Source organism: Triticum aestivum, chromosome 5D (assembly GCF_018294505.1).
Source record: "Triticum aestivum cultivar Chinese Spring chromosome 5D, IWGSC CS RefSeq v2.1, whole genome shotgun sequence".
Classification (NCBI taxonomy): domain Eukaryota; kingdom Viridiplantae; phylum Streptophyta; class Magnoliopsida; order Poales; family Poaceae; genus Triticum; species Triticum aestivum.
The window spans coordinates 41230815-41356994 of NC_057808.1; the positions used below are offsets into that span (position 1 = coordinate 41230815).

At 46.9% G+C, this 126180-nt stretch overlaps 3 protein-coding genes across 3 annotated transcripts; 2 read left to right on the forward strand and 1 right to left on the reverse strand.

Moving 5' to 3' along the window:
* The first annotated feature begins 34075 nt into the window (after positions 1 to 34075).
* On the forward strand, positions 34076 to 37666 carry LOC123124211 (cation/H(+) antiporter 19). Its single transcript, XM_044544873.1, has 2 exons — positions 34076 to 34295; positions 35351 to 37666. The coding sequence occupies exons 1-2, from the start codon at positions 34122 to 34124 to the stop codon at positions 37586 to 37588; spliced, it is 2412 nt and encodes an 803-aa protein (XP_044400808.1). The 5' UTR covers positions 34076 to 34121; the 3' UTR covers positions 37589 to 37666.
* Positions 37667 to 41017: 3351 nt separating this feature from the next.
* Positions 41018 to 47541, forward strand: LOC123119294 (cation/H(+) antiporter 19). Its single transcript, XM_044539040.1, has 2 exons — positions 41018 to 41384; positions 45103 to 47541. Exons 1-2 carry the CDS (start codon positions 41187 to 41189, stop codon positions 47314 to 47316), a joined length of 2412 nt encoding a protein of 803 aa, XP_044394975.1. The 5' UTR covers positions 41018 to 41186; the 3' UTR covers positions 47317 to 47541.
* A 28826-nt stretch (positions 47542 to 76367) lies between these two features.
* LOC123120202 (electron transfer flavoprotein subunit beta, mitochondrial-like) lies at positions 76368 to 90422 on the reverse strand. The gene is made up of 4 exons (XM_044540197.1): positions 90381 to 90422; positions 85405 to 85521; positions 76578 to 76853; positions 76368 to 76400 (listed from the first exon to the last, which is right to left on the reverse strand). The coding sequence occupies exons 1-4, from the start codon at positions 90420 to 90422 to the stop codon at positions 76368 to 76370; spliced, it is 468 nt and encodes a 155-aa protein (XP_044396132.1).
* Positions 90423 to 126180: the final 35758 nt, after the last annotated feature.

The window sequence follows — 126180 nt, forward strand, 5'->3', positions numbered from 1 at the left end:
CTCGACCCCCCTGCGAACCATCGCCGGACGCCGCCGCCGCGGTCCTCTCCATCACCGACCCCGACCCCGTCGCACCTCACCGACTCCTCGACGCCTCCACCTCCCCGACCGGATCTGGGTCGCGCCTCTGGCGCCCCCGACGCCGTCGCCGCCCATCTCCGCTGTCGCCTCCTCGTCTCCTCCTCGCCGGGGGCCAACAAGCCCCGTCGCCCCCTCAAGTCCAGGCGCCACCCCACCTCGTCTACGTCGTCGGCGTGAACCAGGTCAAGCTGGAGCGCTCCGGAGCCGTCGCCCTCGATCCGTCCCCTCCGACCACGTCGCCTGCGTCTCCGCTCGATTTGCACCCTCTGGTCGCCCCCGACGCGTCTGAGCACGCCAACAGCTCCGGGGTGAGCTCACGTGGCTACTCCCCCTCTCCCCCTCCACGATTCACCGCCGTAGGCCGCCATACGCGTCGTCCGGTTTTCGGCCAGTGGGCTCGGTCACCGCGACCGTGACTGCGCCCAGCCTGCGTCGCCGATACCTTGCCGCGACCCGCCTACGCTCAACCTTGGCCCACTGTGCCGCTGCTGTCGCTCGTCGCTGTGGCCGCCGGCGCCCAGCGTCGTTCCCTCCCTGTCGGCCTGGGCGGGTGCCTAGCGCCCGCTCCAGGCGCCCGCTGGACCAAACCCGCATAGGCCTTTGGGCCACCGCCAAACGGGGCCCACTGCCCAGAACATTTTTATAAAAAAAAGAATTAAAAAATATAATAACAATAATAAAAATATTAATTAATTAACTTAATTAATCATAATTAGAATAACCTAATCACTAGTTAACTTAATTAAACCCTGTTTAGCCTAAACTGTCAATGACACAGGGCCCCACCCCCTGTTGACCAGTCAAACCCCGGCCCACATGTCAGCCCCTGTGTAAACTGCTGTGTACACAGGGCTGGGTACATTTAGCAATTTCTCTTTTATTTTCGAATTAAAATAAATCCTGGAAATTTAGAAAATCATTTAAACTTATAAAAATCATATAAAATAATCCGTAACTCGGATGAAAATACTTTGTACATGAAAGTTGCTCAGAACGACGAGACGAATCCGAATACGCAACCTGTTCGCCAGCCACGCGTCCCTAGCATAGCGAACCTGCAACATTTTACATCCGGTTCATCTGTCCGAAAACGCGAAACACCGGGGATACTTTCCCGGATGTTTCCCCTTTCGCCGGTATCACCTATCCCTATGTTAGGTCACCCCTAGCACAACGTATCTCCACGTCTTGCTTTGTGTTACATTTGATTGCTCTGTTATTTATTGTGTTCCTCCTCCGTTACTTCTTTCCAGTAGACTTCGAGACCGCTGCCGATGTTCGTGTGTTCGACTACATCGAAGACGACCCCTCCTACTTGCCAGAACAACCAGGCAAGCCCCCCCTTGATCACCAGATATCGCCTACTCTTCTCTATACTGCTTGCATTAGAAAAGTGTAGCATGTTACTGCTTTCGGTTAATCCTATTCTGCTGCATAGCCTGTCATTGTTGCTACAGTTGTTACCCTTACCTGCTATCCTACTGCTTAGTATAGGATGCTAGTGTTCCCTCAGTGGCCCTACACTCTTGTCCGTCTGCCATGCTATACTACTGGGCCGTGATCACTTCGGGAGGTGATCACGGGTATATACTATATACTTTATATACATGACACATGTGGTGACTAAAGTCGGGTCGGCTCATTGAGTACCCGCAAGTGATTCTGATGAGGGGGCTGCAAGGACAGGTGGCTCCATCCCGGTAGAGGTGGGCCTAGGTTCCTGACGGCCCCCGACTGTTACTTTATGGAGGAGCGACAGGGCAGGTTGAGACCACCTAGGAGAGAGGTGGGCCTGGCCCTGGTCGGCGTTCGCGGATACTTAACACGCTTAACGAGATCTTGGTATTTGATCTGAGTCTGGCCATTTGGTCTATACGCACTAACCAACTACGCGGGAACAGTTATGGGCACTCGACGTCGTGGTATCAGCCGAAGCTCTTTTTGACGTCCGCGACGGAGCGGCGCGCGCCGGATTGGACTGGAACGCCTGCTAGGCTAGGTCTGCTTCCGGTCGCCCTCGCAACGTGCAGGTGTGGAATGGGCGATGGGCCCAGACCCCTGCGCGCATAGGATTTAGACCGGCGTGCTGACCTCTCTGTTGAGCCTAGGTGGGGCTGCGACGTGTTGATCTTTCGAGGCCGGGCATGACCCAGGAAAGTGTGTCCGGCCAAATGGGATCGAGCGTGTTGGGTTATGTGGTGCACCCCTGCAGGGAAGTTTATCTATTCGAATAGCCGTGTCCCTCGGTAAAAGGACGACCCGGAGTTGTACCTTGACCTTATGACAACTAGAACTGGATACTTAATAAAACACACCCTTCCAAGTGCCAGATATAACCCGGTGATCGCTCTCTAACAGGGCGACGAGGAGGGGATCGCCGGGTAGGATTATGCTATGCGATGCTACTTGGTGAACTTACCATCTACTCTCTTCTACATGCTGCAAGATGGAGGTGGCCAGAAGCGTAGTCTTCGACAGGATTAGCTATCCCCCTCTTATTCTGGCATTCTGCAGTTCAGTCCACCAATATGGCCCTTTACACATATACCCATGCATATGTAGTGTAGCTCCTTGCTTGCGAGTACTTTGGATGAGTACTCACGGTTGCTTTTCTCCCTCTTTTCCCCTTTCTATACCTGGTTGTCGCAACCAGATGCTGGAGTCCAGGAGCTAGAGATCCCGAGGATGATTCTACGTGGAGTTTGGCTTCGAGGAGTAGTTAGGCGGTCCCAGACAGGAGGCCTTGCCTTTTCGATCGTTGCTACTTTTGTGCTAGCCTTCTTAAGGCAATCTTGTTTAACTTATGTCTGTACTCAGATATTGTTGCTTCCGCTGACTCGTCTATGATCGAGCACTTGTATTCGAGCCCTCGAGGCCCCTGCCTTGTATTATGATGCTTGTATGACTTATTTTTATTTTTAGAGTTGTGTTGTGGTATCTTCCCGTGAGTCCCTAATCTTGATCGTACACGTTTGCGTGTATGATTAGTGTACGGATTGGACAAAACGGGGACGTCACAAGTTGGTATCAGAGCCGACTGCCTGTAGGGATCCCCCTTTCCAACTCCTTGGCCGAAGTCGAGTCTAGTCATTGAAAAACTTTTACTAACATGCCTGTGTGGCTTACGGGCCCCCGTCGCCATTGGGTGGTATTAGGATCTTTTACTCCTTGTCTACACTCTGGGATTCTGATCTCTCTTCTATTCGGGTTAAATAATTTTCTAAAATCTAACTTTAGGTTCTCGAAAACACTTTCTCCCAGAGAGCCCTTCAGTCCAGATGATCGCCGGCTGCACCTGAAGATTTCGAAGTTACTCTCCGATACTCTTTCGAGACTTTGTGCCCCTTGCTTTTGCAATTTCCTACCACCGAAATATCCCTATGTATAAATACATACACTTGTCGTTCTTACTTTTATTCCCAGTTGATCTTGTTATTACAAGATCACTTGAAATCCTCTCTATTGTTCCGAGAATATTTTGTGCCTACTACCTTGCAGTTCCTTTCCACTTGAATACCCCTACGGATAATTCCTCGCCCTTATCGAGTATCCATTCATCCCCAGTTGTTCATGTGTTTCACAATGGTCTTCGAAATACTATTCGATCCTCCAAAAATCCTTAGTAGCTTATTGCTCTGCAATACTTGTCTGCTTGCATTATGGATGCTTTCCATATGTCTGGCAATATTCATTAGTATCCTTAGGCACCGTCATTTTGATCCTATTGATTCAACATGAGTGCGAATGCACGCAATCATTAGTTTATCCTTTTAAATTATCTTTTCGGCTCAGACGTCATTTTAAACATGAGCTTGTTCTTGACCAATCTATTTGCCGTCAATTGTACCCTTAGGTCTATTGAACTTATCCACCCTTGATCAGAGCGTCCTTTTCTGATCCTTCGATTTGGAAATCATAATTCCTTTGATATCTAAGCATCGAATCATTCAGATGTTCTATAATATGATGCCCTTGCATTCTTTCTTCAACTGGTTGTGTGCCGATGCTCACATCAGCTCCGCTATCGACCGTCAAATCCTTTGTTGGATTATTATTCGGCAATGTCCTTCATATTTAACCGCCTTATGAATTCTTCCCTGATACATAATGCCATTAGTAAATCCTATTCTCTGATTTGGCCAAGCATGCTCTGCTTTCGAGCTGGTGATATTTACTCTTGGAACTTGTGGTATATGTTTCTAAGATATCCCGATGGGTTGAACCTTATACCTTCCTTAATCTGTGTGACCCGGAAACTTTTCACGGGTCATACTCCTCTAGTAATTCACCCAGTAGGTTTTCACACTGAAATCATTTTTATTAGAGCAGTGAATGAATGGTCTCGCATTGGAGAAGTGGGAGTCGACCTTGAACTTTGTGTTCATGCCCATGGAAACGATGTAGATCGTATCATTAAAGCTTCTCTTCAAATAAATATTACCTTGGTATAAGTTTATCTTATATATGGGATCTGGCATTTTGCAATCATTGTTCCGGCCATGTTCTCCTTTTAAATACCATTTCTTGGACAAGTTGAAGTACTTGTCTTCTGCAGATCATTGCACCTGTCCAACCCTTACTTTGATCTACCGTCGAGCATTACACTTTGGTATCTCAAGAATACCACGGAACTACATAACTTATTATGAGTTCATCATCAACTATTATTCTCGCTAATTCCAATTTCCCTCGGGTTCTGAGTTATTAGTCACTCGAGAACACCGTTAAGTGAATCGATTCCGCACTCCGATTCAATAACTCTAAGTATTTTTTTGTTGCTTATGATTTAATAACCCTTCAAGTCATTCCTAGCCTGATCGGCTATATCGTTATCATGCAACTTTTTAACTGTGCTATCTGGTCCTTCTTTCCGAAGCACAATTTTCGACGATGAGCTAAGCTTAAGTCGACTCTCCTCGTCATATCACTTCTCCTTGAACAGCAAACTTGATTTCGAGTTTGTGTCCTACCCGTGGTTCCAATAACCTTTCGCTTTCATCATTCCTTTGACTTGATGTCATCGTCGATCAATTACATCTTCTTGAAAACCTCTCGACAAATTTGTCGTGATCATTGTCAACAGTTTGACTTCTTCCAAGTTGTGTGTTGAAATTCAGGATGAGAAATACCATCCTTGCCCCTCGATGAATTGTGTTATCATCGACAACATTCTTGCCTTCCCCCAACACAAACTTGTTCATATTTTGTGTTGTATCTTGTTTTCCCTGCTATCCAACTTATGTTATGTTCTATCATGGAGTATGACCATCTTTGATGTCAAGAATGTCGTGAGCATTACTCCACCTCTTAAGAATTCTTGGTACAGTGATACTTCTCACCATCACCATTCTTTCTTGGTTGCCGTGTTGTTTCTAAACGAAATACCGACAAATGGTCTGTGATGTGTAAATTCTAAACTCCTAGCAACCCTATTGCTTTGAAGTTATTGGTCTATAGTTCCATTCTACGTCTATGGCTTATTGTATCATCATTCGAACATTGATCGTGCTACCTAGCCCATATTTCGGGTGCACATTTCAACCAATGTTTAACTGTTTATGTTTTCCTCGAGCATACATCATTAAGTCATTCGATCTAGCTAATGTTATCTCCTTGTTCACATAGTTGTGGAAATCCATCTTTTGGAAATCTCAATGGATTGTCGCTGAGTCAATCAGTCACCTCCTCACCTCTCCTTGATTTAATGACGAACCCTTGTCTCAGAACTTGCTTCCATCGTTCGTTTCCCGAGAATCTTACAATGTCATCTCGTCAATTGGTGTTGCGCCTTTTCCTCTCAGGCATCCCGAGTCTGAGGTATCCCAACACCAATTAGATCTGAACCTCAATCAGATATGATGGTGGGAACATATTTCCAAGAGTAATAACAATGGTCTGTATATGACCCGGTAAGGTGATATCGTGCCTAGCACACCTGGCCGGAGGACCTATTGTTACCATTTCCTTTTTAGCAAGGCTATCCTTTCTTCCATGAGGAAATTGTAAGACTTATTCTACAAGCGGTTCCTGATGGATCCTTTGTGTTTCTAAAGTCTGATCTTCACCTGATAACCATGTCAAGGCTATCTCGATGCATGTCTGTGGTACTCCGATCTTCAATAAGAGCATTTGAAGCACAATGCAAAAATTTCCTTATCAATTATCCAACACCGCTGTATGGGTAATGTCATGAAATTTCTCTCCCCTACCTAAAGAGTTTTCTACATAATATCATGTCATGGATATCATGCTTTGCTTGTCCTTAGGAAGGATATACCCTTGAAATATGTGTTTAAACACATTTTCCGTTCCATTGTTTTGTTTAATCTGATAATCATATTTGCCTTTCCATTGGTTGGTTTAACGTTTCTTGTGATCTATACGATCTAAGCAGTAATGTTCTCCTGCTTTTGTAAACACCTCGGTGTACAATTCTGTCAGCAAGACCCTGTTACCATTTTTGATGACATTTCGGTAGCCACCGATGGACGAGAACTTTGCCTATTGGTCCGCCTCGTTCAACGAGCAGGAAAATGGTTCTCTTCGTCCCTCGCCCTTGGTACCGACGTTGTTGCCGACATAATCGACAGGCTACCCTCTGACCTGCCTTGCTATCATGACCATGCAAGATGTCACCGCTCCCTCTACTTTTAACCCACATGGTGGGTCCATAACCCACAGGTCCACTGGGTCAAAACCTGACTCTTCTTTATAACCTGGATTCTAATGTATCCTTTGCACCTGGCTTCGTATGTGATTCATGAGCTGAATGCTATACCATTATTCATCCTGGAATCAAACACATTGTTATTCTCGTTGTTCAAACCCCCATTCTAGCTTCTGCCTAGTCATCGAATGATTGCCTACTCGTTTGAAACTTTGGTACCATCGTATATTGCACTCAACGAATTCACTGAAATACAACTCATGGGGTACCTTTTGTATTTCCCATTGAGTTCACCGTCAGATGCCCAGCTTTGTGGATATGCGTTCTTCCGGAGTTTTCCCCCTTGGTCGCCTTCGTAGGACGATGGAGATCCCGAAGAAAGGATGACGACTGGATCATGGTGACTTGAAACAGAGAAATGAAGAAGACATCAACGAAAGGGATCAACCTCTTCGAAAGGGCAGCCAAGATCGAGAACGCTCGTTAGAATTTTGTAACCAAATCCCTTCCCCTCTTAAATCTCGGGACGAGATTTCTTGTAGTGGAGGAGAATTGTGACGCCCGGATAATTAAGCTACAGTAGCCCTCTGCTAATGATGCCACGTCACCTTGATTACTGTTGCTAGTCTTGCGTTAGTTCGAAACCTGAAAGGATCGATACGGTCGACTAGGAGGGGGGGTGAATAGGAGACTACAAATTTTACTCTTTCTTGTCAATTTTAAGGCTTAGCGGATAAAAAGGGTTCACTAGATATGCAACTAGGTGAACACAACCTATATGACAAGCAAGCTCTAAGCTAAGTATGCTAGGCAACAAACTAATTAGCAAGCCAACAAGCATATAAGGCTAAGTAAAGTGCGGGAAAGGATTAACCACAAGTGAGACGAGGACGCGGATTTTATCCCGAAGTTCACTCTTCCTTGGGGAAGAGCTACTCTCCGTTTGGAGCGGTGCCGGAGCCAAAGCTTGCGGAACGCCACCGAAGACTCACCGTAATCTCCTTCGAGTCACCCCCAACGGATGAGCCTCGAATCACTCGGGGTTGGTCTTGAAGGCGACCACCACACCTTTACAAACTTCTCCGGAGCACACCACAAGCAAGGAAGCTTCCGGAGGAACCTCTAACCGCCTAGGAGCCCAAGCTCCAAGAGTAACAAGTCATGGTGGATGAATGTTGCGGGGAATGCGATTTGGTTTGGTCAAAGTGTAGATCGGGTCTTGCTCTCCCAATCCCCAAAGTTTCAACAAGATTGGGTGGAGGGATTGAGAGTAGTGAGCAAAATGGGGTGTAGCAATGGAGGAGCTCAACAAGACATTAGGGTTAAGGGATGGAGGAGGAAGAAGGGGGCTTTTATAGTGTTCTTGGCCGGGGGGGGGGGGGATTTCTGCCCGTTGGACCCTGTGCGCACGGGGTGTCCAGTGAGATGCGAGGTACCCCGTGCGCACGGGCCAAGTCAGCCCCGTGCGCACGGGGTGTCCAGTGAGTTTCGAGGTACCCCGTGCGCACGGGCCAAGTCAGCCCCGTGCGCACGGGGTGTCTAGAAATATTCTGACTACCCCGTGCGCACGGGGGTCAGAGACCCCGTGCACACGGGGTGTCCAGAAGATTTCTGATGAAAACATCACAGGACACCACGGCAAAGCACACAGCAAGTGGAATATCTGAGGAGGTGTAGGAGGGCTGGTGTATCTGTCTTGGAGGCATTCCCACACGACACTAATTCCACGAAGACCCCTCTTGATAGTGCGGTTTTACCTACGACTCAAATCGAACCAAAACGAAAAACCTTCGAGTCGCCGGTAACCATGCCTTTGATCTTTTTGGACTGGGGGGTCGCACACCTCCATCAATGGACACCTTGGAACCAACGTCCTGAGATAAACTTTAGCAACCAACATTAGTTCCACTAACCACATTGTCATCACACCAAAATATAATCTAAGTGATAGTTGCACTTTCAAAACCGATTCAAATTCAAATTTAAAATAAAGTCAAACAGTAAAAGTTTTCAAAAGTCAAAACTAAATTGTTCCTAATGTGTCAAATAATCCATAGACCATGTTGGTGGAGAGACCACACCTTTATAAAGTATTTAGATGCACTAAAGTAAAGAAAATTGTGGCTAAAAATATATATTTAAATACCTTTTAAATAATATTAATGTATCAAGTAATTATTACTACACCAAACATGAACAAGCTAGTGGCCTATATTATAACGATACTTTAGGAGTTTGTTTTGTATTTTATAAAAACTGTAATAGGTGTAACCAAAATAGAACAGAAAATAATAAATAAAAGAAAATAAAAAAACAAAGCTAAGAAAAAAAAATAAAAGACACCCCCCGCTGGGCCAACCGGCCCAGCTAACCAACCAGCCGGCCGGCCCACCCCCGCTGCCCCCTGCTTAATGTCCCACCCCCACCGAACCCTAGCCCACGTTCCCCACTCGCTACCTCGATCTGGATCGAGATCGGGGCGAAGACCCGAAGCCGCCCGACGCAGCGCCGCTGTCGTCGCCGTCATCTCGCTGCCCGGAGCCCCCCTTCCCCCCGCCGTCGCCGTCGTCTTCCTCGTCTCCTCCTCGACCTCCCCCGTGCTCGACCCCCCTGCGAACCATCGCCGGACACCGCCGCCGCGGTCCTCTCCATCACCGACCCCGACCCCGTCGCACCTCGCGACTCCTCGATGCCTTCACCTCCCCGACTGGATCTAGGTCGCGCCTCTGGCGCCCCCGACGCCGTCGCCGCCCATCTCCGCTGTCGCCTCCTCGTCTCCTCCTCGCCGGGGGCCAACAAGCCCCGTCGCCCCCTCAAGTCCAGGCGCCACCCCACCTCGGCTATGTCGTCGGCGTGAACCAGGTCAAGCTGGAGCGCTCCGGAGCCGTCGCCCTCGATCCATCCCCTCCGACCACGTCGCCTGCATCGCCACTCGATCTGCACCCTCTGGTCGCCCCCGACGCGTCTGAGCACGCCAACAGCTCCGGGGTGAGCTCACGTGGCTACTCCCCCCTCTCCCCCTCCACGATTCACCGCTGTAGGCCGCCATACGCGCCGTCCGGTCTCCGGCCAGTGGGCTCGGTCACCGCGACCGTGACTGCGCCCAGCCTGCGTCGCCGATACCTTGCCGCGACCCGCCTACGCGCAACCTTGGCCCCCTGTGCCGCTGCTGTCGCTCGTCGCTGTGGCCGCCGGCGCCCAGCGCCGTTCCCTCCCTGTCGGCCTGGGCGGGTGCCCAGCGCCCGCTCCAGGCGCCCGCTGGACCAAACCCGCATAGGCCTCTGGGCCACTGCCAAACGGGGCCCACTGCCCAGAACATTTTTATAAAAAAAGAATTAAAAAATATAATAACAATAATAAAAATATTAATTAATTAATTAACTTAATTAACTTAATTAATCATAATTAGAATAACGTAATCACTAGTTAACTTAATTAAACCCTGTTTAGCCTAATCAGTCAATGACACAGGGGCCCCACCCCCTGTTGACCAGTCAAACATTGACTGGTCAACTGGGTCCCCCTGGCCCACATGTCAGCCCCTGTGTAAACTGATATGTACACAGGGCTGGGTACATTTAGCAATTTCTCTTTTATTTTCGAATTAAAATAAATCCTGGAAATTTAGAAAATCATTTAAACTTATAAAAATCATATAAAATAATCCGTAACTCGGATGAAAATACTTTGTACATGAAAGTTGTTCAGAACGACGAGACGAATCCGAATACGCAACCTGTTCGCCAGCCACACGTCCCTAGCATAGCGAACCTGCAACATTTCACCTCCGGTTCATCTGTCCGAAAACGCGAAAGACCAGGGATACTTTCCCGGATGTTTCCCCTTTCGCCGGTATCACCTATCCCTACGTTAGGTCACCCTAGCACAACGTATCGCCGCGTCTTGCTTTGTGTTACATTTGATTGCTCTGTTATTTATTGTGTTCCCCCTCCGTTACTTCTTTCCGGTAGACTTCGAGACCGCTGCCGATGTTCGTGTGTTCGACTACATCGAAGACGACCCCTCCTACTTGCCAGAACAACCAGGCAAGCCCCCCCCTTGATCACCAGATATCGCCTACTCTTCTCTATACTGCTTGCATTAGAAGAGTGTAGCATGTTACTGCTTTCGGTTAATCCTATTCTGCTGCATAGCCTGTCATTGTTGCTACAGTTGTTACCCTTACCTGCTATCCTACTGCTTAGTATAGGATGCTAGTGTTTCCTCAATGGCCCTACACTCTTGTCCGTCTGCCATGCTATACTACTGGGCCATGATCACTTCGGGAGGTGATCACGGGTATATACTATATACTTTATATACATGACACATGTGGTGACTAAAGTCGGGTCGGCTCGTTGAGTACCCGCAAGTGATTCTGATGAGGGGGCTGAAAGGACAGGTGGCTCCATCCCGGTAGAGGTGGGCCTGGGTTCCTGACGGCCCCCGACTGTTACTTTATGGCGGAGCGACAGGGCAGGTTGAGACCACCTAGGAGAGAGGTGGGCCTGGCCCTAGTCGGCGTTCGCGGATACTTAACACGCTTAACGAGATCTTGGTATTTGATCTGAGTCTGGCCATTTGGTCTATACGCACTAACCAACTACGCGGGAACAGTTATGGGCGCTCGACGTCGTGGTATCAGCCGAAGCTCTTTTTGACGTCAGCGACGGAGCGGCGCGCGCCGGATTTGACTGGAACGCCTGCTAGGCTAGGTCTGCTTCCGGCCGCCCTCGCAACGTGCAGGTGTGCAATGGGCGATGGGCCCAGACCCCTGCGCGCATAGGATTTAGACCAGCGTGCTGACCTCTCTGTTGAGCCTAGGTGGGGCTGCGACGTGTTGATCTTTCGAGGCCGGGCATGACCCAGGAAAGTGTGTCCGGCCAAATGGGATCGAGCGTGTTGGGTTATGTGGTGCACCCCTGCAGGGAAGTTTATCTATTCGAATAGCCGTGTCCCTCGGTAAAAGGACGACCCGGAGTTGTACCTTGACCTTATGACAACTAGAACTGGATACTTAATAAAACACACCCTTCCAAGTGCCAGATATAACCCGGTGATCGCTCTCTAACAGGGCGACGAGGAGGGGATCACCGGGTAGGATTATGCTATGCGATGCTACTTGGTGAACTTACCATCTACTCTCTTCTAAATGCTGCAAGATGAAGGTGGCCAGAAGCGTAGTCTTCGACAGGATTAGCTATCCCCTTCTTATTCTGGCATTCTGCAGTTCAGTCCACCGATATGGCCCTTTACACATATACCCATGCATATGTAGTGTAGCTCCTTGCTTGCGAGTACTTTGGATGAGTACTCACGGTTGCTTTTCTCCCTCTTTTCCCCTTTCTATACCTGGTTGTCGCAACCAGATGTTGGAGTCCAGGAGCTAGAGATCTCGAGGATGATTCTACGTGGAGTTCGGCTTCGAGGAGTAGTTAGGCGGTCCCAGGCAGGAGGCCTTGCCTTTTCGATCGTTGCTACTTTTGTGCTAGCCTTCTTAAGGCAATCTTGTTTAACTTATGTCTGTACTCAGATATTGTTGCTTCCGCTGACTCGTCTATGATCGAGCACTTGTATTCGAGCCCTCGAGGCCCCTGCCTTGTATTATGATGCTTGTATGACTTATTTTTATTTTTAGAGTTGTGTTGTGGTATCTTCCCGTGAGTCCCTAATCTTGATCGTACACGTTTGCGTGTATGATTAGTGTACGGATTGGACAAAACGGGGGCGTCACATATACCCAATGGATGATAAGATCAAGTGGGCTACGGTTGGATCACTATCTAGAGTTGTTTTCTGGACACGACTGAATTTGTAAGTTATTTTTTTTCCAAGTGTTCATTATGATCGCCCTAAATACCAGGAAAGACACACACCAAATAAACCATGTTAACTTGGTTGCTTTGTCGGTTGTACTATGCTCGTGAATGACTGCCCACTTGAGTTATATCTGATTACCTTTTTTGTTTGTCACTGTGATATTTGCGCCTATTCAACAGTAGATGTAGTATAAAATACAAATATGCACACATCCATGGATGGACTAACTGCTCGAAACTTAGAATCTTATTTTCCTATTCTTTGCATAGTAATTTTGTAATAGCAGAAGTATTGCTTGCTCGCCCAGAAGAGTAAAAACACCAATTTGTCAAAATATATACCATCTTAACCTGTCGAAGGCATACCATCCTGTCACAATAATGTTTCAGCTTTTAATCCGTCCAAGGCATGTCTAGACTATGGTCACTTTCCTTTATCAGCTCTGTGATTTTACGTTGTGCAATGGCTCCTGATTAAGATTATTACTGTGAAAAAGAGCCAACCTCATGTTATCACATACTCCGGATTTCCTTGATTATTGTTATAGAAGTATTGTTTGCATTAATTTATATGAACCATTTGTATGCATTATCTTAGAGTTGCTTGCTGCTACTGCTGACTTCACCTCCTCGAACTCACCTCGCGAAGGGCTTGTGGACGGCAGTGAGGAGCATGGCAGGTGACTAGGTTGACCTCCTTGGCAACAGCAACAACAAGGACAAGGTTGGCGGTGGCGACAAGGGGCAAGGCAGCAGCGGCAGAGCAATGGCAATGGCTAGAAGTCTCTAATCCCTTTGTTTCCTGCTTGGATTAAATTCTGCAGTGGAAATAATGTGATTTTCCCTCTTCTTTCTGTTTTTGGATCACCCCACCTTGACTATACAGGTAATTCTTTAAGATGCATGTTCCTTAATTTGATCCTGTGATTAGTTGATTTGATTATTCTATTAATTTATCTCTTAACTACGTTGGAACCTCTTGCTATTTTCTTCGAATTTAGAAGGATCATATAGCTAATACATTCAGTGTTTTGCCTCTTCTTGCTTTTCCTTAACAGTGCTCTTTTAGTGATGTTTAAGTTATGTTCTTATTAATATGAGGATTGCTGAAAAGAATTTCTTGGGTAGGTTCACAGTTTGCATTTCTGTTGAAGGTTTTCTCGTGATATTGGCATGTTGAGAATTGATTGCACTGACCATAATAAAGCAATGTACAGCCCTGTAGTGAATTGTTGTCCCTTTTATCCTAATTGTGCATATATTCTACATCAGGTAGCACAAGGAGCTTGTGGGATTTGATATCCTTAGTGTTGCTTAGTGATATTTCTCTACCCCGGGGCTGGAGAATTTTGTTTCTAGATGCACCTGAAGAGTAAGAACTTGTTACCAAATGAAGCCATTCTACATATTGATTTGCACTATTAACTTATTGGATAATTTGCTTACTGAAATTCCTGTAGATCATTACAAATGGTAGTCTTCCTCCTTATCAGCACAATTGTCTTTATGTTTTGGCCCACGATCTTCTGATGTATGTGAAGACTGCTGAAAACAATATCTGTTGTACATGTGCTCCTCTTGAATGTATTTATATTTTCTAATGTATGTTAGTGTAAAGAAGAGGAAATTCTTTGTAGAAACAGCTAATATGTTTGAACATTGATTTTGTGAATAATTATGCTATGCTTACAAGATATATTTTTTCCGTTCTATGAGAGTTCATGTAGTTATAATATGCTTGGCTAGGTTTTTTTTTACTGAGATCTTGATTTAGCAAGCTCATTTTTTTTTCCCTCAGGTTGTTATTAGACTATGATTTTAGAACTAGTTCATATTCATGCATTTTTGGGGGTCCATATATGTATTTTCTGAGGGGGTGCATTGTGGATTACTCATGCTGACCTTCTGTCCTGAAATATTAAATGTAACAGTTTCCAATATTTAAGTTCCCCTGGTGATTATTCTGATTATTGTCCACTGGGCTTACAGTGAGAAACAACTCTGGTTAACCATCTCTCTCATATAGTTAATTCAGTGCTTTATGGCTAATATTGCTAACCTCTGCCATTTCTATTGGCTCAATTAGATATGGGAGAAAAACATGAAGAGGATGATTTTAATTTGCCCAGCTTTCTTAGAGGAAGCACCTAATAGTTGAGCTGACCAATGCAATGTGGTTAGTGTGCCTCAAATTACATAATATATCGTTGCTGAAGCAAAGCAACTCTACACTCCATTACTGAAGTCTACCGTGATTTATATATTAGTAATGAAGTAAAAAGTACTGTTGGACATCAGTTTGCATTGTCTCTTCTTTTAAAGTAGTTGACCTAAAGAAACATTCAGATTGTGATGCAGGTTTGACAGGATGGAATATACCATTAGGTAGTTAAACTGGTCACCCAGAGTAGTATCCATCATGATATGATATAACACAATCCAATTTACACAGCCTAGCTGCAATATATTTTATTTGGATTGGTTTCTGCAAGATTAAATTACAAGAAAATGATCAATTTACAGTTTTTTGTTACGCACGGTGGATTGCATGTTGTTTTCTTGTTCCTTGAAGAAATAGTCTCGATGTTCATATTTTGTATGTTCCATTAGATTAGTGGTCACCTGTAGATGGCAGGGGAGTTTTACTGGCTGTACAATCCCTTGCATAATAAACAAGGTTCTAAAAACCTGCTATTGCTTTTTAGAGGGCCCGACGTTGTGATATTTCCAAGTGTTCCGCTATTGCCGCGAACGACACTTCAGCTCTGCTAAACTACGCTGTTTGGCTTAGCCGTGAAGTGTTTTTAGCGCCGCTAGTCCTGTCCAAGGCCAATATTTTTTACTTTGCTCACATGACTAGAATATGTGCCTCTCATCTGTGTTCCTTACTTCAGTGAATGATGGAATGGACAATTGAATCATTGCTGCGTTGTTGATTGCTGAATGTTGGATGAATATGAATGTTGATTGTAGCCGTGAGTATGTTGATTAATTGTAATTGGATTGGATAATTGCAACCCTGTCAAGTTTCGCACGTAGCCATTAACCTTTATGCCGCAGGTTATTAACCCACATGTCTTTTGTCTTGGACCATTGTTGTATTGCAGATTTTTTTTGTGAAGGTCGTGTTTGGATTAGCTTTCCTATTCTATAGACAATATCTTTTTTCTGCTTGGCATATGAATATAGTGAAGATGTTCATTGATTCTTTTAGAGCATCTCCAACAACATGCGTATATTTGGATGTCTATATATACATATAGACAATGGTCTATAAAGATTCTCCCGTGCACACGTCCAGTTTTGCAGCAGAATGTCTATATACGTGACGTTAATATTCTCTTTCTTATATTTTATCTTGTAACTACCAATTCAACTATCATTCGAACAATAATTCAAACAATTTATAGTTGCATTGGTTAATCCTAACAGACACTTTTCAAAGGTTTATATTTCCAACGGTTCTTTTTCCATGCTTACTTTTCCAATGACTATATTCCAACTGCTATATTCTAGGCCTACATAGCCAAATGAAAAGCCAGTGCGATTTGGAACGTATGTTCAGTTGTCCTTGTCCGTGATGAATTCTGAAACAAGATGCATTGCGCCATCAATCCTGGGACATATGTTGAGTTGTCCCTACCTGGCTCTTTAATTTGTGCCCCAAATGAGAATGGGATGTGAAAACCTAGCAGCGATAGCTGCTCCCCTACTTCCTCACTCTCTTCACTTTTACTCCCTCCATCTGTCGTGCAGCCGATGAATTGGAAAAAAAGAAAAGTTAGAGCAGAAGAAGAAATCGAGTCGTGGAGGAGCTCACCTAGAGTTTAGGCCCGTCAATCCGGACGCATGGATGCTAGATGTAGAGACTAGAGACAGGGCATGCCTACTCTTCTTCCTCCCACGACACCACATTAGAGGAGGGGTTAGAGCTGACTATGGTTGGGAGACGAAGGAGGACAGTGGGGAGTTGGCAGCGCCAGCGCCATGGCTGGGTCGAGCCTAGTTGCCTCCCTCGCTAGGATTTGCACCTCCCCTATCTACCCGGACGGTGTCCCTAACTGTCAACCCAGCTGTTGGACGCCATCGGGTGGACATATGCAGGGTCGGCTCCCTTCCTGTCTACCTGACCAGGGTGACATAAACTGTGTCGGTAGTATGACGCGTAGGAAGTTGAGCATCAAAGGACAGTGCCATATCATAACATATAACTTAACAATCATAACAAATCATCAATCACCATAGGACAAAAAGGATATGTTCAGACATAATAGTAATACAATTAATCATATCAAACACCATGTTTAAGTAGGGGATTGTAGAGGTTTATTGATGTGTGGATCACTGTAGATATCGAGGAAAAGGCGATGGAGATGGTGGTGAAGTTGATGGAGACGGTGACAGTGATGGCGGTACAACAGTCGTTGGGAGTCACGATGTAGTAACCTACCATGAAGATGGCCATTACTATATGAATTACCATGACACTATGAAGCTGTCATGAAAGCGCCATTAGTAACATCCGTAGTGATTGACTGTTATCAGCCCAGTCAGATGGACATCACAGTGTAAATAAGCCAAATAGGCTTTACGATGTCGGCCCAACCAAGTGGTCTCCTAGCACGGACTCGGGTCATTCAGGCCTGCTGGGTCATATCCTTATCATGGGCCTAGCCCGGGGGGATCATGTCGTCAACGTGGATGCTTGAGGAAGATTTTTCATGTGGTCCAGATAGTTAGTGGTATGCCGATCAGGTTGATAGAGTCTTTGAATCATAGACTTTCTAGGATCACTGAGATCCCCGGTGCAAGGTCGACGAAGAACAATACCCTAGAGGTTCCACAAAGGAGCAAACAACATATTCCACCATGGCTTATGACCACGAAGGTCTATCTTCACTCGAGGTAGATCGTCACGAATACCATACAAACTTCTTGATTTGTTCACACCATAAAGACTCACAAGCATATAGCTAATCTTGGACGCCCACACCACACAAAATTAATTATAAGAAGAGGTTGCTTGGTGAGGAATCTCTTGTACTTGTGCTTCAAAAGATAATCTCCTCCACACTCAAAACTCCCTCGAGATGGATCTTTGGAGTGGAAAGCAAGGATGGAAATTAGAGGTCAAAGGTTTGGCTTGAAAGTTGGAGTAGAAAGCCCTTTGAACTCAATGTGGCACCCCGGCTCAGCGCAACCGGATTACCTTGCATTGCCAGCCCAGAGATCAAGTCTTCTGGCAACACACAACAACTTGGTACAGAAAACAACCGCTTTATTGATGCTAGCGGAAACATATGTTTGATATTACATCAAGTAGCGAGGCCAAGCGGCACACACGGTGCGGCTGAACAATATGTACATTATTTAATGAACATGAAGGGGCCTCGATCACGATAACTAAGCGGCAGCGGAACGACGACGAAGTGGAACTCCATAGCACAGGGACACCGATGTGGACGCGATCTAGACACGGGAAGCACTCCGATCCGATATGACTTTCCTGAAATCTGGCATGACACGCCAGGTCAGTACATTGAAGCTCACAACAAGCATAAGCATAATGGCAAACCATATCATGACAATTAATCAGGATTAATGCAATGCAAGTCATATTACTGATGCGGTGAAATTAACTTGTGCACCGAGTCACTCGGACTCTCTTACCAGACGGGTTACCTCGTAATCGAACGGTGATCATACCCGGATCACAAATGAAACCAACACTTTGGTTCCCACCACGATCATCTTCATGATCTCACAAATCATCACATAACCGGTGCCAAACAATAAAAAATTTAGTGTGCAAGATTACTTATTAATGTTGATCCATGGTGTGACTTACTCACGAGCTATGTCTGTAACCGAGGACGCGACTATCGATAGATTAAATACACTCTGCAGAGGTAGCGCACTTTACCCACATCACGGAATCCATGGCCTCGTCTTCCCATTCGGGTGGACCAACTGCATTCCGACGAAACCCTCCCATTGCCATGACACTCCCGGCCACTCCGACTAACTCTCCACTGGGCTAAGTGATAACCCACAAGTATAGGGGATCGCAACAGTTTTCGAGGGTAGGGTATTCAACCCAATTTATTGATTCGACACAAGGGGAGCCAAAGAATATTCTCAAGTATTAGCAGTTGAGTTGTCAATTCAACCACACCTGAAAGACTTAATATCTGCAGCAAAGTATTTAGTAGCAAAGTAGTATGGAAATACCGGTAACAGTGGCAAAAGTAACAGTAGCAGTTTTTGTAGCAATCGTAACAGTGGCAACGGAAAAGTAACTAAGCAAAGATCAATATGTTTGAACACCTAAACACCTTCATGCATTGGTTGATAGTCATTTTGCATAGGTTCACGTGCTTAGCATCGTTTCCTCCTGGGTCACATAATGCTCTCTCTCCTCTTTAATTACTCTGCCACATCACTTTTTTTTGTCTATGTGGCACTTTTAGCACCGGTACATCTTGGAACATTGGAAGGGCCTATAGTGGAGGTGGTGGGCCTGTGTGCATGCAAAGGCTACTGGGTCCCGGTGCTACATGGGATTAGTCTCCCATGCATGCAAAGGCTAGAGGATCCTGGCGTTGATTTGTTATTCACGTGGTTGGCCCTACACATAAAAGGAAACAAGAAGGAACGAACTGCGCGCTCCGGGCGCTGTCTGATCGAGCGTGGCAGCGCGCGCGCGAAGAGGCAATTTCGGATCGAAACATGTGGAAACCTTGCTACGGAAGCAAATCCACGCGAAGCAGGTGTCTATATAAGCTGGAGACAGGGGGCATCCACGCACAATTAAGATGTAACTGTACTGTATCCGATTGATTAATTGAACTGCAGAAATGAGAACAACAAACAGTACTGCACAAGTCAGAGCAAGATCGATGTGATGTCGTGTTTGCTCTGTTCTGACTTTCTGTGATGCCTACGTTAGTTGACTTGTCGGCCCGGTCGCTGTCAACTAGCAACTCGATCAAATCAAGATAATTAATTCGGCACTAGTTAAATCTAACCTGAACTGCAGGTCGTAATCATGTTGGCTCTGTCGGTTGCCGGAGCTGTTTGCAGAGACAAGATGCAAGCATTAGTGATCAAACCGGCAAAGGAGATAAACAAACCAAAAGTGGAAATATAGCCGTACTAGGACTAAGTAATGAAACAAGACTCAACTAAACTGCTCTTAACTACTCCATCCATCCCGCATTAGTTGTCTTAGATTTGTGTATATACGGATACATTAATTTGAGATGGAGGTAATACTCCCTCCGTCCCAAAATAAGTGACTCAACTTTGTACTAGCTAAAGCTAGTACAAAGTTGAGTCACTTATTTTGGGACGGAGGTAGTATTAGATAGCCTTGTTTCGATATGTTCATGGATTGGTCCTTGTAACGGTTAGTTTTGACGTCCGATGTCTCTGAGAGCTATCCCGTGTAAGAAACAATTAGTTTGCAGCTCTCTCTAGTAGTCGATGCAATTTGCACCGCCATCGATGATGTTGTTTGGTTGAGCTATTCGTCTGCTCCGTGTTGGTGCGATCCACCATTCGCCTCGGTCTCCTAGGTTCTGATTGGTTAGCATCCTACCACATCATTTGGTCGTGTTTGCTCAGAATGGGAGCGACAGTGGCGGTTGTTGGCTTGGCCGGACCATTACCAAAGGCAGGTCGAGCAGTCGAGCGGGGTCTGGACGAAAGCTTTGTGGTCGATGGGATCAATGTCGGCGACAATGGTGGCCACATGCATTGTTTTCCTTTTGAAAGGCATTTTCGAAGGCGTCACACTCTATCTCTCTCGTTGGTGGTCACTGTTTGGGTCGACGTCTGGTGTTTTTTTCCTTTTAATTGACTTTTGGCCTAGTTTTTCTTATAAACTAGACACTTTATTTTGTTTTCGTTTTTTTTCCTATATTGATGAAAGCGGTTGCATTCCTACCTTGAGTCGTAAAAAAAAGTGCCCCCAGGAACACCAGGGCAAAAACTTGTGCGAATTGATTAAAGGTATCATACGCCATTTATATATGTAGCCATATATATGCGGCGACATTGTTGTACTCGACACATTTATTTGCACGTACCTTGAAAACAATACATGAGCACATAATAAACAAATGTATAGTTTCTTGTGCTAATCTACTGGTCATTTGCATGAGCAAGCAATCCAAGTACGTCAGACCTTATGCTCAGTGGTGGAGGCAGGGGGGACCAGCAGGGGCCCTGGCCCCCCCCCCCCTAACATTCTTGACTTAAAGCTAATATCCATCTTAATTAGTAGTGCTTAATTGATGTATAAAATGACGTATTTTGATAGGCCGCCCCTCCCAGCAAGACATTAGAACGCTCGGCCACCCTCATATGATTTTCCTGGCTCCGCCACTGCTTATGCTAGTAGAAACTCGTGCGCTTCAGAACTAGAAGGATCACAACATGTTTTTTGACACTGTCATAGTGTCAAAAAAGTTATATTTTGATACAGAGGGAGTATCTCCTCTCAATTTCATTTCATGACAATCTGACCGTCTATCTGTAAGGCATGGCATGCTGAGACAAGATGCATGCTTGACATGCATTGCCTGAAAAGGTCAGAACGCTCGGAGGAAAGAAAAGAAAAACACTGCGCTGAGCGGCTGACTCGGTATGAGCTTAGCTTGCCAATGGGATTAGGCCAGATGTAATGACAGCTGTCATTGCGTCACTTGCCGTACAAATCGCGTGTACAATGGCGTACCGCGGCGACAATCTCAGAGAAAGGAAATGCAGATTGAGAACGAGGAAAGAAGGAAAGCACAATAGACATGGAGTAGGTACGTGTAAGGCTGGTCATAGTGGGAGTAACTTAGCAAGTAACATAACACATCCCAAAAAAAATTGCTTATGTGGCATGTACTTAATGAGGAGAGAGGTGTTTGGAGTAACATAATATGTTACTGTAACGTAACGCATCTCAAGGCAAAATGAGTCTACATCTTAATAAATGATGCCTTGCATGATACCACACATATGTTACTCCCCACTAAGAAAAATCCACCCGGCCCAACTCAATCTCTCCCTCCCTGATGAATAGATGTGCATGCATGGTTCTCTTCAATTAAAAACCATTAATTACGTACTACCTTCATGACTCACTCACTTCTGTTCACATCCTTGGGATCATTCTGTACAGGGTCGAGGTTGGTCGACTTGCCGTGATGCACTATCCAATGTCCCTGATTTTCCATGAATGCATGCGTATGTATGTTCCTCACAACCAAATTGAATTGCCTTTAACTAACTAAACTTCTTTGGCACAACGAAGACTCGTCTACAATGGAGAGACCGCTAGATATGTGAGATTAGATGATCTACGGTGTAACCCTAGCCTTGCCTTATATAAGGGGACAAGGCTAGGGCTTGCATGATTCTCGGGTCGGTTACAGCTGGGTGGGATCCTCCAAGATCCCCGGGGACCTTCCTTGCGCGCTAAGCAGGCCGCGCCTCATGGTGAGGCTGTCATCTCGGTAGTCGGCTAGGGCCACCCCATGGTCTTTATCCACTACATTCATTCATGACATTTTCACCCTTTTCACAAACATACATACATAACTTTTCACCAAGCTACCGTCTACACCGGCTCAAATGTACTGGTGTAGAATATGAGCTCTATGTTAATCAGAGTAGTTTTTGTCTAGTTGCATTACAAAATGGATAGTTTGCTGAGAGATAGGTTGCACCCTCGCCAACACTATCGTTATGCACTGCTTGTTCCCGCGGCTGGCTCTAAGTACTAGCATTCCTGTGCGCACATGGAATAATCAGCATGAAGCAAATCGAGCGAAATGAATTCGTGATCACTTGACTGACCTAAATTTTGTTTTCAGTCAACTAACCTCTAGCCGGTCCCATAAAACTTTCTATATATGTTTTTCTTCATTGGCGACGGTTGCTATTCTGGCGAGCTGACTATGTGAGGCATTAGCGCGACAACCTCTAGACTGTCACTACAAGAATGTTTCACCGGCTCCAGCGAGAGAGGGATGATGGCGGCGTCGTGCCTTCGACTCGCTCCAGTACTGATACTTGTCGCTAGATGGTCGATGGATCTTGTTGTAATTTCGTAAAGTACAGTGTACAAGCGCTAGTCGTTCATTATGTGCAGGCACATGGCCGTTGAACAATCTATAAGTAAGGCGTCTGGTTTAAACACGCAATGTATCACCTCACATCTGTTAGAGCTAGGTTGGTGTGTTAGTCTTGGTCCGGGATGATTTATTCGAATGCCCCTCATTTTCCACGCATCGACCTCATGGTCGATCATTCATGCCGCATGTTTCTCCAACCAAATTATAGTTGCATTATCTAACCAGCATTGGCAAGTACGTATAATGAACGTACCAGTATTAGTAAAGTACAACCCCTCCTCCCATCAGTTAAGCAACAGCAGCAGCAGCAGCAGCAACAACTAATCGATGGACGGCGACGGCCAGCGAATGGAAGGGAGTCGGTGGCTTGTGTGCAAGCACCATTCATGAGTTTCGTCGGCCCATGCTGATCATCTAATCTCTGCAAGTGGGTGATGAGAACGTAGACTTGGTTGAGTCAGACGAATAGCTGTCCTGGTTACAGACGACACCCACGCACACAGTAGTTGTTTTTGCTTGTGACAGTTACGTAGGAGGCAACAAGTCAGAGGGACACGTATGTCGGCCATATCCAAAAGTCCAACCCCCACCGTACGCATGTACGCACGCACAAGTGTACGTACGACCCCGCTAGCCTAGCTTAGCTAGCAACATCAGAAAGAAGAACGGACAGAGAGTGAGAGATCGGCAGCGTCACGTATGGATCGCGGTCGTATACATCCACGTACCCTTGTGCTCTATCCGATCCACACGACGATAAGGATGGATGGATGATAAGTCGGCTCTCTTTTCTCTCTCGCACACACAAGGTCAGACCTCTACTAAGATCAGGGCTGGCAGCGTGCGTCAACCCTTGGGCCGCTGCATTATTGCCTTATATATTCGCGCATACTGATCTTGTTCAGCGGTGCATAGCGTGTGTGTCCGCTGAACTGAAGCTGTCTCCGTGGCTCCTTTCCACAAATAGGGACGCGTCCACATGCATGGTCAAACAATTGCAAGGTCAAATAACTTGCTGCATGCACATTCAGCGGAATCTGACAGGAATGGAAATAATCCCATTCGTTCCTCGTATAATATGAGTGCAACCCCGCATTTTAGTAATGCATAGCAGCCATTATTCACGTAATATAATGGTATATATAAAGGTCAAATAGGGCGGTGCGGTGTGATAAGAGAGTGAGCCAATCGGGCTCTTCTCCGGCAAATTATGCAATCCAAGTGGCCGCCATTCAAAACTGTTTCTAGATCGATCGACAAGAACTTAATTACTAACAGCAGCTAAGTAGCTTAGCAGACGGCACCAGCTGCATTTCCCTCCTAGAAAAACGCCTGTCCACATGGATGCACGATCTTGCTTACAGACGCAAATCTAAGATCATGTTTCATTGGGCTTGAGCTATATTTGGTGCTTCTATACGCCCCTAGAAGGAGAAGCATAACCCTAAACAAACAGCTAAGATTTGCAGCTTGCCTTCATAGAATAGAAGCAACCATTCCAGATGCACTGCACGGGGAAAGCACCTCCGGACGCGCTTCTCGCGCTCCCCGCAGCTTCTTACCACCTCCCTACATAAATGCCCCTCGATGCAGCAGAATTACTAAAAGATATAGACCGTGATATAGGGTATATTTGGTTCTTGCCTAAGTTTGCCCCACCAAATATTTGGCTAGGCCAAATCTTGTTTCAGCCTTTTATTACATGTGATTTCGCTAACATTGACAATATAAATGAACAAGGGTGGCTGCTTGGTTTACGCTTGTGCCAGCCCCGCCACATCTGGTCGCGCCAAATTATTTGTGAGGGAATCGGCATCCCCCGTTCTGGCCGCATGCGGGCGCGTAACATGATCTAGGACCCAAATTTTGGCATGGATCAGAAACTTGCCACATTTTTGTAAAGGCAACTCCCGGCTACAATTCAAACAGACCCAAAGAGCCATTGAAATGTCGATAAAATTGGCAAGCATCAAAACAAAGACCAATTTTTTTTCCACTATGGCCAAAACATTGGTGGGATGAGCTTTGGCCATCGTCCAAACATACCCTTGCCCCGTTTAGAAAATCTTTTTGTACATGCATCTCATTTTAGATCCAAGGCGATATATTCAAACTTGAGATGAGCCTCTTTTCTTTTAAACTTGGGTGGAGCCTGTGACATCCCGTTTCTACCGTCGGCCGTGCACGCAAGTGTGCAACTAGACCACGGATTAATTGGCGGCGTCAACTATCCTAAGCTGCATTATTGCGTATATATTGGCTAACCTAATCTTGTCCAGCTGTGCACAAGCGTGTCCTCTGAAATGAGCGAAACAGAAAAGTTTTCAAAAACCAGCTAATGAACCCAGTGCAGCTGTGCTCGAAGATAAACGATGAGATCAGCCTCTTTTCACTACTACTGTAAAGTTTTTCCCCCTTGCTTAGATGAAAAGGTAGAGCACCTGCGGTTCCGGCTACAAAAATTGATCATGTCTCCCTTCCTTTCCTCAAATAGGGAAACGTCCACATGCTTGGCCCCGAATGCTACAGTAGTAAAACCTCACAACTACTATAATGCTAAATCTGACAACATCTTCATTAGTCCTGCCATTTTCCTAAAATCAGGTACCCCAAGAATTTCGTGACGGGGAGGCCGCGGCTGGCCATCGACTCCACGGCGAGTGTGAGCCATGAACGAGCGCGAGTGGCGAGGCTGCAGCGTCGACGTCGGGAGCGAGTTTGAAACTTGATGGGTGCGGGTTGGGGGTACGTGGTTGCCACCGGCGCTGCATATTGTGGGGGGGGGGGGGGGGGGGGATGGGGGGCTTGGACGGCGGTGGGCTGTGCCACGCGACGCGATATCGATGTTGGATGGAGATCTAACGGCCTAAAATTAAACTAACGTTATTTTCTTTCTGGTGTTTGCTGAATAGGTGGTGCCATAGGGCATCTCCGACGCTATCCCCTCAAACGGACACACTATTGGTCCATGGACCGTGTTCATACGCATTCTCGGATATTATACGGGAGTCGGTCATCCAACCCTATACCTCAAATGTCCGCCTTTATTAACACATGACACAAGTGGTGAGCAATCCAAACTATTTAAGAGAAAAAGTCAGCCGCTATTAACTTTAAAAAATAGTAGCAGTAATAATAGCAACAGCCTTTCGCCTGCCTTTCGCCAAATAGCAGCGGTCACATCCTAAGCACTTAAAGGAATAAAGTGTGATATGGAAACATCTCATTAGTAGCTTCCAGCGAAAGAAAGTGCGTATCATTAGTTCATTAGTAGCTTCGGCCAAAAAGGTTCATATCATTAGCATTGCATTAGTAGCTTCCGTCAAATATCATGCATGCTTAGCTATCACTAGTAGCTTTCGCCAAATGCAATGCTAATTAGTAGATTCCGCCAAATGCTAATACCAATTAGTAGCTTCCGCCATTCCATCAAATGCTAGTAGCATTCGTCAAATGCCTAATCACCTTCCGCCAAACAGAAAAATATATCAGCGGACTTTCGCCATACGTGGTGGCTTTCAATAGCTCAGACAGATGTCCGGATTTCCGCAAAGCCCCCAAGTTTGCTACCAGCTTGCCGAAATTTAGACGTTCAGACGCATCCACGGACGTTTGAGAGATAGCATCTGTTAGACTTCGTATTGTAGCCCTATTGTGTAAACCATACCTTATTGTTATTTGACTTGTATATCATCATTATATATATGTGATAGGCCACCCTTTTGAGGGTTGAGCCAGTTTCTTCAAAACCTACGTTTTACATGGTATCGAGTCTAACCTAGGTCCTCCACCTCCACCCCATCCGCCGCCGCCGCCGCACCAAAACCCTAAACCCTAGGGCTGCCGCCGCCGGCGCCATAACCGCTTCCGCTTCAGGTGCCGCCAGCTCCGGGTCTATCCCCGCGTTGCTTGCCGCCCTCCTCAACCTCCCACCTCGCCCCCTGGCTCCGTCAGTGCCTCAGTTCTTCGGCACCACCGCGGTCGGCTCCCTGTTTTCAGCGCCGATCCCACCGCCACTGCCCGCGACGGCCTCAGCACCAGTCGCGCCGCCGCCACCCGCGATGGCCTCCACTGGATCCTCCTCGACACTCGTCGTCATCCTGGCGACCTCGGGGGAGACGCTGCCCGTGGAGCCACCCGCGGCCTCGCTCACGGCACCACCCGCGGCCGTGATCCCGATCGTCCCCGCGCCGCCACCCGCGGCATCGGTCGCGGTCGTGGATCCTGTCGCGGCTCCGCCGCCAATCGTCCCTGCTGCTGGCACAATCACGCCCACCGGGCCGTTCCATTTCGACAACTTGATCGCCATCCGACTCACGCCGGACAACTACTTGTTCTGGCATGCCAAGGTCCTACCGCTGCTACGCGGCCGGTCTCTCCTCGGGTTTGGTGATGGTTCGCTACCGTGTCCTCCGCAGGTCATCCGTACCGTCCACGGCCCGGCCATCAACCCGGAACACCGTATGTGGGTGCAGCAGGACCAGACGATCCTCTTTGCCATCCAGGGTTCCCTTGGCGACGGGGTCGCTGGCCTTTGTCTCTTCGCCGCCACCTCCATGGACGCCTGGACGACCCTGGAGCACGCCTTTGCCCAGGTCTCTACCTCCCGCTCGATGGCCCTTCGCAGAAACTCGCCGACATCAAGAAGCTGGACTCCTCCGCTACGACCTATTTCAACAAGATGAAGGTGCTGGCGGACACGCTCACCTCTATTGGTCGGCCGCTTAGCGACGAGGAGTTCGCCGGCTTCGTCATCAAAGGCCTCAACGCCGACTATGACAATCTCGCCGAGGCCGTCCACAACGCCAAGCCAGCGATGCCTCCTCACGAGCTCTACTCACGCCTCCTCTTCACCAAGCAACGCGTCGAGGCTCGTCGCTCCTCCGCCACCATCACCACCCAGCCGGCGGCCTTCTGGGCCTCTCGTGGCCAGCGCCCACCTGCCCCGTCACCTGGCAAGGCAGCCCCGCCCCCTGCATCGACCCCGGGTGGGGGCCCTAACACTAGGGTGGTGTGCCAGCTATGTGGTCATGAACGCCATGTTGCCTCCAAGTGTCACCGCCGCTTTCAGAGGAGCTTCCTTGGCATCGGCAACGACGGCAAGGGTAACGAGCGCCAGTTTGCCATGGCAAACTTTGGTCCTCCCGCCGCCGCCCCGGCTGCCCACATCGCTGCCGCCCCGTCTGCCCACATCGCCGCCAAGGGCAAGGACCCGCGCGTTGAGCAGGGATACACACCATCCTACCCTATTGATCCAGCCTGGTACATGGACACCGGCGCCACGGATCACATGACGAACGAGCTCAACAAACTCTCCACCTACCAGCCCTACTACGGGCACGATCAGGTTCACACCGCCAATGGTGTAGGTATGCCCATCTCTCATATTGGCCAAGCATCTCTTTTAACTAGTCATCCCTCTAGGCAGCTCCATCTTCGTAATGTTTTACGGGTACCCTCGGTAACTCGTAATCTTTTATCTGTCCCTAAGCTCACCCTTGATAATCATGTCCTATGTGAATTTCACCCTTTTAATCTTTTTGTTAAGGATCGAGCAACCCGGGACGTTCTGCTTAGTGGCCGGATGAGCCAAGGCTTGTACCGTTTGGAGGATTCATCCGCCCCGTGCGTCTTCAACGGTGTTCGTGTGTCGCCTTCCCAGTGGCACTCTCGCTTTGGTCACCCCGCCACACCCATCGTTCGCCACATAATCCACCGTCATGAGCTGCCATTAGTGTCTAGCAATAAAGAGATGTCCGTGTGTGATGCCTGTCAGCAAGGCAAGAGTCACCAGCTACCTTTTGTTTCATCTACTAGAGAAGTAAAGAACCCTCTTGAAATTGTGTTTTCTGATGTGTGGGGTCCGGCACAAACATCTGTTAGTGGTCACAACTATTATGTCAGTTTTGTTGATGCCTATAGTCGTTTCACTTGGCTTTATCTTCTTAAGCGCAAATCTGATGTGTTTGATATATTCATACAGTTTCAATTGCATGTTGAACGTCTACTCAAGCATAAAATTATCCATGTTCAATCAGATTGGGGGGGGGGGTGAATATCGCAACCTCAACACCTTCTTTAATAAGCTTGGGATCTCTCATCGTTTATCATGCCCGCATACACATCAGCAGAATGGCGCTGTTGAGCGCAAACATCGCCATATAGTTGAGACCGGCCTCACACTTCTTGCTCATGCTTCTGTACCCTTTCGTTTTTGGAGTGATGCTTTTGCTACCGCGTGTTTTCTCATTAACAGATTACCTACGCGTGTTCTTAATATGAAAACTCTGATTGAGCTTCTCTTAGGTGAAACTCCGGACTATACCTTTTTTAAGGTGTTCGGGTGTGCCTGCTGGCCTCATCTTCGTCCTTATAATGATCGCAAACTTGAGTTTCGCTCCAAAAAGTGTGTGTTCTTAGGGTATAGTTCTCTCCATAAAGGCTACAAGTGTCTCCATGTCCCAACCAATCGAGTCTACATATCTCGGGATGTTGTTTTTGATGAGACCGTCTTCCCCTTTTCTGCCATGTCTCGGTCATCCACCACAACACCTTCTATGCATTCATCTCCTCTTATGCCTGGCCAATTTGAAGATGTTGCATATTCGCCTGTGTTGTTACCTAATCATGGTGCGGGAATTGGACGTGGAGCTCGCCTGGAACTCCTCCCTGGCGGACCTGCTACGTCGCCTGTGGTGCACGTCGATCGGCCGGTGCATGCACCGCCTCCCGCCCTCGACCCCGCACCGGGCGCCCCGTCTCCAACCGCGCCTGGGCCGGAGCCCATGCTGGCTACTACGACCGGGCCAGAGCCTGCGACGGCCTCCTCTGAGCAGTCTCCGTCGCCACCTCCTGGCCCGGACTCCCCTCCATCGTCGCCCTCGCCATCCGCGCGGGCGTCCTTGGTGCCTACTTCGCCCGGGTCTGCAACGGCTCACACGCCGCCGGGGCCTACGTCGCCTAGTCCGCCGTCGCCCGGCCCGACGTCACCCGGTCCTTCTTCGTCGGAGTCCCCTGGACCAGCCTCACCTGCTCCGGACATCCCGCCGGCCCCGGTGTTTGCTCCCCCGCGGCGTCCACACACTCGCAGCCGCAGTGGCATTGTTCGTCCCAAGGAGCGCACCGATGGCACGGTCACCTATCTTGCTGCTTGCCTGGCTCATGCTGTGGATGATCCAACCGCCGAACCACGCAGTTATCAAGCCGCTATGAGTATTCCACACTGGAGGGCTGCTATGGAACAAGAATATGATGCTCTTATGAAGAATAAGACCTGGACACTTGTTCCCCCTCCGTCTCGCGTCAACATCATTGATTCGAAGTGGGTGTTCAAGGTGAAGAGACATGCAGATGGTTCCATCGAGCGCTACAAAGCGCGCCTCGTGGCTAAGGGCTTTAAACAGCGTCAGGGCCTGGACTATGAGGATACATTCAACCCAGTTGTCAAGCCTACCACTATTCGACTTCTTCTGTCTCTGGCAGTTTCTCGCGGATGGTCTCTCCGCCAGCTTGATGTGCAGAACGCTTTTCTTCATGGATTGCTTGAAGAAGAGGTTTACATGCGGCAGCCACCTGGATTTGTTGATCACACTCAGCCTCATCATCTCTGTCATCTGACGAAGGCGATATATGGACTGAAGCAGGCTCCCCGTGCCTGGCATGCTCGCCTGGCTTTAGCTCTACGCACTCATGGGTTCATTCCTTCGACGGCTGATACTTCACTGTTCTTGTTTCAGCGACTGAGTGTGACCATGTACCTCCTTGTGTATGTGGATGATATTGTCCTGGTGAGCTCATCTCCGACGGCTGCTGATGCTCTTGTGACTGCACTTGGTCGTGATTTTGCAGTTAAGGATTTGGGGCAGCTTCATTTCTTCCTGGGTATTGAGGTTGCTCATCAGTCTCGTGGCAGTTTGGCTCTCACCCAGAAGAAGTACTCTCTTGATCTCTTGTGCCGTGCTGTTATGCTCAAGTGCAAGCCATCGCCTATGCCCATGTCCTCCACTGACACCCTTTCTGCTGCTGATGGTGCTCTTCTCTCTCCTGAGGATGCTACTGAGTACAGGAGTATTGTTGGTGGCCTGCAGTATCTGACGATCACGCGTCCTGATCTCTCCTTTGCGGTTAACAGGGTGTGCCGGTATCTTCATGCTCCCACTGATGAACACTGGTCTGCTGTGAAGCGCATACTGTGTTATGTGCGTCTCACTGTCTCCTTTGGTCTTCACCTGCGCCCCAGTTCCTCCGGAGTTCTTTCTGCATTCTCTGATGCTGATTGGGCTGGGTGTCCAGATGACAGGCGATCCAAGGGGGGACATGCTGTGTTCTTGGGTCCTAATCTGATCGCCTGGAGTGCACGCAAGCAAGCCACTGTTTCCCGCAGCAGCACAGAAGCTGAGTACAAGTCGGTTGCCAATGCAACTGCTGAACTTATATGGATTGAGTCCCTACTTCGAGAGCTAGGAGTTGCTCAGCCACATCCTTCGGTCATTTGGTGTGACAACATCGATGCTACGTTTCTGTCGTCAAACCCGGTGTTTCATGCACGGACTAAACACATTGAGATTGGCTATCATTTTGTGAGGAAACGTGTTGCACAGAAGCTACTAGAAGTCGGGTTTATCTCTTCAAAAGATCAACTTGCTGACATCTTCACCAAGCCTCTACCTTCTCCCATGTTTGAGGTCTGTAGGCGCAATCTCAACCTCCTAGATACTTCAGGGGTGAGTCGAGATTGAGGGAGGGTGTTAGACTTCGTATTGTAGCCCTACTGTGTAAACCATACCTTATTGGTATTGGACTTGTATGTCATCATTATATATATGTGATAGGCCACCCCTTTGAGGGTTGAGCCAGTTCCCCCAAAACCTACGTTTTACAGCATCGGATGGCAAAAAGTGTCTGGACTCCCCTGAAGAATATATACGGACGATTTGAGGGTCCGTGTTGGAGATGCCCTTGGTCATGTGATCAAACCACGATCAATAGACCACACTCTCAAAATTACTACATAACTATGATCATCGAGATATGAAAAAGAAAAAATACTGGCCTATATTGCTCGAATGAAGTTTTCACAAAATACCACTGCCTCCTCAAATAGATTGCTTGAACACAAAATACTACCATGTTCTTAAATATAAGACGTTTTCGCAGTTCCATTTGAACTAAAAGACGTCTTATATTTAGGAACAAATGTATAGTATTACCTCTGTTCCAAAAAGGTTGTTTTAGATTTGTCTAGAAGTATCTAGACATAGAATATAAGATTCAGTGGTTTCTCCTAAATGCTCTCCAACCTGTATTTTTCTGATTCCCCGTGAACATTATTCACGTATAATAGAATAGGAAGGTCAAATAGGACGGAGCCATTGATACGACGAGAGTTGGTCCATCGATCGAACTGTTCCTTCCCCGTGAGGTTCCTGCACTAACCTAACCCAATCAAGTAGCCACTATCCTGTTTATTTATCGGCAGAGGAGACAAACTGCTAAGCTAGCTGTCTGTCTGCGCAAGCTGCTTTCCCTCGCAGAAAAACGTCCAGATGCATGCATGGATGCACGATCTTGCTTAATTACATTTGCGAAATCTGACTACATCGTACTGTTAGATCCAACTAAGATATTCCATCTTGAGAGGAATCTCCTTTTTTCATTCAAACGAACCTGAGGGAGGAATCTCAATGTTAGGACAATATGGGACATCAGCTCGTGGGCATTTCTATTTCGGTTTACACCCCTGAAAAGAAAATATAATCGAACTAATGGAAGTATTTCTACTTGTTTGAGAAAAAAAAGGGACCGGCCTTACTTAAGCTGATGAAAAACTATTTTGTAGTAAGTTGATTTGGTCAAACAGTTGGATTAACATCGAACGGGTGTTAGGTATAGTCTTTTCCTTCTCCACCCAACCCAACCTTCTTCCTCCTCTGACCGCCCACCTCCAAAAACATATCCTCTCGTCCATGCCCCCCCTCTGGTTGCGACAATGAAAAACGAAAGCCTCCCTACCCATACTTGAGAACCCTCATCCTAGCCTATGCTAATTCTAGATTTGGCCTTCTTGAGGACGCCGTGGTCAGCCGCATCACCTTCGTCTTGGCCTCGGAGCTCCGCGCACACCTTCCCTTCTTCTCCCCCAAACCGATTGTCATAAATTCTGATTTCATGCAACTTAGGAACAGAAAACATGAAAAAAATAATATGAAATTTCATATTTTATGGAAAAAAATGGACATGGTTGATAAGTACATTTGAAATATAGATCGGTATGAATTCGCCTATGGAATTGATTTCCACGAGATTCATGCGATTAATGGATCCAATCAAACAATTAGCCACTATTGTGTCCACCCCAAAGTGTAAGAGCAACTTTAGCAGAGTCGGCATATTGCCGATCAGCATAATAATCATCGATATCCTGATTTTGGTTGAAAAGACCGCTCTAGCAGAGTCGCCATATGAACCTGGATCACCATAATTTATGGAGGCCGCTTCGAGTCCAGCCTGCAGCCTCCACATTTGGAGGTTGTGGGGCTCTGGATTGGAGGGCGCTCCATTCGCAAGACTCTTGCGGGAGGGGAACTTTCTCCTCCCTTTGGAGTCTCCCGCGCAGCCCATCTCCTCTCACGTGCCGATGGTGACAACTGCCTGCAACCATTCTAGGAAAGTGCCCCTCCCACCACCCCCCCCCGCTCTCGGAGGAGGAGCAGGACCACCATGAAGCGTCATTCAAAATTGTACTAAGCATCATGTGGTGCATCCAATGAAATATTTGGGTGATCCACCTTATGCTTAATAAATTTTAAAAAATATATGAAATCAAGTTTGAAGCTTCAAGTCTGTTCTTGTGTGCGTTATAGCAGATTACGCTTCTGAACTATAGCGCAATCATGCAAGAAATTTTTGGTGACTCGATTACGATGATTCTGAGTTTGCACATCGCCTCGACAACCTCCATATAATTATGAAGCGCGTTATTTCATATGGTGGATGGCGACTCTGCCAGAATAGCTCCAAGGCTCACTTTGATTTAGGTGTTGTTCAAATTTGACCAGCACAATTAGAACACAGAGCTAGCTGTGAAAAGAGAAAGAAGAAAAAGATTTATGTGTCAGTAGTAGCTAGCTAGGCAGCGGAAATATATTACAGAAAGTCCTCGCCATGTTGCACCAAAAAAAAAGGCAAGTCTTCGCCTCGGAAGCGGCGCTAGGTCGAGATTATCACATGTGCACGTACTTATTACTACCATTTCTTTTGTGTGCCACAGGACTCGATCAGAGTCAGAGAGATGCCTGGCCGCCTATATAAACGCGCTCGCGTAGGCCAGGACACACATCGTACGGTACGGGCACGGGTACGGCTCGGGAAAGCAACAGGAGAGTTAGCTAAGCAGCGGGGTACACCTTCACCGGCGGCGAGAAGATGGCCGGCGGTGGGGCGAAGGTGGCGTCGCACGGCGCGTTCCAGGGGGAGAGCCCCCTGGACTACGCGCTGCCGCTTATCATCCTGCAGATCTGCCTTGTCATCGTCGTCACCAGGGGCCTCGCCTACCTCCTCCGCCCGCTCCGCCAGCCCCGGGTCATCGCCGAGATCATCGTACGTGTTTTATCCTAGCATGCAAACCCCAAAGGCCTCGTGCATCGCCTCCATGAGTCCGTATGCATCACATATTTCTGAATTTTTGTTTTATATTTTGTACCGGGATATTTTGTATATGTTGATCTTTTCCTTTTCAAAAAATTAGTTCGGGGAAATGGAAAATGCATGTGAGTTTGTCTAGGGACGTGCATCATGCATGAGTGGCCTAGGAAAGATCTCTTGCGCGTATCTTTTTTTTTTGCGCGCGTGTTTGTCATTCTTACGATGCTTGAAAATGGTGTTTCGGTGTGGCTGCGGGTGCTGGGATAGAAGAAGAAGGCGGGACAAAAGGTTGATGGGCGTGGGTGCGGTGCAGGGTCGTCGCCACCGCATAAGAGGATGGGTGGATAGAGGGTGGGTGCCGTCCAGGTTGGACAACTGCGTGCTGGGGGATTAGCAGGGGATTTTGTCGTAAAGGAATTACGGAAATGGAAAAGGGACTTCAAAGCTCAGAAGGGTGGACCGACGCTGGAGGCCGCTTGGGGAGATGAGGTGTGAGCGGCAGCGCCGCCGGTCACGGGTGGTAGGGGACAATAGTTTGGCCGTCAACGGAGGTCTGGTCGACGTCGAAGGACGGGTGGAAGGAAGAAGCTTTCGGGCAAATATCGACCAAGGCTCGAAAACTTTTGGACAACTTACAATAGTTGTCCCTGGCATTTTTATACATTCAAATGTTGAGATTTGTGATCTCATCTCAAAAGAAAAGGTTGTGCAAACACAAAAGTGACAATAAGATTTTGATCGTATACTTACAATTATTTCTTGATCGATTGAGATCTCTTGGATCATATATGTGGGGTGGAAAAGTGAAAATGATTTTTCTTAATCTTACTACTTGAATCTCACCGTAATAATCAAGTTGAATATTTGTGTGTATAATTTTGGATTTTACTAGTTGTTTTTGTCAAGCAATTGAATCTCTGATCCTCTTTTCATGGCGGCACGTTGTTCCATTGACCAAGGATGGTTTGACTTGTGGACTGACAATGAATGCGTGCGGATGACGTATGCAGGGCGGGATCCTGCTGGGCCCGTCGGCGCTCGGCCGGAGCACCACGTTCCTGGACGCCGTCTTCCCGGCGCGCAGCATGGTGGTGCTGGACACGCTGGCCAACCTGGGGCTCCTCTTCTTCCTCTTCCTCGTCGGCCTCGAGCTCGACCTCAACGCCATCCGCCGCACCGGCAAGAAGGCGCTCGCCATCTCCCTCTCCGGCATCGCCGTCCCCTTCGCCATCGGCATCGGCACCTCCTTCGCCTTCCGTGCCACCCTCCCCGGCCTGCAGGACTCCCCCAAGGCGCCGTTCCTGGTCTTCATGGGCGTCGCGCTCTCCATCACCGCCTTCCCGGTGCTCGCGCGCATCCTCACCGAGCTCAAGCTCCTCACCACCGACCTCGGCCGCATGGCCATGTCGGCCGCCGCGGTCGACGACGTCACGGCCTGGATCCTGCTCGCGCTCGCCATCGCGCTTTCGGGGACCGGGTCGCCCATCATCTCGCTATGGGTGCTCCTCACCGCCGTCGGCTTCGTCGCCGCCGTGTTCGTGCTCCTCCGCCCGCTGCTCGCGTGGATGGCGCGGCGGTCCCCCGAAGGCGAGCCCGTCAAGGAGGTGTACATCGTCGCCACGCTCGCCCTCGTCCTCGCCGCCGGCTTCGTCACCGACGTCATCGGCATCCACGCTCTGTTCGGCGCGTTCATGGTCGGCATCGTGGTCCCCAAGGACGGGCAGTTCGCCGGCGTGCTCATCGAGAAGGTGGAGGAGCTCATCTCCGGCCTCTTCCTCCCGCTTTACTTCGTCTCCAGTGGGCTCAAGACCAACGTGGCCACCATACGGGGAGCCAAGTCGTGGGGCCTCCTCGTGCTCGTCATCCTCAACGCCTGCGTCGGCAAGATCGGCGGCGCCGTCGGCACGTGCCTCCTCGTCAAGATCCCATTCCGGGAGGCCATCACAATCGGCTTCCTCATGAACACCAAGGGGCTAGTCGAGCTCGTCGTGCTCAACATCGGAAGGGACCGCAAGGTGCTCAACGACGAGGCCTTCGCCATCATGGTGCTCATGGCCTTGTTTACAACTTTCATCACCACGCCGATCGTCATGGCCGTCTACAAGCCGGCGCGCCCGTCAGCGTCGGTCCCGTACAAGCGGCGCACCGTCGGCGGGGGCGACGAGGACGGCGACCTGCGCGTGCTCGCCTGCTTCCACGGCTACCGCAACATCCCGACGCTACTCAACCTCGTCGAGCTCTCGCGGGGCACCCGCCGCCGCCTCGTCGTGTACGCCATGCACCTCGTCGAGCTCTCCGAGCGTTCGTCGGCCATTTCCATGGTGCACCGCACGCGCCGCAACGCGTTGCCCTTCTTCAGCAACGCGTCGTCATCGGAGACAACGACCGAGGTCGCGTTCGAGGCGTTCCAGCAGTTGAGCACCGTGAGGGTGCGGCCTATGACGGCCATCTCGGTCATGGACACAATCCACCGGGACATCATCGACAGCGCCGCCTCCAAGCGCGCCGCCGTGGTCATCGTGCCCTACCACAAGACGCTCCAGGCCGACGGCTCCTTCCACTCGCTCGGCTCCGCCTACCACGCCGTCAACAAGCGCGTGCTCCGGGAGGCGCCGTGCTCCGTCGCCATCCTCGTCGACCGCGGCCTCGGCGGCCACTCCCAGGTCGCCGCCCAGAACGTGGCCTTCACGGTCGCCGTGCTCTTCTTCGGCGGGCCGGACGACCGGGAGGCGCTGGCCTACGCGACGCGCATGGCGGAGCACCCCGGCGTCGCCGTCACCATGTCACGCTTCCAGCCCAACCGCGCTTTTCCCGAGGACGGCGAGGACGCCGCCGACGAAGCGGCGGTGGAGGCGTTCAAGGCCAGGGTCGTCGCCGCGGTGGACGACGGGTCCGTGCGGTTCGAGGAGCGGGAGGCGCGCACCAAGGAGGAGGTGGTAGAGGCCATCGGCTCGCTGTCCAAGTGCAACGTGTTCGTGGTGGGGCGGATACCGCCGACGGCCCCGCTGGTGGAGAACGCCGACGAGCTGGGCCCAGTGGGGAGCTACCTCGCGTCGCCGGAGTTCAAGACGTCGGCGTCGGTGCTGGTCATCAAGAGGTACGACCCGGCGACCAACCCCAAGAGCATGAGGTTCGACCCCAAGGCGAGGCCGCCGGTCGCGACCGATATAGATGACGAGGAGATGGGCGGCGCCGGCGCCACGGTGGTGCCCGTGCCATGGTCACCGTCGCCGAGCGAACTGGCGTGAGAGCCGATGGATCGATCGCCGCCCCCGGGCCAGTACGTGGCTGAGACCGAAGACACCTACACCAACATGTACAGAGAAGTGCCGCCGTTTCTTTCTGAATAAAGCTGCAGGTATGAGCTAGTATATCACCTAGTAGTACGTTGCACAAAGTATACGTACAATACATAGTATTACTGCTAGTTTAGTGCTTCAAGTATTGCGAATGTATATGTTTTCCATGTTTAGTTCCTCACAATTGTGCAAATGGAGAAATGTGTTACCAATTTAATTGCCATACTTGAACAACTTTGCAATTTTGTATTTTTTTTCCTTGTTGTTTTTCGCATTTAAATATTCTTCTCTTATGCTCCCTCTGATCCAAAATACAAAGTTCAAAAAAATTGAACTAAAACCACGAAATGTATTTTGAAACGCCGGGAGTACATGATTATTACTCTTCTTTCTAAAAGATTAGAGGGTTATTAGCTTTTCTTAGAAAGATTGTAGAAATTTTCGCAAATTGTGGAGAATTAAGAAAAGGCATATAAAGACATCCAATTTTTCGTGCAAAATATAATAATATACTAGTGTACATTCTCATACAAGAACGTTTGGGCAGCTATCGGTTGGGGAATCGTCATGTATGATGCAATCATGCGTACAATCTTGCACTTCTACACGTAGATAACTAGCTTTTCTATGTACCAAATCACTACGAAGATTGGTTGTGAGAAGATAATGTGTGGAGTCCCTCTCCCTGCCCAATATATCAGTGCACTTATTGCTCCCGCTTGCTGATTAGAATAGCCAATTCTCCATCAATTATTTCGTTGTCTTCTGGTTTCAACTTACAAGTTCAAAGTCAAACCTAGTAGGAGACAAGTAAACAAACAAACAGACAACTGATGGATGTATATATGTACGATTTTTCTCATGAGCTTAGTACAATTTTGTGGTTGAATGCTTTGTTTTCTATTTTTCTTTTTTTGAGAAAAAATGTTTGTTTTCTTATTACACCATATACGTAGCGTCTACTAAAGACTTGGAACACCAGGTCTGTTCCCTAGTGGGCTACAAGTAGCACCGTCCCTCTAGCCATCCAACCAAATTTAAACATTTCAATAAGATCAATCTCCAAAAGTTCTAACAACTAGCATTTCAAAAAGGATCATTTCCTATGCAGGACAGATTTGATCAGATGTTTTCACGAATTTGCGCAAGTTCACATGTTTAATGTAATGCACATGCACATAGGTTTTCAAAACCTTTTAAATTTTACGCATGCAAACCTAATATCTAAACTCAAGCACCCACCCTTGCATCATGTGCACATAAATTTGCAAGCACAGTGAACAATGTCTTTATCGTCATTATATTTGTTTTGTATTTTGTTATACTTCTTTTTGCATATTTCTTATGCACACATTTTGTTAAAAAAACGCATGCCCTTGATTGCCACGGCTTTGTGAGCAACTGTGTTTCCTTTTGCCATTGGTATTACCGTAAACAATAGCTAACATAATGCTTTCTGGTTCGGCTAAAACACGGCTAGTTGCGATTTCACGTCCAAGCAACAGTGTGCTGATCTTTGGTTTTTTTGTATTTCGAGGGCTGAATTTTTTAATATTTTTTGAAAAGGTTTCAGGACTGAATGAATAGAGTTTTTGTGGTCTATCTTCTGAGGATTGAATGAATAGAGTTTTGCGGTCTATCTTGTGAGGGTTGAATGACTAGAGTTTTTGCGGTCTATCTTGTGAGGGTGGAAAACCAACGGTTTGGCCCGTTTAAAGTCCAAAGAACCGTATTCCGCACCAGCCTGTTCTGCACACACACATAAAATCCCAAGAACCGCTGACTAGGGTATACGACTTTATCTTATCCAGCAAACAGGAATCAAATAAGTGAGCAGGTAGTCAGACATCAATTCTTTTGTGTGCGTGATTCTTGTGCTATTACATCAGTCGGCAATGGATGAACCAAAGACTTCTTCATGCATGTATATCCTCATCTCTCTCTTTTTTTGTACACCCTTGATTCCTCGGAGTCCAACTGTGGCACTGCTATTACATCAGTCGGCCACGGAACGGATGAAGGGACGAACGACTTTTCCAGGCATGCATATCATGTTTTCCCTCCAACCACAGTGCAACAGCTGAATCCCGTGGTACTAATATATCATCAGTGATGTCAACAAATTTTAGCGAAGGGAAGAATGTCAACTCTCTGCCGTGATGGATGCATTATTGGCCTAAAATAATCTCGACCGGGCTGAGATCCTGTTCATGCTGTTCTTTTTTCTCCGTCTGTTCTGTTCTGTTCATCTGTTGGCACAATGTGTGTGCATGGCAGCATGGGTGACTACGGTTATTTTTTTCTTTTTTGAAATGATGGGTGGGTAGAGTTGAGTTGCCGGGGGTCCTCCCACAAAAGAAAAAAAAAGAGTTGCCGGGGTCGAAAACGCAGAGGAGCTGTAGGTAGTGTAGCGCACCCGATCGCGAGAGGCAGCAGGAAAGGGAGAGGAAGGAGGCGGAGCAATCCGTACGCCGCCGCGAGAGGCAGCGGGAAAGGGAGAGGAAGGATGCGGAGCAGCCCGTGCGCCGCCGCTGCGGGGTGCAGGCAGAGCCCGTGCGCCGCCTCGATTGGGTCTACCGTTGGTCGCTTACGACCGCGGGGAGGAACGCGCGGCAGCTCCGCCGGAAGAACGCCAATGCGCTCCGGATTGCCATTGAGCAGCCCGAGCGCGAAGCGGCGGCGGAGGCCGCTCGGCTCGCGAAGCTCAAGCAGCAGCAGGACAAGGTCGTGCGGCGGTTGAAAGGGCTCATCATCCTCTCCAACACCTCCGACGACAACGACGACCACGTGTCCTCGCCCGACGATTCGGACGATCCTCCACCAGCTGCGCCGGCGACCGGAAGGGCAAAGGGCTGGTGAGGAGGTGGTGAAGCTCCGCTGTCTCCGTCTTTAGTTTCAAGTTTTTTTTTAGTAATCTAGTTTAAACTTGTCCGACGTTTATGTGAATTATGTGAACTTTGACGATCTTTTGGACATTTGTTGGTGATCGGAATGCGCATTTCTATGTTCAATTCTATGTGTGTTGGATGATCTACGTTGCATGCTTTTAGTATGGAGGATACACAGATGTGGACGATAGAATTTGAGGAGTGTCCGCCCGCGTTTGAGAGTCTGGATTTGTAGGTTGCAACTGCATATGCTCTGACTAGAGTTTTATTCTTATTCTTATTTTTTGCTTGAGATGGATGGGTGACTAGAGTTGAGTTGCTGGGGGGTCGGAAACGCGAAGGGGTGGGCCGCTTCCTCGTGCGCCGTGGGTAGCGTCGCCGTATACACCCGCTGGATCGATGGCGAGGCGGGGTGGCTGACGTGGCGGCCCCATCGGGCGTCTATATATAGCAGCAGCAGCTGCAAACCCAGCCCAAACCGAACCAAACCGTCTGTCCAACCGCGAGCGCGCATAGAGATCGGTGCCGTTGGGAGAAACCGCAGAGGTCGATCGAGCGGCACACACATTTAAACCCCGCGCCCGGGTTGGCCGAGCGAGGCGGCGCTGCAAGGGGAGGAGAGGACTGTGGAGAGAGGAGGAGGGAGGTGGTTGGCATCCATGGCGGGTCATGCGGCGGCGGGGGTGTGCGCGGCGCCGATGCAGGCGACGTCGCACGGGGCGTTCCAGGGGGACAACCCGCTGGACTACGCGCTGCCGCTGGCCATCCTGCAGATCTGCCTCGTCGTCGTCGTCACCCGGGGCCTCGCCTACCTCCTCCGCCCGCTCCGCCAGCCGCGCGTCATCGCCGAGATCATCGTAAGCGCCCTCCCTCCTTCTCCTCCGTTGATATCTAATTAACTTCCCGTGCGTACGCAATTCATCTCGCTCGCCGCTTCGCCGGCCGGTTCCATTGGACAGCTGTAGTAGCACGCGGAAATGGTACTAGATAGCTAGGGTTTCAATTCGCCGGCTAGTTCGTCGCGCGTCGTCCGTGCGTGCGCGCGTGCCCGGCCCCGTCGGCGCTTTTTCCGGGGACGGCGACGCACGGGCCCCGGAAGAATGGAGGCAGCCGGTCCGTTCCGTTCCGCGTCTGCCGCCGAATTTTCTCCGGCCACGATCGACGGATCCGTCTGAACCTTGGAGGGAGACGCGCGTCACGTTGGTTGATCCCCCTAGTCTACTTTGAGTCTTTGACTCGTTGATTAGAAAAATCGTGGGTAGGGGGTGGCCGGAGGAAGCTGGAAGCGACGACGGGACAGACGAGTCCTTCCTTTGAGTCAGCCTTTCCGTCGCTCTCATGGCATCGCTCGATCCCCTTTCTTTGTTTCTAGTACGCGATGGAGACAGTCAGCCTGGCCTCAGTATTGGATTTTGCGGGGGCACGTGGCTCGGAGATAGTTAATCAGTGATTTGGTGCGATATTACTAAAATTGCTACGTACCAACTCTAGGTCAAGATGGTCAGAATAAAATTAAGTATATTCGGGAAATTCGTTGTAGGCGCCAGAGACAGCATCTAGCAGCTCTGGGGTTCATTCATTATGGAAAAATTGAATTGCTACTACTAACTCTAGGTTAAGTAATTGCTACTTACTAACTAGGTCAGAATAAAACTAGTATATTCGGGAATCGATGGACAGAAGAAACCCGTCACTTGAGACAGCATCTAGCTGTGTTTCATTATGAAGAAAGTTTAATTAAAATGGGAAATGGTACTCAGATTGGTGGGGAATTAATTAGATTGGGTTCCATCAACTGCTAGATTTCAACGCACCCGACGTAAAAAAAAAAAAAACAGCAAAGAAGGAAAATGAAACAGAACCCACGCTCACTTGCTATGCATGTAGTGTAGCCAGCCAGCCGATGCTGATTTGCTATGCATATATATACGCTTGTTAATTACACCGCCATTTTTTGCGTCATCGTCGATCGGGCTTAAGAGTAAGTACATGGGCAGGTATAGAGACCATGTGCTGTAAGATGGATTCAGTTCAGTACGGTCTAAAATTAGCCACCAGTGCTGTGAAATTAATTAATTAATTAATCCGATGGAGTGGAGCATCTCAGTTTCGCTGAAACGAAGGAAACCTACGGACAGTCCCATGCTGCTCACGAGGCCGGATCCCAGCTCCCCCGGGGGATGCCGCCCCGGATGGGCCCTTCCTGATCGCTCGCTTGCCGACCGATAATAATAAATTACAGTGCAAATTTGCGCACAGCTGTCTAGAGATTAGGGTTATTCGCTAGCTTAGCAGGAAGAAAGGAGATTCTTGGCATCCCCTAAGACATGCCAGTACGTACTATATTTATTTCTGAACACCTAGACGACGGGACGTGAGACCGTCTCTTGGGGCACTACTCCATGATCCGCGCCACGTCTAGGGTGTTTGTTTGAAACGGGCACTGTGATCAACATGCTGACCTGCACGACCTCCCCACACCGCACCTTCTGTTGAGAGTTCAGACACATGCGTGTATAGCACCCTCTTATTTTGGAAATTAAAAAAGCTTCGCCTGTTATTAGTTGTACACTTAGAATTGGTCAAATGAATGAACATGGACATGTTTTTGGCCATTGTTCACGGCCTGGTTATAACTTGCTTCTGTTGCTTGCCTTGCTTAACTACTCTAGTAGTCAGAGACAAAGGGCTAAAGTAAACTAAGGGCATCTACCTGCTGTAAGAGATGTGGAACAAGCAAGGTGATTTGTTAAGTGCATTATTGTTGGCAGAAAGATATGCTTGCTGGCTATTACCTAGCTATAGCTGTCATTGACTTGCAGCAGGACCTTGCTTAAGCAAGAGAAAGTACTGCCAAATGCCAACTAGATATACTTACAAGCTTACTCCTCATCATGGTAGTAACTTGTAACGGCTTTCATATGGACACGCAAAAGTAAATTTTGCATCCTTTGCCGGGGATTCTCAAACACGATTAGAATATGTTATCGCTCAACCGACCTTCTAGCAAAATGCTTGACAAAATGACAACTACCTCTCCGATCGATCTCTAACACGGCATGGACTTACAGAGATCGGAGGACCCCTATGAGCAGTTTTCAGTTTTGTCATCGGTTTTACAGGATATGACAAAATGACCTCACTTTTAGCTTTTTTCAGAGTTGACATCGGTATCACAGGACAGGATGACATCCTATGAACAGTTTCACACCATTGTTAATTTTCCTTTATGAAGAGTGCAATTGTAATCTTTACTGCAAGCTGATTTGTTAAATGCATTATTGCTGGTAGAAAGATATGCTTGCTGGCTACCTAGTAGCCTGCCATTGACTCACAGGACATTTGCTTAAGCAAGATATAATAGGGCGCATACTTGCCAAGTGCCAACTAGTAGCAGCAAACTTATTCATAAGACATGCTGTAACTTGTAACAGCCTCCTATCCTATGGACACGTACGTGCTAGTAATTTTGTATAATTATTAAGTTGCCGACTAGCCAGGACTCTTAACATCCAAATATTCCTTTTTTACTTAATTTCTTCGTTGCTTCGATTAGAATATGTTATCGTCCAAGCGACCTTCTAGCAAACTGCTTGACAAAAATGACGAACCTTTTCAGTGGTTTTGACATCCGTTTTCACAGGACGACACACACACTGTTGATTTTCCTTTCTTACAACTGGAACTGCAGGGCCTTGCTTAGGCAAGAGAAAGTACTGCCAAGTGCCAACTAGCCATTTACAATTTTACTCACCAGCGAAGTAACTTGAAACAGCAGCGGAGTATGGGCACATAGCACGTATTAGTTATTTATAAGTATTCCGTTTTTGCTTTTTGAAATGGCAGCCTGGGATTATTTTCCTTGCTTCGGTGACAATCTTTAATTGTTTGGAGTTTTGACATGACACACACAGATACCTACCTGATTTGGTGGACAGATTTCACTCTGATCTATTCGAGTCCAGTGACAGCATATCACACTGCAAACTGCTCATCAAATCACAAATATGGAAATTTAATCTGATTTATCACTTGATTGACAATTGAATATACTCCCTCTGTTTTTATTTAGTCCGCATATTAGCTTTGGTCAAAGTCAAGCTTCGTAAACTTTGACAAAAATTATAGACAAAAGTATTAACATATACAATAACAAATCAATACATTTGGATTCATTATTGAATGTATTCCCGCATCATATAGATTTGTTATGCTAAATATTTATATTCTTTTCTATAAACTTGCTCAAACTTTAGAAAGTTTGACTTCAGTCAACTCTAATATGCGGAGTAAATAAAACGGAGGGAGTACTTTTTTTTTAGCTAGTAGCACAATTGAATATCCCTTGATTGACAATTGAATACACTTTTTTTTTGAGCTAGCACAATTGAACATCCCTTGATTGACAATTGAATATACTTTTTTTGAGCTAGCACAATTGATTTATCCCTTGATTGACAATTGAATATACATGCATGCAAACTGGATGTTGTCAAAAATAAATAAATATCGAACTGAATGGAATGATTGATTTGGGCCTGTTAACTGAAATGGCATGCGTGCATGATGATGCAGGGTGGAGTCCTGCTGGGCCCGTCGGCGCTGGGCCGGAGCAGCAAGTTCTTGCACGCCGTCTTCCCGGCCAAGAGCCTGCCGGTGCTGGACACGCTGGCCAACCTCGGCCTGCTCTTCTTCCTGTTCCTCGTCGGCCTCGAGCTCGACATCGCCGCCATCCGCCGCACCGGCAAGAAGGCCCTCGCCATCGCGCTGGCAGGCATCTCCCTCCCGTTCGCGCTTGGCATCGGCACGTCGTTCGCGTTCCGCGCCACCATCGTCAAGGGCGCTCCGCAGGGGCCGTTCCTCGTCTTCATGGGCGTCGCACTCTCCATCACCGCCTTCCCGGTGCTCGCTCGCATCCTGGCCGAGCTGAAGCTACTTACAACCGACATCGGCCGCATGGCCATGTCTGCCGCGGCGGTCAATGACGTCGCCGCCTGGATCCTGTTGGCCCTCGCCGTTGCACTCTCTGGAGATGGATCGCCCATCATTTCGCTCTGGGTGCTCCTCACCGCTACCGGCTTTGTCATCGCCGTTTGCGTTCTCCTCCGGCCGTTGTTGGCATGGATGGCGCACCGGTCTCCCGAGGGTGAGCCGGTCAAGGAGGTGTACATTTGTGCCACCCTCGCCATCGTCCTCGCTGCCGGCTTCGTCACCGACGTCATCGGCATCCACGCGCTGTTCGGCGCGTTCATGGTCGGCATCGTCGTCCCCAAGGACGGGCCGTTCGCCGGCGTGCTCATCGAGAAGGTGGAGGACCTCATCTCGGGGCTCTTCCTCCCGCTCTACTTCGTCTCCAGTGGCCTCAAGACAGACGTGGCCACTATCCGGGGAGCCAAGTCGTGGGGCCTCCTCGTGCTCGTCATCATCAATGCCTGCCTCGGCAAGATCGGCGGCACGGTGATCGCGTCGCTGTGCGTCAAGATCCCAGTCAGGGAGGCCGTCACGCTGGGGTTCCTGATGAACACCAAGGGGCTCGTGGAGCTCATCGTGCTCAACATCGGCAGGGACCGAAAGGTGCTCAACGACGAGTCGTTCGCCATCATGGTGCTCATGGCCCTCTTCACCACCTTCATCACGACGCCGATCGTCATGGCCATCTACAAGCCGGCGCGTCCGTCGGCGCCATACAAGCGCCGAACCGTGGAGGGCGGCGCACCGGCGGACGCGGACAGCGAGCTGCGCGTGCTCGCCTGCTTCCACAGCAACCGCAACATCCCGACGCTGCTCAACCTCGTGGAATCGACGCGGGGCACCGGGCGGCACCGCCTTGCCATGTACGCCATGCACCTGGTGGAGCTCTCGGAGCGGTCGTCGGCGATCTCCATGGTGCACCGCACGCGCCGCAACGCCATGCCCTTCTTCAACAGCGGGGACAAGACGGAGCAGATGGTGGTGGCCTTCGAGGCGTTCCAGCAGCTGAGTGCGGTGAGGGTGAAGCCCATGACGGCCATCTCGGACCTCGAGACCATCCACCGGGACGTCATCGACAGCGCCGCCGAGAAGCGGGCGGCCATCGTCATCATGCCGTACCACAAGCTGCTCCAGCACGACGGCTCCTTCCACTCGCTCGGCTCCCAGTACCACGCCGTCAACAAGCGCGTGCTACGGGGCGCGCCGTGCTCCGTCGCCATCCTCGTCGACCGCGGCCTCGGCGGCCACTCCCAGGTCGCCGCCAAGAACGTGGAGTTCTCCGTGGCCATGCTCTTCTTCGGCGGGGCGGACGACCGCGAGGCGCTGGCGTACGCGACGCGCATGTCGGAGCACCCGGGCGTCGCCGTGACCGTGACACGCTTCCGGCCCAGCCGTCCATCATCGGACGACGCAGCTGACGAGGTGGCCATCGAGGTGTTCAAGGGCAAGGTCGAGGCCGTGAAGGACGGGTCGGCGATGTACGAGGACGTAGAGGCGTCGGCCAAGGAGGACGTGCTCCAGGCCATCAACTCGCTGTCCAAGTCCAACATGTTCGTGGTGGGGAGGATGCCGCCGACGGAGCCGCTGGTGGAGAGGCCCGAGGAGCTGGGCCCCGTGGGGAGCTACCTGGCGTCGTCGGAGTTCAAGACGTCGGCGTCCGTGCTGGTGATCAAGAGGTACGACCCGGCGACGAACCCGGCCAGCAAGAGGTTCGACCCCAGGGCGAGGCCGCCGGTGGCGACGGACGTGGAGGACGAGGAGATGGGCAGCGCGAGCGTGGTGCCCGTGCCGTGGACGCCGCAGAACGACCTGGCGTGAGCTGATCGACGACGAGCTCCGGCCGGCTTCGTGGCCGTCAGACGTGGTGTGTAGTGCGTGTGGAGCCGCGACACGATGAATTGTACATAGTGTGTGTGTTGTTGTGTAGTGCTGCAGCCTTCGTTCGCTAGGACGTACACATGCTGCTGTTCGTCGAGCCTTCCTTTGCTCGGCTGTATCCACCGTTTCTATCTTTCTCAGAATTCGTCGAGAGTTTCTCAAGCATCCTCCTGTGTTTTACATCCCAAGCATACGTGTATGCATTTTCTCATAAAAAAGAAGAAGCATACGTGTATGTACGTTCAGTTTTATGTACCGGAGCACATTTAAAAAAAAGATTTTTTGAGAAATTTTTAAAGAAAAAATAGATGTCTTTTTTCTTTCTTTTAAAGAAAAATAGATGTTTCTAAAAAAAAGATGTCCTGGACCTCTGTTTGCAGGCCTAAAGATACTATCCGAGGAAATTTGGCACAGGGCTGTATCCACCGTCGAATGAAAGATGGAGGATTGCTCGGCGGCTTAATTTCATCTCAAATTTTCTATTTGATTTTTTATATTTTCTTTCTTGTTTAAATAAATATGAACCTTCTTCTGACAAATACACAAATACTTTTTAAAATGCATGACCGCCTTTTCTAAAACTACACGAGCATTATAAACATGGGTGAACACTTTTCTAGTAACTACATGAACATTTGTTTAAAGGCGTGAATACTTTCTCAAAATCACATGAACATTTTTAAAAGGCATGAACACCTTTTCTAAAACTACACGAGCATTATAAAAATGGGTGAACACATTTCTGGTAACTACATGAACATTTGTTTAAAGGTATGAATACTTTCTAAAAATCACATGAACATTTTTAAAACGCATGAACACTTTGGGAAATAAATAAACAATTATCTAAATGCGTTCACACTTTATAGTAACGTATGAACATTTATAAAATAATATGAATATTTAGAAAAATGTTTGAACGCGTTTTTAAATTATACAAACATTTTAAAAATGCATGAACACTTTTTTTTAAATGGGGAAGACTTTTAGAAAATACATGAAGATTTTTTAGCAACAATGAAAACTTTTATATATTGTAAAATGATGTAAAAATAGCATGAACACTTTTCAATTAGATGATTAAAAAAATATCGACATTTTTCAAAATATATGAACAACTTTTCTAAATGCATGAATTTTTTAATTAAATGTTAAATTTTCATGGACTAATATTTTTTATAACACACATATATATTTTTACTAACTTTTAACAGTAAAAAATGTATACTTATATTTTTAATCAAAGTTTCGGAAACAAAGCACTCTTATACCATAGCCTATGGCAGTTGCATGGAAAAAACCGCAAGAAATCAAGCATGCATTCATGGTCGCCCCCCCCCCCCCCTGCTGTAAGCTCTGCCCATATAAAAACATCTGGTCCCAACGTCCCGTCGGCTTTCGAGAGTATAGTCCCCCCACCCCCCTGTACGACTCGAAAAAAAAGGGACATTGGATGGCGCATCACGGCAAGTCGACCAACCTCGACCCTATACAGAATGATCGAAGGATGTGAGCAGAAGTGAGTGTGTAAGTCGTGAAGGTGGTACGTAATTATTTAATGGTTTTCAATTGAAGAGAACCATGCGTGATGATTGGTTGAATTATCAGGGAGGGAGAGATTGAGTTGGGCCGTGTGGATTTCTCCTACACGTACGTACTCCATGTCCATTATTGTGCCATTTTTTCTTTCCTCGTTCTCAATCTGCATTTCTTTTCTCTGAGATTGTCGCCGTGGTTCGTCATTGTACACGCGATCTGTACGGCAAGTGACACAATGACAGCTGTCATTGCCTCTGGCCTAATCCCATTGGCAAGCCAAGCTCATACCGGCAGTATTTTTTTCCCCCTCCGAGCGTTCTGACCTTTTCAGGCAATGCATCTTGTCTCAGCTTGACATATACTCCCTCCGTCCGAAAATACTTGTTATCAAAATGAACAAAAAAGAATGTATCTAGAACTAAAATACGTCTAAATACATCCTTTTTTATCCATTTTGATGACAAGTATTTCCAGACGGAGGGAGTACCTTAGAAAAAGAGGCAAAAGACTGGCCACTTTTATTGATTAAGAAAAAAAGAATTGCCCGGTTAATTGGCGAAAAACCCATATGACATGGGCACCATCGACCAACCTGGCCACCGACGTGGAACCGCCCTGTGTGGTGAATTATGTATCGAACGATTGTGGAACCTGAAACTGCAAAGAAGAAAACAGCCAGAGAAGCCAGGACGGCACATCCCAACAGATGGCCACACGCACAAGCAATCGACAGCTCCGACTTTGACGACGAGCATCGCAAGGGAAATATATGCAGGACTTGCGCCGATCGTGCCACCGCAAACGACCACCGGGCGCCTGTCATCGTCACCACCTGGACCCGCTCCACCGCAGCTCCGACTTCAAAGCAATCAAGCAACCCACGGAAGAGCAACTCGGATACGCCGAGAAAAACCGACTACCGAAGTCCACGCCGCGACCCGAGCTCCTCTCGACACCATCATCGTTGCCAAACAGAAACCAGCGCCCCGCCTCAGCAAACCACGCGGCGAAGATGCCACCATCCACGGCGAAGATGCCACAATCCACCAGTCTCCCAGCCGTAGCCGGCTCCGAGACGATGCCTCCAAGGAGGAGAAAGACGCAAAGACGCCTCCATCGCCCGATCCACCAGATCTGAGGTTACCCTCCGGAGCCAAATCCGTGGGGAGGAGGAGCACACCTCCGCGACGACGCTTTCAAGAAAGATCACGGCACCCGCAGGCGCCACCGTTGCCGCCTCCGATGAAGACCAGAGCAAGGATTTCTCCCGGAGATGACCACCTGCAACCACCGACCGCCGCCCACCAATCACCACCCCTGCCGAGGCCGACCTCACCCTGGCCACCCACGATCCACCGCGCCCAGGCACGCACCACCCCCTGGTCGTAGCCGTCGTCCACCACTGCAGCACCAACGCGACCACCTCCATCACAGCCACCAAAGCAGCATCGTGAAGTGCAGCAACCAGATCGAACAGATCGAAGAACTAGCTCAGATCCAGATCGGAGCAGCACAGCATACGCGCAGCTCGTCCCTCGCAGTGCACCTCGCGCTCAGAGCCACATCCGCCACGCCCAGCCGGTCGCCATGCCCGCCGCACGCCAGCCGCTGCCGCGCCCGACGTCGATCCGCACCCCACGCACGATCCGAAGCCGACCGCCGCCGCGCGCATGCATGCCGTCCACGCCCAGGCCACGCCGGAGCCCGGACCGATGCCGCCGCCCCAGCTCCCCATCCGCCGCCCGCAGCCGACACCAGCACCGTACGTCGTCCGGCATCCGTCGCCCGCCGCTGCAAGTCTTCCCCTCACGAGCGACGCCGGGTAGAAGAGGTCCCGCCGCCGCCGGATCCATGCGGGCTTCGCCCGGCGGAGCCCACCGGCGACGGCGAGGGGAGGGGAATGAGGAGGGGGTCTGGTGGAGGGGCGCCTGAGCCGCCGCCCGTGTCGCCCCGGGGAGGGAGCGATGCGAGAGCCTTTCCCTGGTGTAAGCCGCAGTGAGTTGGGCCGCGCTTGACATATGCCTTATACATAGATGGTCCGTTTATCATTTGTTTCTTTTTTTCGAATCAGATAGTCCGTTTGTCGTGAAATGTACTTTCTCTGTATTAAAATATAAGACGTTTTTTGACACTATGACAGTATCAAGTGCACATTTTTTTTAAATGCAGCCCCTTAGGGCCTGATACATTAAAAAAGGTAGAATAGATTTGCCCAGTTAATTTACGGAAACATGGGTGAAAACCGTTACAACATGCCCTCAAGAAAGGGCACCCAGCCGACCTGGCACCAACAAGACCACACACACCGTCGAGACTGCATGCATTGTCATCATCATCATCTCTCCCTGAGCAGGTGACTCTGACTTCGCCGTAGACGCATAAGGCCTGACGTACGTACTTTGATTGCTTGTTCGTGCAAAGGACCGGTGGACTACCACAAGAAACTATACATTTGTTTATTATATGCTTATGTATGGTTTTCAAGGCACGTGCAAATAAATGTGCCGAGTACAACATTGTTGCCGCATATGTATGGCTACATATATAATAACGTACTATGTACACCATTAATCAATTTGCACACGTTTTGGCCCTCATGTTCTTGGCGGCGCTTTTTTTTTAAGATTCAAGGCAGGAACGCAACCGATCTCATTAATTTAGAAAAAAAAACTAAAACATAATACATAGTGTCGGGTTTATAAGAAAAACTAGGCCAAAAACCAATTATAAAAGGAAAAAAAGCGACACCATAGCGACGTCGACCAAAACAGTGACCACCAGCCGAAGAGATAGAGTGTGACGTCTTCGAAAACGCCTTCAAAAAGGAAACCAATGTATGTGGACACTATTGTGGCCGGCACTGATCCCATAAACCACAAAGCTTTCGTCCAGACCCCACACGAGTGCTTCACCAGCCATTGGTAATGGTCCAGCCAAGCCAACAGCCACCACCGTCGCTCCCACTCTGAGCAGACACGACCCAATGATGAGGTAGGGGGCTAACCGATCAGAACATGGGAGACCGAGCCGAACGATGGATTGCACCAACACGGAGCAGACGGATAGCTCAACCAAACAACATCATCGATGGGGGTGCAAATTGCATTTGCTACCAGACAGAGCTGCAAACTAATTGTTTCTTACACGGGATAGCTCTTAGACAAATCTAAGACAACTAATTCGGGGTGGAGGGAGTAGTAAAAGAGCAGTTTAGTTGAGTCTCGGTTCATTACTTAGTCCTGGTTCTACTAGATTTCCACCTTTGGTTCGTTTATTATCTCCTTTGCCGGTTGATCACTAATGCTGCATCTTGTCTCTGCCAACAGCTCCGGCAACCGACAGAGCGGGCCATGAATCCAGGATTATGACCTGCAGTTCAGGTTAAATTTAACTAGTGCCGAATTAATTATCTTGATTTGATCGAGTTGCTAGGTGACAGCGACCGCGCGGATAAGTCAACGAACGTAGGCATCACAGAAAGTCAGAACAGAGCAATCACAACATCACATCGATCTTGCTCTGACTTGTACAGTACTGTTTGTTGTTCTCATTTCTGCAGTTCAAATTAATCAATCGAATACAGTACAGCTACAGCTTAATTGTGCGTGGATGCCCCCGTCTCCAGCTTATACAGACACCTGATTCGCGTGGGTTTGCTTCCGTAGCAAGGTTTCCACATGCTTTGACGATCCTACTTTTTTTAGCTCGAGTTTTCAGATTGATGCAGATGTAAGACCGTGTTTGTGCCTTGTTTGAAATGGAGGTTGATCTGAAGGACTTATCTGCTCACGGGCAACTGTTCAGGAGGCGAAGGACTGAATAAAATCCTTTCAGTATTATAGGGTAGTCTCGATGCAACGGTCAGTTAATAAAGTCGCACATGTCTTAGCTAGTGAGGGTTGTATTAATAAATTCTGTAGAAATTTGTTTCTGGTGGCTCCGGCATGTGTTAGCTTAAGCTCGGAGGTTACCACGGAGGGTGCCTAATTCTTGAAAAAAAAAACTGCAACAAGTTACACTCAAGAAAAAGAAAAGAAAAGAAATGGAGGTTGATTGTCACAATACGGCTTTTGCAAAAATACTCAGCTTTTGCTTACTTTACTGTCTCTCCTTTTGCGATAACGTACTTTACTGCTTGGTAAACTAAACCCTTTATGTTGTGTGTCTATTTCAACAATAACAATAAACTGTCTAGCCCTGGTTTGACGACCACAACCTAGGTTTGGGACATATATCTTCAAATTAAAATCCGTCTAGCCCTGGCTCGTCATGGGATCCCTGGCCCTTGAAACAATGAAACACCAAGAGTCATGTCTACAGAAATATTTTTAGAATAATTATTTTGGTTAAGGTTTTTTAAAGCTTCACTCTAGGCCTAGTAGGGTATTTGTTTCGTAAAATTAAATTCTTTCAATCAATTGTCTTGCCCTTGGCCAAGTGTTGTATCGGGTCCTGGGTAAAAATTTGCTGAGCAAGATTTCTTACTATTATCCTCTTCATGTTCCTAGGTACACCAGAATCTTGTTGGATGCTTTGACATATGCTACTTCTCGCCTCGGTTGCATCTTATCTTCTCAACTACTCCCCCGTTCACCAATATAACAGGTTTTGGATATTTATATACAAACTGAAATGGGTGAACAAACACACTAAAACGTGTCTTATATACATCCGATTCACAGAAAAAAAATAAAACATCTTATATTTGTGAACGGAGGGAGTACTTACTAACCATGACAATCTCTTTGCAGAAGCATGGGAACATATCCGTTGCACCAGAGCATGTGGTGCAATTGGTGCACCTGCCTTCCGTATTCTAGTATTAAGATTGCACAAAATAATTTGTTGCATTTTTTGTTCCCTGCCTTTTTAAGTTATGCCAGTTGCGCATTTTAAAAAGTTTAGTCACAAAAATATATGTGAAATCTAGTGATAGGACGAGAATTCACGTTCTTTAGTGGAGCATGTGAATTCTTTTCTTAGTGGAACAACAAGTTCTTTATTGATCACAAACGTTTACCGGAATACAAAGATGAACTAGGGGAGTAGAAAACCAAATATGATGGACAACCTCAAGGGACGTAGACATTTTTCGCAATACGGTGCATTTCCCCATTTGCTTCTCAATGCTCGTGTCCGAAGATGGACAGCAAGAAATCCTTTGTGTCATTTTCCATGTCCTTTAGAGTCATGCAATGAGGACCATCATTATTCCTTGATTGATTTCAGAGACTACCCGAAGACAGTCGGACGCTACCTGAACATGGTTGGTCATAAGATCTTTTGCAAGCATGAGAGACTCCCTACAAGAAGTGCTTCCAACATAGCCCGATCAGTCACTCCTTCCTATACAAGTGCAGACGCACCCAAGAATACACCTTGCTCACTTCGGCAGATTGCACCCACAACCTCTTTCATCTCTATTATGGCCATGACCCCATCACAACTAATCTTCGTCAGACCCTCCAAGGGTTGGATCCAGGAAGCTGGTCCTATCAGTTTAAAAAAAATGTTGACAAATAAAAAAACATGAACTTTAAAAAAATGTTCACAAATTTAAAAAAATGTGTGCAATATTTAGAGAATGTTTGCATATTTAAAGTTTGTTGAAGATTTGTTTTTAAAATGTAGCTCACTTTAGGAAAAAGATAAATGTTTTACAAAAGGAATTTTAAAATTGTTCCCAAGTTAAAAAAATGCATGAATTTAATAAAATATGAAAAAGAAAAATAGGAGAAATCTAAGAGGAAAACCGGAGCCAAATGAAGAATAAAAAAATGGGAAAAGGAGCTCTCTACTGGACCAGTCCATGGAGGAGCACTGTATACATTTCCCCATCATTTTGATGCACACAACTCTCAACTGACTTTCATGCCCTTGGCCTTTTCGGTTTTCCTTTTTTTATCCGTTTCCTTCAAAAAGACCAACAACTTGAATTTTTGACATATTAGGAAAATAGTATTGAAAGATTTTAAAAAGTCTAGGAACTAAAAAAGTCACAATTTCCAAAGGAGGTCGGCAAATTGTAAAAACATTCACCAATTTCAGAATCCTTAAGAATAAGATACGGTATTTTATCCTTACCAACTGGATCTTTATGATGGAATAAAAAATGTTCAAAAATTAAGAAAGTATATGTGTTTTCTGTAAAATTAAAAATGTTCAAAAATCTTTGTGGATTTTAAAAAATTTAAAATTTAAAATAAAGAAAAATGAAAAAGGTAAATAAAAGTGATGAAAACAGTAGAAACAGGCCGAAGTAAACAGGAAGAAAAATTGCCGGTGGGAACAGATGCAAATCACCCAAAGCAGGCCCACTCACTCACCTCACTATGCGATTCCTCAACAACAGGAATCGCCGAAAACATAAACATTGTCAAAAGCACTGTCCCTGTGTGTATCGGGTGTCGTACCTAATTCGTTAGATTTGCAAACTCAGAAACGGACGGCAAATGCCTTATCAGTACTCAAAGCATTTTAAACACCAAAGAACAAGGCATACATGTGTGCTGTAGTTCCCGCAAGCACATCGATTGATTTCAATTAGAAGCACACGCCGTGCTCGCCGGCGGCAACGCATTGCAGAGGCGCGGGGGCAGGGGGGCGAGGAGATCGGGGCGTGAAAGCATGCCTGTGTGGCGGCGCACAACGGAAGGGATCGAGAGAGGAGAGGAATTTGGGATCGGGAGATGGGCCTTTGCTAGTCCGCCTAGGCAAGTGGGTGTTGCGCTGCTTCTCTCTCCGCTATTTTTTATTTCTTTTTTATTTAGAAAATAAACAGAGAACTAAAAGAAGTGAGGAAAATTCCCCTCGAGTTTTGAAGTGAGGATATTTCCCTTGGATCAATTTAAATGTGCTTAATCCAGGAACATATAGGATTTGGTCATGATGGAAGAATTTGAATTTAATTCAAAACAAATGTACACGGATCATTATGCCTCAGAGCTAGTCGAACGCTGCTCACTCCAATTCTGAAAAGGAATCTATAGAAGATGGGCAAGTTTGGTAAAATGACGAATATACACAAAGAAATAGTAGATGGGCAAGTCGTGTACACAAGGAAAAACTCGCGAATTTATTTCCATCACCGAAAAAACTCCCGTAGTTCCCGCAAGCACATCGAATGATTTCAATTAGAAGCACACGCCGTGCTCGCCGGTGGCAACGCATTGCCAGAGGCGCGGGGAGCAGGGGGAGCGAGGAGATCAGGGCGTGGGAGCATGCTTGTGTGGCGGCGCACAACGGAAGGGATCGAGAGAGGAGGGGAATTTGGGATCGGGAGATGGGCCTTTGCTAGGCCGCCTAGCCAAGTGGGTGTTGCACTGTTTCTCTCTCTTTGCTATTTTTTATTTCTTTTTAATTCAGAAAATAAACAGAGAACTAAAAGAAGTGAGGAAAGTCCCTCTCGAGTTTTGAAGTGAGGATATTTCCCCTGGATCAATTTAAATGTGCTGAATCCAGGAACATATAGGATTTGGTCATGATGGAAGAATTTGAATTTAATTCAAAACAAATGTACATGGATCACTATGCCTCAGAGCTAGCCGAACGCTGCTCCCTCCAATTCTGAAAAGGAATCTATAGAAGATGGGCAAGTTTGGTAAAATGACGAATATACACAAAGAAATAGTAGATGGGCAAGTCATGTACACAAGGAGAAACTCACTAATTTATTTCCATCACCGAAAAATACTCCCGTACTTCCCGCAAGCACATCGATTGATTTCAATTAGAAGAACACAATGTGTATGTTGCTGCCAAAAAATAAAAAGAGGAATGACCCTGTATGGACTCGGCCGGCGAGTGATGCGAAGAGGAAGCACGCCACACTTCTCAGATTGTTACTCCAACGGCACCTTATAAACGCTAGCTTCAAGATGATAGGAATAGGAATACTCCTAGACCAATCTGTCAAGAAGCATGGCCGGCGGCGAGTGGTAGCCAAGACCACCACGCCATGCACACATATCACCATCCACGTCAGCAATTGCCACCGTCTACAAGCGTTTTCAAGAACATGAACATATGCCGATGGGGATGGGAGCCGAGCTGAACACCCACATAAAATTGTATAAAACTCACGGGCACTCACAAAATTGCTGTTTGGAGCAACGATTTGAGTATATTTTCTCTTTTTTAAAAATAAAATTAGGTGCAAACAATCAAAACATCTTTGAAAAAATAGGTTCAAACAATCAAAACATGTATGCTCTACATGAAAAAAACTACACATTTGAGTTTTATTTTGTTTTTGCCAGAAACATAGTCATATTTCGGGTACAAAGACCAAGGAAGATCATATAAAAATACAACTACAAGTTAGAAAATCCACACTAGAAGTAGATACTCTATAGTGGAAAACAATGCATGCATTTGTAACTATTGTTGGCACCATTAAACTTGATTTGAGAAATTAAGCTTTAGTAATATGTCATCTTCAAGGTTTATGCTATTACTGCTTCTTTGCCGTGTGGAAATGCACTACAAGAAATATGTCAACTTGTGACCTTGACTATTGGTCACTGAAAGGTCATTGTTTTTCATTTGCGATCTTTCTGTGACCAAAGATACAATAGCAGAATCATTGTGTTACATCATCATATAACACATATACAATGGCAATCACAGTCTAGATACTCCAGGTCTCTTCAACTTCGCATTCCCCAGATTCCCAGCTTCCAAATCTGCAGCACAAAATCAACACCATGTTAATAGACCAAACTTGGTGTTACAACAGATGAATGATAACACAAATTGAGCTTGCTAGTACCATGTTTTTTGTTCTCCAACTAGTTAAAATGAGATACCCATTCATACAAGAAAACAGATACAAAGTGGAAGAGATACTGAAACAGATACACAAGATGAGATGTAGCAGGCAGATTCATCAAGTATATATCATGATGTGTATTCATCATATAGTTGTACCATTGCAAACCAAGAGATACCGAAACAGTGGAAGAGCAACAATTAATAGATTAGGCAGTAGGCTAATTTAATTGAGTGCAGCAACTTGGTTGTTGTTGTTGTTTTAGCAGCAGTGGCATACTCAAAATCTAACAAGTATTAGTATGCTGATGATGTGCTAGTGCTAGTATTAAAAAAGGATGAATTTGGCTACTGCAAGGAAATGAAAAACAAGGACAGAAATTCTTTCTTGCAAATTAACCACCACATGCATAGCATAGCTAGCTATTGACCCAAAGGAAAAAAACTGATGAAGCAGCAAGGCCATGACCACCACCAGGTGCATAGCTACTCTACCTAATGGGCCATTAGCAGAAAGCAAGCCGTTTAACACAACTGACAAACATCAACCATGGAATCTTGTTTTTCTCTCCCTCTCTCTACTGATTCGACACAATTCTGTAGAGTTGTAAACTGATTTTTGATAGAATAGACAGTCAATTTGTGTGCTGATTGGACCTAGTTTTAAAGAAACAAAAAGGATTGGCAGCATAGGGAGAGGGAGATGGACGTGCTACCTGCTGTTGCAGTGGTGCGTCGTGGTGGCCTGCTTGAGCTCCTCCTCCTAATGCTGCTCACTAACCTGCAGGACAAACAAGGCCATAGGTGAGCTGCAGCAAAGGCATTTCCTGATGATTTACTGAGTTCATGGCCACCTACAGAAATATTAGAGGGGCATGATAAGGAGTTGTAAAATATGAAGAGCCGCCTAGACCTATACCGAATGGTAATGCATATATTCAGGAATGTGAAGTTCACCAATTGTTCCAAAAAACAAGGAAAAATACTTCTTGATGTTCCAAGTGCAGCAGAATATATGCAAGTCCCAAGCATCCAGATGACTACTGTAGTCGATTGATAGCAGTAAATGTATACAAAAACAAACACTGCTTGACAATTGAGGTAATTAAACATTAAAGAACTCATTACATATGCTTTTCTTCATCCAGCGTGATAACATGTTATTGCCATGCTATTGTGATTAAAAGAGTAAGATTTCATCAAGCCTATGTCATGCATAACAGGAACATATTATAAAATACAGAATAGTAGTTCAGTGCCTTCAAGTGTTGAATGACTCATGGCACAGTAATAATCACAATAAACTATCAGTACATGTGTGGCTAGTTGCAAGGTGTCTATCATCAGACACATCATCATCACAGTAGGAGTAATCTAGTGTAGACAAATACCATGAGAGGATTGTTCACTGAATGGTAAATTGAGGGATTCAGTGCTAAGTCAAATGAAACCAAACCACGCAATTGCGAGCACCAGCCAAGCAATTCAATGAAGCAACGAGCAAGGTACTCTGGAACACGGGGAGGAGCGGTGGACGACAAAACCAATGGCACATGCATGGCTCTCTGGGGCGCAGAGCCAGCAGCTGCGTCCCTTCTGGGGTCCATGGCGCTCTGTCAATTGTTGTTGCGGTTCATATCATTGACGCTTCATTTCTGTTTGCAAGCAGTGCGTCGGCGGGCAGGAGGGGAAACGTGAGCCTGACCTGGAGTAAACAGGCATAAGAATGTATGTCAGATGCAGCCAAAAAACAAACAAGATGATTAATCATTGGCAACGAACAGTTGAAACTACACAAGCCTTCCATTTCCTTGTATGGCATGTTTGTTTAGGTTCCATACAGACATAGAAAGCATATATCAATCAAACTATACAAGTAGTAAAAATAAGAGGGTGTGCAAGCAAGAGATAATGTTCCACTGAAAAACTAGAGTATTGGCAAAGAATAGAGTATACAAGCTACACAAGTCTGTATACACTAGATTAGGAAATGAATGAGGGGACACCTGAAACTATACAAGTCTGTCTGTAATTTATACACCTGAAACTATACAAGACTAGATTAGGTAGTGTTCCACTGTTTCTTTCCATTTGCTTGGTAGGAATAGATAGATACATAGATAGATACATACATAGATAGAAAAAGAGCAGCACAAGTATCAAGTGAAAAAAATCAGTGGGTGGATTGATGTGTTCCACATGTGTTCAACCGTGGTAAAACTCACTATGCCGATCGATTGCGTACAGGTTCTGTGAGGCAATTGGAATAACATTTTCAGATGCACCTAGCTCCTTGATTGAGTGGGGAACCCTGATTAGTTTTTTCCCCATTATACTTCCTTCCTGAGGAATCCCAACTGTTATCTAAATTGAGTGGTGACAGAGTTGTATACAATACTACTCGGAAAATAGTAGTACAGGCAAGTAGTGTGTGTAATCCAAGGACAGCGCATAAAAACAAGAAGGATCTGCTTGGCCGGCACGCGCGAGTACTACAGTCAGTTAGTCATCTGGAGCTGGAATGACAGGGACAAAGTGAGCTGGAATGACAGGGACAAAATTCGCCGCCTCGGCGACGAGAGGATACTGAGCTCTTAGATACACAAGGATTGGTTCCACACAAGGCTATATTTTCTAGCTAATGCTCCTCTGTTCGTAAATAAAATTCAGCAACATATGCAGATTATTTGGCTGGACCAGTGGCTTAGGGCTGTACGATGTATAAATATCATACAAGTCAACACAGAAATAGAAAACTATTACAGTATATACAATACATATACAGAGTGTACTGACATACCTGAACAACGTACTTCCCATATTTATCTTCAGTCAAAGCAAAAGCATGCTGCACAATTTCATTCATCACAGTACTTTGAGTCGCCGGTTTACGGCAATGCTCCAAAACTCTCTGCAAATACATATTACAATCTTCTTCTTAGTTCAAAAGGGATTAAACTAACACTTTAAAAAGAAAAAGAATGTGCAATTTTTGTACCTGAATAACTCTACAGCCATATTGGTGAGTACAAAGCTTACAAATTTGTGATAGTATAGGCTCTATAACAAATGGAATGCGATCTTCAGGAACACACTCAATGCACTTCTGGATTACATGGTTGCCATTCTGATCACCGATACAATCCAGAACAGAATGCATGAGCTCATGAACTATAGCAATCTTTGTGTCCATATCAACTACCTCGATAACCTGTCAATACTAAATATTAGAATTTTATAATTTAAAGCATGCTAAAGATATATAAAACTCCATTGCAAATGTGCCATGTCAATCAAAACCCCAACGGATGAGAACTACCATTCAATGCAACAACTCTTAGAAGTGAAGAACAGGTGCTCCAAAATGAGTAGAAAGGGAGCATGCTGACATCTATACAAAATTACAAACCAATAATGATCTACTACTCAATGGAACGGGGTAAGAAAAACACCAGTCAATAAATTTAGTACTTCAAAAGGACTAAAACTCAACAATGCAGCACTATCTCTGAACCTAACCTTTGTTTAGTATGGGTATTATAAATGAATGAGTTGGTCATCACAATGTCAAATGCCATTGGAAGACAATAAATCAGGTCATCACATAAGAACAATTGGATGGCCTCGTGAACAACCAAGTGAAAGTGCGTTATATCGACTAGAGGGGGGGTGAATAGGCGATTTTTATGAATTCTTCACTGAGGAATTTGCTGGTGAGGAAATTCCTAAATGAAGAACTACTTGCAGCGGAATAAGTACTCAAAAGTAAACCTAACAGAATACAAGCACAGTCATCATGATGAAATGAAGACAGGCACAGAGTACAGAAAGCGTAAACACAGGATAACGCAAGATGAAGACAAACAGACTGAAGAAATTGATCTGAGGAAATTGAGAAAGTCTTCAGTCAAAGTCTTCAAACACAGATATGAACAAGCACACAACACAGTAATGAGGAAATGAAAGAGTTGAGGAATGGCTTGGTGAAGACAATGATTTGGTAGACCAGTTCCAACTGCTGTGACAGTTGTATGTCTGGTTGGAGCGGCTAGGTATTCAAACCTGAGGACACACAGTCCCGGACACCCAGTCCTGAACACGCAGTCCAGGACACCTAGTCCTCACCGTATTCTCCTTGAGCTAAGGTCACACAGACCTCGCCCAATCACTTGTGGTAAGTCTTCAGGTGACTTCCAAACCTTCACAAACTCGGTCACTCGGCGATCCACAATTCCTCTTGGATGCTCTAGACCATGACACCTAACCGTCTGGAAGATGCACACAAAGGTAACAAGCGTCGGATCCACGCAGGATCAATCTCTTCAGTGATGCTCAATCACTTTGGGTTGTAGGTGTTTGGGTTTTGGTTTGGGTTTTTCCTCACTTGATGATTTTCGCTCAAAGTCCTCGAGGATGGGATGCTCTCAAATGACAAGTGTCAGTTTCTCTCGGAGCAGCCAACCAGCTAGTGGTTGTAGGGGGCGGCTATTTATAGCCTAGGGAGCAGCCCGACATGATAAGACATAAATGCCCTTCAATAATATGACCGTTAGGTGGGTAGATATTTTGGGACAACTGGCGCGTAGCACAGCAACGGTCGGAATTTTGAGTGTCTAATTCCTCAGGGCTATCATGTTCCTCACTGTGTAGGCAATCCGCACTGGCGAATTCCTAACTCCTCAGTCAGAACAAATTCCTCAGAGACCAGAAGAACTTCGTCTCTGTCACTGAAGAAATTGACTGAACTGATATGAGATTTCCAATGGCTTCACTCGAAGGGATTGGTAGGTGTAGGATTTTGAGTTGAGCATCACATGGAAATTTTTCCTTAGTATTTCCTCGACCCCCTTTAACAGTACGGTGTTTCCTATGACTCAAGAAAGAGAAAATGAAACTACGAAAACAAAAGTCTTCACGCTTCATGTTCCTCGAATGATTGCCAAGTCTTCAAGGTCACACCAATTTCTTCACTTTCAAAGTCTTCAGAAAGTCTTCAGAAATCCAAAGTCTTCAGTCGAAGAACTTCATTTTTAGGGGTCGACTTTCTCTGTAAATATCAAACTCCTCATAGACTTATAGACCTGTGTACACTCACAAACGCATCAGTCCCTTAACCTATAAGTCTTCAATACACCATAATCACTAAGGGGCACTAGATGCACTTACAATCTCCCCCTTTTTGGTGATTGATGACAATATAGGTTAAGTTTTCAACGGGGATAAACATATGAAGTGTAAATACTGATATTGAGGAATTTGATTGCAAGATATAGAAGAACTCCCCCTGAAGATGTGCATAGTGAGGAATTTGCTTTTGAAGCAATGCACACTTGAAGAGTATAATCATGGAGATCTCCCCCTATATCTTGTAATTCATACACGCATTTGACATATAATACGAAGAATTTGAAATGCATGATGAAATATGGTGACTGATGTAATTCAGCATGCGTGCATTGACATTAATGAGGAATAGGCATGCAGAAGAACTCAGCAAAAGTATCAGGTCACCATAGAGTTTAAGTTTACAACTCGATCCAGCAAAGTCATCAGAAGAACGAGAGTTGTAACTTAGAAAAAAATGCCCATATAGAATAGACCCGCTTGAAGACTAACTCAAATTTCTCCCCCTTTGTCATCGAATGACCAAAAGGGTTGAAAATGAGGACTAACGCCCCTGAAGAATATCAAGTCGATGGAGGAGCGCCAACGTTGTTGGGGTCGTTTGTCGTTGTAGGGCCTGCCGCAGTGTCGTCCAAGTCTTCATGCTCGTCCGTGTCGCGCGATGAAGAATATGAACTGGCGACAAAGGGAGGAACCTTGACCTTCTTGTATTTCTTCGGTGGAGGAGCAGACCAGTCAAAATCTTCTTTGACACCCATTTGCTTCAGATCTTCTTCATAATAGAATTGTGACAGAATAGCCCAGGTGCGATCGAAGACTTCATGGAGGTAGTAGTGGTTTTTCTTCACTGCATTATGTGTAGCAGTCATGTTGTGAAGAATTGAACCAAACTGACGCTTAACCCATTTGTGGTTTCGATCCACCTTCTGGTGAAGACTAAGAAGCAGCTCACGTTCAGTCATTACACGAGGAGCAGTGGCTTGAGGATTTGGCTTGGATGCATTGGCAGCAGAATCATGAGTGGCAGAGTCATCATTGGTGGAGTAAGATGCAGCCTTGCGGAACTGACCATCCAATGGACGAATGCCTTCATCAATAACAGCTGGTACCTTGCCCTTCTCATCAGTTGAGGAATAAGTCTGCTTGAGGACTTCAATCGGGGGCAAGTAGCTGAGGTGATTCTGAAAACCAGCTTTATAGTTGAGTGAAGACCTTGTCCTGAGGAATCTCATGATCCAAGGAGCATAAGGCTTCAGCTCAAACGGAGAAAGTGCAGCAGTTGCTAGAGTCCTCATGAAGAAATCGTGAAAGTTGACAGGAATGCCATGTATGATGTTGAACAACAGATTCTTCATCATGCCAACGATGTCTTCATCATTTGAGTCATGGCCTTTGATTGGGCACATAGTCTTCGTCAGAATGCGATAGACTGTTCTTGGCACATAGAGAAATTCCCTCACGAGGAATTTGGTCCTTGGGGCTTGACCGGGGAGCACTTGCATAAAATGAGCATTCAGCTCAGGCTCTTGGTACAGGCAACGAGCTCCTTCAGGTGGTGGACTGATTGGCAGGGCGTGAAGAAATTCAGAGGCCGGTGCCTTATAGTGAGTGTTTTCGGTCATCCAGTCCAGCACCCAAGAGTTGATATCATTAGCATCACCTGTGATGTGCAGGGTTGCGTAAAACTGAAGAATGAGCTCTTCATTCCAATCAACTATGTCAGTGCAAAAGTTGAGGAGGCCTGCGTCATGAAGCACATTGAGGACAGGTGAGAAGCATGGCAGTGATTCCATGTCCACATGAGGAATATGCTCGTGGTCGAAGACTTTGTCCTTGTTGAATAGCAGTGAAGAATAGAAATTTGCCTGGCTGGCAGTCCAGAAGCGCTTTCTTCTGAGACGAGCACAATCATAGGGATTGTAATCACTGAAGAATACGTGCTCGCCAAAGAATTCTCCAGCTCTGAATTTTTGCTTCTTTGAGAATGGATCCTTTGGCTTGGGCTGAGGAGTGTCAGTCAATTGCATTATCACCTCAGGAATCGCAATCTCAGGTTCAGCAGGCTGAGGAATTTCAGGCTCTTCTGCTTCAGTGGCAGCCTAGGTCTTCAATTCTTCATTTACCTTTTCATCAGCACTAGTGGCTGGAATTTCTTCATGGACAGATGGGGTTGCATGAGGTTCTTCAGATCCCATTTGTACTTCAGTAGCAGCAGGGGACTGAGGAATTGCTTGAAGTGGAGTGAACAAAGGAGAGTTGGGGTGCTGACTTTCCCAAAAGTCATCATTCAGCACAGGTGTGGTGCAGCCAATGTCCACATCCTCATCTTCCATTTCTTCAACGCCGGCCTCTTCAGCAGTAAACTGAGGCATAGGCGAGGAAACAACCGGTGTTGAAGGGATAGTATCCACTTCAATTTCTTCATCCATCTGCTCTGATTCAGCAGCAGAGGGAATGTCATCATCAAATCCATTGGGGATCACATAATCCTCATCAAAAGGAACAAGGTCCTTTGATGGCATAGCTGAAATAGGAATAGCATCAATGGGATTTGCAAACGAGCTTGTCATAGGCTTCATCTTCTTCGGAGCTGAAGAATCTGATGAAGTTGATGCCTTCCTTTTCTTCACAGTTGCACGCTCTGCAGCCTTTGTCTTCTTCACATCTGATGCAGATGGAAGGATCGGAGTTGGTGTAGGCGCAGGAGGAGCAGAGGAATTTGGTTGAATTTCTTCAGGCGCAACCGATGCAGTTGCCCTGACTTCTTCATTTTCTTCAGGCGCACCACTAGTGGATGCCCTGGCAGTTTCTTCAGCGGCTGGAATGCAGTCATCAGCCCTGGTACTTTCATTTTCTTCAACAGCCTGATTGTCATCAGCGGTGCTGGCATGTTCTTCAGTGGGCTGAGGAGATGCTTCAGCCGGTGTAACTTCAATGTGCACAGGAGCAGTAGCACTTGAAGTGAAAGTCTTCGTCAGATTGACGAATCGGACCTTGGCGCCCTTCCAGTCAGCATGGTAACGATCAAATTCATCACTTAGTTGCTTTATTTCAGCTTGCAAAGCAATGAGTTGATCAGGGGTAAGAGTGGGGACATTGTCCTTTAGGTAGCGCTGCTTCTTGTACTGCGCTTTCTTCAGTCTTCTTCCTTCTTGAAATTTCCACTTTTCTTCTTCAATGAAGGCAGTCAAAACATGACTTTGACCAAGAGTGAGGTTCATCTCCGGCAAAGGCGTGTTTGGGTCCTTGTGCCATAAATCGATGAATTCGAGGATCAACTTAGGATCCAGTAGCATTGGCACATTGCTGCCTTTGGCTCTAGCGGCCCTGGCTTGCCTGTCTCTGATGATTTGGGCAAGTTCTTCATCATCAGCCTCATCGTCATCAGAGGGCACTTGAAAGGCGACCTGCTTCTTGTGAGGACTTGGGCGGGAGCCTCGTCCAGCAGTGGCCTTTGTCTTCAGCAGAGAGGGGCCAGTTGAAGAATGTGGTGCAGCTGAGGAACTGGCAGATGCTCCTGAGGCAATTGAGATGCCTGTAGTCCTTTGGCACGAGGCAAGATGCACAGGCGCTGAGGACATGGTTGGAGCAACTAAGGATTTTGGCGGAGGAGCTGAGGACTTGGAAGGTGCAGGAGCAGCTTGAGGAGTAGGCCTTGAGGGTTTTGAGGAATCTGGCCGTGAGGGCATTGCTGAGGAACTGGGCCGTGAGGGCATTGTGGGTGAAGCACTTGGCTTGTGAGCAGGCTTCTTAGCCATGGCCTTTTTCGGCTTGCTAGCAGAGGCCTCAGCAGTGGCAGCAGCAGCAGCAGAGTCTTCATTGAATTTCCTCACTGCTTCCTTTGCTTGTTTGCCAATTTGGCCTGGCGCCTTGCCCATTCATCAGGATAATCCTCACCACGCTTGAGGCTGGAGGGATCAGATATTTGGCCAGGTGCCAATGGAGGTCTTGGGCAGGGAGGATTAAGAGCGAATTTCTTCATATACTTGGGAGTAACATATCTGTACTCCCTCCACTCTCGTGCCCATCTCCTCTCAATCCTTTGGATGCGCACTTTGCGCGAATTTTTGTCCTCCTTACCAAACTTGGCCTCATCAGGAGTGCAGTACCCAGCATAAAGATCATCAGGGATCTCGAAAGCAGTGTTGACCTCAGCCCTCTTTCCTCCTTTCTGCGGCTTCTTACCATCAGCCATTTTCTTCATCTGAGGAATATGAACAACTGAAGTTTCTGAAGAGGTGTGCAACTTTTCTTCGAGGAACGCTGCAAATGAGTTAAGTTGATGAGAACCTAGTGATTTAGCAGCGGACATGAGTACCTGTGAACAGAGTATAGTTGCGAGGAATTTGGAGAGGTCATATGCGTTCTCAGAAGTTTTTTTTTCTTCAAAAAAGAACAAATTTGAGGAATTTGACCAGATGAATCTTGAAGAATTTCACTAAGCCTTCTTTGTCTTAGGTTCCAGATTTGTACAGATCAAGAATCCGCACAATTGAGGAATCTTGAAGAAAAAAATCATTGCTTAGAGAAACGAGTCAAGAGCAGATGACATGTGAGGTGTTCAGTGTGTGAAGATTTGAAGAATAAACACCTTTGAAGTTTTTCAAGAAAACATTCGAATCAAAGAGGGTAGTAAAAGTAACTTTTAATTACCCTAGATGAAGAACACGACGAACTGTAAGGTGTAGATGTGAAGTTCGTCAGCTCAGATCTTCCACGCCCTAACTCGGCAGAGGAAGACAACTACGGCGGCGGCGGAGTGAAGAAATCTGCAACCGGCACGAGTACGACGGCGACGAGGTCGAGGCAGTGAAGCTCTTCCTCACCGGCGACGATGAAGTAGCGGCGGCGCTAGGGTTTGAGAAGCTCGAGCGGGAGAGACGACGAGCGGAGTAAAAGTGAAGTGAGGAAGGGGAGGGGTATATATAGCCGCGGTGAAAAACTGTTTGCCCGAAGAATTTGGACGAACGTGCCCCTGACCCTTCTCATTCGCTTGACAAGTGTCACCCACGCACTGAGAGGTGGCGATCGTGTGAGATCGTGGGTGAAAAGATAAGTATTTCGTGGAATGCGGAACGGTTTGAGCGGCAAAGCCGAAAATTTAGATTAGATATGTCAAAAGTTCCTTTCGCAATTTCTTCAGCTGACAAGGACACATTGAAGATTTTGAACGAGTTTCAAATAGAACGCACATGAATAATTAGTGAATAGATTGGGTTGAGTATAGCATAGAGGGGGAAGGGTCCGATCACATTCACTTAGCAGAAAAAAGCAACTTGAAGAAATAGCTATAAGTGAATGCTGTAGAGGACATAAACTCTATATATGTATATAGCCAATGAAGAGAAACATTGGAAAAAATGAAGACAATGAAAAGTTGAAGAATTTGAACAACTAAGGAATTTCAAAAGACTGAAGAAAAACTCAAATTGAAGATTTTTAACTTTTGGTGGTGGCGTGACCCACCGTATAAGAATGATGATTTCAGACACCGCGTACAATTGTCGTAGGGTTCAGACAATCAAATTCTTCGTTAATTTCATCACACTTAGTGTGTTAGTCTTCATTGATTGAAGAAAAACGTTTCTTCGCGTGTTGCACATCTAAGTCATCAATTTTGCATAAGTGTTAGGATGAGTGTCCTTTTCAAAGAACATTCGAAGATTCTAGGATATTTAGCTCACACCGCAACTTGCTAAATCTCTTCTCATCCAAGGGCTTAGTGAAGATATCGGCTAGCTGTTCTTCAGTCTTCACATGCTCAATAGAAATGTCGCCCTTCAACACATGATCACGAAGAAAATGATGACGAATCTGAATGTGCTTGGTCTTCGAGTGCTGAACTGGGTTATGAGCAATGTTGATGGCACTCTCATTGTCGCAGTAGAGAGGCACATTTTTCACGTTGATGCCATAGTCCTTGAGTGTTTGCTTCATCCATAGCAATTGAGCACAGCACGATCCAGCAGCAATGTACTCAGCTTTAGCAGTAGACAGTGATACGCAGTTCTGTTTCTTAGAGGACCAACAGACTAAAGATCGTCCGAGGAAATGGCATGTGCCAGATGTTGACTTGCGGTCCACACGATCACCAGCATAGTCAGAGTCTGAATATCCAATGAGATCAAAAGCCGAGCCCTTGGGGTACCATAATCCAAGTGTTGGTGTGTGAGCTAGATATCGAAGAATATGCTTCACAGCCTTATGGTGTGATTCCTTCGGTGTAGCTTGAAATCGGGCACACATGCAAACACTAAGCATAATATCTGGCCTAGATGCACATAGGTACAATAAAGAGCCAATCATGGAGCGGTATACCTTTTGGTCGAAGTCTATACCATTTTCATCAGTGCATATATGACCATTGGTGGGCATTGGAATTTTGACCCCTTTGCAATCTTGCATGCCGAATTTCCTCAATACATCCTTGAGGTATTTTTCCTGAGATATGAATATGCCATTGCGCTGTTGACGAATTTGAAGACCTAAAAAGAATTTCAACTCTCCCATTATTGACATTTGATATTCTTCACTCATCATATAGGCAAATTCATCACTGTAACGTTGGTCACTACAGCCAAAAATAATATCATCAACATATATTTGGCACACAAACAATTCACCATCATAAGATTTAGTGAAAAGAGTTGGGTCAAGTGAACCGGGTTTGAAGCCTTTCTTCATGAGGAATTCCTTCAAAGTGTCATACCACGCCCGAGGGGCCTGCTTGAGGCCATACAGGGCCTTGTTGAGTCTGAAGACTTTGTCAGGATGCTTCGGATCTTCAAAACCTGGGGGTTGAGCAACATACACTTCTTCCTCAAGCTTACCATTGAGGAATGCACTTTTCACATCCATTTGATATAAGGTGATATCATGATGGTTAGCATAAGCAAGTAATATGCGAATAGCCTCAAGTCTAGCAACAGGTGCAAAAGTTTCATCGAAATCAATTCCTTCAACCTGTGTGTAGCCTTGAGCTACAAGTCGTGCCTTATTCCTCACCACAAGGCCATTTTCATCTTGCTTGTTGCGGTAGATCCATTTTGTGCCAATGATGTTGTGCTTGCGAGGTTCTGGACGTTTGACCAGTTCCCAGACGTTGTTGAGCTCGAACTGGTGTAATTCTTCTTGCATAGCTTGAATCCACTCAGGTTCCATAAATGCTTCATCTACCTTAGTGGGCTCTGTGATAGAGACAAAAGCAAAGTGCCCACAAAAGTTAGACAAATGTGAAGCTTTTGAGCGTGTGAGAGGACCTGGTGCTTTAATGTCATCGATGATCTTCTCGATTTGCACTTCGTTTGCAACGCGAGGATGAGCGGGTTTTCGTCGAGGAATTTGATCAGCATTTTCTTCAGGTGCATTTTCCTCAGCACCATTTTCTTCAGGTGCACCAGCTCGGCGTTCTTCACGATCTGGAATGAATTCTTCAGCAGATTCTTCGGTAGGAATGACATCCTCGGTAGCTTTGAACTTGATATATTCCTCAGGTGCTGGTTTATCTATCACGGAAGGTAGGTGCTCTCTTTGCGAGCCATTAGTTTCATCGAACCGCACATCTACAGTTTCAACAACCTTGTGAATAACGTTGTTGAAGACTTTGTAGGTGTGCGAGTCCTTTCCGTAACCAAGCATAAAACCTTCATGTGCTTTCGGTGCAAATTTTGAGTTGTGATGAGGAAATCTAATCCAACATTTAGCACCGAAGACTTTCAAATAACTCACATTGGGTTTCTTGTCAGTGAGGAGTTCATAAGCAGTCTTCTTGAAGAATTTGTGAAGATATACCCTGTTGATGATGTGGCAAGCAATATCAATTGCCCCAATCCAGAAATGACGAGGCGTCTTGTACTCATCAAGCATAGTGCGAGCCATCTCAACAAGAGTCCTGTTCTTGCGCTCCACGACGCCATTCTGCTGAGGAGTATAAGGAGCAGATAACTCATGAGTAATACCAAGTTCATCAAGATAGTCATCAAGACCAGAATTCTTGAACTCAGTTCCATTGTCACTTCTTATGTGCTTGATCTTCACACCAAAGTTGGTTGAAGCCCTCGAGGAGAATCGTTTGAAGACTTCCTTCACTTCATGTTTATAAGTGACAATATGCACCCATGTGTAACGAGAGTAATCATCAACAATAACAAAGCCATATAGAGATGCTTCATTTGCAAATGCAGAATAGTGATTAGGACCAAAGAGATCCATGTGAAGCAATTCAAATGGTCGAGTGGTAGTCATGATATTCTTCGCCGGATGCTTGGCCTTTGTCATCTTTCCAGCTTCACAGGCTCCGCACAAGTGATCCTTGAGGAATTTTACATTTTCAATGCCAATGACATGCTTCTTCTTCGCGAGCATGTACAAATTCCTCATGCCAGCATGACCAAGTCGTCGATGCCAAAGCCAGCCTTCTAAAGCGCAAGTAAGCATACGGCCGGTTGCGGTCCTGTAGAGAAATCAACAATATACAAGTCTCCTCTCCTAAAGCCTTCGAAGACTTTGGAATTCTCAGCTTCCAAGACCACAACACAACGTATTTGCCAAAGACAACAACCATATCAAGATCACAAAGCATTGAGACAGATATGAGGTTGTATCCTAAGGACTCGACAAGCATGACTTTGTCCATGTGCCGATCCTTTGTGATAGCAACCTTACCTAGACCCAATACCTGACTTTTGCCTTTGTCAGCGAAGATGATATGCTTCAAATGTGATGGAGCTAGAGGAGTATCCATTAATAGATTCTTGTCACGAGTCATGTGATTTGTACATCCACTATCGAGGACCCACTCATTTGCTTTGGGTTGAGCATCCTGCAGATGAATTAGTGCAACTTACAATCTCATATACTTCATCAGTGAAGAATATGACATCAATTTCATCAGATCGATTTCATCAAGCAATAGAACAGATAAAGCAATATGAGGACGTATGAAATGAAAGTTCATTTCATCATGATTAGCCTGCGTCCTTTCAGGCAATTTCAGGTCTCTAGCAAATTCTTCAGACGGCTTTAAGCACGTCTGGAGACCTGACCCTGCATAAGAGGTTAGTTCTTTTTCTTCACCACCCACATCTGAAGGGGTGGCAAAGAATTCATCATTCTGTGAGCACCATATGAGAAAGTTGGCATAGAAGCCAGTCCACTTCGTTTCACATAAGAGGGGTTAGGATAAGCATATGAATAAGCAGAGAAATTCTTCGAGGACTTATGAACATAATGGTTAGAAGAATAATTCTCATATTCATAGCCCTTAGCTCTACCCTGCGAAACAGAGGGGTTAGCACGATATTGATCATAAGAGGACTTTGATCCTTTTGAGGAATTTGATCCACGTGAGGAATTTGGTCCATAAGAGGACTTGGATCCATATGAAGAATTTGGTCCATAAGAGGACTTGGATCCATATGAAGAATTTGGTCCATATGAAGAATTTGATCTGGGGTTCCTATTCTTCACAGGTGGTGTCATGAGGACATTCACCTGAAGACTTTCAAGGCACCTTTTGGGAACCCAGATTTTCTCATAGGAGAACCGTTCCTGTAGTTAGTACCAACATATCTAGCAAATACTTCACCACTCTGATTTTTGAACAGTTTATAGTTGGAGTCAAATGACTCATCAGAAGAATGAGGAGATTCACAAGTAAAGCCAGATAAATTTGATGGATCAACTGGAGGTCCCTTTGCAGCAACCCATGAGGTTTTGGGGTACTGCTCAGGCTTCCAATATGTACCATCAGCATTGAGTTTCCTCTCAAAGGCAATACCCTCTTTCCTAGGGTTCCTGTTGAGGATCTGCTTTTTGAGCACATCACAAAGAGTCTGATGCCCTTTGAGGCTTTTGTACATGCCTGTCATGTACAATTCCTTCAGCCCTGCATCGTTAGTGATACTAGCAATGTCCTCAGATGAGGAATTAGTGATAGCAGAGACAGGTGAAGAATTTGTAGCATTAGAAGCATTTGAACTTTCAGGTGAAGAATTAGCAGATTCACGTTCAATGCACTTCAAACATGGAGGAACAAATTCTTCCTGAGAAGCATTGATTTGTTGAGCAAGTAATGAATCGCGCTCCTTCTGAAGATCTTCATAACTCACTCTTAGCTTTTCAAGATCTTGCTTCCTTTGAAGAAATTCATAGGAAAGTTTCTCATGATCAGATAAGAGAGTGTTATGATTTCCTTGAAGGTTGTTAAGCCTGGACTGAAGTCTCTGAAGATTTTCAGTCAAGATTTTAGTGCGATCCATTTCTTCACCGAACATATCATCACTTTTATCTAGCATGTTTTGAACCTTTTCCAAGGCATTTTGTCGTTTCACAGCAATCTTAGCAAGTTTAGAGTAGCTGGGTTTGAGGTTTTCATCAGATTCATACTCACTGGATTCAGAGGAGGAATATTCGAGTACCTTGGCACCCTTTGCCATGAAGCAATAGGTGGGAGCGTAGTCATCATTGCCTTCATCAGCATTGTTGGTGGAGTCATTTTCTTCAGTGTTGAAGATGGACTTGCTGACGAATGCAGTAGCGAGAGCTAGACTCGCCACACTAGACTCGGACTCCTCAGATGCCTCCTCTTCCTCATTTTCCTCAGATCCAGCCTCAGAGTCCATTTCCTTGCCAATGAATGCCCGAGCCTTCTTGGAGCTGCTCTTCTTGTGAGATGAAGACTTCGAGGATTTTGATGATGAAGACTTTGAGGATTTCTTCTTCTTCTTCGCATCATCAGAACTGTAATCCTTGTATTTCTTCTTCTTTGATTCCTTTTCCCACTGAGGACAATCTTGAATGTAGTGACCAGGTTTCTTGCACTTGTGACATAGCCTCTTCTTGTAGTCACTGGTTGAGGAATCATAGCTCCTTGAGGATTTTCCAAAGCGACCACATCTTGAGAACTTTTGAAATTTCTTCACGAGCAGTGCTAGCTCCTGGCTCAATTCTTCAGGATCACCAAGGCTGCTAGCAGAGTCTTCATCTTCAAACTCAGAGACTGCCTTGGCCTTCAGAGCATGTGATCTGCCGTAGCTCGAACCATAGAGATCTCTCTTCTCAGCAAGCTGGAACTCATGAGTGTTTAGCCTCTCGAGGATATCAGCGGGATCAAGTGACTTGTAATCAGCATGTTCTTGAATCATCAGTGCCAGAGTGTCAAATGACGAATCAAGCGACCTCAGCAATTTCTTCACCACCTCACGGTCGGTGATGTCTGTGGCGCCAAGCGCTTGAAGCTCATTTGAGATGTCAGTGAGGCGATCGAAGGTTTGCTGAACATTTTCATTGTCGAGTCTTTTGAAGCGGTTGAAGAGATTGCGAAGAACGTCAACACGAGAGTCACGTTGAGTTGAGACTCCTTCATTCACTTTGGACAACCTATCCCAGATAAGCTTAGCAGTTTCCAAAGCACTCACTCTCCCATACCGCCCTTTGCTCAGATGGCCACATATGATATTCTTCGCTTGAGAATCGAGTTGCTTGAATCTCTTCACATCAGTAGCGTTCAGAGAAGGTGTGACTGATGGAACACCATTTTCCACAACATACCAGAGATCGTTGTCAATTACCTCAAGATGCATTCGCATCTTATTCTTCCAGTAGGGGTAGTCCGTTCCATCGAAGGTAGGACACCCAGCACAGACCTTGATCATACCTACGGTCGACAAAACTAAAACTCCAGGCGGTTAAACCAAAATCACACAAAACAAGGGAGTACCTCGCTCTGATACCAATTGAAAGTGCGTTATATCGACTAGAGGGGGAGTGAATAGGCGATTTTTATGAATTCTTCACTGAGGAATTTGCTGGTGAGGAAATTCCTAAATGAAGAACTACTTGCAGCGGAATAAGTACTCAAAAGTAAACATAACAGAATACAAGCACAGTCATCATGATGAAATGAAGACAGGCACAGAGTACAGAAAGCGTAAACACATGATAACACAAGATGAAGACAAACAGACTGAAGAAATTGATCTGAGGAAATTGAGAAAGTCTTCAGTCAAAGTCTTCAAACACAGATATGAACAAGCACACAACACAGTAATGAGGAAATGAAAGAGTTGAGGAAATAGAACCAGTAGACTTGGTGAAGACAATGATTTGGTAGACCAGTTCCAACTGCTGTGACAGTTGTACGTCTGGTTGGAGCGGCTAGGTATTCAAACCTGAGGACACACAGTCCCGGACACCCAGTCCTGAACACGCAATCCAGGACACCTAGTCCTCACCGTATTCTCCTTGAGCTAAGGTCACACAGACCTCGCCCAATCACTCGTGGTAAGTCTTCAGGTGACTTCCAAACCTTCACAAACTCGGTCACTCGGCGATCCACAATTCCTCTTGGATGCTCTAGACCATGACGCCTAACGGTCTGGAAGATGCACAGTCTTCAAAGGTAACAAGCGTCGGATCCACGCAGGATCAATCTCTTCAGTGATGCTCAATCACTTTGGGTTGTAGGTGTTTGGGTTTTGGTTTGGGTTTTTCCTCACTTGATGATTTTCGCTCAAAGTCCTCGGAGGATGGGATGCTCTCAAATGACAAGTGTCAGTTTCTCTCGGAGCAGCCAACCAGCTAGTGGTTGTAGGGGGCGGGTATTTATAGCCTAGGGAGCAGCCCGACATGATAAGACATAAATGCCCTTCAATAATATGACCGTTAGGTGGGTAGATATTTTGGGACAGCTGGCGCGTAGCACAGCAACGGTCGGAATTTTGAGTGTCTAATTCCTTAGGGCTATGATGTTCCTCACTGTGTAGGCAATCCGCACTGGCGAATTCCTAACTCCTCAGTCAGAACAAATTCCTCAGAGACCAGAAGAACTTCGTCTCTGTCACTGAAGAAATTGACTGAACTGATATGAGATTTCCAATGGCTTCACTCGAAGGGATTGGTAGGTGTAGGATTTTGAGTTGAGCATCACATGGAAATTTATCCTTAGTATTTCCTCGACCCCCTTTAACAGTACGGTGTTTCCTATGACTCAAGAAAGAGAAAATGAAACTACGAAAACAAAGTCTGCACGCTTCATGTTCCTCCAATGATTGCAAAGTCTTCAAGGTCACACCAATTTCTTCACTTTCAAAGTCTTCAGAAAGTCTTCAGAAAGCGAAAGTCTTCAGTCGAAGAACTTCATTTTTAGGGGTCGACTTTCTGTGTAAATATCAAACTCCTCATAGACTTATAGACCTGTGTACACTCACAAACGCATCAGTCCCTTAACCTATAAGTCTTCAATACACCAAAATCACTAAGGGGCACTAGATGCACTTACACCAAGACATCCTTGAATGGCTGTCAAGTTACTACTAGCAGGCTCAAAAGTCAAGTAAACTGAAGATTGACCTTTTGGAGGTCTAAGTATGGTTGTGCTGTCAAGTTACTACTAGCAGGTAGCAGCAACATGGAAGTACCAGAATTTTGTGGATTATCTCATGTACAAACATTTGGAGCATCCGTAACAAGGTCGGGGCACAAATTAAATCGAAAGATAAATGTATTTTTGTAAAATATGTCGTACCACATAATTTTTTCACAAAAAATGGCTAAATAACTCACAAACTGCTTTCTAACTGCCCATTTCTACACTGAATGTTGATTACTCAAAAATCATAAAAATTATTTAACACTGAATTTTGATCACACTGAATTTTTTAAGGGTTGCGTTTTTAGGACATTTACAGAAAAAGCTGAAGGAACAAATTTTGCATGACACTATGAAAGATGAGGCAAAAAACTGACTGAATCGAGGCCGATCCGAGAACCTGCTTGCCGAGGATGAGGAGGCCGGGGGTCTCCTGGAGCGCGAGGGCGCGGAGGATCTTGGCGACGGCGAGCGGGAGGAGCGGGCGGGCGGCGTCGGGGTCGGGGTCGTGGAGGACATGGACGGCGCGGTCGGCGCCCATGGCGAGCGCGGTGCGGAGCGTGTCGGCGACCTGCGCGGGACCGACGGTGGCGGCGACGACCTCGGAGGCGGCGCCGGCCTCGCGGAGCCGCAGCGCCTCCTCCACGGCAATCTCGCAGAAGGGATTCATGGACATCTTTGAAGGAAATATGCCCTAGAGGCAATAATAAAGTTATTATTTATTTCCTTATATCATGATAAATGTTTATTATTCATGCTAGAATTGTATTAACCGGAAGCATGATACATGTGTGAATACATAGACAAACAGAGTGTCACTAGTATGCCTCTACTTGACTAGCTCGTTGATCAAAGATGGTTATGTTTCCTAGCCATAGACATGAGTTGTCATTTGATTAACGGGATCACATTATTAGGAGAATGATGTGATTGACTTGACCCATTCCGTTAGCTTAGCACTTGCTCATTTAGTATGTTGTTATTGCTTTCTTCATGACTTATACATGTTCCTATGACTATGAGATTATGCAACTCCCGTTTACCGGAGGAACACTTTGTGTGCTACCAAACGTCACAACGTAACTGGGTGATTATAAAGGTGCTCTACAGGTGTCTCCGAAGGTACTTGTTGGGTTGGCGTATTTCGAGATTAGGATTTGTCACTCCGATTGTCGGAGAGGTATCTCTAAGCCCTCTCGGTAATGCACATCACTTAAGCCTTGCAAGCATTGCAACTAAAGAGTTTGTTGCAAGATGATGTATTACGGAACGAGTAAAGAGACTTGCCGGTAACGAGATTGAACTAGGTATTGAGATACCGACGATCGAATATCGGGCAAGTAACATACCGATGACAAAGGGAACAACGTATGTTGTTATGCGGTCTGACCGATAAAGATCTTTGTAGAATATGTGGGAGCCAATATGAGCATCCAGGTTCCGCTATTGGTTATTGACCGGAGACGTGTCTCGGTCATGTCTACATAGTTCTCGAACCCGTAGGGTCCGCACGCTTAAAGTTATGATGACAGTTATATTATGAGTTTATATGTTTTGATGTACCGAAGGTTGTTCGGAGTCCCGGATGTGATCACGGACATGACGAGGAGTCTTGAAATGGTCGAGACATAAAGATTGATATATCGGACGACTATATTCGGACACCGGAAATGTTCCGGGTGATTTCGGAGAAAACCAGAGTGCCAGAGGGTTACCGGAACCCCCCCGGGAGAAGTAATGGGCCTTATGGGCCTTAGTGGAGAGAGAGAGGGGCAGCCAGGAGGGGCCGCGCGCCCCCTCCCCCTCTGGTCCGAATTGGACTAGGAGAGGGGGCGCAGCGCCCCCCTTTCCTTCTCCCTCTCCCCCTTCCTTTCCCCCCTCCTAGTAGGAGTAGGAAAGAGGGGAGTCCTACTCCTACTAGGAGGAGGACTCCTCCTCCTGGCGCGCCAACAAGGGCCGGCCGGCCTCCCCCTTGCTCCTTTATATACGGGGGCAGGGGGCACCCCACAGACACAACAATTGATCTATTGATCTCTTAGCCGTGTGCGGTGCCCCCCTCCACCATATTACACCTCGATAATATCGTAGTGGTGCTTAGACGAAGCCCTGCGTCGGTAGAACATCATCATCGTCACCACGCCGTCGTGCTGACGAAACTCTCCCTCAACACTCGGCTGGATCGGAGTTCGAGCGACGTCATCGAGCTGAACGTGTGCTGAACTCAGAGGTGCCGTGCGTTCGGTACTTGATCGGTCGGATCGTGAAGACGTACGACTACATCAACCGCGTTGTGTTAACGCTTCCGCTTTCGGTCTACGAGGGTACGTGGACAACACTCTCCCCTCTCGTTGCTATGCATCACCATAATCTTGCGTGTGCGTAGGATAATTTTTGAAATTACTACGTTCCCCAACAGTGGCATCCGAGCCTGGTTTTATGCGTTGATGTTATGCACGAGTAGACCACAAGTGAGTTGTGGGCGATATAAGTCATACTGCTTACCAGCATGTCATACTTTGGTTCGGCGGTATTGTGAGATGAAGCGGCCCGGACCGACATTACGCGTACGCTTACGCGAGACTGGTTTCACCGTTGCGAGCACTCGTTGCTTAAAGGTGACCGGCGGGTGTCTGTCTCTCTCACTTTAGTTGAACCGAGTGTGGCTACGCCCGGTCCTTGCGAAGGTTAAAACAGCACCAACTTGACAAACTATCGTTGTGGTTTTGATGCGTGGGTAAGAATGGTTCTTGCTAAGCCCGTAGCAGCCACGTAAAACTTGCAACAACAAAGTAGAGGACGTCTAACTTGTTTTTGGAGGGCATGTTGTGATGTGATATGGTCAAGACATGATACTGAATTTTATTGTATGAGATGATCATGTTTTGTAACCGAGTTATCGGCAACTGGCAGGAGCCATATGGTTGTCGCTTTATTGTATGCAATGCAATCGCCATGTAATTGTTTTACTTTATCACTAAGCGGTAGCGATAGTCGTAGAAGGAATAGTTGGCGAGACGACAACGATGCTACGATGGAGATCAAGGTGTCGCGCCGGTGACGATGGTGATCATGACGATGCTTCGGAGATGGAGATCACAAGCACAAGATGATGATGGCCATATCATATCACTTATATTGATTGCATGTGATGTTTATCTTTTATGCATCTTATCTTGCTTTGATTGACGGTAGCATTATAAGATGATCCTTCACTAAATTATCAAAATATAAGTGTTCTCCCTGAGTATGCACCGTTGCGAAAGTTCTTCGTGCTGAGACACCACGTGATGATCGGGTGTGATAGGCTCTACGTTCAAATACAACGGGTGCAAAACAGTTGCACACGCGGAATACTCAGGTTAAACTTGACGAGCCTAGCATATAACAGATATGGCCTCGGAACACGGAGATCGAAAGGTCAAGCGTGAATCATATAGTAGATATGATCAACATAGTGATGTTCACCGTTGAAACTACTCCATCTCACGTGATGATCGGACATGGTTTAGTTGATATGGATCACGTGATCACTTAGAGGATTAGAGGGATGTCTATCTAAGTGGGAGTTCTTAAGTAATATGATTAATTGAACTTAAATTTATCATGAACTTAGTCCTGATAGTATTTTTGCAAATTATGTTGTAGATCAATAGCTCGCGTTGTTGCTTCCCTGTGTTTATTTTTGATATGTTCCTAGAGAAAATTATGTTGAAAGATGTTAGTAGCAAAGATGCGGATTGGATCCATGATCTGAGGATTATCCTCATTGCTGCACAGAAGAATTATGTCCCTGATGCACCGCTAGGTGACAGGTCTATTGCAGGAGCAGATGCAGACATTATGAACGTTTGGCTAGCTCAATATGATGACTACTTGATAGTTTAGTGCACCATGCTTAACGGCTTAGAATCGGGACTTCAAAGACGTTTTGAATGTCATGGACCATATGAGATGTTCCAGGAGTTGAAGTTAATATTTCAAGCAAATACCCGAGTTGAGAGATATGAAGTCTCCAACAAGTTCTATAGCTAAAAGATGGAGGAGAATAGCTCAAGCAGTGAGCATGTGCTCAGATTGTTTGAGTACTACAATCACTTGAATCAAGTGGGAGTTAATCTTCCAGATAAAATAGTGATTGACCGAATTCTCTAGTCACCATCACCAAGTTAGTAGAACTTCGTGATGAACTATAGTATGCAAGGGATGACGAAAGTAATTCCCGAGCTCTTCGTGATGCTGAAATCGACGAAGGTAGAAATCAAGAAAAACATCAAGTGTTGATGGTTGACGAGACCACTAGTTTCAAAAAAAAGGGCAAAGGGAAGAAGGGGAACTTCAAGAGGAACGGCAAGCAAGTTGCTGCTCAAGTGAAGAAGCCTAAGTCTGGACCTAAGCCTGAGACTGAGTGCTTCTACTGCGAAGGAACTGGTCACTGGAAGCGAATCTGCCCCAAGTAATTGGCGGATAAGAAGAATGGCAAAGTGAACAAAGGTATATTTGATATACAGATTATTGATGTGTATTTTACTAGTGTTCGTAGCAACCCCTCGGTATTTGATACTGGTTTAGTTGCTAAAGAGTAGTAACTCGAAACGGGAGTTGCATAATGAACAGAAACTAGTTAAGGATGAAGTGACGATGTGTATTGGAAGTGGTTCCAAGATTGATATGATCATCATCGCACACTCCCTATACTTTCGGGATTAGTGTTGAACCTAAATAAGTGTTATTTGGTGTTTGCGTTGAGCATGAATATGATTTGATCATGTTTATTGCAATACGTTTATTCATTTAAGTTGGAGAATAATTGTTGTTCTGTTTACATGAATAAAACCTTATATGGTTACACACCCAATGAAAATGGTTCGTTGGATCTCGATCATAGTGATACACATATTCATAATATTGAAGCCAAAAGATGCAAAGTTAATAATGATAGTGCAACTTATTTGTGGCACTGCCGTTTAGGTCATATCGGTGTAAAGCGCATGAAGAAACTCCATACTGATGGACTTTTGGAACCACTTGATTATGAATCACTTGGTACTTGCGAACCGTGCCTCATGGGCAAGATGACTAAAACACCGTTCTCCGGAACTATGGAGAGAGCAACAGATTTGTTGGAAATCATACATACAGATGTATGTGGTCCGATGAATATTGAGGCTCGTGGCGGATATCGTTATTTTCTCACCTTCACAGATGATTTGAGCAGATATGGGTATATCTACTTAATGAAACATAAGTCTGAAACATTTGAAAAGTTCAAAGAATTTCAAAGTGAAGTTGAAAATCATCGTAACAAGAAAATAAAGTTTCTACGATCAGATCGTGGAGGAGAATATTTGAGTTACGAGTTTGGTCTACATTCGAAACAATGTGAAATAGTTTCACTACTCACGCCACCTGGAACACCACAGTGTAATGGTGTGTCCGAACATCGTAACCGTACTTTATTAGATATGGTGCAATATATGATGTCTCTTACCGATCTACCACTATCGTTTTGGGGTTATGCATTAGAGACAGCTGCATTCACGTTAAATAGGGCACCACCTAAATCCGTTGAGACGACATCTTATGAACTGTGGTTTGGCAAGAAACCAAAGTTGTCGTTTCTTAAAGTTTGGGGTTGCGATGCTTATGCGAAAAAGTTTCATCCTGATAAGCTCAAACCCAAATCGGAGAAATGTGTCTTCATAGGATACCCAAAGGAGACAGTTGGGAACACCTGCTATCACAGATCCGAAGGCAAGACATTTGTTGCTAAGTATGGATCCTTTCTAGAGAAGGAGTTTCTCTCGAAAGAAGTGAGTGGGAGGAAAGTAGAACTTGATGAGGTAACTGTACCTGCTCCCTTATTGGAAAGTAGTTCATCACAGAAACCGGTTTCTGCGACGCCTACACCAATTAGTGAGGAAGTTAATGATGATGATCATGGGACTTCAGATCAAGTTATTACTGAACCTCGTAGGTCAACCAGAGTAAGATCCGCACCAGAGTGGTACGGTAATCCTGTTCTGGAGGTTATGTTACTAGACCATGATGAACCTACGAACTATGAAGAAGCGATGGTGAGCCCAGATTCCGCAAAATGGCTTGAGGCCATGAAATCTGAGATGAGATCCATGTATGAGACTTTGATCGGCGAGCCATTGAGATTAAATGGATCTTCAAGAGGAAGACGGACGCTGATAGTAGTGTTACTATCTACAAAGCTAGAATTGTCGCAAAAGGTTTTCGACAAGTTTAAGGTGTTGACTACGATGAGAGTTTCTCACTCGTATCTATGCTTAAGTCAGTCCGAATCGTGTTAGCAATTGCCGCATTTTATGAAATCTGGCAAATGGATAAACAAAACTGCATTCCTTAATGGATTTATTAAAGAAGAGTTGTATATGATGCAACCAGAAGGTCTTGTCAATCCTAAAGGTGCTAACAAAATATGCAAGCTCCAGCGATCCATCTATGGACTAGTGCAAGTATCTCGGAGTTGGAATATACGCTTTGATAAGTTGATCAAAGGATATAGTTTTATACAGACTTGCGGTGAAGCCTGTATTTACAAGAAAGTGAGTGGGAGCACTACAACATTTCTGATAAGTATATCTGAATGACATATTGTTGATCAGAAATAATGTAGAATTATTCTGCAAAGCATAAAGGAGTGTTTGAAAGGAGTTTTTTTTCAAAGAAAGACCTCGGTGAAGCTGCTTACATATTGAGCATCAAGATCTATAGAGATAGATCAAGACGCTTGATAAGTTTTTTCAATGAGTACATACCTTAACAAGATTTTGAAGTGGTTCAAAATGGAACAGTCAAAGAAAGAGTTTTCTTGCCTGTGTTACAAGGTGTGAAATTGAGTAAGACTCAAAGCCCGACCACGGCAGAAGATAGAAAAAGAATGAAAGTCATTCCCTATGCCTCGGCCATAGGTTCTATAAAGTATGCCATGCTGTGTACCAGATCTATTGTATACCCTACACTGATTTTGGCAAGGGAGTACAATAGTGATCTAGGAGTAGATCACTGGACAGCGGTCAAAATTATCCTTAATGTAATAAGGATATGTTTCTCGATTATGGAGGTGACAAAAAGGTTCGTCGTAAAGGGTTACGTCCAAGTTTTGACACTAATCTAGATGACTCTAAGTCTCGGTCTAGATACATATTGAAAGTGGGAGCAATTAGCTAGAGTAGCTCCGTGCAGAGCATTGTAGACATAGAAATTTGCAAAATACTTACGGATCTGAATGTGACAGACCCGTTGACTAAAATTATCTCACAAGCAAAACATAATCACACCTTAGTACTCTTTGGGTGTTAATCACATAGCGATGTGAACTAGATTATTGACTCTAGTAAACCCTTTGGGTGTTGGTCACATGACGATGTGAACTATGGGTGTTAATCACATGGTGATGTGAACTATTGATGTTAAATCACATGGCGATGTGAACTAGATTATTGACTCTAGTGCAAGTGGGAGACTGAAGGAAATATGCCCTAGAGGCAATAATAAAGTTATTATTTATTTCCTTATATCATGATAAATGTTTATTATTCATGCTAGAATTGTATTAACCGGAAACATGATACATGTGTGAATACATAGACAAACAGAGTGTCACTAGTATGCCTCTACTTGACTAGCTCGTTGATCAAAGATGGTTATGTTTCCTAGCCATAGACATGAGTTGTCATTTGATTAACGGGATCACATTATTAGGAGAATGATGTGATTGACTTGACCCATTCCGTTAGCTTAGCACTTGATCGTTTAGTATGTTGCTATTGCTTTCTTCATGACTTATACATGTTCCTATGACTATGAGATTATGCAACTCCCGTTTACCGGAGGAACACTTTGTGTGCTACCAAACGTCACAACGTAACTGGGTGATTATAAAGGTGCTCTACAGGTGTCTCCGAAGGTACTTGTTGGGTTGGCGTATTTCGAGATTAGGATTTGTCACTCCGATTGTCGGAGAGGTATCTCTGGCCCTCTCGGTAATGCACATCACTTAAGCCTTGCAAGCATTGCAACTAAAGAGTTTGTTGCAAGATGATGTATTACGGAACGAGTAAAGAGACTTGCCGGTAACGAGATTGAACTAGGTATTGAGATACCGACGATCGAATCTCGGGCAAGTAACATACCGATGACAAAGGGAACAACGTATGTTGTTATGCGGTCTGACCGATAAAGATCTTCGTAGAATATGTGGGAGCCAATATGAGCATCCAGGTTCCGCTATTGGTTATTGACCGGAGACGTGTCTCGGTCATGTCTACATAGTTCTCGAACCCGTAGGGTCCGCACGCTTAAAGTTACGATGACAGTTATATTATGAGTTTATATGTTTTGATGTACCGAAGGTTGTTCGGAGTCCCGGATGTGATCACGGACATGACGAGGAGTCTCGAAATGGTCGAGACATAAAGATTGATATATTGGACGACTATATTCGGACACCGGAAATGTTCCGGGTGATTTCGGAGAAAACCGGAGTGCCGGAGGGTTACCGGAACCCCCCCGGGAGAAGTAATGGGCCTTATGGGCCTTAGTGGAGAGAGAGAGGGGCAGCCAGGAGGGGCCGCGCGCCCCCTCCCCCTCTGGTCCGAATTGGACTAGGAGAGGGGGGGCGGCGCCCCCCTTTCCTTCTCCCTCTCCCCCTTCCGTTCCCCCCTCCTAGTAGGAGTAGGAAAGAGGGGAGTCCTACTCCTACTAGGAGGAGGACTCCTCCTCCTGGCGCGCCAACAAGGGCCGGCCGGCCTCCCCCTTGCTCCTTTATATACGGGGGCAGGGGGCACCCCACAGACACAACAATTGATCTATTGATCTCTTAGCCGTGTGCGGTGCCCCCCTCCACCATATTACACCTCGATAATATCGTAGCGGTGCTTAGGTGAAGCCCTGCGTCGGTAGAACATCATCATCGTCACCACGCCGTCGTGCTGACGAAACTCTCCCTCAACACTCGGCTGGATCGGAGTTCGAGGGACGTCATCGAGCTGAACGTGTGCTGAACTCGGAGGTGCCGTGCGTTCGGTACTTGATCGGTCGGATCGTGAAGACGTACGACTACATCAACCGCGTTGTGTTAACGCTTCCGCTTTCGGTCTACGAGGGTACGTGGACAACACTCTCCCCTCTCGTTGCTATGCATCACCATGATCTTGCGTGTGCGTAGGATAATTTTTGAAATTACTACGTTCCCCAACAATCTTGACGTTGGCAGTGTCGACGCCCGTCCGGGAATCGGGACAGGAAGAAGGCGTGGTGGAGTGTGGGGATTGGCAGCGTGTGGCGGCGGCGGTGATGTGGGAGGGGATTCGTCTCTGAGCTTAATCGAATCGGGGTTGGGTTGGGTTGTGGATCAAGGGAGGGAGGTCGCCGATGGTGATGGGGTTAGGGGAGGTCGCCAGTGGGGGTGGGGTTGGGTGTCGGTGGCGGGATTGGAGATGAATCGGTGGTGGGGAGGGCGCGGATCCGGAAGCAACGCGGCGGATCTGGCTGCCGCCTCTGCCTCACCTGCTGCTGCTCGACCGGGGAGAGAAGGTGAGGAGGGGGTTTCAGGGCGGCGGTGTGGGGGGAGGGCGTAGGCCGGCGGCAGCAGCAGCGGCGATGTGGGTGGGAATCGAGACAGGAAGAGGTGGGTGGCGGCTGCGCGAGGGGAGGAGAGGGGAGGGGGGAGGTGGATCGCTAGGGTTAGCTGAGAGAGCGGAGGGGTGGACGGACGGACGGATGGATGGATGGATGGACAGATGTTTGCCATGTCATTGATCCATGCCACAGCTGGTTCCACCAATCAGAATTAAGCATTTTATTTTTCTCTCTCTTATAGTTTGTACCCTCTTATTCTGGCAAACATTTAACCTCTTATAGTTAGTTCAAATAAACCAATATTTTGTACATGTCTGTATTTAGGCATGACAAACAATGTTGATTTGGGAGGTTTTCATTTTCTTTGCTCAAAAGAACCATTTTTCATTTTGTGAGTGACCAAAATGTGTTTTTTTTTGTGAAGGAACTACCATATATTTGTTGCAAAATGGCACTAAATCATTTTTCTAAAATATTAGTCCATATTTAATGTATAATTGACCAAACGGTTGGGTGTCAAAAGCTTTTACCCACCTCTGGTGAAAAAGACAATTTTTCGTCGATTCAGTAGGAAGCGGGTCAAATTTGAACTGCAGCTGCCTCATACTTTGCTCTTTATTTTTTCCAAAAATCATTTCTAGGTACATAACTATATATTTAATCAGAGAAACATCAAAATGTTTCCAAGATTCAACAACTAGCTAGGAACGGTCAAGCCCGCCGTTTTGACCGCATTTTCAAACGGGCATAAAGATTTCAGAAAAAATCTAAAAATTGGAAAACCTTCGCATTGTGTCATCATATGTGACCAAGTTTCCAGGAAAAATAATAAACTTGTAATACGGCAATTATTTTAAAAAAGAGTTCTCAGAAATGAGCTATCATGCGTGAAGATTCATGGCTTTCAAGCCAAATGATCAATCCTATTGCCACATTCATGGCATAGTTTGTTTAAATTATCTCATATTGTGCACAATGGTGCATCTTGGAATTCCAAACAATGTTGCCTAAGGGAGTTTTCATTTCTTTGCACGGAAAATTCATTTTCCATTTTTCGAGTGCCTGAAATGAGGTTTTTTTGTGAAGGAACTACCAAATAATTGTTGCAAAAATGGAACAAATCAATTTTATAAAATACTAGGCCATGTTTAATGCACAATTGCAAAATGGTTGGGTGTAAAAAGTTTTTATCCACCTCTGGTGAAAAAGACAAATTCCTGCCGATTCAGTAGGAAGCGGGTCAAATTTTAACTGCACCTGCCTCATAGTTTGCTCTTTATTTTTTCCAAAAATAATTTATAGGTACATAAGTATCTATTTAATGATAGAAACACCAAAAAAATTCAAGATTCAACCACTAGATAGGAACGGTTATTCCCGCCATTTTGACCGCATTTTGAAACGGGCATAAAAAATTCAAAAAAAATCTAAAAATTGGAAAACCTTCGCATTGTTTCATTGTATGTGGCCAAGTTACCAGCAAAGATTATAAACTTGTAATACGGCAATTATTTTAAAAAAATGTTCTCAGAAATGAGCTATCAAGTGTGAAGATTCATGGCTTTCAAGCCAAATGATCAATCTTATGGCCACATTCATGGCGTAGTTTGTTAAAATGATCTCATATTGTGCACAATGGTGCATCTTGGAATTCCAAACAATGTTGCCTAAGGGAGTTTTCATTTTCTTTGGACGAAAAATTCATTTTCCATTTTTCGAGTGCCCAAAATGAGGTTTTTTTGTGAAGGACCTACCATATATTTGTTGCAAAATTGGACCAAATCAATTTTATAAAATACTAGGCCATATTTAATGCACAATTGACAAAATGGTTGGGTGTCCAAAGTTTGGATCCACCTCTGGTGAAAAAGACAAATTCCCGCCGATTCAGCACGAAGCGGGTCAAATTTGAACTATAGCTGCCTCATAGTTTGGTCTTTATTTTTTCCAAAAATCATTTCTAGGTACATAAGTATCTATTTAATCAGAGAAACATCAAAAGTTTTCCAAGATTCAACCACTAGCTAGGAATGGTCAAGCCCGCCGTTTTGACCGCATTTTGTAACCGGCATAAAAAATTCAAAAAAATAAAAAAAATGGAAAACCTTCACACTGTGTCATTATATGTGACCAAGTTTCCAGAAAAAATAATAAACTTGTAATACGGAAATTATTTTAAAGAAGTGTTCTAAAAAATAAGCTATCATGCGTGAAGATTCATGGCTTTCAAGCCAAATGATTAATCTTATGGCCACATTCATGGCATAGTTTGTTCAAATGATCTCATATTGTGCACAGGGGTGCATCTTGGAATTCCAAACAATGTTGCCTAAGGGAGTTTTCATTTTCTTTGCACGGAAAATACATTTTTCATTTTCCGAGTGCTTGAAATGAGTTTTTTTTGTGAAGGACCTACCTTATATTTGTTGCAAAATTGGACCAAATCAATTTTCTAAAATACTAGGCCATATTTAATGCACAATTGACAAAATGGTTGGGTGTCAAAAGTTTTGATCCACCGCTGGTGAAAAAGACAAATTCCCGCCGATTCAGCACGAAGCGGGTCAAATTTGAACTGCAGCTACCTCATAGTTTGCTATTTATTTTTTCCAAAAATCATTTCTAGTTACATAAGTACCTATTTAATCATAAATACATGGTTTGGTGGCGATATGTCGAGGTTTGGATGGTGGCCGAGGGCCCCAACTCTAGAGTGCGTAAAGTCGCATGCCCGCCGCGTGGTCACCGCGTGACCGTGGTGTTGCCATGTGTTCTGGGCGGCCTAGGCATGTCTAGTGGGTTGGGCACTCCCCAGGTAGGTGCTAGGAAGAAAATCACAACATAAGATTCTCATGAGGAGACCGATCGATGCTCAAACATGAATAAGTAGCCAAGTGTTTGATTAGCAGTACGGGAAATGCACATGGCTAATGGGCGTGAGTTTTGGCAGAGGATGATCAGTTACTAAGAAGACCGTCTTCACAAATTTTCAGCTCAAAAGGAGGAGCCTAGGTGGTACTTGCTTTGCAAAGTACCACACTGGACATAAATACGAATGTTGAAGCTGGGCTCAAAATAATGAATGGATTGAGCTGGCATTTGGTGGAGGATGGTTATTTGGGCATAGGAAAGCACTGTAGAAAATGGATACCATTTGGACATGTCAAAGTGGTACTTCCTTCACAAAGTGTTTTTCTGAACAAAATAGGAAAATGAATATTTTTGAATTATTTTTGAACTAGGCAAGGAAGGTTTTTTTACATATTTGACGAAGATATGACCCAAAGAATTTATGAGATTTTTTGGGAATTTTGAGAATGACAGAAATATAGGTTGCTTCACAACCTAGGGCAAAAACTGCCACATGGACATGACACATAGGCAAAACTGATGAGGTGGCGCCTAGTCATAGCAACCCACCACAATTTACAAGGTTATGACCATCTATATTGGTCATGATCAGCTATAAATAAGGCAGCGGACCAGTGCTATCTGCTTTATGACCATTTCGTGTAAGGAAATTACGACCTTTCTGACCAAAATGGTCGTTATAGTTTAGGGTTTGGAGCCCCCCGAACAGCTTTTGACCAATTGGTCTGAAATGGGCATAGATTTATGACCAATTCTTCCAGGGTCACTGACAGAAGGTCACTAGTTGACATATTTCTTGTAGTGATGGTGGGTGTGTGCCCGTGTGGGGTCTTGAACATTTTTTTAAAATAAAATTGAGTTATTTGTTTCTCCCATTGTAATGCACGGGCATATTTGCTAGTATCCCTATGCAATGTTGTAACATCCCAAAATTCTAAATTTTGGAATGTTAATAATTTAAATAGGATTAATTGAAAACTTGCTTATGTTGCTTGGTGTTAGTTAAATTTTACTAGGATTTGGAACTTTTGGTGTTAAAATGAATATTCAAGAGACAGGGAATAAAATGACTTTCCCAATTATTCATTTGCATCTTATTCTGGGTTTGAGAATATATAATATTTCCAATTCAAATATGAGAGAGGATCACATGACTTCCTCAAATAATAATATTGGTGAATAATTGAATATTCTCTAATTTGGAATTTTGTTTATATTTAAAACAATCAGATAATCAATTGAGAGTAGGTAATATGACCCCTTCAATATAAACATAGTTGGAAATGTTTTAAATATGACTCGGATATTTATTTACATGTAAAAAAATAAAGGGAATCTTTATAATGACCGAAAGAAATTTTATAAAAATGTTGTATACATTTTGTTTTGACTTTTAGCCTAAAAAATGTTCATTGATTTCTATCGCACTATGTATACTTTTCAAAATTTTCTGGTAATTGTTTTTGGGAGTTAGATTTGATCATCCTTCATCCTATTATTTTCTCTATGCATGTAGTTATATATCACATTACTATATTATGCATGTGTAGGAATATTATGTAGTATGATATTGTTATTGAGTTTGAGCTTAGTATGGCCTTATGTAGATCGTGGTAGTGTATTCTTGCTATGCTTGTAGACGGGTATTGGCTCGTGTATTCATCGAGATTACGTGAGGACTATATATAATATAACTTGAGTAAAAACATAATATTTAATTCACCTCTGGGCAGAAGTGGTATTGGTTGGTGTTGAGGGAAGGCATCGTGGGGTCTTGCACCTTTTCTAAGGCCATGCGCCCATGAGATTGCACCCTAAGTGGAATGCCAACCAGGTTCAAAAGGATCAGACAGACTTAGTGACTAGTAGCTTCCATGTGGCGGCCACTGGCTATATGGGCTATACGGGTGTCGGCGTCAAAACCGGCGGATCTCGGGTAGGGGGTCCCGAACTGTGCGTCTAAGGCTAATGGTAACAGGAGGCGGGGGACACAATGTTTACCCAGGTTCGGGCCGTCTCGATGGAGGTAATACCCTACTTCCTGCTTGATTGATCTTGATGATATGAGTATTACAAGAGTTGATCTACCACGAGATCGTAGAGGCTAAACCCTAGAAGCTAGCCTATGATTATGATTGTTGTTCTTGGTCCTACGGACTAAACCCTACGGTTTATATAGACACCGGAGGGCGCTAGGGTTACACAGAGTCGGTTACAGAGAAGGAGATCTACATATCCGAATTGCCAAGCTTGCCTTCCACGCAAAGGAGAGTCCTACCCGGACAAGGGACGAAGTCTTCAATCTTGTATCTTCATAGTCCAACAGTCCGGCCAAAGTATATAGTCCGGCTGTCCGAGGACCCCCTAATTCAGGACTCCCTCAACGGGCTCTGACTTAATTGATCAGTTGTTGGAACCCTTGCCCAGACAGTGTCGACAGATGTAGCTTATGTAGGTGGGATGTGACCGTCAGGTGGTTAAGGGAACCTCTTCTGAAAGACTTCGTCTCAATCTTCGGATTGGGTCCAGTGGGTAAAGCGTACTAAACTCTACAGAGTAATAAAACTAATCATGATTAGCCGTGCCTCCGGTTATGGGCAAATTTGAGCCAGTATGCCATTACAGTTGTTGAATGATCTTGACAGATGATACCTTAATAAAATTGTGTGGGGAATTTAATAATGGGGATAGGTTGGTATTGGATTGCCCAATTCAACCTTATGTATTATCTGTAGCAAGGCAAAATTAAAATTTGACTATTATGTACTAGCTATCAGGGAAAAATTAGCTTTTCTGCTAAACAACCACTACAATATCCTCTTGATATACCTTGCAGGTAAATGTAGGTATGTTATATAATTCCTGTGTGACTTGCCAATACATTCAAAGTATTCACGCTTCGTGGCTGCAACGTTTCATGTTGTAGTTTTTATACGACGAGTGAGTGATACGATGTCTATACTCGACATTTGCCTGTGGTGTTGATGGACTTCATGGAGATTTTTATTTGCTTTTCTGCTGCATTTTGTTTGTATGCTAGCTTGAGCTATGCAGGTATGTATTATATTAAATTCTGGATCTACGATGTACTCCCTCCGTTTCAGTATATAAGTCATGCGCATATACCTAGATTGCCACTTTTATCACCCTAATGTAAACTATATAACACAAAAATTATACCGTTTGAAAATAGAACATCTGAAGTTTATATTGGTATATTTTTTGTAATATATGACCTGTATTAGGTTGGTCAAATTGACGACCTAGAGGTACGCACACGCCCTGTAAACTGAGAGAGGGGGAGTAATATTATGACATGTGGTTTATTTTTGATATTACATCTTGTACTGTGTGTGCTAGCTATTGATCCAGGGACTAGCACAGTAAACACAGAGACATCGAATCTTATCAGGTTCGGGTCATTACAAACGCATGGGCATTGTTCTAGTAAAGCAAAGGATAAGAAAAGAAAAATGTGTCGGCTAATAAAAGGAAAGAAGAGGTTACCTCACTCCGTGGAAAGGAATATATCCCGTCAACAGCGTAAAGAGAAATTCCCTTAAAAAAACGAAAAGAGAAAGGCAACGAAGGGGGTGAGCAAGAAAGCAAGTGAGCGCGGGGCCTCTCTTCTTTCCTGCCTACGCACGCCATGCACGATTCGCACGACTATAAATGACACTGCGTGCATTGTGAGCATACATGCATTGCCCCAGCCAATTCTCCGTTCCTTTTCCTGCTGCCGGTAAAATCATCGATCACCTTTCCGGCCGGTTCTACATTTTACCTATGTAAGTTGCCTCTTTGCTTCTTTGATTAAGAGTTGTTCGTAAATAAATAAATTAAAAGAAGAACCTCGTAGCACTACTTTTGCTTGTGTTGATCGATGGGTGAATCCATCACAGAGGGAAGCGAAACCGATGTCCGAGGCCGAGGTGGTGGCGAATGCGTGGAAAGAATGGGGCCTCCAGGCGTTGGTGCTGCTCAGCTTCACATTCCAGGTGGCCCTCCTCGTCTTGGCGGAGTTCCGCCGGTGCGTCGACTCGGGCGCTCTCAGGGCCTTGGTTTGGTCAGCATACACGCTGGCCGATGCGACGGCGATCTACGTGCTCGGCCATATGTCGGTGATCAGCAGGTCGCCGGAGCACGAGCTGATGGCGTTTTGGGCGCCGTTCCTGCTTCTGCACCTCGGCGGGCAGGACAACATCACCGCCTACGCCATCGAGGACAACCTGCTGTGGCTGCGCCACCTGCAGACCCTCGCCGTGCAGGTCGCCGCAGCCACGTATGTCATGTATGAGTCTTCGATCCTTGGCCAGCGGTCCTTGCTCCGGCCGGCCACCGTCCTCGTGTTTGTGGTGGGGGTTATCAAGTACGGGGAGAGAGTGTGGGCACTTAAGCGTGCAGGCACCAGTCCAGGGGGCAGCAACTACCGGAGCGTCGAAAGGCATCAAGTGAAGCACATGTTTAGTTACGAAGTCGTCACGGACGCTGCAGGTCGTGTTCTGGACACGGAGGCCTTGCTGCTCATAGCTCACCAACTGCTGGAAGTTCCCAAGGATCTATTTTTGGATGGGGCAGTGTCCACTGAAGGCCTTGGCACAGATCTGACCAAGGAGAACGTGTACAAGGTGGCGGAGATGCAGCTCTCCCTGATGCACGACCTGTTCTACACCAAAGCAGGGGTGATGCACACCTGGCATGGCCTCTGCATCCGTATAATCTCTCTGGTAGCCACCTCCACTGCGTTGTTGTTGTTGTTTCAGGTACTAGGTGGTGGTCATAAGGGCAACTACAGTGCATTAGATGTTGCTGTCACTTATGTCCTGTTAGTTGGGGCCGTCGTCCTGGAGATCACGTCGGTGTCGAGGGTGATGTTGTCGAGCGGAACATGCGCGGTCCTGGCAGGAAGAAACAAAGCATGGCACCTGCTGCTTGCCCGTGTAATCTTGTCTCTGCGCCGGCTCATCCATGCAGCAGATTGGCGAAGAAGGTGCAGCTGGTCGCGCTCCATGGGGCAGCACAACATGCTTCGGCTGTGTGCATGCAGTACGGCCAGCCGAAGCAGCAAGATGGCGAGATGGATGGGAGTCGAGGACCTGTGGAACTTGCTGGCTTACTCGTGGTCCGTCCCCGTCTCCTCGTCCATCGAGCAGCTGATTGTGAAGCAGCTGCTCGACAGGAGCTGGAGGTGGAGCCCAGATCTGATCATCGTTGCACAGGCTTGGGAGTTGATGAAGAAATGGGAACTGGACCAAGAACTGGCCTGGACCGTGGAGGAGACCATACTCGTCTGGCACATTGCCACCGACCTCTATCTCCGTTGGTACAAGGGGGAGGAGGTCACCGGCGGAGAGGACGACGCAGAGAGACGGCGCCGGGCGGATCTTGCCGAGGCCGTCGAGGCGCTCTCCAATTACATGCTTTTCCTCCTCGCATCACGTCCATACATGTTGCCTCCCTCTACCGACCGCAATGCATATGTCCAGACGTGCTATGCATTGCTTCCGCCAGGTAAAGGAGACACAACAAGACAGCTCGCTCTGCCGGCTCTGGAGTACAGGTCGGCCGAGGTTCTGGCCAGCTCACTCCTGCGCATTGGCAACGCATTTATCACTGGATCGCCCGAGATTTCATTCCAAACTAGCACTGCGGTGACGGACAGATATGATTCATCAATGGCGATAATAGGAGCAAGGCTTGGCGCAAAGCTCATCGGCGAGGATGGGTTGGCAGGCTCAGCTACCGGTGCCATGCTAGAGCTCACCGCCCAAGTATGGATAGAGATACTGTTCTACATAGCCTGCCGATGCAGCGCGTACTCTCATGCCAAACAGCTCAGCAACGGCTCCGAGCTCATCACCGTCGTTGCCCTTCTTGTGAGATATATCACTTCTGGTGAAATTCATCACAAAGGAGGTGTCGTAATCGAATCACCGGCGATGAGTGACCCTGCTCACTCTCTAGATCGATCTGAGCATTCGAGTGACAATGTTAGTGAAGGAAATATGCCCTAGAGACAATAATAAAGTTGTTATTTATATTTCCTTATATCATAATAAATGTTTATTATTCATGCTAGAATTGTATTAACCGGAAACTTAGTACATGTGTGAATACATAGACAAAACAGAGTGTCCCTAGTATGCCTCTACTTGACTACCTCGTTAATCAAAGATGGTTATGTTTCCTGACCATAGACATGTGTTGTCATTTGATGAACGGGATCACGTCATTAGAGAATGATGTGATGGACAAGACCCATCCGTTAGCTTAGCATTATGATCGTTGAGTTTTATTGTTATTGTTTTCTTCATGACTTATACATGTTCCTCTGACTATGAGATTATGCGACTCCCGAATACCGGAGGAACACCTTGTGTGCTATCAAACGTCACAACGTAACTGGGCGATTATAAATATGCTCTACAAGTGTCTCCGATGGTGTTTGTTGAGTGGCATAGATCGAGATTAGGATTTGTCACTCCGATTGTCGGAGAGGTATCTCTGGGCCCTCTCGGTAATGCACATCACTATAAGCCTTCAAGCAATGTGACTAATGAGTTAGTTGCGGGATGATGCATTACGGAACGAGTAAAAAGACTTGCCGGTAACGAGATTGAATTAGGTATGGTGATACCGACGATCGAATCTTGGGGAAGTAACATATCAATGACAAAGGGAACACCATATGTTGTTATGCGGTTTGACCGATAAAGATCTTCGTAGAATATGTATGAGCCAATATGAGCATCCAGGTTCCACTATTGGTTATTGACCGGAGATGTGTCTCGGTCATGTCTACATAGTTCTCGAACCCGTAGGGTCCGCACGCTTAACGTTTGATGATGATTCGTATTATGAGTTTATGTGATTTGATGTACCGAAGGATGTTCGGAGTCCCAGATGAGATCACGGACATGACGAGGAGTCTCGAAATGGTCGAGAAATAATGATTGATATATTGGACCATGTTATTCGGATACCAGAAGTGTTCCGGATAGTTTCGGGTAAAACCGGAGTGCCGGAAGGGTTACCGGAACCCCCCGGGGAACTAATGGGCCACCATGGGCCCTATTGGAGAGAGAGGAGGGCAGCCAGGGCAGGCCCCCCTGGAGTCCGAGTAGGACAAGGGAAGGGGGCGAGGCCCCCCTTTCCTACTCCCTCTCCCTCTCCTTCCTTCCCCCTCTCTCCCTCTTGGTGGAATCCTACAAGGACTCCCCTCCTTGGGCGCGCCCCCTAGGGTCGGCCGGCCTCCTCCCTCCCTCCTTTATATACAGGGGAGGGGCACCCCATAGACACACAAGTTGATCTTTTAGCCGTGTGCGGTGCCCCCCTCCACAGTTACACACCTCGATCATATCGTCGTAGTGCTTAGGCGAAGCCCTGCGCTGGTAACTTCAACATCACCGTCACCGCGCCGTCGTGCTGACGGAATTCTTCCTCGGCCTCAACTAGATCAAGAGTTCGAGGGACGTCACCGAGCTGAACGTGTGCTGATCGCGGAGGTGCCGTGTGTTCGGTACTTGGATCGGTTGGATCGCGAAGACGTTCGACTACATCAACCGCGTTACTAAACGCTTCCGCTTTCGGTCTACGAGGGTACGTGGACACACTCTCCCCGCTCGTTGCTATGCTTCTCCTAGATAGATCTTGCGTGATCGTAGGTAAATTTTTTGAAATACTACGTTCCCCAACAGTTAGCACTAGGTCACGCATCGACCCTTCCACCTCAGCTGTTGAAAGCGATTCCCCAACTCCATAGTGTTTGGCCCAGACTGGCCTTCGGACCTAGGTTTTGTAACCATGTATTACCTTTTTCTCATCCCTCCCCCCACCCCCCAGAAATAAACTTTTTCTCATCCCTCGAAAGAAAACGGCAGTGCTTTGGGCACGACAGAATTCAGACGATTCACACACGACTCGTAGATCCAGCCGGACATGCGCATGAATGAGCAGGGTACCGGTCGCTGGATTTTCATGTCGTGCATAGATCGGGCAGAAGCATCATGTGTGGTGTGGAGCAGTTTCGGAAAGAAAATGTACTACGGAGTAACTTTTCTCCCGAAGGTTTATCCAAGAAACTGGAATGGAATAATACAAAATTTTGTTAGGCCATCGATTTGGCTTATCAAAATATGAGTTATATGTCATAAGATGTAACACTAGAAAATTCTTCAGTCATAAATTTAATGGTATAGTATATTTTGTTATGTAATACATATATTATTGGTCAAATTGATAACCGAGGACTACGCGAATAGCTTTATACTATAACAGATCCCATCGTGCGGGTCTAGTGATCTTCGGATCTGCTTATGATGTGAGATCCTATAGGGCCTTAGCACGACGACTTCATGACTGTCTACCACAATAAGTTTTGTCAGGTTCCGGCGAGGGAGGACGATGACGGCGGCGCGCCTTCAGCTCGCTTGAGTGCTTGCAGTTGTCGCTAGGTGGTCTACGGATCTGAATGTAATTTTTATTATTTCTGAAGTTCGATGTACTCAAAGTTGTCAGAATCAAGATTCTGAATCGGATCGTAGCTCTGTTGGTAGGATCATGAGTCGTAGAATTATAATTACGAGGATCGTAGAAACTTAGATTCTACGAGCAAAATCGTAGAATGGGAGGGGCTAGTTTGGATCGTAAGGTCGTAAGATTCTTAGACTTGAGGCACGATTCTTACAACCTTGATTGTACTATCATGATTGAAGATGGACATATCGATAGTTTTCCAGCAAACAAAACAAAAGGCCTCCTTGGTAGTTAGGGTTAGAAAAGGACTTTTGTACACAATTGCTAAATCTGTGTATGAAGGAGAAATGCATGAGAATCGGTAAAGGAAAAGAGTATCAGTTCTTAAGCAAGGCAACCAAATCGATCTTGGACTCTTGGTCGAAGATCCCAGGAGCTAAATTTATTTACTTTTGATAAAGGACACTTTATTACTTAACCAGCCTCTACATAAGTGAGATGCACACAGCCAAAACCAAGTTCAAATTTCAAAAAAAGGACGAAATACACATAATCATATGGAGATTGTATACGCCTAAGACGTAGGAGGGCCAATCCGAAGATCATGTTGTCATCCATATCGAGTAAAAGTATCCCTCATCATGGTCTCCAATCGTGTAGAGACCCCCGTAAACAGGCATCAATTCTCCACATGATGTAGAGATGACTATAAACGGAGCGTACCGGTACATCTGTAGATAGCTTGCACAAGAGAAGTACTTTTATCATTAAAAACCTTACCGTTACTACATAGCCAAAGCGACCAAATAACGACAAGCACTCATCTCCTGAGAAGAATTCTAAACCTGTATTCGATCCATGTAAGTTGTCAAATATATTAGCAACACTATGTGGAGGATACAAGCCAGAAGCTACTTGGATGACTAATCATATAGAACGACTCAACTTGCATTGAAAAAACAAGTGTTTTATTGTCTCGTCACGATGGCAAAACACACATTACGTACTTTCATGCTAATTCCTCTTAATAAGATTATCTTTGATAAGAATGACTCCTCGACAGAGATACCAAGCAAAGATTTTATTCTTAAACAATATCCTCATCTTCCAAATCTTCTTATTGTTATCAGCAGGCACCTCTGACTGTATCATAGCACTATACATAGAGTCCACCGTGAATTTACCATTCACTTGTAGACTCCAACAAAATTCATCAGCTCCTTGTGACAGTTGCACCGTGGATAGTCTCAGTAATAGAGTGTTTCACGATTCAAGTCCGGGACCAATTAAATCTCTTCTGAGTGACACATTTCTCGGAAAGGATTCCAGAACCGTGGTGATAGTATCACCCTTGTGACGCACAATATTGTATAAAGCCGGATTGTTCCCGAAGCATAGCATTACCTAGCCACTTTTCCTCTAAGAATCTAATTTTTGATCCGTCTTTAACAGCAAAGGCCCCATAGTGGAGCTAAATTTATATTCCCTTGTAACTCTCACCCATGCTTTTGGCTTCCACCGATTACCCCCAGAAAGTCAGTTTGAGCGTTAACGCTACCTGCCGGCAAGAAATCCGCCATTCATTATGCGCGCCAAGATGTGTCTAGGTGGAACCACTTTATTCTCAGTTTTCTGCTATGCACTAAGTATACATCATCCAAATACAGCTAGTGGTGTCCACTATTTTGGTCTTGCATGCATGCATGGCAGGAATGACAGACTACTCTCTCTCTCTCTTCTCTTATATCCACTTGAAAAAATAGGCCTATAAGGTCGCTAATAGCACGCTATAGTGTATTGAGAATTGTCTCGCTAAATTTATTAGTGTATAATAATGCCTCGCTAATAGCATGCTATAGCGCGATATATCGCACTTTAGAGTATTTCAAGGTTGGCGCTATTTTGCTGTAGCGCGCTACTTTTTTCATTGCTTATATCCAAACTTTTATTTCACCTATACTAAATTAAATCCTCCATACCTTTTAAACCATAAGTTCCTATTTGACTTTTTATATATATATTTGAACTCCGGGTGTCAAGGCCTTTTAAACAAGATCAACCTTGGATACATTTCAAACACATTTAAATTTTAACGTTTCACATTCCATATGTGAAACAAACCTATTTCACTAGATTTTTTTTTGAGAAAAACTGTTTCAATAGAAGTATGTTAAATCAACCTATTTCACTAGAAAACTATTTAAACCAAATATAAAACTGAATGTTAACTTTGTGAAACTGATTATTTTGAAATGTGTAATGATTTATTTCAAAAGAGTGAAAATGTTATTTGGAAACATGCAAATAAATAGATGTGATTTTTTTGAACAGGCCAGTGAAATGTAAAATGTAGGTTCTGAATTTTGAAATGGCAACCACCGAAAGTGAAATATGTCATCTTCAAAAGTGAAATTGTAATGTATGATTGTGAAACTGATTATTCAGTTGGCTAATTTGGTATATATGTTATTTTTGTGAAACAAGCCAGTAACATATTTCAGAATTGTCAAACAATAACTACATTGTAATGTATGATTGTGAAACTGATTATATGAAAATGTGAAATAGTTTATTTGAAAAGTGTTAAATATGTCAATTCACAAATGCGCAGTTGAAATAGATTTGATTTTTGTGAACAAGGCAGTAACATATTTCATAATTGTGAAATAATAACTACAAAAGGTGAAATTGTAATGTACAGCTGTGAAATTGATTATATGAAAATGTGAAACGTAGGTTTGAATTTAAACGTGGTTGAAAAATATCCAAGATTGGTTCCATTTTAAAGATTTTGGTGCAAGGAGTTCGAATATAAAAAGTTTCAAAAACAATATATGATTTAAAAGATATAGATGTTTTAAATTAGCCAAGGTGAAAAAAGGTTGGATTTATTGTGTGGAAGAGTAGAGAGAGAGGGTTTGTCACCTCATGTCAATTCTGCATGCGAAGGACGGTGGTGGGCCATCAACCTAAAATACAAATATTGGATAAATGTGGAAGATTATTTTTATACAGCATGCAGTATAATATATGACGCGAGCTGGCACAACCGGATTGGCTCGAGTGGTGCCGGTACCGGTACCTACCGGTACCGTGCAATTTTTCACTTTACCGATTACCCCTTGCTCACCGTGTACCCTAGCTCATATCCTAGGCAGCATTTCATCCTCATTTTCTCGTCAACAAACAGTTGGTAAGCTTTTGTTCCATTTGATTTAGAGTAGTAGAGCTATATTTTCTTTGATTTTTCTTACTAACGAGTAGAACTTTTCTTGTTTCCATCACCGGCCCTCATCACCCCCATCCATGCCTGGCAGCAATGGCTTGACAATCTTGGATGACCTGCCGCATGCGGTGATCTTCGGAGAGATACCGGCACGGTTGCTGGCAAAGGATGTCTTCCGTTGTCGTGCGGCCCACAAGTCATGGCGTTGTGGCACCTCCAGCCCCAACTTCCTGACCCACCACCATCATCGACAACCCAAGATCCCGATCATCTTCCTCTTCACGCTCAGCGACTGCGACTCGGTTTCTCACCTCCGATGTTAAGTCGTCTGCCCCAACGCTGGTATCAACACTGCCAATCAGAAGCTCTTGGCTGTAGCTGGGCGCCTGGTCATGCTTCACGCTGCGCGTGACGGACTCCTCATTGTCTCCAGCATAGCCCACCGGGGATCCTTTTGCGTCTACAACCCGGCCACCCAGCAGCACACTCAGATACCACAGTTGGCATGATATTCTTCTAAAATCAGCATCGTCGGCTTCTACGGGCACCACGCGAGCGGAGAGTGTACCAGGTACTCCACTGGGATCATTCCATAGACGTTCCCTACACCCTTGCCTTGGGATCCGATGAGCCCCCAAGGCACATCAGGTACCCGTTGTTGTTGTCATTGTCATTCCGAGAGGCGTTGCTGAAGGAGCTGCCCTTCTCCCTTGCGCCGGTTCTCCATCGTGACAACCTACACTGGTAAGACTGTGGCATACTGGTGTTTTGCATAGCAACAGAAACATACCGACGGATGCGCGGCCCTGCCCTACAGAGTCATACTCCTATGGCGTGCTTGCTGGAGATGGAGGGCATGCTTGCCATGTGCAGCAATGCAGAGGGCCTCGTCATAAACATCTGGGTGATGCAAGGAAATGTAGGAATGGAATTATATTGAGAAAAGTATACTTTTCGTCCCTCAATTTTTGGCGGAGTCTAGATTTGGTCCCTCAACTCCAAAACCGGACAACTTGCGCCCTTAACTTCTCAAACCAGACAAGATTCATCCCTGGTCACGGTTTTGACCGGTTTTGGTGCTGTTCCACCCCGGTTTTGACCGTTCCGACTCAAATTTGCCTACCTTTTCCAAGTCCACGTACTGTTTTCGAATTCGGTTACTTTTTTCAAATACGTGAACCTTTTTTAAAATTTGTGTACTTTTCTTAAATCTGCGTACTTTTTTCCAAGTTCATGTACTTTTTCAAATATGTGTATTTTGTTAGTTCTTTTAAGTTAATTTAATTTTTTTAAATTGATGTACCTTTCATATTCGAGTACATTTTTCTGAAAGAGTTCATGAATTTGAAAATTTTATGCGAACTTGAAAAAAGTACGCGATATGGACTTCTTTTGCGCAAAAATATGTGGATTTCAAAAATTATTTCAACTTGAAACAAGTACGTGAATTTCATACAAAGTTCATGGATTATAAAAGGAACATGGATTTGAAAAAAAATGCGGACTTTGAAAAGCATGTGGATTTGAAATAAGTATGCGAATTTCAGAAACAGTTCATGGTTTTGAAAAATACTTGGATTTGATAAAATTACACAAACTTGGGAAAAATACGGGGATTTGGAAAAAGTACGTAAATGTTAAAAAATCACGGATTTGAAAAAGTACGCGAATTTCAGAATAGTTCGCTGATTTGAAAAAAAGTATGTTTATTTTTTAAAAATACGCGACCTTGTAAAAACTACGCGGAGTTGAAAAGTGTATGTGAATTTCAAAAAGTTCAAGGATTTTTTTTTTACAGGAATATGACTGAGCACGGGTCAAAACTGGGGTGAGTCAACACCAAAAACCGGTCAAAACTGAGTCCAAGGACAAACCTTGTCTGGTTTCGGTAGTTGGGGGTGCAAGTTGTACGGTTTTGAAGTTGAGGGACCAAATTTAGACTTCACCAAGAGTTGAGGGACGAAAAGTATACTTTTCTCAATTATATTTGAAAACAAGAGATGTAATGATCCCATGACATTAATTCAGCTAATGACATATTGGATAATGGCTTGGTCTATTTTGCAGATAAAAAACCGAAGCAAAATGCTGCTGGAGCTAGGGTCAAAACTGCTAGAGCTTGTAGCAAGTGAAGTCTACAAGGCGTCTCGAGGGTGAAGGTATAATGTTCCTAGGCTAGAGTAGTGCTGCAAGCTGGGCGTCAACCCCTGAAGCTCTAAAGATCTCGGCGGTTGCTATTAGCAATGACCTCTCTAGTAGTCTTTTGTAGAACGTCTGGTGGGGTTTATATTTTGTTGTTCCTGTAAGGCCTCGTATAATGGGAGGTGCTTATGGAGATGCTTAGTAAAATTAACTGAGTTTTTTTTAAGCACCGATACTTATTTCTACAGGACAGGCGCTTAGTTAAGCGTCTACCTTCTACAAATAAGCACTGGTGCTTAGAGAAAAACTGATTTATTTCTCTAAGCACCTACCCTAAGCACCTTGCATTGCACAGGGCCTAAGTGGCTAGACTGAGATGTCATGGGCTGTTTATGTCAGTTTGGCTCCGTTCCCTGTTCGGACGCCTGGTGACATTTCCTGGATATGTCTGGGGCGCACCTCCTTTCATTTCCCCTCAGCTGGCAGTAGTTCCATGGTGTTGTTGGTCCTTTTAGTTTAGTAGTACTGAACCTTTGTAAGCTCGATGTTGGTCTCCCTTGATGGAAATCGGAAGGAGGAACCCTTCTTTGTTTCAAAAATAAATAGCGGTGTCGTGGTGGTCGCTCCGTTCGATGAGTAGATTATTTAAGGTGGCTGTGATGAATGAGCGTGAGCTACTAATCCAGTTTCCTGATGTGGACCTCAAGCTTTTCGACATCGATGATAAGCTCATCGGAAATACACAAAGTGAAGCAGCAAAAGTCTTGATGCTTACTCCCCATTTTCTTCAAGAGAACATTACTCCGCTTCCCATCTTTGAGATGCAAGACCATGGTGACAATGAGGAGTCCCCGTTAAGTATTTATGCCATATGCTGTAGAGCTATTCTGCTTTTAGTGTCAGGATGTGGCTTGAATGTCTTACCTGTTGTGTGTTGTTTGTTGGTATTTGGCCAAATATGGTTCCCTGGATAATAATATGTGATCATGGAAGTTTCACAGGAATAAAATTGCTTATTTGTTGTTGGTTGATTAAACACTGCAATTATCTAGTCGGTACCTACTCAAAGCAATTTAAACATCTGAGAAGAAGGCATGTGTGATGGACTGCTAGCTGGTACATTCAGTAATTACCAGCTGGACTGTTAACTGATACACTTTGTTATGTTGCAAGTGCAATAGGTTGCGTCTGCACAGGGTGATCCTTCGGGTAGAGGACCAGACTTAACCACACTTTGCACTCTACGGTTTCTGATATCGACAGCTAGAACCCATGAGTTAGGAGTCCTATCTCAAATGTTAGCGCATGATTTAGGGTGCAAGAATTTCACCCTGGCAGTCAGGTAAAAAATATCGCCAGCACGATCGCTGCCAAAATAGGGGTCAGACACGTAGAGGTTCTGCAAGCCTTGTTGCGCCTGATCATCATCAGCGTCTGGCAGCAGCTCAGATTCGGTGTGCCCGTCCATGGCGATGTCAGACACTCGGAAAGTCAGTGTGCATTCCTTGTGCCAACCATCATAAGAATCACTCAGGTCTGTGTTGCTCCACGTGGTGATAGACTGATAGTCCAGCTTTCCATTCGGGAGGAGGGCCACCCAGTTTCTTCATCGTACATGCATGCCGCGAAGGGGAGTGATGTCGTACTGCAGCTCGGCGAACATGAGGCAGCCGTTGCCCATTGGCCCTGTCCTGTTTGTATCCTGAGTTAGAGTTAGTTTGGGTTAGTTTGGACGCAACTAATCCAAAAACATTCAAACAGAAAGGTTAGTTTGGGTTAGATGCATCTAACCCATCCAAAAAAAACTAACCCACCCAAGAGGTGCTTATTTGGGTTAGTTCTCCTTGGGACCACTAAAAAAAAATATTTCTCCCGCTCTCCTCGCAGCAGATCCCTCCCCACTTTCTCGAAGCTTCTCGTCCTCTCCCTCCCTCCCTCTCGCACCGCCCATGAAGGCACCTCGCCGTATCCGCGCTCCCGTCCGCCGCCGGTAAGCAGCCTCGCCCTATCCTCCCGTTCCAACCCCCTAGTCTCCCCGCGGCCTGTCCGTCCGCCGGTAAGCAGTCGCAGCTCCTTGCGCGACCCGTCCCCGTCGGCCTCGGCCAGCTCCTTGCGTCACTACTGGAATTCTGGGCTACGCCGAGTGCCACGGACACTCGGCAAAGGGTCGAAAACCGCCGGCAAAGCCTTTGTCGAGTGTCACCCTCGGCAAAAACCACCCAGCGTACACCTCTTCGGCAAACAGGAGTTTGCCGAGAGTCAGAACACGGGCACTCGGCAAAGACTTTGCCGAGAGCCAAACAGCACCACTCGGCAAAATAAAGTAGCTAACGGATAGCAGACGGTGACGGCGGTTCCTGACACGTGGGAGCAGGGGAGCAGGCCGAGGGCCTTCTTTGCCGAGTGCCACTCTCGGCAAAGAGAGCCAGTAGCAGACTGACACGTGTCAGCTCCTGACATGTGGGACCAGGCGAACAGGCCGAGGGCCAACTTTGTCGAGAGCCACTCTCGGCAAAGTCGCCCAATAGGTGACTGACACGTGTCAGCTCCTGACATGTGGTTCGCAAGCCGAGGGCCAACTTTGCCGAGAGCCACTCTCGGCAAAGTCACCCAATAGGTGGCTGACACGTGTCAGCTCCTGACATGTGGGACCAGGCGAATAGGCCGAGGGCCAACTTTGCCGAGAGCCACTCTCGGCAAAGTCACCCAATAGGTGGCTGACACGTGTCAGCTCCTGACATGTGGGACCAGGCGAACAGGCCGAGGGCCAACTTTGCCGAGTGCCACTCTCGGCAAAGAGAGCCAGTAGCAGGCTGACACGTGTCAGCTTCCGACACGTGGGACAAGGGGAGCAGGCCGAGGGCCTTCTTTGCCGAGTGCCACTCTCGGCAAACTCTATCTTTGCCGAGTGTGGCTCTCGGCAAACTGAGCCAATAGGGGAGGGCCACGTCACTTCTCCTAAAAGCCGTGAAAATACTTTGCCGAGAGCCACCGTCGGCAATCCTTTTTCCATTATCGAGAGGCCTCTCGGTAAAATTGCCAGGAAGGCTACAGGTTATTACCTTTACCGAGAGGCCTCTCGGTAAAGGTGTCAGGGTATACTGTTTGGTACACGTTTACCAAGAGGCTCTCTCGGTAAAGGGTGCATTCTGGTCCAGTTTCACAGTCATTGCCGAGAGCCGCCCTCGGCAATGGTGTGCCCAGGAGCCTTTTTTTCCTATTTCTGTTTCTTTCCTGCAGCGAAACATATACAGCAGCAGCATATAGTTCATCACACATAGAACATGTCACATATAGGCATCATTGAACAAAAGAAGCAATGATTGATTCTGAAAAACATTCCACATAAAAGCAATAGTGCATAAATGGTGAAATAGTAGTGAAGACACTCGACTACCACAAGTTTACAAGTCTCAAGATGCAAGAGTTCTCAACATACAAGGGGCAGTTTCAAACATAACATAACATGAACTTCACGCGATTTTGGAGATCGGAGTGATAGCATCAACATTAGAAGGCATCATTCCGTTTGCTGCCCCAACTCCATCAACCGGAGTGATAACATCAACATTAGAAGGCATCATTCCCTTTGCTGCCCCAACTCCACCAACTTGAGGTGGAACTACCGGAACATTGTTCGACCCTTGTGATGGGTTGAGCTGTGATGGATTGAACCAATAGTGAGATGAATGCATATGGTAATGCCGAAAATGGTGATAGAAATAGTTTGAACGAAACTCACAATGTTCCACTCTGGCGTCGGTGGCATCTCTGGCACTGGTTGGCCTTGCATGGAATAAAGATTGGCCACCATATGTTGTAAAGACTTCACTAGATCATCTTGTGCCTTCAGCTTGGCCCGGTTTTCATCTCGTTCTTTCTCGGTGTCAATCAGTCGAGTCTACAATATGGCAATGCAAATGTCATTCATGTTGAAATGCAAATATGCAGGACCATGAAGGATCAATGAAGAAGCACTGACCTGAATATCCTCAATAATGCTCACGGAATGTGGTACGTGACGCTCTACGGTAGGAGTAGAGCCAGTACTCATAGCACGGAGCGTGTTGACTCTCGGAAGGGAGGAGGTTATGACAGAATCGAGGTGAACCGCCATCCGGCCATTCGGTCTACCGCCTGCCGCGGCAATGGCCACAAGAGGGTCAAACGGTAGCACGTGAGGATCAGCGTCAGGCCCGTACGTCTCCTTCAATTTTTTGGTGTAGTTCTCTCCATCTGACCGGGCTTTAGAGCTGATCCAGTCCCTCTCCGGGTGGAGAGGGTCCTTGTCCTTGTCGTCTTTGGTACGTTTGATGGTCCATGCCTCGAAGTAAGTGATATCCTTGCCAGTGTCTTCTTTCTGCAAAAGAAAGCGATCCAAACAATCAAGGGAATGCTCACAAATGAAAGAGAACATGATGAAAAGAAAAGGATGTGGTTGCCTACATGTTTTGAGACGACACCTGGGATGGTGAGGTTGCCTTGACGGTGTCCTCGACCCCCATCAACTTACGCCGTTCAGATATTACTTTGTGTTCATCCTGCCACCCTGGATCTGTCCACCGTTCGACGATCTTCTCCCAGCACGGACGTTTGTCAGCGCACCACCGAGGAATCACCTGTAAATTAAACAAATACATCTTAGTAAGGATTCTAATTTTGCGGTAATGTAGGGAATAGCAAGCATCCATCGTCACTTGCCTTGAAGTAATTGTCCCGTGAAAGATGCGTCCCTCGAGCCTCCTGTTTGGAAATCCTATGGTTGAGATAGTCCGCGTGATACTTGACCACTAACCGGACGCGCTCCTCATAGTGCATGTCGTGGACTAGTTTCTTGGCAATATTCTCAACCACCACATTTGCACGATCCTTCTGACCCTCAACGCATGTATAGAAATCCTACAAACATGCATACTTGTGAGAAGGGTTAAATCATGACTATGGCAAATTTAAACCTTTTGGTATTGACATTTAGGTGTTTGAAAGGACTTACCCAGAAATCGTTGACCACTCGCATGGCTCTGTTATCATAAACCCTCTGACGCATATCCAGGAAATCCGGTGCAAGTTTGTAGTGATCCCATGACCAAGCTGGCTCAGTGATACCGTTCGGCAAAGTGACCAGTCCAGGATAATTTAACCTACAAAGACCCCCAATGATGCCACTCGGCGACCGTGGCAAACGCCTCTCACCACCTTTTACTAAGCTTCTGCATTTCGAAGAGTGAAGTCATATTATATGTGAGGAAATGACAAAAGGTACAATTTATATGGGATGAGTCGAGATAACCACTTACTTCTCTCCCATTGGTTTAATCAACACGTCTCTATGCACATATGGACGTCTTGGAAGGTTTGAAGGACCACGCAGCCACACTTTCCCTCTGGAAGTAGTGCTGATAGTCGAACCGCTCAGTTGCGAACCGCTCACCTTGTGGTGCTCTGTCACCCGTGAGGGTCCATCCCCACCCTCAGAAACCTGACGAACAACCAGCCTCCTCTCGGCGGCGTTGTCCTCCACCAACTCCTCCTCATCATCCTCCACCACCTCCTCCGCAAAATCCTCCTCGTCCTCCTCCTCACACGCCTCATCCCAATCCTCTGTTTCCTCCTCCTGAGCACGGTGAAGCACTGCATCAGAGGGTCAAGGAGAAGAAAGAGGTGCTCTACTACTCCCCCTCCTCGTCCGCCTCCTCGTCTTGCCTCCTCGTCCGCCTCCTCCTCCTGCCTCAACTACTCCCCCTCCTCGTCCGCCTCCTCGCCCGCCTCCTCCTCCTGCCTCACCTACTCCCCCTCCTCGTCCGCCTCCTCCTCCTGCCTCACCTACTCCCCCTCCTCGTCCGCCTCCTACTCCTCCCCCGCGTGGTACTCGACCTTGTTTCGCACGTTTTGCCGGACGGGTGTCTAGACCCGCCAATCCTTTGGCCTTCTTGGCGGTTGTGGCAACCGATGAAGGAGCGGCCACCGCTTTCACTGGTCGAGCAGGTTGATCATTGTACAGATCATTCACTTTTTTCAAACTTTCCTTTGGAATCTTGTTGCTACCTGTCATGTTTCAATCACCTGATACGAAGAAGAACAAACCAGTTAGTACAGATGATACAACTTGATGTAAATACAATAAATATATCACATATGAAGAATAAATGGAATTGTCACAATAATACATATAGTTGTTACACACACGAATACATAGAGTTGGTGCACACATGAATACATAGAGTTGTTGCACACACGAATACATAGAGTTGTGACACACATACATAGAGTTCTCACACAATTACATGGAGTTGTTAGAAATAAGGGTCAATATTAGGTGCAACATTTGGATCAGGGCTTTCATCGTCGTTATCACGCCCGTTCATACATTCATCCTCGAAGTCTTCAGGGGGGCCCTCATCCTCATCTAGCCCCATGTGCCATCGCATAAGTAATGCCAAATCTCGAGGGTCAGAAACATCCTCGTATTCGTCCTCTGCATTATCTACTTCCATGTCATCCATGGCCTCATGTTCCATAGCATCACGTTCGTGATGCACGCCATCATCTTCCTCTGCATCATCTTCGTCTTCGTCAGTGTCTGCTTCTTGAAAGAACTCTCCCTCGTATGTGTTAGGGTTTATATGGTAATCGTCCTTGTTTGGGGTAGGTACCTTGATATGCGGGGGTACCTTGTACACGACATCCCACTTCAAGAGATCGATATATTCCGTAGATGTGCACGCGTACGGGAGAAAAAACACTTGTGTAGCCTGTTGAGCCATAATATAGACATCATTTCCTGCATATTTCGATGCTCGTTCAACTTCGACAAAGCCAATACTAGGGGTTCGTCTCACTTTCTCAGGATTGAGCCAGCTGCATCTGAATACGATGGGCTTCACTCCTTGTAAACCACAATACTGCAGCTCATAAATTTCTTCGATGGTTCCATAGTAGTGACGTCCATCTGTCCCTAGACAATAGACCGCACTATTTATTGACCTTCGGTTGGGCCTCTCACGCGTGTGTTTATCAGTGTGGAAGCGATACCCATTCATGTCGTAAGCCTTAAATGACTTGGCCTCGTATTCAAAACCTTTGGCTACTTCTCTCACTTTGGCGTCCATATCAACCTCCTGATATGCCTACAAGATTAATAGGAGATTGTCTGGTTCATTAGTGGAAGCATTACCAGGCAAGTAAGATCAACTTGAAGTAACATAAAGTTAGAAAAGTTACTTTTCTTGAGAACCAAGAAATGAAATCGCCATCAGCATTGGTATCTTCAAGAAGGTTTGCTGATTCTTCGTCGCTAGGAGGCCGTGGTAGCTTCCAGAATTCGTTCTAGAATTCCCTAGCAATAGGAAAAATTCGAGTTAGAACCCAAGACTAGTGAGTAGTTGTCAATAAAGGTGTTCTACACTTACTTTATGTACGGTTGCACTTCTTCCATGTTGGTCAAGACATAGATCATAATAGTCGACCACTCAGTAGGTGAAAAGTTCCTGGGCTTCGGTCCACTTGCTTTGCCACCTTGGCCTTCGAAGAGGCTAAGGCCGGAAACATTACTGGTGGGTTCTTCATTGTAACGAGGAGGTGGATTTAACCTAGTCTGAATACTGTCATGATAGTACTTTGTCGTGGTCGTGGCCACCTCCTCGTTCAGGTATGCCTCGGCTATGGAGGCTTCAATGCGGGCTTTATTCTTACATTTCCCACGAAGATGCTTGAACTCCCGTTCAGGTGCATACTGCCATCGGAACTGCACAGGTCCTCCCATTCTAGCCTCATACGCGAGATGTAAGATCATATGTTGCATCCGATTAAAGAAACCTGGCGGAAATATCATCTCTAACTTGCATAGCAACTCAGGTGCTTGTTCCTCCAACTTTGCAACCACTTCATAATCTAGTTCTTTGGCACAAAGCTGACGGAAGAAGTAGCTCAACTCCGCCAGCACTCGCCAAATATCCTCTCTGACATACCCTCGAATCATCACAGGCATTATCCGCTCAAGCCATACATGGTAGTCATGACTCTTGAGGCCTCCTATTCGCTTTGTAGCCATATTCACTCCCCTCATGATATTAGCTGCATATCCATCAGGGAAGTACAAGTTGTTCACAATCCATTGGAGAATTTCCTTCCTTTGGGGCATTGAAGGGGTGAAAGGGGCTGGTGGCTTCTTCCAAGAATTACCTTTTGCACGAGGCACCAAATTTAATTTTGGCCTGTTGCATAGTTGGCTTGATCGATCCTAGCCTGAATGTTATCCTTTGACTTCTCGGTGTCGAGGAGCGTGCCGAGTAAGGCCTCCGCAATATTCTTTTCAGTGTGCATTACATCAATGTTGTGTGGAAGTAGAAGATCTTTAAAGTAAGGGAGCCTCCATAAGCTTGGAATGTGAGTCCACTGGTGTGTCTCTCCATATCCCACAAAACCTTTCCCATCGAGCTTTTCCTCGAGAGCATCTAACTCATCCTTAAGCTGGGCACCGGTCATAATAGGTGGTGGCGGGTCATCAACAATAACACCTTTTTGGAAGTGCATAGCGTCTTGTCTGTATGGGTGATCAAGACGAAGGAACTGCCGATGTTGGTCAAAGCATACATACTTGTGACCCTTAGCCAGCCAAATGAAAGTCACACGCTGTCGACACACTGGGCAAGGCCACTTCCCCTTTACACACCAACCACAAAATATCGCACGTGCCGGTAGGTCATGTAGCGATGTGTGGTACCAGATATGCATATTGAAGTGCTTCTTTGAAACGGCATCGTATGTCCGGACCCCGTTGTTCCAAGCAACAAGTAAGTCGTCCACCAATGGCTCCATATACACACTCATATGCTTCCCGGGATAGTTAGGACCTGGAATTATCAACGTCAGGAACATGTGATGTCGTTGCATGCAAACGCCAGGGGGCAGATTCAGGGGGATAACATATACTGGCCAACAACTGTATATGGCAGCCATCAAACCATATGGATTGAACCCGTCGGTTGTTATCCCAACAGCTACACTCTTCCAGTCATCTGTTTTCTTATGAATTTCAACAAATTTCTTCCATGCTTCACCATCCCGTGGATGTTGCATCTTTTTTGTATTGTACATCTTCCCTTCGGCGGCCCATCTCATATATTGGGCAGTTTCCTCGGTCATATAAAGCCTCTGGATCCTTTCTGTGAATGAAAGATATCGAAGGATATTGACGGCAATTGTGAGCTGCCTCTTGCTACCATCATCATCTATTACCTCAATATACCTAGAGGATTTGCACTTGACACAATAATTCGTATCTTTATGTTCATTTATAAATAACATGCATCCGTTTGGACAAGCATGTATTTGCTCATACGGCATCTTAAGTGAACCGAGGATTTTGTTCGACTCGTACATGTTCTTTGGCAATATATTTTCTTTAGGCAACAGGCTAGCAATAACTGACAATAACTCATTGAAGCAAATTATGCTCATGTTATGGTTTACCTTCAGGGCCATTAGGCGTGCAATGCCATCTAGTTGAGTAACCTCTGTATGGGCGTGAAGGGATTTTTGTGCCGCAAACAAAGCTGCATGATACTCTTCAGGGCTTTCCGGCGGCTCCTTGGAGTTCGGGTCCTCCCGCGGATCCGCACGACGGATGTCATCTAACAGGTTTTCAATCCGAGTATCATATTCGCCGGTGCGTTGTCGCACCACCTTCGCCCTGGACTGTTCTATCTCACCGTGAAAGATCCACCGGTAATAGCCTGGCGTAAACCCATATTTTCCTAAGTGTTTACTCATAGTAATCTTATCTCTTTCAGTCTGGTTATCACACTCCGTGCATGGGCACCAAATTCCACGAACTGGCGTTTCTCCAGCAAATACTAATTCCAGGAAATCATTGGTCTTCGACCTCCACTCAGGGGTCATACCCTCCATGCTGGGATGTCCGGTGTACATCCACTCACGTTCTTCCATCCTCTGATATAAAGTGAAACACACACATAAATTTTTTTATGTAACAAGTGGTTCCATCAAGTTTTACGACATGCACTGAGCTATGTAATAGGTAAAGATAGGTCCTAATCCCACCCGAGAATGTGTAGGATGGGTCCGCTTTCATGACGTACTCCGACCCGAGACAAAATTTCGGCAGCACCTCCCCGCTGTTCTCCAAATACACGTCTCAGCAATAAGCCAAGAGGATGTGTATCTAGAGAACAACAAGGAGACACTGTCGAAATTCTGTCTCGGATCTAAGTACATCATGAAAACGACCCGCCTACACATCCTCGGGTTGTCCATGGAAAACATGGACAATTCGAAAGAGTGGAGGTTATAAATATGCAAAGACTTGCATATTTATATATACAACCCTTCCGAACGGGAGACACCTAGGTTACGCGACTATTTAGGTGATCTACAAATAACGAAAACCTACACATGAACGGGAAGAGATTACCCTTGAAGCGTGCAACGGAATTCACTCTCTCTATTGTCAAAATAGATGCATGTCCTGCATGAAAGAATGAAGTTGTGTCAATCATATCTCAACAACAACACCCACAACACACACACCAACATCACTCACTCACACACACACACATCAAAAGCACATCCACCCACACACACACCAACATCACTCACTGACACACACACACACATACAAAGCACACACTCACACACATTATTCACTATGCATATATATACACCTTTGGTTATAATGGAGAGGGGGGAAATCCCTTTTGTTTCAAAAAAACGAGATTGAGTAGGGGCTCACCAACGGGGCAGGGGGCGGCGGGGGAGGTGGATGCCGGACGTGGTAGACCTCGGTGGAGGGGATGCCGCGCCGGTGGAGGTCGACGAGCTCGGTGGAGGTGGAGGTGGCGGTGGGGGGGCTCGGTGGAGGTGGCGGTGGGGGCGGTGGAGGTGGAGGGGTCGGGGGAGGCGGCGGCGGCAGGCCAGTGGAGGTGGACGAGCTCGGTGGAGGTGAAGGTGGCGGTGGGGGGCTCGGTGGAGGTGGAGGTGGCGGTGGGGGGCTCGGTGGAGGTGGCGGCGGGAGGGCTGGTGGAGGCGGCGGCGGCGGTGGCAAAGCAAGCCGGATGGGGCGGCGGCGCTGAGGGGCGGCGACGGACAGAGGGGGCAGGGGCGAGTGAGAAACAGAGAGGAGAGGAGTGAGCGCGCGCGCGAGGGGGAAATTTTGTATAAGTCCCCGTGGGAAACGTTTCCGAGAGCCAAACTTTAGAGACACTCGGTAAAAGTCTTAACCTAGATCTCGTGGGCTTTTCTGAGAGCCGCACCGACAGCATTTACCGAGGGTCGACTAACGGCTCTCGGCAATGGCAACTTCTTCCGAGAGCTACTCTCGGTAAATCATCTAACCTTGATCTCTTTCCTTCTTGTGCATTCTCGATAATATGCATTATACTTTTTTTTGCATTTCTACCATGCTTGGCAAACAACCTTAGCACATCATAATTACCGTCTTGTGTGTTTTTCTTTGGATGGGCCTCGTTCGGTTCTAGAGACCGGCACCCCTCCGGTGGCCCTGGCGGTCTAGGGCGTTGTTCGGCACCTAGAGGGGGTAGGCCACGGGGAATAACTGCTTCTTCGTCTTAGTGCATGTCATCGCGAGATGACAGACCAAGTCTAGGCCCGTTTTGTCACGGGATCGCCCACCGAAGACTCTGTCTCGGGGACGAACGCAGCCGGTCCTCGACGTTCCCGCCCGTGTGTGTGGTTTGTGAGGCTCCGGTGGCATCGCTACCCCCCTGGGCCCCCGTCCCGCCTAACCCTGTAGCGTTTGACCACGGGATCTAGCCCTTTGACTTTGCACGAACGGGCTTTGACCAGTGGAACTCTCCATCCGGTTGTGTTAGGTCAGCTCATAGGAACACTTTGGAGCAACATCCGGGCCAAAGCCACAGCAAGATCCCATCCGTGTAGACCCGACGCGTCCGTTTCCCCCCTCCAGGTGTCAGCGGCGGTACCGTCCGTGATGGGGGGCACACCCCGGAGACGCGTGCCGCGCGTTTGCAACTGCCACAACACTTCCAGACTTGTGAGGGGCCGCATACGCAAGATTTGACGGCATGTGCTAGCCCCAGAGGCCGCCGGCCACAGTCGTAGACACGCGAAGAGCAATCCGCGGAGAGGGAAGTGTTCCAAAAATTATGAAAAATTTCCATCAGTCCTATAGCACATGTGCCCACGTCGTGTCAAAAAGTCATGATTTTATCGTGCTCCGAGTATTCAATAATATTCACGCCGCATCGTTACCGCAGAACGTCTACTACTGTGTTATCGCCGTCCGTGAGGGGGGCCACGGCCCGAAGACGCGTGCCGCCTCTTCAGACATGCCACCACACCGTACGACATGTATGAGGACCCGGTGCGATGCTCTGGTGGCATCGCTACCCCCCAGGGCCCCCGTCCCGCCTAACCCTGTAGTGTTTGACCACGGGATCTAGCCCTTTGACTTTGCACGGACGGGCTTTGACCAGTGGAACTCTCCACCCGGTTGTGTTAGGTCAGCTCATAGGAACACTTTGGAGCAACATCCGGGCCAAAGCCACAGCAAAATCCCATCCATGTAGACCCGACGCGTCCGTTTCCCCCCTCCAGGTGCCGGCGGCGGTGCCGTCCGTGTGGGGGGCACACTCCGGAGACGCGTGCCAGGCGTTTGCAACCGCCACAACACTTCCAGACTTGTGAGAGGCCGCCTACGCAAGATTTGGCGGCATGTGCTAGCCCCCAGAGGCCGCCGGCCACAGTCGTAGACACACGAAGAGCAATCCGCGGAGAGGGAAGTGTTCAGATACTTCTCCATCACAAAACATTCTGAAAAAATTACCATCAGTCCTATAGCACATGTGCCCACATCGTGTAAAAAAGTCATGATTTTATCGTGCTCCGAGTATTTAATAATATTCACGCCGCATCATTACCGCAGAACGTCTACTACTGTGTCATCGCCGTCCGTGAGGGGGGCACACCCCGGAGACGCGTGCCGCCTCTTCGGACATGCCACCACACCATACGGCATGTATGAGGGCCCGGTGCGATGCTCCGGTGGCATCGCTACCCCCCCCCCCATTGCCCCCGTCCCGCCTAACCCTGTAGCGTTTGACCACGGGATCTAGCCCTTTGATTTTGCACGGACGGGCTTTGACCAGTGGAACTCTCCACCCGGTTGTGTTGGGTCAGCACATAGGAACACTTTGGAGCAACATCCGGGCCAAAGCCACAGCAAGATCCCATCCGTCTAGACCCGACGCGTCCGTTTCCCCCCTCCAGGTGCCGGCGGCGGCGCCGTCCGTGAGGGGGGCACACCCCGGAGACGCGTGCCGGGCGTTTGCAACCGCCAGAACACTTCCAGACTTGTGAGAGGCCGCCTACGCAAGATTTGGCGGCATGTGCTAGCCCCCGGAGGCCGCCGGCCACAGTCGTAGACACGCGAAGATCAATTTGCGGAGAGGGAAGTGTTCAGATACTTCTCCATCACCAAAATGTATGAATAATTACAATCAATCCTATAGCACATGTGCCCACGTCGTGTCAAAAAGTCATGATTTTATCGTGCTCTGAGTATTTAATAATATTCACGCCGCATCGTTACCGCAGAACGTCTACTACTGTGTCATCGCCGTCCGTGAGGGGGGCACACCCCGGAGACGCGTGCTGCCTCTTCGGACATGCCACCACACCGTACGGTGTGTATGAGGGCCCGGTGCGATGCTCCGGTGGCATCGCTACCCCCCAGGGCCTCCGTCCCGCCTAACCCTGTAGCGTTTGACCACGGGATCTAGCCCTTTGACTTTGCACGGACGGGCTTTGACCAGTAGAACTCTCCACCCGGTTGTGTTAGGTCAGCTCATAGGAACACTTTGGAGCAACATCCGGGCCAAAGCCACAGCAAGATCCCATCCGTGTAGACCCGACGCGTCCGTTTCCCCCCTCCAGGTGCCGGCGGCGCCGTCCGTGAGGGGTGGCACACCCCGGAGACGCATGCCGGGCGTTTGCAACCGCCACAACACTTCCAGACTTGTGAGAGGCCGCCTACGCAAGAATTGGCGGCATGTGCTAGCCCCCGGAGGCCGTCGGGCACAGTCGTAGACACACGAAGAGCAATCCGCGGAGAGGGAAGTGTTCAGATACTTATCCATCACCAAAATTTATGAAAAATTACCATCAGTCCTATAGCACATGTGCCCACATCGTGTAAAAAAGTCATGATTTTAGCGTGCTCTGAGTATTTAATAATATTCACGCTGCATCGTTACTGCAGAACGTCTACTACTGTGTCATCGCCGTCCGTGAGGGGGGCCACACCCCAGAGACACGTGCCGCCTCTTCGGACATGCCACCACACCGTACGGCATGTATGAGGGCCTGGTGCGATGCTCCGGTGGCATCGCTACCCCCAGGGCCCCCGTCCCGCCTAACCCTGTAGCGTTTGACCACGGGATCTAGCCCTTTGACTTTGCACGGACGGGCTTTGACCAGTGGAAGTCTCCACCCGGTTGTGTTAGGTCAGCTCATAGGAACACTTTGGAGCAACATCCAGGCCAAAGACACAGCAAGATCCCATCCGTGTAGACCCGACGCATCCGTTTCCCCCTCCAGTTGCCGGCGATGGCGCCGTCCGTGAGGGGGGGCACACCCCGGAGACGCGTGCCGGGCGTTTGCAACCGCCACAACACTTCCAGACTTGTGAGAGGCCGCCTACGCAAGATTTGGCGGCATGTGCTAGCCCCCGGAGACTGTCGGCCACAGTGGTAGACACGCGAAGAGCAATCCGCGGAGAGGGAAGTGTTCAGATACTTCTCCATCACAAAAAATTATGAAAAATTACCATCAGTCCTATAGCACATGTGCCCACGTCGTGTAAAAAAGTCATGATTTTATCGTGCTTCGAGTATTTAATAATATTCACGCCACATCGTTACCGCAGATCGTCTACTACTGTGTCATCGCCGTCCGTGAGGGGGGCCACACCCCGGAGACGTGTGCCGCCTCTTCGTACATGCAACCACACCGCACGACATGTATGAGGGCCCGGTGCGATGCTCCGGTGGCATCGCTACCACCCAGGGCCCCCGTCCCGCCTAACCCTGTAGCGTTTGACCACGAGATCTAGCCCTTTGACTTTTCATGGACGGGCTTTGACCAGTGGAAGTCTCCACCCGGTTGTGTTAGGTCAGGTCATAGGATCACTTTGGAGCAACATCCGGGCCAAAGCCACAGCAAGATCCCATCCGTGTAGACCCGACGCGTCCGTTTCCCCCTCCAGTTGCCGGCGGTGGCGCCGTCCGTGAGGGGGGGCACCCCGGAGACGCGTGCCGGGTGTTTGCAGCCGCCACAATACTTCTAGACTTGTGAGAGGCCGCCTACGCAAGATTTGGCGGCATGTGCTAGCCCCCGGAGGCCGCCGGCCACAGCCGTAGACACGCGAAGAGCAATCCGCGGCGAGGGAAGTGTTCCAAATTTTATGAAAAATTACCATCAGTCCTATAGCACATGTGCCCGCGTCTTGTAAAAAAGTCATGATTTTATCGTGCTCCGAGTATTTAATAATATTCACGCCGCATCGTTACCGCAGAACGTCTACTACTGTGTCATCGCCGTACGTGAGGGGGGCCACATCCCAGAGACGCGTGCCGCCTCTTCGTACGTGCAACCACTCCGCACGGCATGTATGAGGGCCCGGTGCGATGCTCCGGTGGCATCGCTACCCCCCCCAAGGCCCCCGTCCCGCCTAACCCTGTTGCATTTGACCACGGGATCTAGCCCTTTGACTTTGCACGGACGGGCTTTGACCAGTGGAACTCTCCACCCGGTTGTGTTAGGTCAGCTCATAGGAACACTTTGGAGCAACATCCGGTCCAAAGCCACAGCAAGATCCCGTGTGTGTAGACCTGACGCGTCCGTTTCCCCCTCCAGTTGCCGGCGGCGGCACCGTCCGTGAGGTGGGGCACACCCCGGAGACGCGTGCCGGGCGTTTGCAACCGCCACAACACTTCCAGACTTATGAGAAGCCGCCTACGCAAGATTTGGCGGCATGTGCTAGCCCCCGGAGGCCGCCGGCCACAGTCGTAGACACGCGAAGAGCAATCCGCGGAGAGGGAAGTGTTCCAAAATTTAGGAAAAATTACCATCAGTCCTATAGCACATGTGCCCACGTCGTGTAAAAAAGTCATGATTTTATCGTACTCCGAGTATTTAATAATATTCACGCCGCATCGTTACCGCAGAACGTCTACTACTGTGTCATCGCCGTCCGTGAGGGGGGCCACACCCCGGAGACGCGTGCCGCCTCTTCGGACATGCCACCACACCGTACGGCATTTATGAGGGCCCGGTGCGATGCTCCGGTGGCATCGCTACCCCCCAGGGCTCCCGTCCCGTCTAACCCTGTAGCGTTTGACCACGGGATCTAGCCCTTTGACTTTGCACGGACGGGCTTTGACCAGTGGAACTCTCCACCCGGTTGTGTTAGGTCAGCTCATAGGAACACTTTGGAGCAACATCCGGGCAAAAGCCACAGCAAGATCCCATCCGTGTAGACCCGACGCGTCCGTTTCCCCCCTCCAGGTGCCGGCGGCGGCGCTGTCCGTGAGGGGGGCACAGCCCGGAGACGCGTGCCGGGCGTTTGCAACCGCCACAACACTTCCAGACTTGTGAGAGGTCGCCTACGCAAGATTTGGCGGCATGTGCTAGCCCCCGGAGGCCGCCGGCCACAGTCGTAGACACGCGAAGAGCAATCCGCGGAGAGGGAAGTGTTCAGATACTTCTCCATCACCAAAATTTATGAAAAATTACCATCAGTCCTATACCACATGTGCCCACGTCGTGTAAAAAAGTCATGATTTTATTATGCTCCGATTATTTAATAATATTCACGCCGCATCGTTACCGCAAAACGCCTACTACTGTGTCATCGCCGTCCGTGAGGGGGGCTACACCCCGGAGACACGTGTCGCCTCTTCGGACATGCCACCACACCGTACGGCATGTATGAGGGCCCGGTGCGATGCTCCGGTGGCATTGCTACCCCCCCAGGGCCCCCGTCCCGCCTAACCCTGTAGCGTTTGACCACGGGATCTAGCCCTTTGACTTTGCACGGACGGGCTTTGACCAGTGGAACTCTCCATCCGGTTGTGTTAGGTCAGCTCATAGGAACACTTTGGAGCAACATTCGGGCCAAAGCCATAGCAAGATCCCATCCGTGTAGACCCGACGCGTCCGTTTCCCCCCTCCAGGTGCCGGCGGCGGCGCCGTCCGTGAGGGGGGCACACCCCGGAGACGCGTGCTGGGCGTTTGCAACCGCCACAACACTTCCAAACTTGTGAGAGGCGGCCTACGCACGATTTGGCGGCATGTGCTAGCCCCCGGAGGCCGTCGGCCACATTCGAAGACACGCGAAGAGCAATCCGCGGAGAGGGAAGTGTTCAGATACTTCTCCATCACCAAAAATTATGAAAAATTACCATCAGTCCTATAGCACATGTGCCCACGTCGTGTAAAAAAGTCATCATTTTATCATGCTCCGAGTATTTAATAATATTCACGCCGCATCGTTACCGCATAACGTCTACTACTGTGTCATCACCGTCCGTGAGGGGGTCCACACCCCGGAGATGCGTGCCGCCTCTTCGGACATGCCACCACACCGTACGGCATGTATGAGGGCCCGGTGCGATTCTCCGGTGGCATCGCTACCCACCCCCCAGGGCCCCCGTCCCGCCTAACCCTGTAGCGTTTGACCACAGGATCTAGCCCTTTGACTTTGCACGGACGGGCTTTGACCAGTTGAACTCTCCACCCGGTTGTGTTAGGTCAGCTCATAGGAACACCTTGGAGCAATATCCGGGCCAAAGCCACAGCAAGATCCCATCCGTGTAGACCCGACGCGTCCGTTTCCCCCTCCAGGTGCCGGCGGCGGCGCCGTCCGTGAGGGAGGGCACACCCCGGAGACGCGTGCCGGGCGTTTGCAACCGCCACAACACTCCCAGACTTGTGAGAGGCCGCCTACGCAAGATTTGGCGGCATGTGCTAGCCCCCGGAGGCCGACGGCCACAGTCGTAGACACACGAAGAGCAATCCGCGGAGAGGGAAGTGTTCAGATACTTCTTCATCACCAAAAATTATGAAAAAATTACCATCGGTCCTATAGCACATGTGCCCACGTCGTGTAAAAAAGTCATGATTTTATCGTGCTCCGAGTATTTAATAATATTCACGCCGCATCGTTACCGCAGAACGTCTACTACTGTGTCATCGCCGTCCGTGAGGGGGGCCACACCCCGGAGACGCGTGCCGCCTCTTCGGACATGCCACCACACCGTACGGCATATATGAGGGCCCGGTGTGATGCTCCGGTGGAATCGCTACCCCCCCCCCCCCCGGGCCCCCGCCCCGCCTAACCCTATAGCGTTTGACCACGGGATCTTGCCTTTGACTTTGCACGGACGGGCTTTGACCAGTGGAAATATCCACCCGGTTGTGTTAGGTCAGCTCATAGGAACACTTTGGAGTAACATCCGGGCCAAAGCCACAGCAAGATCCCATCCGTGAAGACCCGACGCGTCCGTTTCCTCCCTCCAGGTGCTGGCGGCGGCACCGTCCGTGAGGGGGGGCACACCCCGGAGACGCGTGCCGGGCGTTTGCAACCGCCACAACACTTCCAGACTTGGGAGAGGCGGCCTACGCAAGATTTGGCGGCATGTGCTAGCCCCCGGAGGCCGCCGGCCACAGTCGTAGACACGCGAAGAGCAATCCGCGGAGAGGGAAGTGTTCAGATACTTCTCCGTCAGCAAAAATTATGAAAAATTACCATCAGTCCTATAGCACATGTGCCCACGTCGTGTAAAAAAGTCATGATTTTATCGTGCTCCGAGTATTTAATAATATTCACGCCGCATCGTTACCGCAGAACGTCTACTACTGTGTCATCACCGTCCGTGAGGGGGGCCACACCCCGGAGACTCGTGCCGCCTCTTCGTACATGCAACCGCACCGTACGGCATGTATGAGGGCCCGGTGCGATGCTCCGGTGGCATTGCTACCCCCCAGGGCCCCCGTCCCGCCTAACCCTGTAGCGTTTGACCACGGGATCTAGCCCTTTGACTTTCCACGGATGGGCTTTGACCAGTGGAACTCTCCACCCGGTTGTGTTAGGTCAGCCCATAGGAACACTTTGGAGCAACATCCGGGCCAAAGCCACAGCAAGATCCCATCCGTGTAGACCCGACGCGTCCGTTTCCCCGTGTGTGTGGTTTGTGAGGCACGTGCCACGTCAAGGACATGCGTTGCTTATTCAAATAGCACACCACCCCTGCATGCATATGCATCGGCCACACGCATGTAGGGGTGCCCTCCCCCCCTTGGGCGGTCTCTATATCGAGCACCCATCCGGTGGCCCCGGCGGTCTAGGGCGTTGTTCGGCACCGAGAGGGTGTAACTCAACGGTGAATAAATGCTTCTCTGTGTTAGTGCATGTCATCTCAAGATGACAGACCAAGTCTAGGCTTGTTCTTTCACGGGATCACCCACCGAAGACTCTGTCTCGGGGACGGACGCAGCCGGTCCTCGACGTTCCCGCCCGTGTTTGTGAGGCACGTGCCACGTCAAGGACGTGCGTTGCTTATTCAAATAGCACACCACCCCTGCATGCATATGCATGGGCCACACGCATGTAGGGGTGCACTCCCCCCTCGGGTGGTGTCTATATCGAGCCACCATCCGGTGGCCCCTGCGGTCTAGGAAGTTGACCGGCACCGAGAGAGGGGGTAGGCCACGGTCAACAACTGCTTCTTCTCATGTTTTTTACTTTACACTCTTTAAAGTTGAGTTTTGAACAAATCTAACCCAAAAGCATATATATATATATATATATGTGAGTGCATCAAAAGTCTTTTATCGAAAAAATTCATCAAAAGTCATGGAATTTCCAAACTTTGGTTCGTAAAAACATATGAAATATGAGATACAAAAATAAAGTGCAAAACTAAAACTAAAAGAGAAGGGGAAAAAATTAGAGGCAGTAGTTATCGAGGGTCGATTTCTCGGCTCTCGGTAATGTCCACTTTTTCGAGAGTTACTCTGTGTAAAAGTGTAACCTAGATCTAGGGGACATATGTTCCGAGAGTTACTGTCGGTAAAAGTGACGCACCGACAAGCACTCGGTAAAGGTGACATCGACTACTTAAGCATATTCCCCCCTGTTATTTCTTCTCTCTGCTCCCCACCGACCGGCGCCCCTCCACTCCTCTCCTCTCCTTTTGCTCCCCCACCTGACCGGCGCCCCTCCACCGGCCGGCGCCCCCTCCACCGCCGCCCCCCACACCACACTGAGCTCCTCCCTCCGGTGAGCCCCCCTTCCTCCTCTCCATGTATGCATAGATAGATGGATTGATAGATGGATGGATTGATAGATGGATGCATAGATGGATGGATTGATAGATGGATCGATGGATTGATAGATGGATGGATGCCATGTAGATAAATTTTTTCTATATCAAAAGAAAAAATGTAGATAATTGTTGATAATGTTGTATGCAATGGATGCTATGTGTGGATGTGACCGATGAGATACGTGAGAGAGTGTTGATGAGAGTGTTCTTTGGAGGAGAAAAATCAACTTTTGAACGATGACGGTTGATCTGTGTGAGCTCCTCCTCATGTTATATTTTGATAACGCACGAGGGGCTAACCCAGCTCAACCATCACACCGAAAGTTGAAATACCCGTGAGGAGAGTGTCCACCATATATACCATCACCAGCGAGAGTGTCCACCATATATACGTGAGAGAGTGTCGTTGAGAGTTGTTTCTTGGAGGAACAAAATCGACTTTTTGATGATGGCGGACGATCTACGTGAGCTCTTATGTTATATCTTTCATGTTTGATGATCTTATGTTATTTTTCATTGTGTGATAAAAGGTGTTAGCATCGAGGTGTTAGCGTCGATCGATTTTTTTGGCTATGGCTTCCTCCAACGGTGAAGCTTCCATTAGGTCGACTCCAGGGGCACGGAGAGAGCACCGAGGACTGCTTGGAGGAACTGCTTGAGAAGAACCCACAGCTGATCATAATGAAGTTTTTTGTGGACCTGGCCAAGAAGAATCTCCCAGCTAAGGAGGGCAAGGCTCCACCACATAAAGACCATTGAGTCCACCGACCATCATTCCCGACGACGCTTGGTCCTCCACTGTGGGGGATTCCCCCACGTGCTCTGACTCGACGATCACTTGGTTTTCACACAACTACCCTTGGAGTAGTCCCTAGATAGTTTGATGTTGATTTAGTTGTATCCATAAGTACCTACTGATATGGACTTGGATGGCCACTTGCGATGCTTTCGATTGTATGAGTGATGAAGGCTTATGTTGATTATGTTATGATGTGCATTATTCCTTGTTCTTTTGTAGATGAAGTGGTATGTGGTGTACAGAGGACGGTGTCAGGAGTCTACGATTCATGGTCGGAATGCAATGAACAATACTTCGTTATGAAGGCAACTCCCACGACTCATTCAAAAACAGAGAGACGGCAGAGTATCATTACAATCAGTATTTGCTTAAGCAAAAGAGAGAAACTGAATTACGCAATGGTGCAAGCCAGACAAGGCTTAGTTGGTTCAGTGGATTGAAGAACTTCATAATTCTCTTTCAGTCTGTCATAATTGTGGTGTTGCTTTTTATCATATGGTGCATGCATGTAGACCACTTTGTTGTTTAATTAGTAAGTAGGCACTTGTACTAAAGAGCTACTTTGTGATTTGAAATGAAGCTCGTGTGAACTATTTATGGATTAATGCTTATGTGAGTTTGTTGTTAACCTGTGTGACTTGAAATGCAAGTTTGAGTATTGTATAAATGTTTATGTTGCACCAACTCAAGCAAAAAACAGTATGAACAGAACTGGGAACAAAATTTTACCGAGGGTGGTACTCGGCAAAGAGGCATGCTGGGAGCTGAAGGCACTTGGCTGTTGCAGTAATGCCGAGAGGACTCTCGGTAGAGCAGTGGTTACCGAGGGTCGATATTCGGCTCTCGGCAATGGCCACCTTTTTCGAGAGGCGCTCTCGGTAAAGCATCTAACCTAGATCTCTTTCCTTCTTGTGCATTCTCGATAATATGTATTTATACTTTTTCGTTTTCTTCCATGCTTGGCAAACAACCTTAGGACATAATAATTACCGTCTTGTGTTTTCTTCTTCGGATGGGCCTCGTCCGGTTCTAGAGACCGGCACCCCTCCGGTGGCCCCGGCGGTCTAGGGCGTTGTTCGGCACCTAGAGGGGGTAGGCCACGGGGAATAACTGCTTCTTCGTGTTAGTGCATGTCATCGCGAGATGACAGACCAAGTCTAGGCTCGTTCTGTCACGGGATCACCCACCGAAGATTCTGTCTCGGGGACGGACGCAGCCGGTCCTCGACGTTCCCGCCCGTGTGTGTGGTTTTTGAGGCACGTGTCACGTCAAGGACGTGCGTTGCTTATTCAAATAGCACACCACCCCTGCATGCATATGCATGGGCCACACGCATGTAGGGGTGCCCTCCCCCCTCCCCTTGGGCGGTCTCTATATCGAGCACCCATCCGATGGCCCCGGCGGTCTAGGGCATTATTCGGCACCGAGAGGGTGTAGTCCACGGTGAATAACTGCTTCTCCGTGTTAGTGCATGTCATCGCGAGATGACAGACCAAGTCTAGGCCTGTTCTTCGAGATAGTCTATGGGTATCGAGAGGGAATGTGTCCGGTTTGTGCAAGAAGTGCGGGTCCTGTTGCTCCGTTGGCCTCGAAACTTCTTGTGCTCTCAAAGGAGGCCATCGCATGTATATGCATGGGCTATCCGGTGGCCCCGGTGGTCTAGGAAGTTGACCGGCCCCGAGAGAGGGGGTAGGCCACGGTCAACAACTGCTTCTTCTCATGTTTATTACTTTATACTCTTTAAAGTTCTCTCTCGGTGCCGGTCTAGAAAGTTGACCGGCACCGAGAGAGGGGGTAGGCCACGGTCAATAACTGCTTCTTCTCCTGTTTATTACTTTACACTCTTTAAAGTTCTCTCTCGGTGCCGGTCTAGAAAGTTGACTAGCACCGAGAGAGGGGGTAGGCCACGGTCAACAACTGTTTCTTCTCATGTTTACTACTTTACACTCTTTAAAGTTCTGTCTCGGTGGCGGTCTAGAAAGTTGACCGGCACCGAGAGAGGGGGTAGGCCACGGTCAACAACTGCTTCTTCTCATGTTTTTTACTTTACACTCTTTAAAGCTGAGTTTTGAACAAATCTAACCCAAAAAGCATACATATATATAGGGTGGGTCTATTATGATAACACCCTTAAGACCTTATTCTGCTAACAAAATCTCCTTATTCTGCTAACAGTTCGGCACTGCAACAAAACGCGAACCAAACCGCGCACGCAATAAAAAGAAAACCACCCCCACCTCGCTGCCACTACTACACCTACCACCACCATCTCAACCCACCCCCGCACCACTCCCCGTGGTCAAACGGGGCTCCCCCACCTCCCGATACAACCACCACGCAGCGCCGCCCGCCCCGGCCACCAACCACCCCACGCCGCCCGCCGCCACCCACCACCCTGTGCCGCCCGCCGACGGCCATAACCACGCGCCACCCGCCCCGGCCACAACCACGAGCCGCCCTGCCTCGGCCACCATGAGCCAGCGCCGGATCCAGGCCG

Coding starts and splice junctions, on each gene's coding strand:
- LOC123124211 (XM_044544873.1), top strand. CDS start 34,122: ATGGCCGGCGGTGGGGCGAAGGTGGCGTCGCACGGCGCGTTCCAGGGG. Junction 34,296..35,350: donor GGGTCATCGCCGAGATCATC/GTACGTGTTTTA, acceptor TGACGTATGCAG/GGCGGGATCCTGCTGGGCCC.
- LOC123119294 (XM_044539040.1), top strand. CDS start 41,187: ATGGCGGGTCATGCGGCGGCGGGGGTGTGCGCGGCGCCGATGCAGGCG. Junction 41,385..45,102: donor GCGTCATCGCCGAGATCATC/GTAAGCGCCCTC, acceptor ATGATGATGCAG/GGTGGAGTCCTGCTGGGCCC.
- LOC123120202 (XM_044540197.1), bottom strand. CDS start 90,422: ATGCCTTCCCTCAACACCAACCAATACCACTTCTGCCCAGAG. Junction 85,522..90,380: donor AATACCACTTCTGCCCAGAG/GTGAATTAAATA, acceptor GATTAAGCTCAG/AGACGAATCCCCTCCCACAT. Junction 76,854..85,404: donor ACACTGCCAACGTCAAGATT/GTTGGGGAACGT, acceptor TTTCCTTCAAAG/ATGTCCATGAATCCCTTCTG.